Source organism: Oenanthe melanoleuca, chromosome 9 (genome assembly GCF_029582105.1).
Source record: "Oenanthe melanoleuca isolate GR-GAL-2019-014 chromosome 9, OMel1.0, whole genome shotgun sequence".
Taxonomy (NCBI): domain Eukaryota; kingdom Metazoa; phylum Chordata; class Aves; order Passeriformes; family Muscicapidae; genus Oenanthe; species Oenanthe melanoleuca.
The window spans coordinates 5,313,379-5,452,534 of record NC_079343.1 but is presented as its reverse complement, the minus strand read 5'-3'; the positions used below and the strand labels follow the sequence as shown (position 1 = coordinate 5,452,534).

General features: G+C 50.9%; 3 protein-coding genes across 7 annotated transcripts in view; 2 read left to right on the top strand and 1 right to left on the bottom strand.

Annotated features, from left to right (window-relative positions):
- Positions 1-6,068, top strand: part of CEP63 (centrosomal protein 63) — a 21,339-nt gene extending 15,271 nt beyond the window's left edge. For all 4 annotated transcript variants that reach the window (XM_056498930.1, XM_056498931.1, XM_056498932.1 and 1 more), the window contains 5 exons: positions 180-377; positions 796-882; positions 2,370-2,569; positions 3,096-3,393; positions 5,548-6,068. In XM_056498930.1, coding sequence (XP_056354905.1) covers positions 180-377; positions 796-882; positions 2,370-2,569; positions 3,096-3,393; positions 5,548-5,706 — 942 coding nt within the window. In that variant the 3' untranslated portion in view covers positions 5,707-6,068. The remainder of the gene's footprint in view (positions 1-179; positions 378-795; positions 883-2,369; positions 2,570-3,095; positions 3,394-5,547) is intronic.
- A 2,841-nt stretch (positions 6,069-8,909) lies between these two features.
- On the bottom strand, positions 8,910-40,102 carry KY (kyphoscoliosis peptidase). 2 transcript variants are annotated; one of them, XM_056499246.1, is made up of 14 exons: positions 39,986-40,102; positions 34,300-34,349; positions 33,238-33,294; positions 25,125-25,187; positions 23,523-23,585; positions 21,912-21,986; positions 21,766-21,798; positions 21,115-21,165; positions 19,968-20,050; positions 19,511-19,619; positions 16,790-16,907; positions 12,423-12,611; positions 11,672-11,862; positions 8,911-10,833 (listed from the first exon to the last, which is right to left on the bottom strand). In XM_056499246.1, the coding sequence occupies exons 1-14, from the start codon at positions 40,024-40,026 to the stop codon at positions 9,926-9,928; spliced, it is 2,031 nt and encodes a 676-aa protein (XP_056355221.1). In that variant the 5' UTR covers positions 40,027-40,102; the 3' UTR covers positions 8,911-9,925. The 2 variants fall into 2 exon arrangements, with proteins under 2 accessions (XP_056355222.1, XP_056355221.1); XM_056499247.1 differs by lacking the exons at positions 33,238-33,294; positions 34,300-34,349; positions 39,986-40,102 and adding an exon at positions 26,133-29,225 and having other exon boundaries at positions 8,910-10,833.
- A 17,338-nt stretch (positions 40,103-57,440) lies between these two features.
- On the top strand, positions 57,441-135,669 carry EPHB1 (EPH receptor B1). The gene is made up of 17 exons (XM_056498937.1): positions 57,441-57,693; positions 82,264-82,328; positions 86,170-86,851; positions 104,275-104,430; positions 107,690-108,025; positions 110,356-110,537; positions 112,148-112,310; positions 115,005-115,113; positions 115,294-115,358; positions 119,145-119,267; positions 120,341-120,588; positions 121,554-121,769; positions 123,837-123,986; positions 124,500-124,693; positions 125,422-125,577; positions 125,886-127,231; positions 135,332-135,669. The coding sequence occupies exons 1-16, from the start codon at positions 57,636-57,638 to the stop codon at positions 125,992-125,994; spliced, it is 3,012 nt and encodes a 1,003-aa protein (XP_056354912.1). The 5' UTR covers positions 57,441-57,635; the 3' UTR covers positions 125,995-127,231; positions 135,332-135,669.
- Positions 135,670-139,156: the final 3,487 nt, after the last annotated feature.

Here is a 139,156-nt window from a genome sequence, read left to right as displayed (position 1 = left end):
AAAGGATTGGGATAAGGTGACTTTCAGTCAGGAAGGACAAGCATGTGCAGGGGGTTTGTTACATAGAGCTTTTTTGTTTTCCAGAACTGAGGTTTCCCATTACCATGTGCATTACTTCTGCTTTTTTTGCTGAAACATGTTTTAAAGCTCGTGGGTGGTGTGTGCATGTCTTCCTCCAGCTGAAAGACCAGCTCTCTCAGGCTGAACAAATGCACAGCAGTGAGCTGGAAGGGATGAGAAGGGAGATCTGCAGGCTGACCCAGGAGCTGCAGCAGCGGGACATCACCATTGCATCAGCCAGTGGCTCCACCTCAGACCTGGAGCGGCAGCTGAGAGCAGAGATTGAAAGAGCAGAGAGGAAAGCAGTGGAGCACAGGGTAAAAAAGGCACAAGACTCTCATACTAGCTGTTTAAGGGATCTGAAGGCTTGGAACACCATCCTGGTTTTTAGCTACATTAGTAGTTTCCTTTTCTCTTTAGCCTCCGTACAAAAACTGAGACCTTCTGAAGGAGTCTTCTAATGATGGTATTCTCTGAATCTTTGAACTTTTCAAACCAGCAATCTATAATCCCACAAAATTCTTTGGGATCACTCATGCTAACTAGGCCCGGATGGATAACATCTTTGAAAACTGTGCATGGTTATTTTTGTAGCCTTCTCTGTAGGGTCCTAGTACAATTAGCAGCCCAAACCTTGCTTAGTACTTGAGTTTGTGGGTGGAAATAGCTTGGAGGGTGTTGTGGGCATGCATGGTGGGGTTTTTTTCCTGAGCTTGTTTGCCTCTGTCTCCTCAGGTAATTCTGGTCCAGCTGGAAACCTTGAGACTGGAAAACCGTCATCTCTCAGAGATTCTGGAAAAAACAGAGTATGGTAAGCTGAAGGTATGCATTGAGGACCAGGAGCTGGGAAGGGGCTAACCTTGTGTTCCTGCCTGGGAATAGTCAGAATCTTTGCCCAGGCCTCTCAAAATAGAGAATAGAGCTCAGTGAACTTAAAACCCAAGGAAAAGAGGCAGTTTGAGGGGAAATGAAGTGCAGAAATATCAAGCGTTTGTTCAGTCAGAGAGTGGTGAGGATAACTGTAGAAGCAGCCATCATTTCCATGTCTTCTCCATGGGCTTTGGCCCATGCATTTTAGTACACTTCCATTTTAAGCCAGTTTACCTGAAACCTTTGATTCTCAACCTGTGTTGTCCTTTTGCCCTGTCCTAGAGCTGTAACTGCACTTCCCTCGAAATGCTTGGGATGAGAGTGTGTTCTGCCCTGGTGAGGAGCCATTCAGCAAGGCTCTCCTGTGCCCATGAGTGGGATGCAGACTGGGAATATGGGCTGGATGTGTTGGGGCAGGTTCTTGGAAAGGGCTCTGTGGTGGGCTCCTGCAGCTGAACAAAACCTCCAGAACTCTTGAGGCAGAGGGGAGAAGAGGAGCCTGCATGGAAGAGATGCAGCCTTGGCAGAAATAATGAGTTGACTCATTTTGTGAAGGAAGTAGTGGCTGGTTTGAAAGTTCTGTCTCAACTTAAGCAGAATGGTTGCTTCCCAGGGGGCAAGGGCTAGATTCAGACAGCTGACAGCCTCAGGAGAGTATGTCAGAGCTTTTATCCTGTTAGATCTGTGGGAAGGAAATACTCAGTTCTTAGTGTTAGTTTGGGGTGATTGTCAAATGTGCCAAGTTTCTGGGAAAGTGCTGAACAGAAGCTTGTGGCTGGTGAGATGGATTAAAAACACAGCTTTCTGGAGGGTTGGTTTGAAACTGAAATAACCTAAGACCCCCCCCCCCATTACTTTCTGCTTGAAAAGTGCCTGGTGGCTTTTGCCGGTGTGTTCTCAAAAATGTGATAGCAGTGTGCTAACAGCAGGAAATCTTCCTTAAAAAAAAGCCCCACAGCCCCAAGGCACAGGAGCTGGATCTTGGCCTGGTGGTCCTAATGCACATTTGGAAGGACCTTAGATACAGAGGTGATGAGAATGAATTAAGCATCTAAGTTTACTAGAATTGGCAAAAAGCAAGTGGGAATGTCACAGGAGTAGAAGCAGTGGAAATTACACCCACCTGGCCCAGGAAAAAGATGATGAGAAGAAGCAAGTTGTTCAGAGTTTCAGAAAGGCCAGAGGCAGGTACATCTGAACTATCCTGTTCTATCCATGTTCTCCTGTTTTAAAAGGAATCTAGTGGTGAGAGAGACTGACCTTCCCAGGCAAATCAGCACCTTGAGTCTGGATGAAGGCCCAATAAGGCATATATATAATTAATTTTCTCCTAAAATTAGGTTAGGGGATATGCCTTAAGGAATCTCTTGCTGGCCTTTGCTCTGGATGTGACTGTGTCTTGCAAACCAGAACTTCTGACTTCTGCCCTTCTTTGTTAGGGGGATGATGGCACCCTGAGAGCCCTCAGGGAGGACTATGCTGTTGAGCTCCACAAATTAATATCTGAGAACCAGCAGTTGCGGAAGGACCTGGCAGAGACCCGGGCGAAACTGGGCGTCACTGCACAGGGGTGCCCACCTGAACCTGAGGGCACAGCTCAGCAGGGGCAAGGCAAAGAGCCCAGGGATGCACAGCACAGGTGAGTGACCCCAGGGGTGCTGCTTCCTCAGGGGGAAGGAGAGCAGGAGGTGTGGGCACGTGTGGGGTCATGGCAGGTGTTAATGGCGTGCTGTGTCTCTCCAGTGCATCGTGTGTCTGGGAGAACCCAAGCACTGCCTTTTGTGCCTTAAGCAGTGCAGTAGCTTTGAGTCCCAGCTGGTTTGTGTTCTGCAAAGCCAGCAGTGTATGTCTTTTGTCTGCCTTTGCCTCTCTGGAGCAGCAGTGTGTGCTGTTTTTGGTGACAGGATTAGATGTGGCCCAGGCAGCTGTGCTCCTTTCTGCTGCAGTGCTAGGATGTGCAGGCTGTGGGTTTTGGTGTCTACAGTAGCAGAAGAGAGAGAGAATTCCACAGAGACTGGATATGTGTCTGGAAGTGCTATGGAAACAAGTTTGGATTGCCAGGGCTGTTAGTAACATCTATGTTAATTGTTGCCTCTGTGTGAGTTTTTGCTGGAGTTCAGCTGCTAAGAAACAAACTCAGTTCCGTGCTCAAACCTCCTTTCCAGGACAGCTCAGGAAGCACAGCATGAGCAGGATGAACACACAGGGAGGACACATCTCCAGCCTGACAGGACTGCTCAGCATCATCACAGGGACTCCCAGAGGTGTGAGGCTGCTGAAACAGGAACTGTGACCCCTGAGGTGGGTGAGCCACCCTCCCAGAGCAGCAGCAAGAACTGCAAGGAGTCATGTGCCTGGCTGGGAGCAGAGTCTCTGCTCCATGCAGTGGATGAAAACAAAGATTCTGCAGATGAAGCATCTAAGCAGCCTGCCTCAAATCATCACAGAGAATCTGTGTTTTTGGTAAGCAGATGTACAGGAGCTAGTTGCTGCTCAACAGCTGAAAATAGAGCTGGATTCTCATCTGGCAAAAGGAGACAGGCTTTTGAATGCATGACCTAACTGCATATTGTGTGTGATCCTGTAAATAAATCAAATGTTAAACAGGGAAGGAAAGCCACTGCTGGATGGTTAAGACTTGGCCAGGGGGATCCCTGTGGTGGCTCTTCAGTACTCCTTGGGAAGAGCTTTGTGTTTGTGTGCTTGCTAAGTTAATTCCAGAAACTCATGGTTCTCGCCATGCTGGTCTGTACCTCAGTGTGTACCAAGACCTGCTCTGTCCTCTCAGAATTCTGCTTCAGCTTTTGGCTTGGGTCTGTGGTAGAGGCTCAGAGTGGATGTGGTAGAGTGCTGAGTATGTCAGTATTTCACAGTCTCTGGGTGACTGGTTGCTGCACATCTGTAAAGCACAGGATGAGTTTTACACCTTTTCAAAGGGGCTGCAGCAGTCAGCACACTGAACTTAAAGCTGCTTATGCTTGCTGTTGACAAAGCCTGAAATCCCTGCTTCACTGCACAAGGGGAGCCTGCTCCTTTCCCCAGTTGCTGATTGTACGTTTTTCATGGGGAGCAGTGTTAGCACTTTCTCTGTCCTACCTCAGCTCAGTTGCTGAAGCACTTGACCAAGATATAGAAAATTTGCACTGAATCACTTCTTCCTGTCATGTTTAGAGAGGGGAGAATGCTGAGCACTGTTCCTTGCTCCAGACATGTTGCCCCAGTAATGTTCAGAGCAGTTTCTCCTCAGTTTGTGTGTTGGTAGCAGTGACAACTATTAAACCATTAGCTATTTTTTGGTGGGAGTCCAGAGAAGAGGCTCTAAGGCTAATGCACAGGTAAGTGGAGGCTTGCCAGGTTTGTAGATCTTGATGAAGCTTATTAGGTCTTGATTTTTCAAGACTAAAGTAGCTAGTGCACATACCCAGAAAACAGTGTTGGGAACTTAAGAGAACTGCAATATTGTAAATGGAAACTCTTCAGGTTGCAAGATTGAACCTAAAGTGTGAACAGTTCTACTTCAGGGTCTGAGAAGCTCTAGGGTTTGATGTTTAATAAAAGAGAATGGGCTGCTTTTTATTCTGAGAGGTAGAAATAAGGTTTCTAAGGAAATGCAGGTATTTCTCCTGGTGTTGGTTGGGTCTCCCTGTTCATGGTCAGGCTCCAATATCTTTAAACCAATTCCTTTACATTAAGAGAAAAGAACTCTCTTCAGTAGGCAGTAGTGAGGTGGGAGAGATTTGCTTGTTGTCTGTAGCCTTTTCTGTTTCCCTTTGTTCCTGGCTGTTGATAAGACCTGAAAACCACGGGACTCCAGGATTTGGAAATAACCAACTGTTTTCTCTTGCCAAGACACTGAGACAACTTGTCTGTAATGGAAAGCAGCCCCTTAGTAACCTTAATATTTCACGTGCCAGCCCCTGTGCATGAGGCTTCTCTTCATCAACTTGTACATTAAGCCTGGTTTACAGTGTTGTTTTTGTAAGTTAATAACTTGTGGGTAAGTGATGTGAGGAGCAGGAATAGTTCTTGACTGTAAAGGAAAGAATCTGGAGTAGTTTGTTGACCATTGCTGGCTGAAGTGCTGTTCTGTGAGCTGCAATGGGAGTTTGGCCTGTGCTTGCCTCTGGGGTTGTACCACAAAACAGTTACTTTGGGGAAGAAGAGGAGGTAAAGGAAAGAAAGTAGAGACATTCCCAGTGTGGAATATCTGGTAAAATAATTACCAATCTGACAGTGCCTTCCCTTCCCTGGACCAAAACTCTGAGGTGCTCCCACTTGCTGGGATTTTTATGGACACAAGGAGCAGGATGTAGACCTTAAGTTGCACTAACACCCATGGCAAACTCCTTGGTATTGTGTAGCTACCTTCTCTAGCCCTGATTTTTTAATAGTGATTTTTTGGCAGTGTTGACTTGGTTCAGCAGTCATTGCTGGCTGGAGGCTGTTGGGAAGGACATGACATGTGAAACAGGTGTGAGACCTAAGTGCTTAGGCTGCCCACCAAGATGGAAATGAGCCCCCTAGGTACATGTTCAGTTGTGTGGTTTGCAGGTCAGTGGTGTTTCTGGTCAAACTTGGAATGAAGGAATGCCTGATAATCCTTTTGTTTCCCTTTAGTGCCCCTTGCCTACAGCTTCTGTTGGATCCATTGCTGCACGATACCTGGAAGATGAAGAAGTGAGATCCCAGCACATCCTGAAGTGCCTGAATTCTCACATTGAGGAGCTGAAAAAAGAGAGTGCAAAGATAGTGAGACGATTTGAGCACCAGGAATGATGTTTCTTGTGGAATTGCAGTGCTGGTTTCTGTACGTGGTTCCAAGCTGTGACTGGGAAGGTGCCTGTATCCAGTTAGGACTGGAGCTTCAGTGAGAGGCCATGTGTCCCACTTGGAGCTGAATCAGCAGGATGAGAGTTGAGGAAAAGGAGCTCCTGTCTATGTGCTTGATCTGATGTGGGGTGTTACACCACAAACCTTTTAGTCAGCTTGCCATAGGTCAAAGACCTGCATCAGAGCTATGTGCTCACTCATAAAGATTATGGTGTTTTTTAAAAGCAAACCATTTGCTAGTTTTTATGTAAAGTATTTAAAGTATTTTATACATGTAAAAGCATTGAAATAAATCAGAATGGCAAACACCTCTTTTCTTGTTCATACAAATACACAAGGTGACTCTTGTGGCTTATCTTCCCTTCTCATCAGGAACTTGGATCAACATCTTCTTCATCAGAGCTTAGCTATGTTCTTCAAGGAACAAGGAATAAAATTCCTCTTTCCTTTAGGCTATCTGCATTTTTTCCAGTTAATTTGCCCTTAGTGGAATTTCTTAATATTTCACGGTTCTTGCTGCTTCTGTCCTTTACAATTTGTGTAGTATCTGGTGTCTTTAACTTGCTGTACAAGGTGCTTGAAATACTGCAGAATAGCTGAGAAATGAGTGGCTGAATTCTGGATGTGGTCATGACTCTTGGAAAAGAGAAATGGGAATGAGAAATGGCACTGGATGGGAGGAGAGCCCACAAGAAAGTGAGGTTTATCCACATGTCATTGCAGCTGCCATGTGAGCTGGTGCCTGGGTTGAATCTGGGCAGTCCAGTGGAGCTGCTGCATCAAATCAAATCTGTGAACTCCTTTGGGGAAAATATTTAGTCTTGCCTCACGGGAAATTAGTTGTTAATGAGCAAATAGGACTTATTTCCTATGGACTTGTTTTGTTTTGGGGTCTCTGCAGTTTTCCTGTGCCTGAGTCTTCACAGCTTTTGTATAGGCAAACCTTGGGATGAGCACATTCCATGTCTTAAGTTTCCTGTTCCTTTCCATCAGCATCACCTTGTGTTAGAGCAGCTTAATGCTATCAAGGGACAGGAATTCAAAAGCACCACATATGTGCAGAGCCCAACCATTTGTCAGACAGGTGAGTTCAGCCAAGGGCATCCTGGCTGCACTGGGGCTGCACTTGGGCATGCACCTCTGCATCCCAGAGTTTAGAAACGTTCCAATCCAAAAGTCCTTGTATTTTGACTTTCTTGTGGAGTTCTTTGCACAAGGATAAAACCTTCAAATCAGTTCTGGATTCTCATTGTGCAGCCTTTGTAATGAGGTGCTGAACTTTCCCCAGCTGGGGCTGGACTTTGGTTGTGTTCTGCACAAAGTCAGCACTGGCCTTGGATCCTCTGCAGAGCTGTCCATGGGTGTTTTGGAGCACCTGCCCTGTCTGTCCAGATCTCAAGTAAGGACTTGTTGGGCGTGGGGCATTTTGATAAAATCAGAACATCATAATACACCAGACTTTGCTCTCTGCAGATGAACCTATAGATACACTGAGTGTATTATATTAGAACCCTTAGGGATCCCTCACAGCCTTCAGTGAGGCCACCAATTTTATTTTTGAAAAGATACCTTACAGGTAGTATTGTATTTTCTGAAGATCTGTTAAGTTAGTTACTGAGTGTTGCATCATGCTGTTGGTGTTTTCAGAAGTTCAGGAGACATTTTGCCTTGTTTCTGATGTGCTCTTCCATATCCCTTCAGAGGTATTTGGCAGTTCATGCTGGCAGAAGGGAAGAGCAAGACTGAAGATGATCCATTTGCTTAATTAGCAGCTATAATCCTACAGTTTTATCAATTTCTAATACCTGTAATAAGCAGCTTCATTCAGGGAGTAGACTGAAAATTTGAACTAATGTAATCTAAAGTAGCATCTGTAGCAGGAGAACTGCTGAGTTCCTTCCCTGTGTTGTGTGTGTGTGTGTGTGCTCTGTCTTTGCCACATTCTCTCATTGCAGATGCCCTGAGATAACTGAGAAGTCTGTTCCAGAGCTTTTCTCCTGCTGTTGGAACCTTGGCTGTGCTGAAGAATGTGCATTTTTTATGAGGGGGAGGAGAAGGAGCCGTGTTTATCCTGGAGGGAGATGTCACAGCCAGTGCAGACTTCTGAGGTGCTTTTATCTGTGGCTGCAGGGTTTCTCCAGCATTCTCTGCCTTTGCAGAGTCAAACCTCCCATGGAATAATCACCTGACCCTGGAAGATTTATAATTAATGAAGCTGGAGAGGGGGTTTGTGTCTTTGAACTTATGTCTTCGATAGCACTAAAGAATCTCTTGCACACTTGCAGGGCACAGCCCATGTTTGTTTTCTGTTTGAGACAAAACTGTGGAACTTTATTTCCAGCATTTCCTTTTGTACATCTGTAGAGTGGGAAGCTGTGCAGGCTTCATCTGTCTTTAGTGTGTTACAGATGTTCTGCTGTAGGTGTGACAGTACTTGGGGTCACCTGTGAAATGAAAGCTACTGCAGTGTGTCCTCCTTGATCTGAAAAGTGGGATCTGAGAGAAGAGTCCTTCTGCCAGGCACCAAAATAAACCAGGGCTGTCTGTGCTGACAGACAATACCTGCTTTAGCCTTCAAGGTCCTTAGGCAAACAAAAGATCCCGAGTCTGCCTTGCATCTGTGCTGCTCAGTCTGTGTTGATGCCCAGGGAGCAGGTGCCTGCTGGGCTCCATGGCTTGTTAGTGTTCCTGCAGGGAGGAGCTGCTGCCACCAGTTTTTGAGGGCAAAGACACTGAGCTGTTTAGGGGAGGACTTAAAACCTGCTTTTATGTTGCATATGGAGCCTCTTGTCACCAAGTACAAGAAGGCCCCGAAGCTTTGCTGTGCTCCCAGCTTACCCTGGAGTAAGCCCTGTTAGCTTACATGTTGTGTTTGTGCTTGCAGCTCTGTCTGCAGCAGCCTGCATCCTCACAGAGAGTGCTGATCTTGGAATCCTGCTTACAGGTACTTCACCTGCTAAAATAGGAACTCAACCCCGGGTGCTGAGCTCAAAGGAGTAACGTAGGAGTGAGCCTGCTACAGGTGGGCAGCCCTATGAGTAATTCCTGCCACCCAGTCACTGAGGAGGGAATGTAGGAATAACCCATCTCTTTTGTGTGGACAATACAGCAGCTTTGGGAAGAGAATTCATATTGTTTGGTCAATGAAACAGAGTGCAAAAACATAACAGGTTTATTTTCATTTCAAGCTCAAACATAATACCTCTTGGGTCATGCTAATGCTCACAGGCATCTGAATCAGTTATGAAAATGTTGCTCCATCTCAGGATGTGCAGTTGTGGTGGGATTCAGTAGAAGGCCCCCTTTGCCTTGTGCATGGAGGCATTTTCCAAGAGTACAGCACCAAATGGTTTGTTACATGATAATAATGTCACTCAGCCTGCTGTCCCACGTAACCTCGTCAGGTCAGAGCTGCGGTATTGCATAGGCAGGTTGGAGGAAGGAGTCATTTCTGAGAACTTTATTCTCATTTTTACTGTCATTTTGGTTATGGAAAGACTTCATATGCTTCAGACATAATTACAGCAGAAAAAGTGTCTACAGTACTCTAATATAAAAAGGTAAAAATGATTGTGTTTATTGTATTTAAGAGTCAGTGTAAAAAGTATTTTTCTGGTATTGATATCTGTAAGACAGTGAAGTGCACAAGGAAACTTCATGTTGCATCTTCTTCCTAACTTTTCTCTCTCCTCAGATGTATATTACAGTTTGATTTAAATATCCTGAAGTTCCTCATGTCCAGTGTTGCTCAAAACCAGGGTGCACTTTCTTCATCCTGCCCCATAACTAGGTGAATTCTTGGAGCAGCCCTCGTAAGACTTTTCTTATGGTCCGTGACTTGGAAACCAGCAATCCATGCTGGCACAGAATGCCCTGCAGACAGTCAGTTGTTTTCTTCCAAATATTTGTCTGGACAGTGTTACTTAAATGGAGGCGAGGGTTTTATCTCTTGTCTTCCACTGCTGCTCCTTTTTTTAACAGGATTTTCTGCTTCCTTGACCATTTTTGAGCCCATAGTCTGGCAAAAGCCTGCAAGTGTTGTCCTGCATTTGTTGAAAGAACAGATTTGGTTGAGAGAATGAGCGATCTCCTAAAGCTGTGCTGGTTTGGGGCACGTTGGGGAGGTTGGTTTCATGCAGGTGAGTGAAAGAACAAGGAGTGGGTGTTATTGGGTCTCAACTTCGTATTTGAGGACCTGTGAGTAGAAGCTGTGGTTGGCGTTCTCGTGCACCATCACAAACAGCTCTCTGCAGCCCGAGGTGCTGCAGGTTCCCTCCCAGACACCCTTGTTCTGGGTGAGGGGGTAGGTGTTCTCAGCCTGGACCAGCACCTTGGCAATGCCGTGCATTTTGAGTCTGAACTGGACGTTGCGGTTGGCCGGCAGCAGCCCCGAGAGCGGCTCCAGGATCTCGTAGTCTTGCAGCCACTTGCTGTAGCTCTTGGGGAAGGCCGGCCACTTCACCTCCGTGTTCAGGCACCTGATGAGGTAGTTGAAGATGTAGTCGTAATTACCAGGGTCCGACTTCTTCCTGGAGTAGATTTTGAGGACGAAGCTCCCCGCGTGCGGGAGATGCACCTTCAGCTCGATCTGGTTCCTGCGCTGGATCTGCAGCACGTGCCGCCGGCCCATGTCCTCGGCCAGGCTGCTGCTGTCCCCGTGCAGCGAGGTCAGCACGCTGATGTCCTTGCCCAGGGTGAAGGTGAAGGAGCAGCGGCCGTCGTTGGTGTGCAGCACGGGCTGGCGCTGCGAGGGCCGCAGGAAGCCCTGGCGCTCTGAGAACCAGCTGGGCCCCACGGGCTGGTGCAGCTCCTTGGGGAAGCGCATGGCCTTGTCCACCGACTCGCACTCCACCACGTACTCCACCACGCACTTGTAGACGTCGTCCGAAGCCTCAGCCTTGGAGGGCTTGGCAAAGATCTCCAGCTTGTGGCTCCCTGTCTTTTGTGGGTAGATATCCAGCTTCATTCCGTGTTTTTCCAAAGTCATCAAACCCTGTTCTTCTGCTCCCTTCAGCTTAAACATGAATAACATGCTGGAACGGCAGTCCACGGATACAGAGGCTTTTCCATTTACTGGGAAATGCAAAAGAAAAGAGGCTGCATAGGAGTGTCAGTACAGTTTTTGTATGTACCTCCCATTCTGGGAGGGCTAATCTGGCCCAGTAAGTTGCTGTTCCTCTAGAAGTAAAACCAAGAGCTGCAACTGGCAGGTCATAGCTTGTCAGCTGTCTGCTTGGACCAGTGCTCCTCAGAAAGAATGAGAGTGGCCTTTGCTTGGGAGATGTGCATTTATCCTGTTCTGATACACCCTGACATGGAGATGTGGTCTAACGATGTGAGAGCCTGTGGGAAATCTGACTGAAAGGACCATCAGGACATTGGGGAAACCTGGCCTAGTAGAAGGTGTCCCTGCCCATGGTGGGGGTTTGGAACGAGACAAGCTTTAAGGTCCCCTTCCAACTCAAACCATTATGGAATTCTGTAATTCTGTGATCATGAAGGGCTGAATTAGAGGTGATTAGACCCAACTGCCAGCCCAGTAGCTGCTCCCAGGAGCTTCAAAGTGCAGGAACTCTCCAGTATGTAGATATGAGGTTAATCTACCTCGTGTGAGCCTGTTCCCAAACAGCTTGAACTCTTCATTATGTTCAAAAATGTTGATGGCCATAAGTTTTAACTCTATTCTTAGCATTCACAAATTAGGCATCCAGTTAAATTCCTGCAGCTCTTGGAAAATCTAAGGGAGGGGGTCTTAAATGTGGGCCTTGTTCAGTTGTGGCACCTGAGTGGTTTTACATTAAAAAAGCTGCTGGACTCACTCAGGTTGCTCAGTATTGCCTGGAGAGGTGCACAGTGGTGTGTGCTGGATGTGGGATGCATGGGGGAAGGAGCTCCATGGCTTCTCCATTACCTGTTTGGATGATGGGAGTCTCTGGGTGTGTGGCCAGCAGCCCCAGCATGTAGAAGTTGCTGTTGTGCAGCATGTTGTTCTCAAACTCCTTCAGCGTCAGCGTGGGCTTAAGAAGCTGCCAGTTACTGTTATCTGGGAAGTGATTGTTAATGAACAGGGCCGGGTGAGTCAGAAAGTAAAACTCATTGTACCTGCAGAAGGGAGAAATTAGGGAAAATGAGTAATTACAAATAGTGCATTCTTCCCCCACACGGTGGTGGTGGTTTCAGCAGGGGGATGTTGGAGCGGTTTGAGCTGCTGATAAACTGAGATCCGTGGGTTTGAAATTCCCCAGGCAGAGACGAAACCTGAGCTTTGGTCTTCTGTTTCCAGGGCAAATGCTGAGCTTTGGGATAAACCCTGGGTATTTGCACTATTCCCTTGCACCCACAGGCTCCTGGAAACAGAGGGAGGCACTGGGTGTTGACTGCAATCAATTCACAAAAGCTGCAACTGGAATGCCACAAACTGTTGCCTAAACTGCAGGTGTGACAAGCAAACCCAGCTGGCTTTTAGCAGTTTGTGACTTGCTGCTCATGGCTACTACCTCTCTACAGGCTGTGCTCCATGCCTTGCACAGGCAGCCTGGCTACCTTGCTCATGGCTTTGGGTCTTCCTGTGGCACCAAAAGTGTCTGTTTGGTTTGCCAATCCCATCAGCTTTCCTTCTGCCTTTGTGGAGGGTTTATGTACTGATAGAGGGGGTTCTTTACCTGTAGGTGAACTTGGTGAAGGAATCATCCACAGAACCACTCCCCCAGGTGCTGTCCAGTAAGTGCCACCTTCCCTCAAGGTAGACAGCATTCCAGGCATGGTCAGAGTCCCCTGTGAAGGTCTGCCCTGTCTTGTACCCGTGTCCCTTGGCATGTCCTGAGAGCTTCTTGCACTGAATCCCTGCAAGACTGAAAGGAAATTATAAGCTGCAGCAGGAGAGTTGTGTTTTAAACCTGTCAGGTACTTCTGGGGAAGGAGAAAAGGTGATGATTCTTGAGGTGTTGGGTAGGGCTGTTTGTTTTTGTAGTCTTTGCACAGAGACTCAGCATCCTGCTGGAGGAAGGGCCTTTTCTCTCTCAATTTTGCATATTCTCTGTCTTTTTGCCTGATGCACCATCAATTCAGCACTGTTAGAGGATGACAAGATAAAGTGTGCTTAATTGCTCTCTGTCTTGTTACTCAGTGGAATCCCTTTGCTGCTGTCCACAATTAGCCCATGTAATTATAAATTAAAAGCACAGGCTGTTCTCTCCCCGTGACAGTGGGCCTGGTGTTTGACACCAGCTAAGGTATCTCAGACCTCATGGGATTGTGGATGCTGATTTAGTTTCCTGAAAGAATGAGCTTGTGCTTGCTCAGGGTAGAAATGATTAAATAGTCTCTTTCTAAAAACATGATGAATACCGGCGTGGATGTGTAAATAAGATTTAAATAAGCACTGTGTTAATAAGCACTCTGCTGATGGATTCTAACATTGGCATCTTATTTCACCATTAATCTAAAATTGCTTCACTTGGAGTGTTGTCTTTTGTGTAGGACAGCATTGACATTTTTCTTCTTCATTGAGATGTCTGTTAAATGGAACAACTACCTTAAGTAATAAAGTGTGCAGGCTTCCAGAGCTAGATTGTCTGCATAATGTGGGTTTAGCTCAGGAGAAAAGTGATATTTATGGGGAAGATAATTAGCATGGTTGTTAAGAAGTCAGGCCTGATAACAGATACTGGCTGGCAATTGGCAGTGCAGTGGAGCTGGTAGGGAGGGCTGCTTTTTCCAGGGAGAGGGTGCTGGTTTCCAGGGGAGGTGGGCACTTCAGCAAAGGAGAGGATGGAACAGTGATAGTGGCACTGCCTGTTCCACGAGTATCCAGAACAAACAGGCCAGGCTGGAAGGAATGCCAGGGAGAAACCTGGTGCTGCAGGTGGTCTGGAAAGCCCTTGCCAGCCTACAGGCCCCTGTGAGTGAAATTCTAACGTGGAACTGGGCAGTAAATCTGGAACAACTCACTGACAAGACTGGTGAGAACTTGGATTTGCATGATGTAACTGAGACTAGGAGCTGGCCTGGGAGCTTTAGTGAAGATTTGATCCTAGGAGTTTCAAGGAGCTAAGTACCAAATTCTCACTAATTTCATGGGGATTGGTGTCTAATCCTTCCAGGCTTCTCTAGACATTCTTGTTAGCTGGGATATTCAGAGGGAACATTAAGGGACAAGTTCTGCTCTCACGGTGCTCTCAATTACAGAGAATGTTGGCAAAGCAGCAAGAGGAGTTTGTGCTTGGATGTGTTCAAAGTTCTCAAAATAAAGACCAGAGCATTCAAACTGGCCTCTCTAGTAATGGACTGACAAAAATCCAAGCTAAAACATCCTGTAAAGGAGCAATTCTGTATTGATGAGAAGGGTGCTCATGTCTCTCGTGTCAATGACTTCATACAGATAAATTAAGCAGGCAGAGAGAAGATTGGGAAGATCTCCAGGATTGGTTGAAGTGGCAGTGTGAGGCTGAAGATGACCTAGATACAAAATGGACTGGAAGAACTGAATTAAAAAACAGTTGGCAACATTTGTTTGGTGCAGCAAAGAGATTAAACACAGAGTTGCTTTTCTGCCTCAAAAACAGTAGGAAATTGTCTCTTACTACAGGCATCACTGGAATTCAATGGCATCTTCTTCCCTTTGATTTTAGGTCGACTTTGATAATTTCATCTAAAAAAGGAGTAAATCTGGCTTCTCCAGAAGGAGACAGAGTGGTTTATGCTTGTGGTAAGTAGGTGTATGCCTCTGTGCCTGAAAAGAAGGAAAGCTACTGCCTGCAGGAAACAGGAGAAGCAGGAGGATGTGAAATCTGGAATATTTACAGACTGGTTAGGAAGAAGGAGAAGCTAGCTAACTGGTCAGATCCACTTCAGGCAGTGAGGCCAGCTTTGCTCCCAGAGCTGCTGAAACCTCTCCTGGGAAAATAATTGTGGTGCCTTCATCACTAACCCTGGTGAGTGAGTGTCTCCCTAGTTCCAGGCTGAGAGGTTTGCCCTAAATTGGATTCATGAATTTGCACAGCTTCACTCAGCCATGCTACCTCCTCGAGTCTGCTTGTCAGCTGTGAAGCCAGTTCTTGATAAGTGCTGCTGAAATATTGGTCAGGAACCTGTGTTTGCATTCATTGCTATCACACCTGATGTTTGGAAAGTGATGCCTTATGGCCAGCTTCCCACTATCTGTGCCCACCTTTCCTCTGTCACAGCAATCTCAGCTAATGGGAGGAAGTGTGGCTGCCAAAGCTGTGGTCAGAGGTGACTGTGTTGTGTCTGCAACAGGAATTGTTCCCTCGGGCACTGGGACAAGTAGGACTCAATCAACATCAGCCCTTGCCTTCAGCAGGACTTTTGGGGCGACTCCTGGTGACTGGCAAATTGGTTTGTTTGTTCAAGTTCCTTCACAGGAGCTAGGAAAAAAAGGCATGTTAAAACACCTTTTACCCCCCCAAAACCTGGCTCTGAAAATCCTTTCTATAAGATGAGCACTCTTTGCCTTTCTGCTTAGACTCAGTGTAAGAGCAGCACAGAGCACAAGGAGAAGGGATGAGGAGATCTTTGTGCAAGAAAGGGGTGTTGTCTTTAAGTACAGTTTTTCACAACAGGAGCTAAACATTTTGCTAATATTTGACAATATAATAGTCTTGATGACTGGGAGGTTTCCTGAATCACATAGTGACTAATCAGCCTGGAACTGAGGAATTGTGAGTAAATCAACAGAGCCTTTAAATAGTCAGAGATATCCTTGGAAAGATTAATGCTTTTAATGAACTAAGCATATGCTTTTTAATGAACAGATGCAAATTCCCCCCTTCTAACTACTAATAACTGTTCCATAGGATGCAGCTATAAATGCATACTTCAACATCCTATTTCTTTACTGTTTGGAAAACAAGATCCAATGTCATAGAATGGTTTGGGTTGGAATGGACCAAATGTCTATTGTGGGATATGTTGCTGGCTGGAAGCATTTACCACTTCAGCATCTGGCACAATATGCTGGGTTTTTTTTTAATCTCTCCTTTTCCCTGTAGATTTTGTCTGTTCCATGGTGAAAACCTCTAATCCTTTTGGATGGTGTGGAAAGCCAATTGTTACGTACATGTGCTATTAATAACTAGTGTGTGATTTTTGCAAGGGAATGGAAGCCACTTCCTGGGAGGGCCATCTTGCAAGCCCACCCTCTTAGGATTACTTTAGGAAGTCCCTTTCAATCTCCTGTCTCTGAGTTGCCAGGTCCAGTTTCCTCCTTCTGGGCAGCCCTTCTGCCTAAGGCTGATCCCCAAACCTCCAAGCACCTTCTTTGCTTTCCTTGCTGTGGATTTTGGGGGGTTCTCCTTTCTTTAGAAACTGGGACTGGGGCTGCATCCTTGTGTTTGCTACCAAGGAAGGGCCTTTGTGACTGTAAAGCCCTGCTCTGTGGGGAAGTTTAGGTGACTCATCCCCAGTGAAGTCCATGAGATTTTGTTGGCAGAAGGAAGGATTTTAGTCATCAAATGCCAATGGTAGCTAGAGAATGGGAGTTGCAGTATTGGCCTCAACAGTGCTGCACCTTGAGATTGGGCACAGAACAGAGTGGTAAGTGCCAGGCAGTGTCCCTGGGGTGTTCTGGAGGGGACAGGGCATCTCCAGAGGGCTTAGGGGAAGTTCCTCCTGGGATCTGCCTACCACTTGCAAGGGAGCATGTTGGAGACAGCACTCCTTGTTCAAGTCTTGCAATGCTTTTAACCTTCACATCCAGATACCCCAAGGAAAATCCTACTTCTTCTAATCAAATTATCTCCATGTTTTCATCTGCCATTATGTTAATGCAATGCGAAGCTCAGCAGATGGCACCAAGTAAATTATGCTGGGGAGGGGGGGGAGGGAGTGGAGGAGAGAGCAAAATTGACCTTTCTAGGACTTGCTGTTTTTCCACAGCATGGTTGGAAAGCTAAAGTTCCACGTCCTGCTTAAAGTCACATCAGTCAATGCAAAGGCAGACAGGATAGGCATGGAGATGACAAAGAATGTTAAGTCTCCCTGGCATTGAATGTTTCTGAACTTAATTTACCTGCACATATGTTCAAAGAGCTCGGCATAGCCCTCACAAATGCTCTTGCCCATCTGAAGCACATCTCTGGGCTTGCTCGACAGCTGGCTTTTGTTGTGGTAGCCCACGACGTCGTATTCTGGGGGAAGGAACAGAGGCAAAAGTTCATCCAACAGCCCGAGGCAATGGGACTGATGGGCAGCAGGAGCAGCACTCGGGTTGCTGGAGCAGAGGGGAACAAGCAGTGGCTGTGCTGGGGAGGGTGGCCTGGACTCTGCTGGGCACAGGGTGTCCCACATCCCCCTGTGCTCTAAGCTTGGGCTGGGGTTCAGCACCTGAATCCAAGCGGGAGGAAAACTGATTTTTGGACAAAATGTGTGTCCTCTGGAATTGCCCTCAAGTGGAGGATCTACAGTCTGAAGAGCTCCCAGTATAAACCAGAACATGCTGCATTTGAAGGAGTGGGATTGGTGTTACCTCAAAAGAAACCGCTGAGACTTCTGCACTCTTTACAAGCAATTTATGTTAAAAACACTTGACAAGCAGATTGTTGGGAAACACTTGAAGTGGTTTGTTGCAAGTGAGTCACAGAATTGTAGAATGGTTTGGGTTGGAAGGGGCATTAAAGCTAATCTCATTCCAATCCCCTGCCAGGGGCAGGGACACCTTTCATTAGACCAGGCTGCTCCAAGCCCTGTCCAGTCTGCTTATATCAATACCTGGAAGATCAGGAAATCTTGATTTGTTGGAATGAGTATACAACAGCAGCACAGCAGAAACCCTTCAGACAGAGCTTGTGAAACTGGACTGGGAAGGTTAATTCAGTACCAACGACCTTGGCCCTGTCCACAACCTCTTTCTTGAAATACAGACATATTTTTCTGAAAAAGCTCTCAGGAGTGCTGCATCAGCTGGTTCCCCCTCCCCTTGGTGCTGGAGCAGAGGAAGAAAAGCAGCAGCAGGCTGAGTGTGTGCTTTGATGAAATGCTGCCACTGCTTGTGTTTTATCTGAGGAGCTCAGCTGGTGCCTCTATGGTGTTGGCTCTGGGCACTGGGAAAGGCTGGCTGCTCCACCCTGGCTGTTCACTGACCACCAGCAAAGCTACAGGGCACTCTGAGGGGTGCTGGCTCCATGGGCCTTTCTATTTGTGCCACAAATGACAGCTAAAAGAATGATTTCCTTTAGTGCTGATGCTATGTGGATATAGAAGCCCATCACAGGCAGGAATTGAACAGAGTGGGAAGAGATGCCCAGAGAGCAGTGTTCTCACTTAAAATCTATCCAAGGAGGGAGTTTATGTTATCAGAGCAATTCCAGGATAGATACAATGCATTTTTGCCTGCAGATTTAAATTCCCAACTCTGTTTCTTTTCTGTGTGTGCAAACAGGGGTCAGTCTCACAGGAAGGAATGAGAACCAGGGCCATGGTGGTGTAAAAGACCTTGTGAGGATATCCCAGCACAGGTGCTAAGGCCTGAGTGTTGAGGAGTATGGGTGGACTCCAACCAAGCCTTGCTCAGGTAGTGCGGGCAGAAATGGGTTAACAGTGGAAAGATGGAATAACCAGTGCTGGGTGAGTCAAAGCCTGGACTTCAGCACATGCAGTGAAATCAACACTCTCCATATTTCAGGGCAAGACTAAAGCAGTTTGGGACTGACCTGACCATGCTAACTAACCCTGTTGATGCTGTTCTTAGTATTTATGAGGTGAGGCCAGTGCTGCCCAAACTGCTCTTTTCCTCCCCATCACTTGGCCTGCACTGCAGCAGTGCCCCATCAGGATGTGTAGGAGGTGAGGGAAAGGACAGCTCTGCCTCTCTGCCCCTAAGACTTAATTTCTGCTTACGTTATGCAAAATGCCATCATGTTGCATATCCAGTTTCTCCCCCATCAAGGCACTGGGGTGGCAAGAAGCCCCTTTGATGTACCAGATGGGGGAGGCTACAAGTGCTGCCTCCTCTTCCCATTTCCTGGTTATTGTGTAACTCTGGCCTTGGGACTGAGTAGGAAAGGGCAGGGGAACCTGAGTGGTTGCAGCTCTCCAGAGGGTTGAAAAGGTGCAGGTACAGGCAGGAACTGCAATCTTACAGGTGCCAATGTGGGACATGGAGCTGGGCAAGGCAGCTGGATGGCTCCTGGTGGTACCTCTGTGACACTGGGACCCTCCCAGAGCAAAGGCACCAGCATCAGACTGTGCTGGAGGGGCTGTATTGGGCTGTGGGGACTTGGCACGGGGACAGAGGTCAAACTTAGAATGGTTTGAGTGGGAAGGGACCTTAAAGATCATCTCATTCCAACCTGCCTGCCATGGGCAGGGACACCTTCCACTAGACCAGTTTACTTCTGAAATCTGGATCATCACCTGCTCCCTGTTCACCCCCTCAAAACTGGGCTCTGGTGGTGTTGGGTGGCTCTGAAGGTGACAAGCAGGCCCCTGGTGTTGGGCAGCCTGGGTTTTGCTCTGGCTCTTGGATGGTAAGGACTTGTCTGGTCACACCTCCAATGGAGTTACAGGTTTATCACATACACACCAACCTTGTGGGGCCTGGCAGTGCGAGGAGAGGGACTGGGAAACAGAGGTGGTGAAAGACCCTCTGGATGCATTTCTGGATACAAACCTTCAGAAAGCCTTCGTTCCACTCTCCACATGGAAATAACCCACAAATACAGAGTAAACAGCTGTGGCAGTGGGACAGGGGTGACAGTGACAGCCTAATCTTCAGCTGGAGAGCTCAGCTTACCTATGTGATGGCATATCCACATCCATATGGCTCGGACCTTTTCCAGGTCAGTCCGGGCTTGTTTCAGCAGGGCTTTGACCAGCTCCTCCACGCTGTTCTTGACATTCACCTGTGTGTGGATGAAGCATTGCAAGGTCATGTCTGTGGTAGACCTCCTGTCCTCCCCATTTCTTGTTCTTCTGGAGTCAGTGAGACCCCACCTGCCAGAGACTGCTCTGCCTCCAGCTTCCTTAAAAATAGAGCTACAGTGCTGCAGGTCCACGTATTTTTGGTTATGGTTCCCAGAGTGGGATTTCTTTACTGATAGTTAAGGGGGAAAGGTTTTTCACTTGTTTGGGAGATTCTAATGCCATTGCCCCATGGCTCAGCCTAAGCTGGTGTTGGTGCTGGGAGCCAGGTTCATGGGAAGTTAGTGTTGGGGAGCTGGGAGGAGGACAGAGGCAAAAGCAAGACTTACTTTTAATGCGTAGTCATCCAGCTTCTTAAATTGCTCCAAATCTACTGGCATGGATTTCAAAGAGGATTTGTCCCATGGATATACTGGGAAGAAAGGAGTTGTCATTGTTTTGGGAAGGGAGGGAGTGTTTTTCCTGGCAGTATGGTGGAACAAGGGGACAGAGCTGCTGCCTGGCCCATGGAGCAGAGGACACGAGGGCACCCACAGGAGGTGCCTGCCAGCTGCATGGAAAGCAGGAGCCATCCTGTCTAGACTGCTAGGATTTGTGCAGTGCTCCAGTGTGAGCTGCCCCTGCAACTTTGGCACTGCATAACAGCATGGAAAATCCTGGGATACTGTATGGAGGGGCAGGAGATCTATGCAGAACTATCAGGGGAAATCTGTACTGTGCAAGCCTTAGAAAACACATGACTTCTTAAAAAATCCCAGCAATAAAGAGCTGGGTTTCTCTAGGAGTTTTGCATGGTAAAGGGCCACAATTGTGCAGGAATTCAGGCCCATGAGGAATGTAACACTGGGAGCAGTTGGACTGAACTTGCTGTGCCTACGTTCTGCATCTTTGCAGGTTCTGAGCTCCTGGTTCTACTCGGTGTGAACAAAGGGTTAATAACTTGCTCTAATTAACCAGATAACTGATTTTTTTTTTTTAAACAGTCTTGGAATGAGCTGACACTGCTGTCTCCCATCAGTGAGCCACGGGGAATGGATGGACACATCTCTGTGCTGGACAGGCACCTGTCAGCCAAAATCAGCATGTAGACACACAGCACCTATTTCTTAATAGGCTAGTTTGTTTATCTGTATTTTCCCTGAAAAGAGGTTTTACATTACCTAAAGAGAGAGAAAGCAGATTTACACATTTAAAGGTTCCCACTCTCTGCCGCTCTGAAAATTACTTTTTGCCTTTTTGGTAAGGGGATGGTCTTTTTTATTTCAATGTGTTTATCAGGTTTTATCTTTGCCAGGTTATATCTGCAGAGACTCTGTGCAGGAGCAGGATCCACAGCACCTCGGACAGCCCTGTGAGTTGTGCCCGGTCACCTTCCCGGGACAGGGCTCGGGCACATAGGACAAAGCCACTCCCCTCTGCCATCCCAATGGGCAGGGCTTGGGGAGCTGAGCGCTGCTCCTGCTAATGGATAGTTACCGTGGAGGTCCTTTGCTCCCGGGGGCCGCGGGGCCTCAGTCTTCTGGAAACCTGCAAAGCAGAGAAGGGAGAGAGAGGGAGGAGATAAAGGAAAAAAGGAAAGGAAAAGGGAGGAAAAAAGACAACTAGGAGTAAATTATTGTGGAGAATGGGATTGGATGGAAAAAGCTGGAATTGAGGCTCTTCTTTGCCCATTCGCTTCCATTTGGCCATGGATGTCAGCACCCTGTGGAGCATGCTCTGCATCTCCTCCCTGCCATCCCTCAGAACCCACGTTCCCCAGCACACTGGCATCTCCTGTTCTAGCCTGAGGGTTGGGAACACCAAACCCCAGCCCAAAATGGCCAAACCTCCCCAGGCATGGAAGAAGGCAGTGCTGAGCTCCAGAGCTGTTGGATAACAGCAGTGGGAACTCTGTGGCAGCTGGGGGATTGCAGAGGGACGCTGGAGTGTCACCACTCGCCTTACACCAGGGCCAGAGCAGGAGGAAACACCCACACCCCAAGGGCAGAAGGATTTTGCTCCTCAAGCCCCAGTCATGGGCAGAGCCCTTTAGCAGCCTCCCCATGGGAGGAATGAACCTGTCTCCTCCTGGGAACAGCCTCCCGGGGAGGGAGAGCTTGGAGACACCGTGATAGAGCAGAGCCTCACCTTTGTTGTCGTGTCCTCTCAGCCTCTGGGAACCTGCAACAAGCCAGGCAGGGTTAGTGGGATCCCCTGAGCCCTGCCCGGGCTCCCCGGCTCTGGGGAAGGGGAGGGAGGATGGGCTGAGCCTTTGACAGAGTTTAAAGCTGTACCTTTTCCCAAGGACAGTCTCTTGATGAGTTGGGGGCTGGTATCCTCGTGGTGAATCTCCACTGTCACTTGGGTTCCTGCAGGAAACAATGATAAACTCCCTAAAAAGGGAAAACTAACCAGGAAGTGGAAGAGAGGGCAGGAGTGCCTGCCAAGGCAGCTTTTAACTTTGGACAAAGCTGCAGCTCTGGTGATAGCCAAGGTTTATCACCATATTAAAGAGCTCTTGATGGAGCTACAGCAAGCAGAGAATCAATGCCTTTCATTGATTTTTCTTGGAATTAAACAGAGAAAGGTTTGAAGTGATGAAAAAGGTTGGACTTGTGATACTAAAATGACTGACAAAGGCCATTGTCTGTAAGATGCAGCATCCTGGAGGAACCAGCTGTGGTCCAGGCATGCCTTGATGCTCCAGAAAAACTTTTCCTGGAAACCTGGTCTCTGGTCTTTAAAGTTTCAGAGAGGGAAGTGCCAGAAAAAGAGTGAGGGAAACTCTTACAATAACTACCTGAACTTTCTGACAGAGACTGCACTTTTTGGCAGGTATTTCAGAAGGGCTTGCAGCTCTCGAGGTTCCCTGGAGGAGCTCCATGTGCTGCTGGGCTTCTCTTTTGGATCAGGCAGAAGTTACTCAGGACACTGAAGGTCAAGATGTCAATGCACCTGGGGGCTGCCATCCAGTCATACCTCCTACACATTTATCAAGAGCCTCATGACATCTGAGGTTTTCCTTTAAAGTCAGCTCTTGGAACTGGCTAATTAGGTGGGAATCTGCATTCTCATCAAAGAAAAAGTTTTTCTGCAGCATTTACGCTTAGAAAAGTGAAGTTTTTCCTGTGATTATGCAGAGAGATAAAATGTCCTTTAAGTCTCAAAACCAGAAAGCAAGAAATACTGTATAAGCTGTAAAAACCTAAATCTTAGAGCTTGAGTCCAGTTCTAGGATGGTTGCAGATATCAGGGTATCAGAACAGAGCTGGCTGGTGTATTTTGTCAGTTAATTCGAAGATAAAATGAAGTTGTTTCTCAAAGAGAATGGTTTGATTCCCTTAAAGTTTTTATTTTTTCAGGGATCCTTTTTATTGCTCAGGATTATTTTTACTTTGCTTTTTTTGTGGGTTTTCTCCCCAACTTTCACTTTCTACATTTTCCCCCATAAATTAAAATTCTTTGTTTTCAAGAAACAAATTTACTGGTGATGAATGCCTTCTGCTGATGAGTTTAAAAGGCATTTAACAAATGAAAAATGTAATTCCACAGGAAATTTTCAACCTGCTATATCATTGCATTAAAAACTGGCGGTATGAATGGTTGCTGGTGCTTTTATGATTTTTTATTTAATTATTTCTGATAGAGATAGCCTTCATAAATAATCATAGAATGGTTTGGGTTGGAAGGGACCTTAAATATTCTCTTGCTCCAACTCTCTGCCACCAGACCAAGTTGCTCCAAGCTCAGAGAAGCACTTGCTGTGACAAGTCCTTGGCCAGCAGGTGCTTTGAGGGGCAGCTGTCCCAGGGTGGGATATTTTCTCTCTTTTGGGATGTTCTGAGGTTATTTTATTGGGCAAAAGCTCAGTGAAGCCCTGTTCTGTCTCTTGGGTCACCACTTACCTTTGTCAGGGCCCGAAGTGATGGATGGTATCTGCTCACGGGGATCTGTGGGGCTGCACTGGCCTGGGGGGGGGCAAAGGGAAACATCTCAATGCCTTGGAGAGAGCCAAACAGTCAGCAGGGATGGGGTTAAATCAGCCCTGCTCTTTTTCAAAGTGTCCTGGGATCCCCATCCCACCAGCCACCAGAAGCCAGGGGGGAGCCTGGATCTCACAGCTTGTCTGAGTCCATTTGTGCCTTGTGGCTATGACAAGGACCAGTCCCCAGAGCAACGGGATCTTGTGGAGTGGGGCCACAGCCTCTTAGACTCAGTGGGAATCGGGATTATATAAGTTTGAAAATATTGTGGCAGCACCAGGGTCTTCAGAGGCCTCATAGGGACACTAAGATGGCTAGTGAAAGGGCAATTCATTAACCTTGTGATGCCACAGGACCCAAAGATCTGCCTGCTTCTGTGGTGCCTGAATTCCCCCTTCCCAGGGGTTTAAATTGTGCTTAAGGTAGAGCTGCAAGGGAAGGTTTCCCATGTGCATGCTAAACACCCCTGCCAATAATTCAGGGTGGGAAATGATCAATACCAGCCTCTTACTCACTCAGAGAGGAGGCTCATTCTGAAGCTTTGGTTGCAGAATCTCTTGAGCATGACAGAGGGAGAGAACACAGGGTATTTATCTGCTTCCTGGAGTGGAGGCTTTGTTATCTGTGTTGTAAAACCCCAAAGTAGTGCCTTGCCATGAAATATTGTTTGCTCCTAGACTGTGTGCAGCCTCCAGCCACCACTGATTACAGAGGGACTTGGGTCAGGGCTCCTGCCAGCCATCCTGCTGGGAGCAGCCGTGGATTGCTATTGCTTGACCTGTGGAAGCAAAGTTCCTCCTTGGTGCAGCTAAAATCCACTGTCTGGTACCATGAGAATTACCTGTGTCTTGCTCTACCTTTGCCCCTGCCTTTCTCTGTTAAGTCATGGTAGGCTTAGACTGCCAGGAAAGCAAGTGGGATGGTTTGAGTCCCTTCCCTGGGAGCTGCTCCATTGTTCTGGGGTCACCTCCTCAGATGTTTCTCCTCAACTATTTTAGGGCAGAAGGCGGGGAATTTGCAGCAGAACATTCTACATCATTCCTGCTCAGCAATCCCACCTGCCTTGTACTCAGTCTCTGAGGGGAGGAGATGAAAAAAGAACTGGTGGAGAGATGGTTGAAAATGCTCCTCACATCCCCCAGACTCTGAGTACTGGGGAAGTCTCTGGAAGCTCTAGCTGCAACCTGAGCAATTTGGGGCACTGAATTTCCCCTGCCATCAGCTGGCTGTGAAATGTAAGAGCTCCATGCACTTGTAATCTGACCGAGCTCCATGGCAGGAGAATCCCTGCAGATGGATGTGTGGGGGCTTGGCAGTGCCACCCCTGTGCATCCTGTCCATGGGGCACGGAGAGCACGGAGGGAGGGGATGCTTCCCAGGGCCTCCCTGTGCCTCCACTGGAGCTCCTGAAAGTACTGGAAAGGGATGGGTTGTGAGAAGCACATTTATGCTCACGAGGCACAGCTTGGAGCTTTGGCTTGTGTGCTGGGGTTGGTTTCTCACAAGAGGGAGAGGGTGACATACCATTCAGCTCTGTGCCCTGAGGTGCCTGTGATCTGCTGTTTCCATTGCCATCACCTTCCAAACCTGTAACATAGAAATGGGAAATTGGCAGAGTCCTCCTGGACTGAAGTGTTGGTGCTGCCTGAAGGCCAAGCACCCCAAACCCTTTCATGCCAGCTGATGCCAGGTGCCATCAGGATCCACCTTCTGTCTCATCTGCAGCCTTGGCTTGCGGTTCTTGTTGCTAAAGTGTGAAATACCAGGGGGCAGAAAGTGCAATAGTGCAGGCCTAAGCTGCTTTGGTAGGATTTGCTCTTATTTGAGCAGGTGCTGGATGCCATGCTTGATGGAGCATGGACACAGCTTTGTGATAGCTCTGCCTATAGCTGCTAGCTTGGGACTGGTTGTCTGAAAATTCAGCTTCTCTCCCAGGTTTTAGAGCAGGAATACTCATTCTCCTCCCTTTACTTCTGCAGGGAGGCTTCCCTTGCAATTGCAGAGCACAGCTGTAGCTTTTTGGAAGACCCTCTGCAGGACAGGGAGCTGGGCCAGGGACACTGTCCCAAACTGTAGCTATAAATGGCTCAGGACAGTGAGCCTCGGAGACAAAGCCTGGGCACGCTGCAAACAAAACAGTTCTGCTCCTGTACTCCAGGGCAGCGTGAGCTGGTGTGGGGTGAGACTGCCGAGCCCTCTCCCTGCTCCCCCTGCACAGCCCAGAGAGCCCGTGGGGGCCAGAGCAGGACACAGCAAGGTGCAAACACTGCCCTGGGATTAGTGTCCCTGTGTGTCCCTGCTCGTGCACCCGGGGCTGCACGCACTGGAGCTGGACAGGGCAGCTCAGAGCTCTGCTGCACCAGCGGAGACACGCTGGGCTTCTGCACAAAAGTCGGCATTTTGGAGTTTGACAGCCTGTGTGCAAAGAGCAGAAAGAGAAGAGGAAGCCCGACTCCTGCTCCAAAGCTGCTGCTTGTGTCCGTGTGCAGCTGCAGCCCTGCCCTCCCTCGCCCGGTGCAGGCGCGATGTTACCTGCGCCTCGGCCGCCTTCCGTCTGCCCCTCTCGCTGCCCCTTCTCCTTGCTCGCTGCCTCCTCGGGGCGCACGATAAGCAGCAGATTGATGGTGACTGCACTGGCATCTGTCTTAAAGTCCATGGTACCCATCAGCGCATGGCCGGGGCGCCGGTGCTGCCGCCGCTGCGCCCAGCAGCCGCGAGTGCTGCCCAGCCTTGGCAAGGCGAGCGCGCTCCCGCCCAGCGCAGCCCCGGCCCTGCCAGCTGCACCATCGGGGCTCTGCCAAAGCCGACCCTAATGAAGAGGTTACAAGTCACCTTTGAAAGGAAATCGCAGGAGGGATCCGTTTCCTAAAGCAGAGGAAGGAGCTGCGTTTCGGGCGGGGGGGTCTGGTTTCAGAGCGTGCCCCCGGCTCCCTCCCCTCTCTCTGCCCTTTTCAGCTTTAAGCACTTGTCTACACTCAAATCCCCCAGCACCACTGTTCGCTGGGGGGGATTCGCTTCTCGGCGCTGGCACAAATCCTTAAAAGGCTTTCTCTTTGGATCCTGTCCCCCGGCAGAACTCAAAGGATGCTTAGGAGCATAAATAATAATAACTGCTGCAGGAGGAGGGCAGCGGTGGGGAGAAGAGGCTGGAAAGGGAGCACGAACCTTTGAAGCGGGGAGGACCGGTTTCTGCAGGACTGTTTGTCGTGGAGAGGGATAGCAGACAGGAGAATTGCAGGCTTCAATCACGACTGTCCCAAAGGATCCAAAAAACCCCACCTCTCTGCCCCATCAGCCCGTGAGCCCGGCTGTCTGGGGTAGCTGGACACGGCTGATCAAAAAGGAAAGCCCTGCAAATCCCTGGCTTTCTAGTAACTGTCCCAGCCCACCAAACGGGGGACATGAAGGGTTACAGTGCGGGTTAGACGGGCTCAGCTGGTCCCTGCAGCTCGCAGAAGGGGCTGGCAGGGACACGCGTTCTAATTTTACCACTGGCCCCTGTCCCGGCCGTGCTGCCAGCCCCCGCCTTGGCCGGGGGTCCCGAGGGAGCGACAGCACCTGTGGGCTGAAGGGCTCTCCGGCAGCCTTGGGAAAGGTTGTGGGAGGCACCCGCTGGCAGAGAGGGGGTTCGGGAGCTTGGCATGGGCAGGGTGCCTTTTTGTGGGTTCTGCTGGTGCTTTTCAGGCAGGAGTGTGAGAACAGCAGGCTCCCCTGCCTGCGGGTGGGGAAATTTGTTGTCCTGGATCCACGGGCAGGAACTGGTGCTACTACCTGGTGTTAGGTTACTGTGTTTGGAGACACGGGTTTTCCCGTGGATCTCTATATAAAACCCGTCCCCTCCCAATCTCCTGCCCCTTTTCTGTTCCTGAGCCCCTTCCAGAGCATGGACAGCTGATACGCCCCCGTTCTCGCCTGCAAATCCAGCCCTAAGCAGCTCTTCAGCATATCCAGAAATAGCGTGTGTAGCCGCAGGGAACCTGCATCCACCCAGCTCTGCTGGTGCACCATGGTACAGCCCTGAGCCCCCTGTGCCCCCTGGGTGGTGCCACAGCATTCTTGCCAAGACAGGAGCACCAGGGATGGCATGTGCATGTAACCCCCAGCAATGCCAGAGACCCCTGCCAGGATGGATGACAATGTTGTTGGGGCCCAGGTTTTGCTCTTTAGTCCATGCATTAGAGGAATTTTTGTTTCAGGGTTCAGCTCTGGCTGTGAGGAGCTGGCTGGAGGTGGTTAAACCTGGTGAGGAGGAGGAGAAGGAGGAGAAAGGAGAGCCAGATGCATGCTGAGCCATGCTGGACTGTGCCAAGCAGATTTCCAAGCCATCTGGGGCTTGCCCATCTCCATTTCAGGTCCCTGAGATTTATGGCTGGAGTGACTTTCTAATCACAGTTTCACCATCTGCCTGTTGGCCTTTAGCACCCTTCTGTCACCTGTCACTGAGCCCCACAGCTCCTGCCTGGTCTGGAGCACCCTTTCCTCCCCAGCTGCCCACCTGGGGTGCAGCCTTGTTCCTGCTGTCCCTTCTCCCTCATGTCCCAGGTGGGGCAGTCTGCTCTCCTGAACTATTCATTGGCAAAGCTGAATCCTAAAACTGGTGTCACCCAGGTCCTCCACCAAAATCTGCCCAAACCCTCTTCACTCTGCTCCTGCCTGCCATCCAGAGTGATTTCCCTGTATGTCCTGGCCTTGTTGCTCCTCCAGGTGTGCTTTTGTCCCGGTTCCTCTCCAGCTCCAAAGAGGTGATGTGATGGCTGGCATCTGGGGATGATGGCCAGTTCCAGTGGTGCAGCCCAGGCCAGGCTGGGACCTGAGCTGACCTTGGTGTGGACACTCTGGTGGAGCTGATGTGGAGCTCAGACGTTTCTTCCCTGGCAGCTCTGAGCTGGAGCCTCTACAGCTGAGCATGTGGAGGTTGCTGCCTTGGGGGCTGCTGGCACTGCCCTTCCTGCCGGGCTGCACAAACCACTGGAGCCTCCTTTTCTCTCTCAGTGATGGGGTGGCTGCTCCTGGCCTGGCTGCCCAGGGGCTGAGAACTTCCAGATTCCCTCCTGTGCCAGCCTCACTCTCATCGTGCCACAAGGAGTTTCCAGCACACTGAAAGCATCTACAGGGAGCTCCTGCTTTTCTAGAAATGCCAGTTTTCAGGGAGAAGTTGGTTTGGTTTGAAAGGCTCTGCTGCATTTTGCTTTCTCCTGATATATCCTCTATTTTTTCCTGGAGAGGGGAAAGGGAAGGTTTCTGTTGGTGGTTTGTGGTGTGTGCCATGAGGAAGGCACAGGCTGTGCCTGAGGTGGGTGCTGCTGCCTCCCATGCAGCAGTGAGCCCTCCTGCTCCATGAATTTTCCATGGAAAACAGGAACCTCCTCATTGGCTTGAGATAAGGACATAACCAGTGACATCTGTCCATGGGCCAGGGTATTTTTGAAGTTAAAAATATTTACATTTTGAGGAGGGAAAGGAGAAAGCTTTTTATGCCATGTTGATTATCAAATAAAGGCAGCTCATAGGATTTGCTGCAGGTCCCAGGGAGGAGAATTAATGGCCAGAGAGAAAAAGCTGCTATCAGAGTGCCATGATTACATGTATTTACTACATGGCTGGTGTTTCTCTGGGGGGAATCTGGGGGAGAGAGGAGTGTATGAATATAGAGAAAGAATTAGGTTATTTGAATCCCATTGTGTGGAGGCTGTGTTCCAGGGAAAGGGTTTTGACTCCTGTGCAGGTGTTTTCCCTTCACAAAGGTCCATAAAGGCTCCAGCAGAAGGTGTCTTGGGAAGATATTCCACCTCTGCTTGTGGAAGGCAGGCTGCTGAGAATCTTGGTCCTGCCAGGTCCATGGGTGAGGGTGTCCAAATATTTTTCCAAGACTGTTGTAGATGCCTGCATTGGAAAAAATGCTAGGGCTGCCCTTCTCCTTGGTGTGGTGACCTGCTCTGGCTGTCCACCTTGGGGCACATGTTACACCTTGGTGTTTCAGGGCCTTCTCCACTGTCTGGAGAGAAAGCCTGGGCCAGTAACCCCACCAAAGTAAAGGTGTAAAGGTGAATGGCCCTTAATGTGATTTGGAACTAACACATATTGATGACCCCTTTGATTGATAGCTATACTTATTAGAAGCTTTTGCCTTTCATTTGGTACTCCTCGTGTCAAAACAAAGTGACCCTGTTTTTATCAGCTGTGCTGCCCATGAAGCAGTTCCAGTGTGACCTCTGAGCTGTGGACACTTCCTGCAGGAATTATTCCCTGTTGCTGCTCCTCCTCCTCTGAGCCCTGCAAGCTCTGCTGTCCCCCTTTTCAGATGGGAGACCAAGGCCAGCCATGCTTCATGTGCAGATGTGCCAGTGGCTCCTGTCCTGCTCTCCATGCCCTCCCTACCCAAGCCACCCCAGCCTTAGGCTGGCTCTGTTCACCATTCAGGAGCTGGGTGCTTTCACCACACTCTCCACCCAGACTCTCAAGATCCCTCTCCTCCTCAGAATGTCTCATTCTCATTATCCTGTGTGTGTTTGCAGATATATTTAAGTCTGGGGTTTGTTTAGTTTTTTCCCACCCATTACTTTACATTTGCAGACATTGAATCTCAGCTCTCATTTCCTTTCCCAGCTGCAAATGAACTGTGGAGGGCTGGGATGCATCCATGGTGGATAACACATTACAGCTGCACTCTGGTGATTTTTAATCTGCTCTCCTGGCCTCCCTGTCCTTTCTCCCTCCCTGCCCTTATTCTCCTGCCGGCATTTTCCAAGCCCAGGCTGCTCAGATGCCTCATTCTGCAGTTCTGCTGTGTCAGCAGCTGTGCTTTATGATTTAAGACGGCAGCAGAACTTTCCACTGAACTATAAGCCCATGTATTCAGTTTCCTGGTATCCACACAAGCTAGCTGATGGCAGGGGCAGCCCTGCCAGGGAGGTCAAGGACGTGTTTAGATGTCAGGGAGACAATGAGGGCTGGCTCAGAGCTGAGTCAATGCTGTGACTCTGAGAGGCACAGCAGGAGTGATGCTTTGGAGGCGAATTCTGCCTCCTGTGTGGAAATACCTGTCTGCAGGTGGGCAAGCCTCTGGCAAGAGGTCCTGCATTCTGTGTGGGATTGCTGGGGATAAAAGGCAAGCCTGGCTGCTCCCTGGCTCATAGCACAGCCCAGCAGTCCGTCCATGAGGATCCTGGGGACATTCTGCCTGCACAGAGTGTAGAACAGCTGTGTGAGGAGCGGGGTGTGGCTCAGGGTGTGCCGCAGCTCAGTGCTCCGAGAGAGAACTGCAAATAGGCTCCCCAGAGCTGTCCTGACTTGTCTGTCCCAGCATGGATCATTGACCTTGTGCTGCTTGGCTTGGGGTTTGCTGCTTGGCTTGGGGTTTGCTGCTGGCCTTTCTGGATGAGGAGAGTGGTCCTGGCTGGGCTGCACGCAGTCATTAGACATTAATCCTTGTATAATCTTCCAATAACTCATCCTTTGAAGGCAGTGGTGGCCTGTATGACCCTGCAGAAGGTTTAGGGTTCTTTTGTTAAGGTGTCCTGGTAACCTGAGTTATCCATTAGCTGTGCCCTTGGGGATGTGCTTTATTGTCAAACCCTCCCCACAAAGCTGCCCCCTGACACATGGGAGTGACATGTGACATCAAATATATCCAAGATGGGCAGATGAAAACACACAGGAGAAGAAATGAAGGGGGAGAGGAAAATAAACTCTATTTCCTTTCACCAGCATTAAAGGTGAAAGAGGTTTCTCCCCCAGAGCAGATTGGCTTTCTGGACACACTCCTCCTCCAAAATTCTGCTCTTGTTCTGTGCAAGACTGGGGGAGATTATATAGCTGTTCTTTGCAAGAATCCCCCAGAATACTCAGGCAGGGTTATTTTTTCCCTGGAAGGCTATTTCTGGTTTATTCAGAAGGGACTCTTGCCCCTTCTAATTAAACAAGCAGCATGGCATATCCTGGGAGATGCAGAAAGTACTTTTTTTGAATTTTATCAACATCTCTCTGCTGCAGGGATGAGCAAAGCCCTTCTTGGTGACCTAGTAGACAATGGAGTTCTCTTGACTGCCCAGCCAGCCTGGTATTCTCTAACACAATGGCAAAGGTAAATGGAAGGCAAATTTGGAAAAAATACCTGGAGCTCAGTGAGTCACGGTGTTTGAAGGAAAGTGGACATGGTAGAAATCAACCCTGGAGTGACAGGGACCCTGGGGGGCTGAACTCCAAACCTTCCTTTCTGAGACACCCTGAGAGTGGGGCTGTTGTTCCTTGGGAGCTTGGCCTGCAGGAGGACAGGCTCCCTGGCTGTGCTGAAGGACCTGAGTGGTCATTTGGGGGCAAGATCATGGAACAGTCCTCACTGGGGTTATTTCTTCTTAACCCAAGGTGCCAGGATGCTGTGGAGGGATTGGATACTCTCATGGTGATCTTGGACACCTGAGCTATTGGATGAGCTGAGGACACAATGCTGGCAACAGAGACAAGTTCACCACTGGCTTGGAGAAGTGTAGAGGTAACTGGCTCTTGGTTTTGAGAAGCTCTATCCATATTTGCTTCAGTGTCAAGAGTAAGAGTTGAACAGTTGGAATTTGCTGGAAGGCTTCTGTTTGAAGAAGTGTCCCTGGTGTTTCTGTGGGCACCCCTCTGAGCTATGGCTACCAAAACACCATCTCAGGTGCTCTTGAGTGAAGAATCTGGTGCTTGTCAGGATGGGATGAGGTGTGACAATGCCAAAAGCAGATGGATATATTTAATTCAGGGTGAGTCAGGCTGGGTTTTGCTGCCTTTGGGCATCCTTGGGCATGGAATCCTGCTGATTCTGTGTGTTCTCAGGACTGGAGTGACACAAAGGAGGTCTGCTGTGTCCCTCACAACACGTGAAGCTGGCTGGCAGGGGAATGTGTCCCCAGGGGAGGCTGGACTACTTATTCTGCACATAAACTCATTTCTTTTGGCTAAGGCCCTGGAGGTATGGATGACATCCTTCTTTTCTGCATCTCCTGCCTTCCTTGAGGGCCACACCTTCTCTCAGATTGGCTGTTACTGCCATTCCCACCCAAAATCCTGACACCACAGTGGTGTCCCACACTCCTGCTGCCCTGCCATGGGGTGTTTGACATTGGCTGGAGTATGGAACACCCACTGGATGAGCTGCTTGCACCTTCAGGCTGTGGAAGAAGCCCAAAACACCAAATCATTTTGCACCAGCCAAACCTTCAAAAAATTCTTTTACCAGGTACCAATACATTCCAAAAAGTCCTGCCAAAAATACCTTTGCCAGGATTTTTTCCATCAGCTGGGAAGAGCCATTTGGTTCATTCCACAGGTCAAAGCCCCCAGGTGTCTGATGTGTTGCTCCTCCAGCAGCCTGGGAGTGCATCAAAGGGAACCAGAGCCCCTCTCAGTTCTTTCTGCCCTTTCAGAAGTCTGGGGAAGATGAACCTAGCAGCCTGCTGTTCTGACATGGACATTGCACCTGGCTGGGATCAGCATCCCAGAGTTGCCATGGAGATGCCTGATGGGCATCTGTAACTTTTTGAAAATGTGGTAGGATGCCAGGGCATCTTAAGCTTAATGGTGCTGAAATAGATTCCTTCTGCTCCAGGAGGCCCAAAAGCAGTCAGGGCAGACTTCTGCCTTTGGGAGGGAATGAGCTCACCTGTAGAGCTGGGCTGGCTCTCTTGTCCAGTCGCTGCTCCCATCTCCATGTGAACTGCTGGAAATAGGAGAAAATATTATTGGACTCTTTTCTGGACCAGCTGCCCAGAAACCCCATTTTACTTTTTGGGCTGCATGCACAGTCCCAGGAAGCTGAGTGACAAAGGGCATAGTGGGTCTGTGCAGTGACATGCATGGCTTTCTGTGTGGAGAAATTTGTTTCATAAAAAATGGGAGAAAAAGTGGAGGAAAGCACACTCAGCACAGCACATTGGCCTGAGTATCAAAGGGTTAAAGCAGCCCAGGAAGCCTAAGGGGATCCCTCAGGATGGCTCCTGAGCATCTCCAGTAATGAGTTTTCACTCCTGTACTTTCATTATCATCATCCCACTGTCCCCCTTAGCTCTGCAGTGCATTATTCCTGTCATTGAGGCAGCTGCAAGGACAGTGCTGTTCCCTCAGCATTCCTCTTGGAAACGTGATGGGCTCAGCCTCAGGGCAGGAGCGTGCATTGGCTGTTACCCCAGGAGTGATGCTCTGCTTTTCCTCTCTCTCCCTGGCTCCTCCAGATTGCCTACAGAAGCCCCAGGTTTGCCATGGTGCCCAGCAGAGCCTGGCATTTGGTTCTTTCCTGTCTTTCTAGAAATATTTTATAACTTCATGGAACTGGTTGCCCAGAGATGGCTGTGGCTGTCCCATCACTGGAAGTGTTCAAAGCCAGGCTGGACAGTGGTCTAGTGGAAGGTGTCCCAGCCCATGGCACCGCAAACCATGCCCTGGTTCTATGAAAATTTATTAGTTCTCTGGAAACTGGGGAACTGGGGTGGTGCCAGAGGCAATTTGGCATTGCATCATGATACACTACTATTTGGAGTTTATCCCTCCTGATTGGCAGGATCAGAGAAAGCTCTTTTTGTTTTCCCCAGGATCCCCCCAAAGTGGAAAAGCAGAAGAGGTGAGGCCATGTCTGCCATGAATCTAGGGTGCTGTACCTAAGGTCATATTTTTAAGTACCAGTGTCACCTGGTCTGTCACTCCAGGGCTGGTCTCACAACTGACTTACTGAGGTCGTTGTCTTTATCGTCGTCCTTACTTGCACAGCCTGGACAGAGCCTGCAAGGAAAACATGACTGTCACTTCTCAGTCCTTGAGTGACCAAACCACACACCTGCAAGGGGGTGGCTCTCCCTCAAATCTGTGTTTTGCTTCTTCCACCAGATAACTCAAGAGTGACGAGGGGACACCCACTGGTGACATGCACATGGCAGCTGCTTTTTCCTCTTCCCTGCCCGTGGGTCAGGGTCACATTTGGAGCTGGTGCCTTTGGGCTGAGGGCAATTCTTGCCCTCCTGATCTGTGTCCCTTTCTGCTCTAGGCTTATTCAAGCTCAAAAGACCCAACCCCAAAGAGCCAAGATGAGGACCAGTCCTCATTCAGTGAGGGAAATCCCTGGAGAGGCAAAGCATCTTTATGGCTCTAAAAGTACTCCTTAATAAGCAGCCATGAAAAGGTAAGAGAAGAGCTCCTGGACATTAGGTGTGGGGGCTGTGCTTGGTGTGTTTGGTATTTGAACACACCAGTAAAGCCCGGAGTTGTGTGGATGCTGGTGCCAGAACAGCTCTGCTCTGTCACCGTGGTCACTCCCCTCCAAACAGCCTTCCTGTCAGCCCTTCCCTCTGGTGACCAAATGCCAGTGCATTCACAGTGCTGGAGGCAAACTCAGGCACCAGCTCTTTGCTCTTTCCATGGGTGGTGCTGGGTCAGATGACAGCCCCCCCACCACCCTTAGAGCATTGTTGTTATTTATTTGTGTGGTGGCAGTGCCTGGGAACATCCCCTGGGGCAGGGAGCCTTTCAAGCTAAGCAGCAGCACAGGTCAGGACACGCAGAGCCAGAGGAGTAAATGCTGAGTGCCACTGCAGTGACAGCCCTGCCCTCAGCTATGCCAGCATGGAGACAGCACTCAGCACCCACCCTAAATGCCTGCCTGCATTCTGGCTCATTTGGTGACTTAAAATGGCAGAATCACAGAATCCTTTAGGCTGGAAAAGACTTTTAGGATCATCAACTCCAGTCTCTGTCTGATGTCCACCTTGCCAACTGGACCAGAGCACTGAGTGCCACCTTCAGTCATTCCCTGAACACCTTCAGGGACGGTGACTCCACCACCATCCCACCAACAGCAGAACTGGCAGCTCTTCGGGACCATGTCGTGGAATGATGCAGAGCTTTGGTGGGCAGCATGGTCCCACTGCCCCTGACTGCAGGGGCCTCTCGGCAAAGCAGGGCTGTATTCACAGTCCTGTTCGGTGAAAGCAACAGGTCTCCAGTTTAGCAGGAATTGGTTCCCTGGGTTTTGCTTCTCGACCTCAGCTGCCCTAATTATCTGGCTCCCCTTACAGTGTTTTTCAACTGTACAGAGATGAGCCAAGGACACATGCACGTAATGCGATCCAGGAAGATTCCCCGAGTGCCAGGAAGTTGGAGCGCTGCTGCCTCTGCTCTTTATGGCCGTGCTCGCTGCTCGGGGCTCCTGGAGTGGGGTTTGGAGCTGTTTGGCTCTCACGTGCTCAGGGCTGTGTTGGTGCTGTGGCAACTCCCTGGTGCACCCCGATGCACCCCAAGCCCCTGCTGAGCCCTTCCATGTGGGCTCTCGTGCCATTGCCCAGGGTGACCACTGCTCTTGGCCAAAACCCTCCCAGTTTACTATGGAGGGTGCATAGCCCCTAATGGGGAGGGCAGGGAAGCACCAAGCGATGCATGCAGCCAATATCTGTACATGGCTTCTCTCCCTGCAGCCCAGCTGCAGGATCTGACCCCAGGCCTGTGTCCCCAACCTGCGGGGTGGTGGCCAGGCACAGGACCTGCTTCCTGCCATTGCCACCCCTTCTCTACTCTTCCTTCAGCCCAGGACACGTATCCTGCTGTACCCCTTCTGCTCCTTGTGCCCTCGTCTGAGGAGCAAACGGGGCAGCAGATCCTTCCTGGGAGCTCTGGGGCAGCAGGATGAACCTACATCAACAACAGCCACCACAGGCAGGTCATTACTGGGTGATGGTGGCTTTTGAGGATTTGCCTGAAGTGCTCTGATCCCTCTGCCATCCAGCTTCACTTAAGGGTGTTTTTCTTGCCAAATTCTGCCCACGGCTACCCCAGTCTGCTGCTCACACTGGAGCTGGAGCAGGCTTCTCCACAGCAGATGGTGATGCTGGGAGGGGCACTGTGATTTTGGCAAACATTCAGCGCTGACCCCTGCCATTCCAGCCACCGCTCCGGCTTTGCCTCGGGTGGCACGGCGTCCTGGCCGGCCCGCGGTGGCCCAGGTGGCCTCGGGGAGCACCATGTGAGGCGAGGAGCCGGGGGCTGGCGGCGGCCGCGGGCCAAGCGGCTGTGACCATCTGCTCCGTGCCGTGCCGTGCCAGGCTGGCGGCTGCTGCCGGGCCACGGGTCGCGGGCAGCGCCGTAACCGGAGCCGCGGGGCTCGGGCAGAGCTGATCTGGCTTTTCGGCTGCCTCATGTATATTTATCTGTACGTGCGAACAGAGCCGCCCGCTGAGCTGGGAGGCTGTTCCAGACACAGCCCATGTCCCTCGTTCCCTGCAGCTCCATCGGGGCCGTGGGGAGCGCCTGGCAGAGCAGCGAGGAGGGGAGTGGGGGCTGCTGAATTTGGGCAGCGGATCTGGGGAGTTTCTGTGTCTCTTCACAGTCCAGAGTGGCGGTGTTGGGGGTCTCTGCTTGTGGCAGCAGGTAATGCCAAGGGCCAGGAACCATGAGGAACCTTGGGATGATGGGGAGGATGGGGGAGAGCAGGAGCAGAGCCTCTCCTCTCCCTCTCGGGAGCAGCAGCGGGTGCCTCGGTCAGAAATGGGACTTTTATCTAAAGTACACACCTTGGCAACACAGAGGAAAAGCAGGAGAGGGCTTTTTCCATCACTATAGAGCAACTGACAAACACCTGACTTGATATTTTTCATTTGAGCCAACCAAACGAATGCAGCCCAAGGCATGGCTTTCTCGGAGCTGGGGTTTGGTTTGATAGGGGAGTGTGTTATCAAAGGCAGAAATGTGTCAAGAGGATTGAATGAGGACTGCTGGGGTATTGTGTGCCCAGGGACATGGCACAGCATGGGGCTGTGCTTTAGGTCCTCAGAACCGGGGAATTTTCTAATTTTCTGTCTTTGAATTTCAGTCCTTGGCTTTCCTTGTAACCTATAAAATGCATAAGGCCGCTCCTAACTCCTGGTAAGCCAACCTGGACAAACCTCAGAACTTCCTTAATGTTGGTTTGGGTCAGAGTGAACCTCAAAGGGAGACACATTTAATCTGAGCCTAAAAATATGTCAAGAACTGCCTTAAAAGCAAGGATTATCAAAAAGAGGCAGCATGAAAAAGAACTTATTGAAAATAAACCAGCACTTATGACAACTGAATTTAGGGGACCAGGAATGTAAATGTGGGAAGAAATGGGGGGTGGAGGCTCCCTGTAACGTTCCTTAAACCTAAAAAGGTCTTTTATTTCCATCCCAAAAGCGCAGCAAGAGTCAAAGAAAAAGAAACCTGAATCTAGTTGACTTAAAGGTCATGAGACTTAGCGTTGGGATATTTGAGGTCTCGTGATTTTTTAAATGTTAATACTGCAATGCCTGCAGTGGGAGATTCACTGCCACAGTCACCAGCTCTGACCCAGGGATCTGAGCTGCTTTTGCCCCGCTTAGTGGGGGTTTGATGGTGGAATTACCAAGTTACCTGTAAGAAAGGTCTTTTATACAACATCCATGAGAAAATATCAAATAGGGAATATTTTCCCCCTAACTCTTATCACTTTTCAGCTGTTTCCCAACCAGCCCCAAAAGTGTTGAGTTATTCAGGACTTTGGCAGCTGAAGTCACCATTGCACCTTTTTTTTGTCCTCAGGGATCTCAGCACACCTTGATGAGGTCACCTGAACCCCTGCCCAAGTCTCAGAGAGTGAGGACCAAGGTCTGAGGGTGCAGAGCTGCAGAGCTGAGGTTAGAGGCACATTTCTCTGTAGTACATGACTTTCTGAGTCTGTCTTCTCCTTTCCCCTGAATTTTACCCTCTCATCATCTGAAAGCTGTTGGTTGAAATATTTCATACTTGTTTTATATGTAATGCTCAGCAAGTGCACAGGGCAGCTCTTAAAAGGTCAAGTTTGTATAAACCTATAATGCATGTGTATAAAATAGATAATAAATTCTGAGCCCCTGTAAAACATGGGAAGGTTTTTTTAGGGTAACCCATTTCAATGCTAAGTTGGGGGAGGCCTGCACCTCACCTCCTTCACAGGGAAGAAGAATTCCTTCCCAGTAGCCCATCTAACCCTGCCCTCTGGCAGTGTGCAGCCATTCCCTGTGTCCTGTCACTCCACCCCTTGTCCAAAGTCTAGCTCAAATTCTTCTGGAGCCCCTTTAGGAACTGGAAGGGACTCTAAGGTGTCCCTGCAGCTTTCTCTTCTTCAGCTGAAGACTCCCAGCTCTCCCAGCCTGGGTCCAGAGCAGAGGAGCTCCAGTTTCCATTGGACCCTCTCTATATCCTTTTCATGTTGTGGTCACCAAAGCTGGACACAGCACTGCAGGTGGGGTCTCACCTGAGTGGAATAGAGTGGCATAATCACCCTCCTCATTCTATTGGCCTCAAGCTCTCTCCCATCTCTCCATTTCCTGTGAATGGTTCCAGTATGCACCAACCAGCTACCAACCCCCACCAGCAGATTGTCCCCTCGGCAGCTCTTCCCCTGGGCTGGATCCCTGGAGAGGGATGGGGGTTTTCCCTCCTGGAGCTCCTCAGTGTAAATAAGATAAGGAGATGAAATACAATTAGGGCACAATCACAGCAGAAGGACTGTGATTCACATGGCAAGTGACATCCCAGGGCCAGTGACACCCTTAGGCTGGATGGTCCCTGATTGACTTCCTTCTGGGAAAAGACATCCTCAGTAACTCAATAACTCAGTTACCAACAAACAAATAATGATGATTCAGTATTGCTGTGCACTACTTCAGTGAGGTGAATCCTTGTTCTGCGCTTAAATCCAGCGGGGCAGGTGCTCAGCTGCTGGAATCAGGTCTGCCTCAGAGCAGATGAATCCCCGTAGGGCAGCAGAGCTGTGGTATTTACAGCGTGGTTTACAAACCCTCCATGCCAGGAAGCCTCTCCGGTGATTGCCCACATTATGCTCGGTGCCTGCCTGTCCCTTCCCAGTGCAAACACCTCATTAATTCCCATGCTTTTAAGGAAATGAAGCCATACAGAAATGTGCCACCGGTAACAAATTACGTGGTACTGATGCCACCGATTAATGCTGCAGGAAATAATATTCTATTTCAGACACTCAATGGTTTTATTTTCCTCCTAAATTAATTTGCCACTGTACTATAAATCATAGAATGAATCACGGAAAGGTTTGGATTGGAAGGGACCTTAAAGATCATCCAGTCCCAACCCCCCTGCAATGGACAGGGACAAAAATGCTGTCCTGCCTGGAAGATGCTGAAATAATATGCAGATATTGTCTAAAGGGCTAGAAAGGAACTTCATCTTTCCCCTCTAATTTTCACTATCTGAGAGCAAATAAGTGGATAAATCTGCAGTACCAGGGATGTCCCAGTGCTTCTAGCCTCCAGCACACCTCCCACCCCAATGCTCCCATCTCACCTATGGATACTGCAATAATTCTAAAATCCAGTGGCTGCCAAGACACCATCAGTCCCTGCTGTGTTTGTCATTACCTCTTCACCCAGGTGATGCAGAAGCTGTGGAAGTTTCCCATGCTGGTGAGGATGCAAGCAAGACCTTCCGAGACTCTGTCAAATTTGTTGCAGATTTGTTTTCTGTGGAGTAGATAGGATGAGTTATGGGAAAAGGAGGAAGTGAGTTGAAATGCATAGTCCTGACAGGGCTGATCTTTGCACCTGCCAGCCCAAGTGAGTGTCATTATCATTTATGGAAGCTCATAAAGGAGAAGGTCCCTCTACCTGGCCAGGTATGGTGGTTTTGATGAAATGTCCACGTGCAAATGCACCAGGAAATTCCCAAAGGTGCAGGTGCCATGGAGCCCAGAGAGACAACAGGGAAATGAGCTGGGGCACGAAGTGAAAGCAAAAGGGAAAGTGGGTGTGGAAAGCAGAGTGCTGGGTGGTGGCACCTGGGCAGGAGGAGGTGCATACTGGTATGGGCTGTGGCTGCCTGGAAAGATCTCTTGGGTTATCACCGAGGTGCTCTGTGGACTCCAGGAACAGTGATTAGGTTAAACACCAAATAAATCTCACTTATATTAGGTCCCAGAGTCAGGAGGGAACATTGGTTTAGCAGGGCTAGCATGCAGGGTGTGGCCCATCTCTTCTGCAAGGATTAGCTCAAAAATAGCCAGGCTATCATTATCTGCGGCAATTATCAGTATTTTTCTTTCTTTATGTATTATTTAGAACCTTTTAAAGTGTATGATTAATCAAAACCAGCATCTTTTGACATTTACCTTTCTCCCTGGGTTGCAGTGTGGCTCTGGTGCCAAGTGCTGGGCAGTGTGTGAGGAGCTGAGGAGGTGCTGGCATCTTCTTTGTAGGGCCATCAGAAGTGGTCTCAGGCCATCAGCCAAGGAAGCATGGTGCTGACCAGGGACAACGAGGCCAAGAACAGAGAGTTCCAGCTAATCAGCAGGAAGGAGAGCTGGCTGGGTACAATGACTCTTTAGCAGGAGCTCCTGCATCCATGGCTCAGGGTGGTGTGGGCAGCACTGCAGGTGAGGACAGGTCACATTCCAGGACACTGGGCACATGTGCTGTGATTCCAAAGGCAGAAGAACTCAGCTGAGAGAATGTGAAATTAAGACTGTTACTGACCTAAACCCAGCTCTGAGAGCAAAAACAGCCACTTGCATGATGTGTTTTAAAACTGGTGCTGTGCAGCAGCTCTGTAAGGCCTTAAGGAGCACTCCCCCTCTCCCCAGTCTTAGTGCTCTGTCCTGCCAAGACATAGAATTAAAAAGAGATTTTCTGTAAACCCCACAGACTCTTACCTGGAGAGGATACCTGTCAGCCAGGTGTGTTCTTGGTGTGCTCTCAGCAGCTCAGCAGTCCAGAAGGAGCGATGCAGCAATGCCGGGCTATCCAAAGTGTGTATCCACTGTGGGTAATGGGAAATCACTTTGACAATGTGGAAAATTTGGGCACTATTGAGAAGTTAAATCAGTCTCCAGCTGGATTAATTCACTGCTGGTAGCTGGAAAAATTAATAAAGTGAAGATCTGTATCAATCTCGGTGGCTTTCTGTAAAGCTGTAAAGTATGAACATTATCCATGGCAAAGTGCTAGAACAGCAGCTTAGGCTTGGACCACTGAGAAGTTTTGTGTGCTGGGTTGCTGCAGTCCTGGAGCCTGCTGGGAAGGGGAAGGGGCTGGGAGGGATGTCCTGGCTTCCAGCCCCTCTGCCAGAGCTGGCAGGATGTTCAGGTGGGACCACATCGCCAGCCAGGGTGTCCCTGCACTTGTGCCAGTAAAGTGGAAGGGCACCATGGGTGTGCCTTGCTCCTGCCATTCCTTGTATCTTGTCCTGAGCATGAAGCTGGACATTTAAATCCCAAACATCCCAAATACCAGCTTAATGATGAGGCTTTCAGAAAAAAAAGAGCCCCATGAATTGAGCTCTGACTTCAGGACTGCAGTGAACACAATGGAAAGCTATTAGACACCCTGCAAGGGAATAATTTCCCAGCTTGTACTGGACTGATCAGAGAGGAAGTCTGAATTTGGGCTAGGGCTATAAAAAATGCACAGATTATACTGGTTCTTTGCACATGGCAAGAGATAAGTATCTGAAAGTTAAACTGGCCTTGGCTTGTGTTGAGTGGGGTTATCTGTGCCGGCCATAAATCGAACCGGGATGGCTTAATTGCTCCTTCGCAGTAAATAAAGCTCTAACTGAGATGTCTGCTCTATAATATAGAGGGGATCTCCCAGGCTATGGAGGATGATAGCTAGCCAGAGAAATCCATTCAGAGGCTCTTTGGGATCGATAGGCAGTTAAGGGAGCGGCGGGAGGGTGACATTGCCTGTCTTTGTGCACGGGCACCACAGAGGGGCTGGGCTGTAAAACATGTGAAGGGCAGCACTCGGCTCAGAGCCATTGCCTTTATGGTGGTTCTGTAAAGGTGTGATATCGGTCACCTGATGTTTGAATACAGAGAGGTAAGAGCAGCCTATACACTGGAGTAAAAGGCTCCTGATGCCAGGGTAATGGGCTGAGCCACCAGGTTTATTAATACTGTGAGGGTTCTGTGGCTCAGAGGGCTTTCAGGGCCAGCCCAGCTTGCAGGTAACCAGCCCTGGGGCTGCCTTATTTGGGCTGGAGCAAATCCACTGTCACAGTGGAGGGAGCTCAGAGGCTCAGAACTGGTATCAGGTAAAGGTTCTGAATAGGTGCTTTGTTGGGGTAGCTGCTCCACCCAGCTCTGTTGGAAGAATCCCTTCCACTCGCTCACTGCCGGTGGAATGGTGTGTGTTCTTCGAGTTTTCCTGTGCTGTTTTCCCCATTTCTGGAGCAGTCAGAATGTGCCATTGACCATGGGAAATGTAAATGGCAATGACCAGCTCATCCCTAATAATTTACCTTGGAATGCTCTTGTGCAGAAGGGAGATGAATTGGCACTTAGCTTCCAGCTCCCGACCCCCTGCCTTTTAAAATGGAAATATTGCAGCTGCCTTCAAGACCCAGTACTCCTCACCTGGCCTGTGTTTAATTATTAATTCTCCTGTGCTGGGGGACTGCAACAGGAGCTGGCCTAAGCTGCTGCCTCTCCAGCCCAAATCCAACTGGGATTCAGAACAGACCAGGAAAACCCAAATCCTGAAGTGATTCCTGCAGTGGTTCTGTTTAGTGATACAGGCATTTCACCCAGCATTGTTTCCCCTTGGGAACACGCACCTTCCTCACCCCAGGAATGCAAAATGCTGGAATCTGTGGGTGATACCAAACTTCCACCAGCCCCAGGAAGAGTTAGAAAACCCTTCCATCCTCTGAACTGTCCTTTTGGAAAGAGGAAAGTTCTCCCCAATGGTTTTGGAGCAGATGCATCCAGCACCATAGTTTGCCAGCAAATGCTTGGGAAGGGTTGGGGGCAGGTCGTGATGTGCAAAATGATATATTACATTTTCCCTCATGAGCACAAGAGAAAATGGCCTGGCTTGCAATCATTTTGGAAGGACATGAGGATGTGAGGCTCTCCAGAGCCAATTTGCTTGGCCTTGTTTAATTTGCTGTCCTTGAGCCAATCCGCTTTAGTGGCAATGAATGTACCTGCATGCAAAATCCAGACTCATAAAGATGGAACTGGATGAGGTGTCCAGTGCACCAAGGCACCACCACCTTCTGTATGATTTTTTCCAGTAGATAACTGTGTGATCCTCACAGGAAGACTAATTAAAATGATTTTTTGGGGAGAAGGTGAAGTAAACCCCTGCTAAGAGCATGTAGATCCATGATGTTCAATCTGGACAAGCCTAATGGGACAGTTTGAAATATGTGTCTGAACTTGGCTGGGCATTTTTGCTGAAAGGATATTATATGTGTTAGAGCAAGTAGTGCTATAATGCTCAAAAAAATGTGGAAGAGTGGAGAAACCCACAAAGTGTAGGAGCAGAAATTCCCTCAGACATCCCCTCCATTCTTACCCAGCTAATTAGAACCAATAGGTTCTAAAATTGTGGGGAAGGGACTGGGGCTGGATGCAAATGTGCCTTCTTTCCTCAGGGAGGCTGGCTGTGAAAACTTCCTTGCAAAAAGAAGGTGCCTGTTTTGCTCTTTACCATTGGGAATGTTTTCCCTCTTGCGGTATCTCTTGAAATAAAACTTTAACTGTTTAAAGGGATCCTGCCCTTACCTCTGTGGCCTTATTTAGATGTGCCTGCTGCCTCATATGCTGTCCTTGCTCCCTCCTCATGCCAGCCTGTCACACTGGCACGGAGCATCGGGATGTTGCACATGTACAGGTGGTGCTTCCAAAGGCGTCTGTGGGGACAGACACTTGGATCCAGGCTGTCAACATGGACAGCACTGTCTGTCCCATGGGAACATCAGGCTGCCTTCCCTAGAATAGAACCCTTTCACAGCATCATCCTCCAGCACTCTCCTGCCAAAATCCCTTCTTTGCCCTCATTCCTTCTCTGCTTTGGCCTCAGGATTATTTTTTCCCCAGAAATAATAAATCCCTGAGTTTGGAAGCATTGCATGGATACATGTGACCTGGGGGAGGGATGGCTTTGTCCCTTTCTTTGGCCACACCATCAGTTGTGCTGTGGGCACTGAAAAGCTAGGGCAGGGGCATTGCTGAGCCTTGCAGCCATGCAGGAACAGCTCTCCAAATTCAAGATGTTCTCTGTATTTATTTTTCCATCTGGCTCGGTTTGCCAACAGCAAATGACCCGTGGCTTTGGGCAGCCAGGGTCTCTGCTACATATTTTTGTTCATCTCTCCCTCCCTGCCAAGTGCTGAAGTCAGACAAGTGGCCCCGGCTGGTGCCAGCTCTGGTTGCTCACACTGGGATTAGCACGTAAACTGGTTCGCTCCCCCTGTGGAGGCTGAGCAGAGCCTTCTCTCTTACCCTCCTGCTGCAGTGAAAGATGTCTGAGACTTTGCTTTTGACTTTCTGCAAGAGGTTGTTGTAAGAAAAGGCTTCTTCCTGGTTTTTACAGGTGTCTCTGCACCCTAGGTGAACGTGGGAGAGCATGAATTTCTTGTGGTACTCCTTGTCTCAGCTTGGACTTGTGCTCGACCCTTAAGCTGGACACCAAGAGGGATTAAGGGGAAAATCAGACATGGGGATCTCCAGGAAACCAAGGAGTAATCTCCAGGAGCTGGGAGACCAAAGAAAGCAAATCCTCCCTGAAATGGTGAGCACAACCGGACTGCTAACTTAAAAGTGAAGCTCTTGTTGTTGGTTGCTCTTTGCTCACAGCCTTTGCCCAGGACTCCACAAGTAAAACTAAAATCAGCTGAAAAAATACAGGAGATGAGAACTGGGTAGATGATGAAGGAAGGCAGTAAAACCAATACAGAGATTCTGGGCCACTTCATCAAATAGCTGGAGTTCGCATAGGGGTATTGATTTCAGCAGAGCTGTGCCAGTTTACGCAAGTTAGGGCTTTGACCTAACTCACCGTAATAAAGATATCCAAACGCTGGAAAACTTCCAGGGAAACTGTCTCCTTGGAACACATTGGTTATTGATGTGTATGCATATCGATACACACACATTAACATTGCGTGGGGCTGTAAAATCCCACACTTAAGGCAAGTTGCAGCTCAATTGCACCGTGCCAGGTGATTACCTGCACAACCTGCCTGAGCGAGGTGTTGTCCTTGGCAGGACCAAATGTTATTCCTGTTCTCTGGTGCACAGGGAAACTTGATCTTTGCTCTTCCCGTCACTCGGAGCGTGACCGGGAGGTGGCCGGGGGGGTTGAGATGTGGGATTTCTGCGAAGCTGTTGGGGAACAGGCGTGAGGGGATAGCCAGGGTGGGAGCGTGGCCGCGGGGGGAATGTGCAGACTCAGTCCTTCCTTGGAAAAGCTGGGGCAGTGCTGCTGGCAGGAGGGGGGCTCCTTTTGGGGTCCCTGGGCTGTAACGCTGCCCACCTGCTGCTCAGCAGTGCTGGATCTCATTGCAGGGAGCAGTGCTGGGCAGGGCCTGCCTGTGGCTCACTGGGGGATCCTAGTGCAGAAATAGTGGTTGTGTTGGTCCTGCCTGCAGTGCCTGTGGGTGCTGTGCCCTTCATCCGTGCCCCAACTGCCTCCTCAGGGCATCCCAGGAAGTGCTTTCCTGCACTTAGGACCTGGGAGCCACCTGCACGTTCCAGGACTGTCCTCTGAAGCCTGCTCAGGTTTGGCTGCCAAAAAGCTAAAGTCAGGTCTAAAGCTCTAGGTTTCCCATGCTTCTGACAGGTCCTTGTGAGTGCTGAGCAGGATGCTTGGAAGCTACTCGAGTGGGAATGGCTTGCTTCCATACTCTGTTACACCTGTTTTGAACGGGCTTCTTGTGACTTTTTACACAAAGCCCCCTCACCTTGGAGCAAAGTGTCTGCTTAGGTCTAATTTCTTTCAATGGGACTTCAGCATGTGCTCAAGTACTTTGCTGATTTGGTACCCCAGTCATTAGCTTTACAGTTGATTACTCAAGTGGATTTTAGGTGAGGAAATGGGAATACTAACATCCAGTGGGAAGAGTTGAGCCAGCACTCAAGCTTAAATTGAAACCAGCTCAAGGTGTTAGTGCAGGTCCATCAGGAGTGTTGGTTCATGTGTTGTTCCCATGTTTCCCTGCATCACCCATGTGTCCTCTGGCCCAAGGGAGTACCTGGACAGTGCCTGGTCCTGGCAGCATCCTCCCTCTGCTCCGTTGAACAGTTTAATGGTGTTTGGCAGCTCTAAAATCACAGTCTGAGCGGCTTCCCCCACACCAGAGAGGAGAACGCCGTGGAGTTGATTGCGTGCACTGGAGGAGCTGATTAACTTCTGGTGTCGCAGATCATCAGAAATGCAAACAACCTGCACTGTAAATATACATTTAGGGCAGATCAGCAGTGCGTGCATGCTCTCAGGCCCTCACCAATTACCCAAATTGGTACGTTCTGCTCATCACACCGGTGGATTCGCATCTAATGTATCATAGAAAAATCAGCGTCTCACAGCTAAGGTTGTCTGTTGTGCCATGCCCCTCAACTTCTGGTTATTTTTCTTAGAAAAAAGGTAAATAGATTATTTGATATGTACATTTATGAAGTTTGTAAAATTGCAGGTACAGGTAGGGTGGAATGTGTCAGCCTCGAGGTAGTGGCATTATTCCCATTCCCAAGCTCTGGCAGGTGTTGTCCTGGCTCACTGGTGCTGAGGGGGAGCAAAGGATCTTTTTCTTTCTTTGATGAATGATTTGCAACCAGTTGTGGGGCTTGGATTCTGGCAAAATTACAACATTCAGTGCAAATGAGGGGAAAGTGTATTTTTCTACTAGCACTTCCAGTTCAGTCTGGCCTGTGTGCTGCAGCCTCTGGCCACCAACCACATGACCTGGAGCAGCAAAACTGAAGCAAATCCTGTGTTTTATCCCTCTGAAGGGGCTTGGCCACACTCTGCAAGATATTTCCAAATTATTTTGAGAGAAATGGAGAGAATGAGCTACATGTAACACCGAACAGCCTCAAAAGGGGTCAGTATTCTGCTTCAAACATACACACACAAACCTGCACAGTTGTACAGACCTTCGAAAAACCAAACGCACATGAAAATCAGCTAATCTGAAATGAAGGCATGATTTTGTTGTTGCCAAAGAGGCTGAAAAGTGTTGCTTTGCTCAGGTTTATCTCTTCTCCTTTTCCCAGGTCTTGCTCTTGTTTAGTGCTGTCTCCACACCCCGCCGGTGGGAGCATCGCACCTGCAATCTGGAGATAACCTCTGTGCCTCCAGCTGTGTCTGCCCATCCAGCCCGAGGGATCCTCCTCCCTGTTTCTTGCTTTAGCGTTCCGGCTCCCTGCTGTCTGTGCTGGCATGACCCGAGCACGCCTGGGGGCGTGGAGACTCCCACAGATTAAACAGCGTGTTTTGAGCCCGTGTTAAACACACTTCATTCTATGTCTCCATTTTCTGGGGATGTGCTTCTCTGATAGTCAAAGACATGCTCATCTCACAGAGCTCTGTTGTAACTCTGTGGGTTTTGTAGGGAGCTTGTGAGGCTCGGGGGGGGGCTCTTTGAGCCGTTCTGACGTGGTGTTTGCTCCCCCTGGGAGGGCTCCCACCTCCACACTGGGTGCAGGGCTCTTCCCAGCACAGCAACTCGGCTCTGCGGGCAGCAAGAGGTGAACAAAACACCCCAGAGCAAGGAGGTGGGAGATGAAAAGAAACTTGGATGAAAGAAATGGAAGGGCAGGGAAGGGAAGGGGGTGTAGCATGATGTCACCAGGATATGCTTGAAGCTCCTGGAGGGAAAGTGGGAGAGTGGAAGTTGCTGGTTTGAAGGAGATACTGATGGATGGGGACAGTGAAGGTGTTGGTGGCAGCCCTGTGGCCTGGCCACAGCCACAGTGTAGAGCAGTTTGGATTGGGAGCATGTCATGATCCATCAACCAACCCAGTCAGAGACTCACTGGATGGTTTGGATGGGAAGGACCTTGAAAATCATCTCAGACCTACTTGGCATGGGCAGGGACACCTTCCACTAGATCAGGTTGCTCCAAGTCCTGCCCAACCTGGCCTTGAACACTTCCAGGGATGGGGCAGCCACAGTCTCCCCTCCTCCTGATTTTGAAGGATATTTCACAGCTCAGAAAGCCCAGGAGCTTTCACCTGGTGTCTGAGAGCTGCTACCTCGTAAGGAAGAGCTGGAGGTGGGACAATAGGGAGAGGTGGTGCCCACTGCCTGTGGGTGTTCTCCAGCACGGTTTTCCAGCTGCAGAGGAGCCCTGACAGGAAAAAACGAGTCTTAGCTGCCATGTGTGCTGAATAGCAGAAATGGTGCTTTTTGTTCTCTCTGGTGAAGTAGGGGCCTTTTGTTCCTTCCACCAGAGTAGTGGCTGGGGTTGGCTTTCTGCTCTACTGCCCTGAGCCTGAGTGACGTGGAGGAGATACCAGCGAGTTCTTGGGATGTCACAGCCTGCCCTTGATGGGAGATATCCTCTGCCAGGTGTCCTCCATTTGTCCTCTTTGACCACCACAATTCCAAACTCATTACTGCCCTCTGCTTCCATCCATTTTGGGAGTGATCTTGTATCGGTGCACAGTGGACCCATCCACTTGCTTGTTCTGTGAGCCTGGAGCTCTGAGAACACACCTAGAAGTGTCATCTAAAAATAATGAGATTAATGATCCTCACCAAAAGTCAGACTTCTGCTTTCCTAGACATTAGGATGGAAACAGTAATGGGAACCCTTTTCCAGTGGGCAGGAATCCTTGTTTCTAGCTAACCAAGAGTGAGCTGTAACCCAGCCAGGAGACAGCTTGCCACAGCTTCATTTGTGGGGAAAATCCTCAATATTTAGCTTCTGGTGCAGAGCAGGGCAGTGGTTCTGAGGGATGCTGGCCCATGATAGCTTGGCAATGCTCAAGGAAGCATGTCCCTGAAAGGAGGTGTCTACCTTGTCCTGACAGACCTGCTGCCTTTCCCTGCCTTGCTAGGGAAAGTAGGAGGATTTCTCCTGCTTTCCTCTTTTGGTTTTTACCTTTTTGGACCAGGTGAAGGTCCAAAAAAGGATTCCTTTTCCTGCTCTGCACAAGGGGGTCTGGATATCCTTCCTTCCATACCTTCAGTTTGCTGCCTAAGTTCTTGTTGGTGTCTCACATTGTCTAGAAGTCTCTGTTATTTCTCTGTTATTTACCAGGAACATGGAGATTTATGCAGGACAATGTCAGGTTCTGTGTAATAAATTTACCAAGAGGTTTTTTTTTACGTTACCAGCAACTTGTAACCTCTGTAAAATCAGTAATGATTTAGCTGTAAAGGGTTTGCTGTAGCGTCCTTCAGACATGAAATGAGCAAATGACATTGGAGGCTGGCAAAGTGAAATGGGGATTCATTCCTTTTCCCAGAACGGGGCTCACTTGTGGACAAATTGGCACGAGACCTGAAGATATTAAATAGGCAACGCAGGCTTTGGGAAACAATCATTTCCTATTAATGAGGAAGGTCCTGCACTCTGGCATGCCTGTAGGGAAGGAGAGCAGTGCAGGGTGGATGTGTGCCAGTCCCTGCAAATGTTTGGGGTCACCTATGGTGTGTAGAGAGCATCTTGAGTCCAGGCCACTGGCTCTTTCCCCGAGGTCCATTGCTTTCCTGGGTTTTATTTCTTTCCAGCGGCAGCTGCCAGTGCAGAGCCCCAGTGCTGCCGGCTGCTGACCTCCAGAGGTTGGTGGGGGAAAACCTCGGCCACCTGCGTGGCCCGAGGGGACTTGGGGTGCTGGTCCCCAATTCGAGCAGCAGAGAAAGGGGGTGTCTGGCCCCAGCCCCGGCTGATTAATAAATGGGGAGAGGAGATGGCTGGTGTGGGTGAAGCCCTGAGCAGCTCTCCTCACTCGCGTGCCCCCCGAACTTGTACCAGCCAGGAGCCTCTTCCCCAGCCTGAGGGATCCACGCAGATGCATGGGCGGCTCTGGCCGCTGCTGCTCGGGGTTGGGGATCTCGCGGTGTGCTGAGGCTGTAGGAGCAGGGACAGACCGTCCCGGTAATCTGTGCTGGGTGTGGAGTTTGAGACCCGCCTCAAATGCTGCTCCGTGAGATGGCCCTGCTCAGCTGCTCTTCCTCGGTCCATGCCCTGGAGCCAGGAATGTGCAGTCTGGAAAGGGGGTAGGGAGAACGAACATGGGAGAAATGCCTGCAGAGAGGGAGCATATGTGTTCAGGCTTCATTAGGACAATTTCCTCTGTAATTGAAGAGCTGCCTTGCTGCTGTATTGCCCATTCCTGGTGAGGACTGTCACTGTCCCCAGCTGGCTGCAGCCACCCCAAGTGCAAAGCTGGCAGAGCTGGAGAGCACAGGATGCTGCTCCGGTGGGGATTGTCCTTATGCTCACAATGAAACAATCACAAATGATGGTCTTACACAAACTGTTATAACACATGACAGTTATTTTTCGGAATTACCTCTGAATAAGTTTCAAGTTTTGGCTGCAAGATCTCTTTTAGCTTCCCTTTTCTTTTTTAGATCCAAATCTAAATTTTCCTATTGGTTTTCCACAGCCTGGTATTTCTAAATGGAAATAATTTGATGTCCTCATTGGCTTTTCAAAAATAGAAATCCAGGTAACAATTAAAAGCTTTTTTTTTTGCAGACCCTGATCAAAAGTCTTTGCAGGTTTTGATCAGAAAGATCTGATTTTGGTTAAAAAAAAAAAAGCATTTGCTGTGTTTCTTCTTCCCCTACCTGTATCACCCCCTCTGTTTTCCTCCTGCTTCCACTTAGACAAAAAGAAATAACATTTCCACAGGCTCAGTCAGGATCAAAGAGTCACTTATTTAAAGGGAGGAAGAATATTGTGATGTTTCACTGCCTGTTTTGGATTCTGTGAAGGAATTTCATCCCCTTCCAGTTGCCATGTCTCTGGCATCCCTCCCAGATCAGAACTCTCTGGAGGATGGAGGCAGAATTATCTCTGAGCCTTGCAGCTGCCAGATGTTAACCGATGAAACAGCAGCCTCGCTGCTTCCCTCTTCACTCTGGGTAAACCTCTGCCTGCCTGCCCTGTTTGAAATGCAAAACTCCCTCAAATCCCCTCTTGAAGGGTTCTTGGTGTCTCCTGCCAATCAAGCCTGGTGAGGACTCCCTTTATTCCTCTTCCAGCAGCCTGCTTTAAGAACTGTACTTGTGTGTGGCTCTGTAGAGTGCCAGGATATCTTGAGCTCTGGTCACTGGCAGGCTTATCACAGAATTATTGAGGCTGGAAAATACCTGCAATATTATTGAGTCCAAGCTGTGATGGATCCCCACCTTGTCACCCATCCCACAGCTCTGAGTGCCATGTCCAGAAGTTCCTCGGACATCTGCAGGGATGGGGACTCCACCACCTCCCTGGACAGCCCTATGCAATGCCTGACCACCCTTATACTGAATAAATTCCTCCTGATTCCAGTCTGAGCCTTCCCTAGACAGCTTGAGGCTGTTTCCTCTTGTCCTGTCCCTTGTTCCCTAGGAGCACAGCCTGGCTCCACCCAGTTGTAGAGAGTGAGAAGGTCCCTCCTGAACCTCCTTTTCTCCAGGCTGAGCCTCCCCAGCTCCCTCAGCTGCTCCTCATATGACTGTGAGGCCCTGCCTGAGCAGGAGGATGTGCATGATGGGAACCAGGACAGGGCATCTCGTGCTCTTGGCAGCTGATCCCTTGAGAGTGGCTGTGGGAAGGGCTGCCTGGATACTGCCAGCTGCCCTGTGGTACCCATGATCCCTGTTCAGAGGAGCCCAGGGGCACTGCTGGGGCACTTCAAATGTGTCCCTGGGCTATCAAAGTGGCTTGGTAAAGACATGGTTGGGAGGCACATTTCTCTTGCAAGCAGTGAAATATTCAGGCAGAACTCACTGCATGAGGTTTGGTGTGTGCAGGGAGGCCAGGGGGTGCAGCAGGTCCTTTTGGCCTTCACCTCCTGTGTCTGTGAGACTGATGATCAATATAGCAGGGGGACTGCAATGCCTGCAGAGACATTCACTGGCCTGGATATGTGACTAGTAGGTTTTGGGCTGAGAATATTCCTGGTTTTGTCCCTTTTACCTGGAAAAAACTGCTGTTAGTGTCCTGGTGATCCCAGCAGTACCAGGCACTTGTGTGCTCTGTGCAAGGGTGCAGGATACATGCTCTTGCCCTTGAGTGCAATCATCCATGTAATTATCCTGTGAGCGATAGGATCGGGGGGAAAAATCATATTATCCTTATGATAGTGTTCATGGGACCATTGATCAAGGTGACAATTGGAAATTCATCACAATAAGGCAGGAAAAAATGGCAAGTTTCCTGTGCATGAGGTGAGCACCTGATCCAAGCCAGCTTTTCGTACTCTGATGTGTGATTTCAGTAGGAAAATATCTGAATGAGACCCTGAAGCAGCAGATACGGAGTGGGCTGGACCATTCTCTCTCCTTCTTTGGATGGACTTACACCTTAAAAACTTCCCCTCCTTTGTGTGCTTCCAGACAAGGGAACACAGCTCAGACTGCAACAAACCAAACGCTGTGATAAAGTGAAACTCTTGTGGCAGGTTCCCCTCCCTGCTATTTTTTTTTTAAAGCTTCCAAAGATAAATTGCATTTCGCTTCAAGATAATGAAATTTCCTTGGAGGAGCGACATATTTTTCTGTAGCTTTTGCATTTGGAACATGAGGAGAGTTTTTATTTTAAATCTCCATTGAAAGTGTTTGTCTGTCTATATTTTGCTTTCTTCCTTGTGAATGTTCTGACTTCACAGAGCTAGCAGGGACCCGGAGATGGAGTGTTTCTGTCACTTATTATAGCTTGCCTTGGCATAAAATTTAATCTTTGGATTTTTTTTTTCCCCTCATAAAGAAATGAAAGTTGAAGCCAGATTAGAAACAGATAAAAAGATGTCATCCATCCTCAGACAAAGGAGTTTTTGTTTTTCTCTTTTGCATTTGCCTTTGTTAATCCTCTGCCTTCAAGGGGAACAAAGAGATCTTTCCACCTGGAGATCCTAGGAAGAAGGGGAAAACGAGGAGAAAGTGGTATGGCTGATCTGTGCTTGTGCTGTCCCATGGCTGGTGGGTCTGCTGGGACTTGCAGTGCCCTGAAAACCCCAATTAAGAGGAAAAGCCACGTAGCAGAAATTGCAGCATCTATGAATCAAAGTGAATTCTTTCACTCCTGAAGGAACTTGCTGTTCTTTATCTGTGTTTGCTGTCCATTGCTAGAGGAGCAGGTACCTTCCTTAGGTCCTTCCTCGGAGGGGAGGATGTAGTGTGTCCACCCTGTTACATGGTGCCTGGTATCACACCATAGCTGCCTGAACACTGCTCCCACCAGTGATTAATATGTTCTCAGGTACCAAGAGGCTCAAGGCACTTGGCACTTGACTGTCTCCTATTTTGGAACTTAATAAACAGAATATTCCACCAGCAGAACCTGCAATTTATCTTTCTGTACTGAGCGAGGAGTTACTCTGTGGCCCAGCTCAGGCTGCATCTCTTGCCCAGGGAATTAATAGACTCTTCCATACCCCAGCTCCCTCTGTTCTCACTCTGGTTGCCAAATTAACCTTCATCTCACCTACTTTTTCTTCACGTCTCGCTTCAATTTAGTCCTCAAATTGTTCACATGACAAAGGAGTTGTCCTTCCTACAGCTTCTTCTGTTCTGATAAGACACCTGAATTTTCTGTGAATGCCTGGAGAGACAATAACTTCTCTCCCTCCCTCTCTCCCTTCAGCATCCTGATGGTATTTAAGCCCAGAAGTCTCCCTGAGGTTATTTCCCCTGGGAGAACAGTAAGCAGTTTGGGCTGCACTGTGCCAAGTGCTGAGTTGTGCCTTGAATACACTGAACATTTAATGCTGCTAATTAATGTTATTACATCATATTACATTTATTTGGACTCACAGGAAGGGGAGTTCAACTGTGCAGGAGGTGCTGCAGGGGCTGGATGCTGCTTGCCAGCATTGCCCTTGTTGCCTGTCTCACCTAGCTCTTGTTATCTGGTGCACAGCAGACCAGTCTGGAATGCTGGAATGTTGAAGGGATCTGCCTCTCTTATCAGGGAGAGGATTTACCACTCCTCAGGCTTTGACTCTTGGGAGGATGCTGTAGGTGCAGGCTTTTCCTCTACAATTAATGCACAGGCAAGCTGCTGGGAGCAGCCTGTGCTGCCTTGGCAGGATTAGGGATGCAGGAGCAGCGCTCCTGCGCTGTGTGAAAAGCTTCCTGCCCTCCCTGTAGGCCTGGCCTTGGCTTGAAAAATAAACTGGGAGTGTCACAACTGCTTTAGCTCTGTGCTTGTCCTGGCTGGGGAGGCTCCTGTGTCCTCTGCCAGCTCTGCTGATCTGTGAGGCTGATGCAGGAGAGCTTTGTTTGACCTTTATCCTGCTCTGAGCCACTCCAACATTAGCGAGCGCCTCACAGGATTCTCCTGCCACCAAGGGCATCATCCCAGTGAGCTCCCAGTCTGAGCTGCATGGTAGCTCTGGTGCAGGGCAGGAATCTTGGTCACCTCCCACCTACTGTCACAGGAGATGTCAGACTCCCAGAGCGTGGGCTTGCTGCTTCCCAGGTCGAAGAAGTAGAGGTGACCCGTCCAGAGCCTCCCTTGTAGCATGGTTGCTGCCACCAGATGCACAAGGATGGCCTGGTGGGATCCATGCTTGTGCTTCAGCTGGTCCTGTCACAGCCAGCATGGTGGGGATGAACAGGGACTGGCACAGGCTGTGACCCCTCTGCTCTCAAAGCTGGTTACGAGGGTTTCTGAGAAGGAGATCTGTGCTGCGCCATATGATGAGTCTTGATGTTTCCTTTCACTGGGATCCCAGATCTTCATCCTCCACAAAGGATTTGGCATCGCCTGAAGCAGCATCTGAGAACAAAGGCAAAGCTGTTAATTAAGACAGAGCTAATTCTGGCAGCCGACTGCCGCCATCTCAATGCGCTGCGGGCTGTGAGCACAGAGGGACCGGCCGTGCACCCCGGCACAGCAGCACCCAAAGCCTTCCCTCTGGGGGGCTGCTCATGCTCTCAGCAGTCTGTGCCCCCCTTCCTTCCCACACAGGGCCCTGGTGGGCACAGCTGGAGGTGGCTGGTAGCCCAGAGGGTGGTTTTGCCTTCTATGGAGTGTTTGCCTCTCACATGTGGCTGCCTCAGAAGGAAAATAGAGCAAAACGTGCCCAAAACCCCATCAGGCTTTAATGCCCTTGATGTGCCCTCTAAGGGGACACCGGTGGGCATTGTCTCTGAGGCAGATGGTGACAATCCCATTGGGTGGGCAAGGAACAGTGGCCCTAAGACAGGATGCTGCCATCTTCCCACTTCCACCCCCAGATGGTACATGGCTTTTTTGGAGACGTGTCTTCCAGGAGAAGCAAAGCCTTGCTGTTGGGAGACTCAGAGCAAGGCTGACAGAACAGAAAACATTTTGAACAAACACAGCTGGCTTTCACCCAGCGCAGCCAACTCTTTGGCCAGCTGAAGAGAAATCAGAAGAATATTGATGTATTATTCTTTTTTTTTTTTTTTTTTTTTTTTTTTTTTTTTACCCTACAGAAATTGTCAGGCTTTTTTTGGTCAAATGTTAGTTTCTGAATGCAAGGTTTTCAGCTGACAACTATTATTTGGGAGGAAACCCCCCCCACCCCAAAATGAGGCACTTCTCTGGATAACTCACAGGCTCAGCTCTTCGCCTCTTGTATTCTCAAACGATTAACATTTTTTTGCTTTGCACATCATGAATATTCTATACTTGAGCTGTTACTGAGTTGTGCTAGATCAGATAAATAACATGGTGTTGCTTTTATGGCAGACTGGATAAAGATGCAAATAATACTGACATTTACTTCACAGTTTTCTTTCTGTGATCCTCTGAGTGAGTAAACTGGATTGCTGAGATATTCATGGGAAGGAAATGAAGAAGGGTTGTCAAGATGAAAGCAAATTTCCTTAAAACTTAGCCAGAAGGTTCTTGGCAATTTTTTCAGTTATTTGCTCAGCTGAATAGGAGCTGCTTGAAAATATATTTTGTACAACCGCAAAAGGAAAACTCTTGTTCCCGTGGCACCGCTGACTTTTTTTTTTTTTTTTTTTTTTTTTTTTTTTGCATGCTCTTTCCCTGAAAAGCTGACGATTTTCCAGCGTTCGGTGTCTCTGCAGGGGTTCTGGTCCCACCGTGGCGGCAGGCGTGCGGCCGTGACGGGAACGAGCCCTTGCTGCCGGCCTGCCCGCGCTGTTTTCCCTCACCCCGTGCGCTGGGATGCGCGGATCCTGAGGAGGGCAGGGTCAGCTTTGCGGTCGGGCAGCGCTGCAGGGATGCTGAGCCCTGCCAAGGCTGACCAGGGCGGTGCGTGGGGAGAGCGGGACCGGCCCAGCGTGGTTCTTTTTGGAGGCCGGGGGTGTAGCTCGCTGCTGGCTGCGTTTGTGGGTACCTGGCACGGCCCTGGGCTGGCGGTGACGGAGCTGAGGGGTGCTGAGCATCCCGCTGTGCCCCCAGCCAGGCCCTGGTCCCCTGTAGCCGGGTGCCCATGCGGCCGCGGCGCCCGGAGCGATGCCCAGCGAAGGGTGAGCGCGGTGGAGGAGAAGAGAGGAGGCTGAGGGCGCCCCGCGCTGTGTCCGACCCCTGCGGCCGCAGTGTCTGAGCTGGAGGGGCGCGGCCATGCTGGGGGCGGCTGGGCAGAGGGGTCTCTGTGGAGCTGACGGTTGGCTCCAGATTCCTTTCGGGGCTGAGAGAGCGGCGCTGCGATCCCGCCGGCGGGTCCCCGCTGCTGCGCCGGCTCTGCGGGGCCGGTCCGCCCCGTCGCGGGTCCCGCGGAGGGGACACACGGCGTGAGGGCGCGTCCTCGCGCCGCCAGGGGTCGCCGTTCCCCTTCGCACGGGCGCGTGCGGCGGGAGGGGGCGTGGCCGAGGCGGAGCGCGGCGCGGGGATTGGCGGGGCGGCGGCGGGGCGTGGCCGGGCGGGCGCGGGGATTGGCGGGGCGGCGGCGGGGGCGGGGCCGGGCGGCGGCGGGGGCCGGCGGCGGCGTGGCCGCGCGCGCCACTCGCGGCGGCGATGTGACCCGGGCGGGCGGGCAGCGGCAGCGGCACTGCCACCGGCCCGTCCCGTCCGCGGCCCCGGCCCGCCCTGCCCCGGAGCCACCCGGCCCGCGGACGCACCCCCCATGCCCGCTCACGGCCGCCCGCCGGTAGCGGCTGACGCCTGCGGGGCCCGAGGAGGCGATGGCTGCGGATCTGGTGGTGCTGCTCTGCCTGGCCGCCGCCGCGGCCGCCGTGGAAGGTGAGAGGCGACCGGGACTACCGGCAGCGGGTGGGATGCTGAGACGAGGTTGCCTGCGCCGCCCGCGGCGTCCGCAGCTTGGGAGCAGGCGGGGAGCGACTCCTCCGCCGTAAGGCACGGGCACGGGGCTGCATCCCGGCCTCGTGCCAGCCCGGGTTACCCGGCCGCGGGCGCTGCTGGCAGCCCGTGCCCTCGGGAGGGGGCCCGGGATGGAGGAGGGAACTCGCCCGCATCCGCGTGGGGCGAGCTCCGGCTCGGCTCCCCTTCCCTGCGCATCCTGCCCGGGGCCGCGGTGGGGTCACCTCCGAGGTCCCTTCTGCTCCGCGGGGCGGCGGTGGATCCGTCTCCGGGGTCCGATCTGGGTCCCCTCTAGTTCCGGGGGCCGTGGTGGGGCCGCCTCCGTGGGAGCCGCCTCTGCCAGCCCTCCTCCCCCGAGCCCCCGCGGAGCGTGGATGCGATGCGCCGGGAGCCGTGGGCAGGTGTCTCCGTTCCTGGGGAGGAACTGAGCCGCGGAACGCTTGGCCCGGCCACGGAGCCGCGGAGCAGGTGCGTGCTCGTCCTGTCAGCACGGTCCGTGCCAGCGGGCTGGGATCTTTTCCCCATCTTCCGCTCGGTCCTGGGATTTGCTGGTCTGCAGGAAGGTGCCTGCAGCCGAGAGCCAGGCTCCGGGCGGTGGGCCTGGTGGGACAGCCAGCCCGCCCCAGCCTTGCTGCTGTGCCGCTGCTCCGTGCCCGGCGTGGCTCTTGAAGTATTGCTTCCATTATTTTTTCTCTTTATTTTGCCACTGCCACCTTTCTTGCTGGTACAGCAGCAGCTGGTGACAGGGATTGCCCAGCGCTGGATCGGAGGCTGCGGGCAGGGGACGTGGTGCAGCCCCTCGGTTGTGAGCAGCGAGAGGCGGGCGGGTGGGGAGATGATGCTCAGGGGCTCCAGCGCTGCCGGCTGATGTGGGGCTGGTGTGGGGCTGAGCCCTTCTCGGGTTTTAATGTAGGTATGGTTGTGGCTGTCAGAGATGACAGGAGACTCCGGCTCAGCTCTGGGCAGCCAGGAGCTGGTTCAGGAGCTGGAATGCTGCTCCCGTGGGCTTTGGTCACAGCTCCCCTCCGCTTACAAGCACGGCTGCTGGATCGTGGCGGGCAGGCCCGCTGGATGCAGCATCCCCTTCCCGCTGGCTTTGGGCTGACACACGTGTTTGCTTTTCGTATTTCTCGGGCTGCCTCATGACACCGGTGTAGGAATACCCGGAGGTGGGAGTGCTGGTGCCGTGCCGAAGCGTGATGCAACCAGCGCGCCTTTGCTCGGTGGCGAAGCCGCACGTGAGGAGGCGAGACCTGTTAGCAGCGCTCTGCTCGCCGGGTTTGCAGCGTCAGCGGCTCGAGGCACTGCTGGAATTGCGGCTGCACGGGAGACCTCGGCTCCCTCCGGGCTGCAGGCACTCCTCTCCTGGGTGCCACCCAGGGTGTTCCCCAGCTCTCCCCGGGAGCGCTGGCAGACTCTGTCCCTGCCCAGGACCGAACCTGGAGTGGTGGTATTTCTACTCCGCTGTGGAAGTTGCTTGGATAATAAAGTCGTATCGTAGGAGAGGTCTCAGATTTCAGGGGAAATTTTGGATGGGGACTTTCTGAGGTAAAGCAGTCGAATCTGATTTGGAGTTAAGGCGAGAGTCTAATGATGTGGTCATGTAAAGAAAATGCCTTTTTATGGGGTTTATTTAAATCTTATTGAATTTCTTGATACAGAGGTTGAATTTGCTATATCGAAACATGGTTTTCTCTAAAGGGTCTGGAGCATCTCGTAGGACCTGCCCTGCCCTGGGGTCTGGCAGCATTGGTCTCTGGAGCATTGACGAGGCTGGATTAGCCGGCAGTCCTCTCTGACAGCACGGCACAGCCGCGGCTAGCGCCCTGCTCTGCCCTGGGCTGCAGGAGCGGCTGAGCCCGGGATGGCTCCCTGCATCCCGAATCAGCCGACGAGACAAAAAGTCTTTTTTCCGTGATGGCGGGGGAGGCGTCTGGGGGTCTAGACCCGGCTGGAGGAGGAGGAGGAGGAGGATGCAGCTGGGGTCAGGGCACGAGCTGCCTCAAACCACCCTCGTTATTCTCCATAAAACCTTGCTAACTCATTGCTTGCGGCACGCGAACCTGGAAGTAATAGAGTCACTTATCTGACTTTTTTAATGGTTCCTTGATTTCTTTCTAAATCCTGTGGCTTAGCTGACCGTTTTGTGCTGGACACCTGGACGTTTGTAGTAATTTTAAATTTTCTTTTATGGCTTGTGAAGAGGAAGAAGGATGTGAGAAGATGACAGCACCAAATACTCTGTCTCTCCCACACCCTGCAATCACTCAGGAGCCGCTCTCTCTCGTGTTAGCTGAACCAAATATAATCCATTTAGCATATAGAGAGGGTGGTAATGGACTGACGTTACATGTTTTAACTCGGGTTGGAGCTGTTGGTCGGTCGGATGGGGCTGGTGACCATTTCAGTGCAGCTCCTCCACGTACTCTCTTTCACCTGCCTGGCCTGCTTGCTTCTCCAGCATCTCCCTGCCTTTAGCCTGCTCTTTTAGAATCCAGGTTTTTCTCTCTGTGCTCGCAGCATCACGAGCAGCAGAGCACGGGAGGGAGGTGGAAAGCCCTGCTTGGAGCTGGTGAATCCAGCATGGTTTTATTCCCCTGCTTATCCACCGGCTTCAGAGCTGAGAGCTCCGTGCGTGCTGCCTGCCCCGGTCCCTGCTCTCCTCCCTCTTGGCTCGGGATGCACACACACATCTGTTGCAGGCATCCTTTGGGCTTCCTGTGCTTCCACCAGGCGCCGGAGTGCTGCCTGTGCCGGGCGGGCTGGGAGCCTTCAGCCTCCCTTCCCTGCTCCAGCGCCCCTGAGCTCCCAGCTGCTCCACCCTTCTCTCCAGGAGAAGCTAGGAATAAGTCTTCAGGAGGAAATTTGCAGATGGTAACCTTCATGGGAATTTGCAAGTGGTACTATTCAGCTGTCCGTTTATTCTTTCTGTCTTTCCTCAAACTAACTGAAGGAAAAAAGAAAGCCCTAAGGGGAAAACCCTTATTCTTGGCATGAGGAGTGAGCCCAGATCTTGTCAGCCTGAAGGGAAAGTGTTTTGTCAAGTCATGGAAAAGGGGCCTGACACTGCAGGTGCTTATGTTGTTTTTTGCTTTTTTTTTAACTAATTCTTGCTATCTCTGCTCATGGAGAAGGTGGGGACTATGTTTTGCTATTCTTTTGGATATTGGAGTGCTGCATGTTCTCCCTTGTGTTAAGTGGCCGTGACTGCTGTGGCATGAGCTGTCAGAGGGTTTGCAAGGTGTCTTCTCAACCATCCTGTGTGCAGCTCCTGACACAACAAAACAGAATAAAACAGAATAAACCCATTTCATTTGCTTTAGAAATCAGAAGAAAAACTGGAAGTTTGATGATGAAGGAGGTCAAATATGTTTGTCTGGATGTGGATCCTGGCTATGGTGCTGAATAATAGATGTTTCTAGCAGAGGTGGATTCTGTAAGCTAAAGAAATGCTCAGATTTATGAAAAGGGGGAAATGGTACATTGGGCAATGGGTAACTCGATGCTGGTCAGGTCAGCAAAGTCTTGGAGACCCTGGTCCTGGTGCAGCGGGAGGGCTGTGGGGTGGGGCTGATGGAAGTGATGCTCAGAGCAAGGCTGAGGCTCTTGTGGTGTGTGTGCACTGTGCTGACTGAGTTCAGCCAGCTCTGGAGGGTTTTTTTACCTCTGCCAGCTGTGGGTCCTCTGAACTCAGCACACGTGGGAAGGGCTTCCTGCAGGGACCCCAAAACTATGTGATGCTGCCCAGAGGGCACCATGGTGCTTTGTACCCTCTAAACAGGCAGCACAGCAAGGCTGGGTAAATACTTGGGGTTGTGGGAGGGAATGCTTTCCCCAAATATTCATGAAGGATTTGAAAGTGCATTTAAATTTGACCTTGTTCTGCTGCAAGCAGAGCTCTCAGGGGCTGCAGGCATCAGTGCTTGGGCAAGGCAAATGTTAAGGCTGGATATTGGCTGGGTGCAATTTGGGAAGGCATCTCCTCCACTGGAATAGTAGAAGGTTGGAGTGAGTGTTGCTTACAGAGGTCCCAGGCTGGTGTGGGAGCAGAAAGGTGTGGAGAGGGATGGAATGATGGCAGAGTGGTGTCAGGAGAGCTGGGCTGCTGGGTGGCCCCTGGACCCTGAGATGGTTATTGCATTGTTCAGCTTTTAGGGGTAAACCACAGTCGTTCCAAAAATGAGCAGCTTGAGAGGCTGCCTGGGAGTGTGCAGGGAAGGGAATGGGCACAGGGCAGACAGCAGCTAGAGGCACCACAGCCCTTTCCTTAGCGATAATGGGAACACACTCTTGCCCAAATCAGCTCCATGGCTTTCCAGATAAGGGGCAAGCATGGATGGGCTGCCTGTAAATGTTGCTCACAGCCACAGCTGAGCTTTTGGAGCTCTTTTATTTTGGTCACCATCCATTTTCCCACCAAGTAACACCATGAGAAATAGTGAGAAAAACAGAACACGTGTTTTGTAGGCATGAAAGGATCTGTGCTGTATTTATTTATTTCTCACAACTTTTGAATTATTAAAGTGCGTTCAGGGGAGATTAACTTTCCCTGCTCAATATTTATTATTGTTTCATTTCCCTGAAAGTTGGAGCTATAAGAGCTTTGATGAATGGGCTGGGAGGTTCTGTAGTTTCTCTATGGCTAATCTAAATACGTCCGTATCCTTTGCTGAAAAGCTAATTTGTAATTTCCTATGGTAATGCTGCTTAGTGAATTATAATGATACACCAGGGCCTGCTTTTCGTCCCGGCCCTCTGTCAGGGGAATAATGCTACCACTGGAAAATGGTGTGAAACCTGGAAACTGGCCATTAGTCCCCTAAATTTTTGGTCTAATAACAGGAATCCAGAAAGCCTGTGCACCATCTGGTCTGTTTTCTCACGTGGGGGCTGGAGAGCATCCGTCTGCCCCCAGGTTGGTTCCAGCCCTGTGCTGATGCCACGACCCATGGGTTTGCATCAGCATCCAGATCTGGCTGGTACATGCAATCCCTGCTTCTGGAAACCTCTCCCACCACCCCAATTATAACCAAGTGTTATCAGTCTTTTGAATAATTGAAGAGGCTTTCTGTTGAATATTTAATTACAATAATATTTGGTTAGCAGGGGTTGTTGGGCTCAGTTTGTGCAATTGAGAATTGCTGCAAGAAAGGCAGTTAAAAGAAAATGTTGTTGTCTATGATCATTGATTTATCTTTTTCTTTTTCTTTTTAAGCTAATCAGTTACTTAGTTGAAATTGGTTAATTAGCTCAGCTCCATTAAGATTCTTTGGCATTTAAACTTGATGTTTCTAAATAATTATAGTTTTGCCTGCTAAGCCCACAACCCAGGGTGACCTAATTACTATTAAAGCAAGACGTGCTTTGGTCTGGCTGTAATAAGTTCCTGCTGGGAGCCCCGCGGTGAAAAATCACAGAGGCAGCAGTTCAAAGGGGAAGGGGCTTGTGCTGAGCCCTGGACAAGGGAGATGAGTCCTTCAGCCTCACTTCTTCCAACTTAAACCAGGGATGCTCTTGGTTTGGGAGGAGGAGAATCCCAGAACATCCTGTGGTTGGCATCTCCATAGGTTGCCCTTATGTCACAGTGGATGGTCATGGCAAGCAGTCATTTGGAGGATGTGAGAGTTAAAACTGGTTTTAGTTTATTGATGAGTGTTAATTTGCTTTTTTTCTTTTCTCAGTCATTCCCCTTAATACACAGGATTAGTCCTTTCTGGATGGGGGGAGAAAAAAATATGGTGTTAAGTTAATCTTGGTGGTTTTTTAAGAGTATTAAGGTTATTTGGGTTATTACTAAGATCTTGTGGAAGTTGTCCCTGCCTATGGCCAGGGGTTAGAACAGGATGATCTTAAAGGTCTCTCCCAACCCAAACCATTCTGAGATTCTGGGATTTTATTTATTTATTTAAAATTTGGAAATATCCAGACCAAGTAATTAGGCATTAGTAAAGCCTCAGCTATTTGCTCATTAGTTAGTGAAGGGAATGTTTATTATCTGGGGAGCCATCCTGGTCAGGATTACTGGTGGTTGGAGCTGATGAAGCTTTAATTTGTTATGCAATGAGTAAAAGTGGAGAGTCAGAATAAGTAAGAGGCTGTGGAAATCCTCACTTCCAGGCTGTTTCCTGCCATCCTCGATGGGGGTTTCATCACGACTTCAAAGGGCTGTTTTATGATGCTCTCCTCTCAAAAGTCCTTCTCTCATCCCACCTGCCTCTCCAGTGCACTGGTACCCAATGTGCCACATCCCAGCAGCAGCTGGGAGCCAAGCTTTGGATTATTTAAACCCAACCAGTGTTTTCCTTGGATTGCTCCGGGCACAGCTGATGTCTTTGGTGATTATATATTATATATTTGGTGTCTTTGTGTGATTATATATTATTTTTATGAGAGGATGGCAGCTTAGCCTACTGCCTATGGCTCTACTGTCTCCCAGGAAGCCTCTGAAGTCCTGCAAAACCCAAGACCTGTTGCATGTCCACTTCTTTCCCTCCCTTTCTCTGTTTTCTTCCTATTTGCAGGGTGGAACAGGGGGACACCTTTATTTGTGTGTTGGGGGCTGCTTCTCCTTGAGCCCCAGAACCTGGGCAGGCAGGGCTGCTTTGAGCAGCAGGTTGATGTTCCTGTGCTCTCTGTCTGCAGGGGTGACCTGGCAGGTGACACCCAAACACAGCTGGGTGTGATGGAGCTGGGGGTACCCCGAGCTGGTGTTGGTTACTTGTCTCCTGGTGCTAAAAGTCACACCATGGGTGGAGGGATGGAACAGGCAACAGCAGTGTTTGAAGTTTTATGGAGGTTTTTCATTTCTTTTGCAGCAATCAGAGGCCAGGGACGGGCTTTTGATTACTGGAGGCCTCTGCTTGCTTCAGCCACTTCCGTAGCTGCGGGGTTGGAGCCGGCTCATTATCATCCTCACCAGGGCCCTGTTGATATGGGGATAATTGCATTTTGCTCAAAAGACATTAAATCACCATGGAACAGGCAGAGGGGTGTGAATTACATCTTTCCCGGGAAAACTGGGAACTCAGCAGAAGAGTTAAAAAGGAAACACTGGCATCAGAGGGCAGGAGGAGAATGGGGGGCTGCTCTGGGCTCACTGGGCATTCCCTGCCCTCTGAGCAGGGGAAACAGAGAGGGACAGCCTGATGTACTGGAGACAGTCTAGAGCTGTCTCCAAAAATCTGTAGCTTCTTATTTCCAAGTGCCCAAGGAACAGGAGGGACATGTAGGGAGAAAGCAGGAGTGGGGTGCTCTTGGGGCGCTCCGTTTGGTGCTGGCTTTGCTTTTCATTTGAAACAAATGTGTTTGGAAGTAACAGAATTGTCACAATTGTACTGTCAGAAGTGCTTCTTGTAATGGTTTTGACTGGTCCAGGACCTTTCCCTCCCATGATGTACCCAGAGAGCTGGAGAGGCTGCTCCATAGTTGTGTTTGCCCTCACCACGTGGCCACTCCATCCCTGCTCTTCTGCTGTGATTATTATTAAAGCAGCTTTTATTTAGTCCTGGAAATTATGGGCATGACCTGGCTGCAAGTGGACCTGGAGCACAGAGCTCTTCCCCAGCCTGTGGAGTTTGGCTGAAGCTCTCCAGAAGCTCCACACAAGTGGGTGAATCTCCTGGAGATCCGTGGCCTTTGCTCCTTGAGCTGAAATTGTGGGTGGGGGTCTAAGACGTTTGACCTCTCACCAGAGGCACTGTGAAGCCACATACAATGATGTTATCGTGACCAGAGATGGACTGCAAAGTGGTAATTTCTGGTTTAATGAAATAAAGGAGGATCAATTCTGTACAGTGTTTCCTGGGGAGGGGTGTGTGGCTCCTTGAGCCATGTGCATTGTGCCAGGTAACCTCCCTCTTGCTCAGTCAAGTGGAGAAAAGCAGCAGCTGTGCAGGAATTAAAGGCATCAGTGCCTTTTGCTTTGGACCCAGCTCAGGTCAAGCCCTCCTGAGCTCTGTCCATGGACTGGCAGTGCTGCCCTGACCCCTGGATGCTGCAGCCAGCTTGGCAGAGGAGAGGAGGTGGCTGCTGGCTGATGGGAGCTGTAAGGGCACCAGCTACTTGTGTTCAGTATCCTTCCAAAACTCAGCTTTTATTCTCATCACCCCACTGGCAGCGCTGCTGGGTGCCCGTGGCAGGGAGGCTGCTCAGAGCCTGGCTCCAGAGGCTGCTCAGAGCCATGAGAAGCTGCTCCTTAGCTTCAGTGGGCTGTGGCTGAGGCAGGAGAAAAGGAGCTGCTTTGAGAAGCACGCTGCTTCCAGCCCCCTCCAGCTCTGCATTGTGTTCAGTGCTGGGCTCTGCTTCCCAGGGCTGATCAGGGATGAGGAAATCCCTGCTTTTGCATGGTCGGGTCCTTAGCTTGTGGGAAGAGGGTCTGGCTGCCTCCCACCAGTGAGAACCACTCAGTAGCATCCCCAAAAATAGTCTGGTTGTCCCCTACCAGTGGGATGCACTCACATCATCCCCAAGATAATCTTTTGTTAATAAGTCCCTCCAGCTTCCTGGTGGGGAGTGATGGGTGGGTGCCCACCTTACCCTGTGCCCTGATAACTCCTGTGTTTTCCCACTCTGGACCCACTCCTGGCTGGCCTGTGTGGTCACTTCCATCTCCTGAGTCACCAGCCCAGCAGATTTTTGGAGGTGGTTTGCAGCAAGGCACGTTTTTATTTTGTTCTTTAAAGCTTTGCGGCATTCAGGGGAAACTGGGATGTCTTTGAACCATTTAAAGTATTCCTAATAGGTTACCTTGAAAGCTTTCTGCAGTCTTGAATGAATCAAAGTGCAAATGTTTATAATGCAACACCCACACAGGCTGGGAGAGGAATTTTATTAAGGCAGGAGAGTCAGAAAACAATAATAATAAAACATATTTTATGAAGTTGGTGAGAAACTTATAAACTAGGTGGAGTTTTACAGCAGATGAATTTGATACAAGTTGTAAATTTGAATTCCCAGGCTGGTCCTCAGGTCCTGCTCTTTATTACCTGAAATAACATTCTCCACTTTTAATAGCTGGCTGCGGCAGAGCGAGCGGGGTTTTATCTTTCTAAATGATCCACCGTGCGTGTCTTATAATCAAACTTCTGCCCATCCTCAGGGTTCCAGCCCTTTCCTTGAGCAGCATAGCGGCTGTTGCCAATTAGCAAATTGCTGCTCTTTGCTTTGCTGTCACAGGGGAGACTTTGGGAATCCTTCAGTTCATCCCCATGTCTGGATTACTAACATTTTTTTCCAGCAGAAAGCATTTTATTTTCTGATAAGAGAATATAATGAGATAAGAGAATGTTTTGTTAATACATCAGCAAAAAGGGACTGAAAGATGTTCTTGATAAATCAGTGTTTTGCAATATCAGCCTGCTGTGTTTCCCTGTTCCTGGCACTGCTGAGAGGGATGGAGACATTTGCCAGAGCATCGTTGTGAGGGGACTGGTGCCTTTTGAGGTGTTTGGGGTCTGTTCCCATTTTTCTTTCTCATGTTGCCTTGAGAACCCCCCATTTTCCCAACAGAATTTCCTTGTGGTGTGATCCAAGGACTGGCAAGGTGTCAGAGCATGAGGTGGCTCTGTCCATGTTCCAAGGGTGGCATGTGTTGACTTCCTGACTCCCCTTAGTTCCTTCAACCCCTCTGTGCCACTCGGCTGTCAGCAGCTGTACCTGAGGAAAGGGTATAAAAATGGTTTCTCAGTCCCCTGTCCTGTTTGTTCACACATCAGCAGATTATTCCTCTTGAAAAATAAGTGATTACTTAAGTAAAGCATTTGAGCTAATGGCCGGATTATTCCCTTTAAAATGGGAAAGTAATTAGGGATGTTTTTTAAATAGGCTTCCCACCCTTGGATCTGCTGGGATTAGCCTATGTGGGTGTGTAAATATTTAGTTTCCAAGGACTGTTTTTTTTTTTTTTCTTCCCCCCCTCCCCTTCTTCATAAGTAACAGTGGCGATAAGTGAGAGAAATGAGGTGGCAGCTGTTCTTGGATGCTTTCCCCAGCATCCAAAATATAATTGGAATTAAAGATGACCCTCAAAGGAAAACAAAATTGAGGTTCTGCTGGCGTGATGCATGGAGGGTTTCCTCTGTGTGTGTGTGTGTGTGTGTGTGTGTGTGTGTGGAATTGAAGAGAAGTGATTGGGTGTTTGGGGTGATGGAGAACAAGTCCAGTCCCCAGTAAGAGCTGTGGTTGAGCATGGTGGGCTTGGTTGGATCTTCCACCCATGACTGCCTGCTGGCTGGAGGGAATTTTTAGGCTTGTTTCCCTGTGAGGAGGTCTGTCTTTAACATCCAAACAATTCAGACTTTGTGCACCAAGGCGCTTTGATGTTTGGCTTCAAAACTGCGTCTTGTTTTGAAACTTATTGCAGTGCTTGCAATGTGTTGGTGAAGCTGGGAAGGCGAGCGAAAAGAAGCTGAAAGCAGAAGCAAAATATGCAATTAGATGCAAAAGTGGTTTGAAGTGAGTGATGTGATGGAGTTGCAGATTAAAGGAATAGTTGGAACCAGTCATTCACGCAGCTCTCTTCAATCCCTGGAGACTCCTGCAGCTGAGCAGCATCTTGCCAAGCCAGAGGAGGCCTTGCATTCCCCCCATCCATCCAATGGATAAATCCAAGCCCTAGCGAACCACCAGAAGAAAACCTGGCTCAGAAGAAGACCTGCACAGCCCCAAGGCTGGAGCTGTCATTGATGTGCCATGTGGCTTTGGTCCTGTCCTGCTGCTGGGAGGTTCTTAGGAGGTACTTCTGGGCCATCGGTGCTTCAAATCTTCATGCACCCATCATTTTTCTTCCTGGCAGGGATTATTTATTGCAGGCATTAACCTGGTGCTGCTTTCAGGTGCCTCAGTCATTTTTTAAAGGCTGCATTTGTGCTGTTCAGCTGTTTTTGGCAATTTGGGACTTTTTGTTTGCTTGCCTGCCTGCTGGAAGGCCTTCAGAGGTTGTTTAGGAGGCGAGGGGAGCCTGTAGATCCAGATTTATTTTTTTTTGTTATTATTATTATTATTATTATATATTATTATAATTAAAACATATTTTTAGCAGCTGAAATTCAAACCCGTCTGGGTATTTATACAGCAAGATGTTTTGGATGAGGAATAGGCCAAGAGAGTCACGTGGTTGGGGCCAATGTGAAACAAAAGAATCCATTTATTATCCAGGCAGGAAATTTGTTCCTCGGGATGTTGTAGCTGCAGACATAATGATTTCATTTCCTCTGGTTCACCCAGATTAATGGCTTGTGCTCTTTTGTTTGTGTGCCTGTGTTATTCCTGCAGCCTGGCTTCCCCTCCCGCTCCGCGCCGGTGTGTGCGAACATGTGTGCGAGTGCCCTGGGCCAGGAGGGGGCACGGGGGTCTCCAGGCTGCAGCAGGATGCTGGGATGGGCTGGGATGCTGGGAGAGCTGAACAGAGCCCCAGGGACCACCTGGGGAATGCTTCCAGGCAGTGATGGATGACCTGTCTGGGGGTCTTCTCCTGCGTCTCTGGGGATCTGCATCTGCGGGGTTTTTCTCTTGCTTATATTTCTGGGGGTCTTCTTCTGCATCTTTAGGGTTTTTCTCCTACTTACATTTCTGGGGGTCTTCTCCTGCTGTGGTCACCAGAGCAGCAAGAGGTGTTTTCCTGTGAGGGTGTGATGGTATGAGTGAGATGAAGAGTTTTGAAGTGCAAATGTTGACCTTGTGGAAGGTGTGAGAGTGATGTGTCTTCTCCACAGCTGAGCTCCAGGATTTTTGTAGATGTTGAGTACTTGGTGGGAAGCCCAAACCTTTGCACCCTCCCAAACATCAGGCCAGGAAACAGCCTCTTTTCCCCAGGGAGCTGTGCTGCTGCACAGGGATGCAGGTGTTGGCTGCATGGCTCTGGGTAAGCAGCTCCTCCCTGGCTGTGTGAGTTGGCCTTTCATTCCAGGCTGGTCCCAGCCCTCACAGACCACTGGCCATCTGGGGGCTGGTGGTACTTACACTCTGTCCTTGATAAAAACTCAGCAGACACATCTTTGTGGGCACTCCCAAGATTAGCAGCAGCCTTAATCACTCCCTTTCTTTCTTTCTGAGTGTTTGCCTTTCAAAAGTGATGAGACAGGCAAATGGTGCTTTTGTGTTGCCTGCCTGTTTGGTCCTTGTGGAGTTTTGGCAAAGAGCTTTTAATTTATTGTGTGCAGCATGACGCAGACTTCTGTTCTGGATTAATCTGGAGCAACCTCGTGGAGTTGGAAGCATCCATCTGTAATGAGGACTTCAGTGTGGTGCTGCCTAGAATCCACCTGGAGAAGGATTGATGACCATCTTGCTGCCCCCATGTTGGTTCTTCTTCCTTCCCTTCTTTATATGTTTTTTACTCCTAACTGGGGGTTTAGAGTTTCTTCCACTTCTTCTAGAGGAGGTTTTTTAGCAGGGGCATTACTCGCTGAAGGAAGACCCTCTTGGCCATCAAGGTGCATCTGCCACTCCTGCACCAAGGTCTGGGGCCTTGGTGCACTGATCCCATCTTGGACACGTGTTGTTCCTTCTTGCTTTTGTTCTCCTGAGCTTTTGTGCCATGAGCGGTGCCAGCCCACTGCTCAAATGCTGCAGATGAGAGGAATGGGAAGCTGGTACCCTGTCAAGCCCTGGGCGCTTTCTTCCCACCTGCCTGCCCTCCCAAATGGCTCCTGTGTTGCCCAGGTGACAGAGTTTGCGAGGATGTGACAGCTCCGTTGCGCAGAAGATGATGAACGGTAATGAGACCCAGAGCACAATGTGCACTTAAAGTGATTTATTTCAGCAAGGAAACCACAATCAGGGAGGATGGGTCACCGTCATCAGGAGAAGAGGTGGGTATGGAGATGAGCTTCAGGGGAACTTTATCATCAACCAGCAATGCTTTAAAAATGAGCAGAGCTGGTGTTGCATGAAATGGAGCTGTTCTGGTTGTGCTGGGACCATCCCTCACCTGCAGCAGATCGCAGGCACTTCCTGGGCTTTGGTCACTGACAGGGCTGGCTGACTGGGGGCCTTCTCCTTGGTTACCTCCTGCAACTGTGCTGAAGTTTTTTGGTGAGGTGTCACCTGTGTGTAAAGTCAGCATTTGGGAAGGGGACTGTCCTGAGGAGGAGGGGGAAGAATTGCTGAACCCGCCTTGGCGCGGCTCCCGGCACGCAGATGGCCGTCCTCGTGCTGGAGCCTTTTCCCGGCTTGCGCGGGCGCTGGGGCTGGAGGCAGGGGTGTGCCAGGCAGGCCGGCTGCCAAGTGGCACCTCCTGCCAGCATCCTCCTCTTCCTCCTCCCCTTCCTCACCCCCAGGGCCCGTGGGAGCTGTGGCTGTGCAGCAGCTTGGGCACTACAGCTTGCAGGAAAAGCTCAGCCTAAGAATGGTGCTGAGCAAATTCTGGTGATTTAAGTTTGGCTTAGAGTAGTGCTTGTGTTTCCTCCCTTCTCACAGAAGAGACTCCTGGCATGGAGGGATCCCTGATGCTGCCTCTGTGCTGGCACGAGCTAGGGGGGCAGGCAGCTGTTTGCCCACTGCTTCTGGCACCATTTGGATGATGCACCACGAGCTGACAGCAAAGGGTCCTGAACCCCTGTTGACGAAGAGCATCTTCCAAAGTGATTACAGTTGCTGGTCCTTGATGGTCAGTTTGGGCAAGCTGGCCTGTCAGAGCTGACACCTTGTGTGAATGGGTGTTAGGAAATCTCAGCAAACACTCACCAGACCAGCTGTGTGTGTACGTACCTAAAGGTGGCTCAGACTGATAGGAAAGCTTTTTGGATAGGTTGCAGGACAGTTACAGATGCTGGCTGCTGCTTGTCTGTCCAAATCTAGAAGTGGAGGAAAAAAAAAAAAAAAAAAAAGGCAAAGCTGGGAAAGCCCAGGATGAATTTCCAGGGCATTTTGGGAATTCCAGGGCGTTTGGATGTGGAGCTAGAGCAAAGAACCCAGCAGGGTCTGCTGATGGGATCTCTGCCCTTTCCAAAGGACCTGTTGGCTTCCCCACGTCCCTTTCTGATGGGGGGGACTGGGTGGGCGATGGGTTTCTCTGCCAGGGCGTTCTCAGGGACGCAGGCAGAGCCTTCCCCCACCCCAGCCGTGTCCTGACGGAGGCTCCCCGTGTGCTGCTGTGGCAGCACAGATTTATTGCTCTTCGCCTCGTTTGCACTCGCGCGCTGGCTCCATATGGCGCAGAGCCGCAGAGACGGGGCTGGATGCTCGGCACGGCCGGCGCCGGGCTGGGGGGCGGCGCGGGAGCCGACGCTTTTGCAGCTTTGCTCCGTTTGAGGTTCAACATTTCCACCTCCTCCCCGTGACGGCTCTGCTCCCGCAGCTGCGGATCGCTCGGCATCTCCAGCGCAGCCGGAGCATCCCTGAGTGAGTCCCCTCTCGCCCTGCTGCTTTCCCTCTTCTCCCCCTGAGATCCCCGGTGCATGGGTGGACCAGAAGTGCTGTTTTTAGTTCTTATTACTCGTGAAATTTTTGGCTGGCCCCCCAGAAGGCTTTAGTATGTGTCAGAAGTTGCATTAGAGAATAGAGGATTGATGCAGCTAGTCTGGACTGGGGTGAAAAGTATTGGTGACTGGGGAAACACCAAGCCCTTGGCTGTGCTGGGGACAGTTGTGCCTGGGCTAGACTTGAGTCCACTGGCAGTGCTTGCTCAGAGCAGTCTGTCATGTTTGTGGCTCACGCAGAATCCCTCTGACATTTTAAAATAAGATCTAGTAAATAGGAGCTGGACGGTGCCAGGTGCAGCTCTGGGCACGAGGGCTCTCTGTCAGCAGGGCTGGCATTTCAGATTTAGGGCTCTGTGAGACGCCTGTTATCGTAGTGAATGCGAAGCTTTTCTGGAGAACATGGTCCAAGACGGTGACTCATCCTGAGTCTCTAAAGATGTGATGGTGTGTAGGGAAACGCAGGATAAATGTTTTGATTTTTAGTTTTCCTCACAGGCGGTGCTACCCTGGAGTAAGGCAAAATAAATCCAGCGAGGAAGGAGAGCTGTGGGGAAAGGGGGGAACAGGTCTGACACGTGAATTCACCAAAGCTCAGTGCATCCACTGTACTCCAGCACTGGAAGTTGGCTTTGGAGCCAAGCACGTGCTGACTGTAAGGCATATGTGAGCCCGCTGCTTGGGAGATTCCTGCACTCCCATGGATCCCATGGATCCAGGCATGAAGGCTGTGCATCCCTGTAATTCATCCTAGCACGTGTAATTGCAGATGCTATTGATATTTATGGCACCTCTATCTTCTCAGACTGCTAATTCTGTGTTTAGAGGCTCTCATTTCCAAGGGAATCCCAGCTGATAAGGAGCCCACTTCCACAGAACTCATTATGCTTCAATGGCCCTTGTCTGCAAAATCTCACATGCTGCTTGTATTTATTGTTTTTTATCTTTTTTTGGAGGTCCTTGCTCTCTGATAGTTGTGATAAAGTTCCCTTTTCCCTAGAGAGGAGCTCCTGGCAGAATGTCCTTGTGAGTGAGCTCACTTGCTTCCATTGAACCTGGCTGGAGCTCACCACATGCAGCCCCTGTGGGTACTTGGAAGTTCACCAAGATGTGAGCTGTGGAAAATAGGAAGTTGTTGGCATCATTACCCAACACTGTTTGATTATTCTCAAGACTTGGTGCTCCCCCAGAATGTATGATGGTTTGGAGTTCTGGATCCTACTTGTTCTCTCAGCTGGTGAAATGGGTGTCCAAGCCAGCTGGTTTCCACCCAAAGAGTCCAGTGATGTGAGGCTTCTGTGCTTAGCCTCTTCTGGAACCATCTAACTGCATGGACCAGGGACAGAGTAACCTCAGGCACCTGACCTTCCTTCTGCTTTGCCCTATGCTCCTGAGGGGTGGTCTCAGGGATGCTGAAGAGCAGATGAGTGCTGTGCCCAACCTAGGTGATCTTTCCTTCAAACCAGACCTTCTTCAGCACTTAGCTGGACCTTCTCCGAGGCACTCTTGCAAAGATTTTTAGATATTTAGGTTTCTGGGAGAACCTCTACCCATCCTTGGTTGGCTGAATTCCTCTTCCACATCTTGTGGAGGATGAAGTGAGTTACATGCCAAGCCTGACATATGGTGATTCCTGGGGCAGGCTGCGGCGTTCTGAGAGGTTTGCTGGCAACCCAGCCTCGAGAAAGCAGGGCTGGGGATTTAAATGCACAGTGACATTGTGCTGGAAAATGTTCTCCTGAAAGACAGCTGCATCATCTGCCTGCCCCAAATGGGCCCTTGGCATAGCTGGGTCTGTCTTGGGGGGCCAGGGTGTTCATGAAAGTGCTCTCTCAGCCTTTGTTGCTGCTTGACTTTGAGTTGCCAAACTGTAAATGATGATGTATGGAAGGTGACCTGTGCGTATGGTGTGTGTGGATTTTGGGTACCCAGGGCCTGTGTGCAATTATAAAAACTGTGATATCAGCAACTGATTCTGTCATGACACGAGCAAATGAGTTCCTGATAGTTGAAAACTTGTTTCCAGATCTTCTAAAATAGGTTTGCAATTTAGAAAACAAAAGGTATTGAAAGCCCTATCTTTCTTCTCTTATCTTTCCATTTGATTTGGTCCCCTTTGTTTGTTTTTTTCCTGTGATGTGTGCATTTTTGGGTAATTCTCTGTCATTTCCTTCCCTTTCCCTTATCTCTCCCTCTGCAGTTCTCTCTCTCTTCCTCTCTATCCCTCTCCCCCTCTCCCTCCCCTCGGTAATTTATTTGCAGGCGGGTTGTCTCTTTGATTTACTGTCTCTCTCCTCGGTAGGATTATGATAAATGGATTGTATGGCTTCATCTGAGCTCGTCCAACATCACATACCCACGCTGGGTCAAGTCCCTTTGGAGCCTGGAAACCGAGGGGAGATGCTGGGGCTGGAGGTGGAGTGAGAGTTGTAAACAGGACTTGGTCCATATGGTCCTGACTTTGCATCACCTCCTGAACTTTTTTTGGCTAGGATTTTGGTTTGGGCTTTTCTCTGCCGCGCATGTGTATGAATGCATGGATGTGTGCAAAAATGGAAGCAGGTATTTGATTGGGCGCTTTCAGGCACATCAAGCAGCATATTTCAATTTAGTGTATCCCGATGTGGGGAGTGTTTGCCACTTGCAATTAGAGCGTCTCATCCCGCGGCGCAGCAGGCAGCGCTTTGCTGATAAAGTTGTCCTGTAGCTGCTGAGCAAACACCCCCAAATCTGAGCTTCATTAAGTTATCGCCTGCCCTGCTGCGATGCATCTTCATTGCGCGCTGAAATCCATGGCACTGACGGGGGATCCCGGAGGAGGCCGGGACTGTGCTGTGCAGCCACAGCTTAATGCAGCCCGCCACAAATTGACACAGCACACTCCTCCTCGCGTGATATACAGAAATTTCCTTCCCTTTCCAGCTGGAAGTGAGGGGCAGTGGCTGGGATGTCTTTGCAGGGCAGGCTCGGCTGCTCCTCTCTCCTGAGATGTTCGCACAGACCCTTAAAACACAGGAAGACAATATTTTGTGTTGACTTGTTGTTGTTTAGCACATCCTCCCCCTCCGTGGCTGGGTTTGTTACTCGGTGGGTAATCCTTCATAACGAACCCGCGGGAGATTGATGGGGAGAGCTCGTTATGCACTTCCAGAGCCGTTCCACCGTCGTTGTGTAGCAGCAAAATGCACCATTAAAGGCAGAGAGCCCTGGGAATGATGGGACGTAATTAGTTGTTGCTGTAATATTTTTGATTGAAAGCGCAGAGATGCTGGAAGCGGCTTGGGGAAGTCAGTGCTCTCAGGAAGCTGTGAAGAGCAGCAGCTCTTGTCAGAGGGGAGAGGCTGATCCTGCCTGTACCTTTGCTGCTGCTCCAGTGCTGTAATTAAACCGTCTGGGAGATGCCACAGCGTTCCTGCTGTGCAGTCTCTGGCTCTGCCAAGGCAGCGCTCCCCTCACAGCTCCAACCAGGAACCAAGTGGAGAGTCCTCCAGCAGAAGAGACATTTTGGGTGTGATGTGCCCCCAGCAGCTCACTGCCTTGATCTCTGTGGTAGTGGTATGGGTCTTAATCTTTGTGGCAGAGCTGTATGGATTTTGTGCTCCTGCTTTTTGCCAGCTTAGTCAAAATTTCAGGATATATTAAAAACTTGCACTGGTAACCCTGGACTTGTGGTTAGAAGTCTGGTCATAGAGAGAGAGGAACCTGGAATTACTCAGGAAACTTCCTGGTGTTGCTTGAATGCTTTCATGGAATCATAGAATCCCAGAATGGTTTGAGTTGGAAGGATCTTAAAGCTCCTATTGTTCCTCCCCCTGTCATGGGCAGGGACACCTTCCTCTTGCCCAGGTTGCTCCAAGCTCTGTCCAACCTGGCCTTGGACACTTCCAGGGATGGGGCAGCCACAGCTTCTCTGAGCAACCTGTGCCAGGGCCTCACCACCCTCACAGGGAAGAATTTCTTCCCAATATCCAACATAAATGTACTCTCTGTCTGTGGGAAGCCATTCCTCCTTGTCCTGTAACTCCATGCCCTTTACCAGAGTTCCTGTTCAGCTCTCTTGGAACTGAAACACCAATATATGAGAGCCTTCTCTTCTCCAGGCCGAACAATCCAAATTGTCTCAGCCTTACTCATAGCAGAGCTGCTCCATCCCTCTAGGTATCTTCTTGGCCTCCTCTGGACTCCAACAGCCCCATGTCCTTCCAGAGCTGGACACAGAGCTGCAGGTGAGATCTTGCCAGAGTGGAGCGGAGGATAAATGAATCTATGGGAGCAGTGAGAATTAAATTCTGATTTTTCTGCCAGCATAAGGAAGGGACTTTCCTTCCTCTGGCACGGAGAGGTGTGATGCACACCACGAGTGCATGGAGTGGTGGTGATGGAAGCCGTGGTGCCACCTGCACATGGACATGGCTCGAAGTCACGGCAGCCCCGGGAAGGCAGAGCTTGAGATACCAGAGCAGTTAATGTTATTTAGCACTAGGCTTGAGAATAAAGCGTCTTGGCTCTGTTTCCCTGTCATTCCCTTTCCCTGGTAATGTCACCAAACTTGGACAGAAGTTTCCCAAGCTGTGCGTTTGCCTTGGGCTGATTTTGCTGAAGCTCTCAGAAGGGAAGGAAGAGGTAGGAAGCAGACTTGGCATTTATGAGCGTGAAATAGAGGGGAAAATATAGTGCTTTCCTTATTGCTATTGTTCCCCTTCAAAAAACCACGCTGTAGGGCTGGGTTGGTGCCCAGGGATGTGCTCTGGGGCTGGATTTTGTGCTGACCCCATTGACACTGATGCACAGCAGGATGTGTCTCTGAGGATCCCACCTGTGGAGCATCCTCTGCCCCCTGGACCCGAGCCCTGTGTGCCCTGCCCCACCCCTCACTCACTGTCTCCTCTCCCTCCAAAGGCTCAGCTATCAGCACCCACCTCCCTGCTCCCCACGTATCTTGGGGGGCTTATTTCCAGCAGCTGGCATCTTTTCCAAATCTCCCTCTCCCCATCTGTTGTTATCAAGCCTCCTTTCTCCTTATTTTGCTTAATTTCTATCTTTTTCCTCTTGGTTGTCTTAGACAAGCCTGTGTCTCTCTACATATGCCCAAGCATTTGCTTTTGAGTGCCTTAGGCTGGTTCCTGGCGTTATCTTCTTGCAGGAGGGAGAGAGCTGCTGTTCCTTGCTTCGGGAGAGGGACCCGAGGCAGTTATTGAGGAGTGATGCACTTGCAGAAGTGTCTTTGTGGCCCCCCTGAGCAGAAAATTTGTTGTTGTATCTCTTTCTTTTAGATAACAGCACCAAAACGAGATCAGGGTGGGTTAGTTTGGGTTGGCCCTCTCCCTTTGTGTGTCTCTGCCTGCAGCCAGACCCCACAGCCTTCTAGGTAAAAGTGACACCTTGTCATGGCATGGTCAGCAAGAACCTGCCCTTGGGAGGTCTGAAATTCAGGTTTCAGGCTGGGAATTTTGGGAAATAAGTTCTGCTTCACTTTGGACAGTTCAGAAAGGTTTTTCTGGAAGAGGCTTCAATCCTGCAGGAAGAGCGGTTGGCAAGACGGCATCAGCTGGTGTGAGATGAAGGCTATTCTCGCCCAAATAACTTATTTTTTCCTTGCTGTTGGAAGGATTCCAGCCCATCCTTCACTCCTCTGAGGCGCAGCTTATCCTGCCGCAGGCATCATCTGTGCCCAGGTTTGCCCAGGAGGGTGTGGGGAGCCCGGGACAGCAGCGAGCCCTCCCTGCCTGGATCACAGAGTGCCATCCCAGATGGATGTGCTGCTCGGCACAGGGAGGCTGCTGCATTCTAATTGCTGGCATCTTTACTTGTTACGAGTGTAATTGTGAGTAGACGTTTGTTTTTGTATTGATAATTAGGGACTGGAACAGATGGTGAAGGCTTAGTTTAAAGTAATGTGTCCATTAAAGAAAATCTACTGTATACAGCTGAAGATTCTTCACTCCAAGAGAGCTCAGCTCTCGGTAGCAGAGCTCCTCTCTCCCTAATGAGGGGTTGGGCTGTCACAGCCTGGCCAGCAGAGCCTCTGATCCTGGAGACTTCTCCCAGTGGATGTGCTGAGCTCCCTCCTGATGGCAGAGCATCCCCAGGTACCTGCTGTGCCCACGTGCAGCTGTGCAGGGAAAAGCTGGAGGAGCATGCCTGGGGCAGGGGAGGGGGTGGCAGTGTCCAGGAGACAGAGCCTGGCACGGTGGGATTGCTTGGTGCAGGTGACAGGTGACATGGTTCTCTCGAAGTGGCCAGCGATGCTGTGCTGGATGTCAGAGGCACAGGGAGAGGATGTTCCCCTGGGGCTTTAATTAATACCCTGTGCCAATTAACCAGGACTGGTCCTCGCAGAATGGCGAGGCAGGTGGGAGGGGAGGTGCAAGGTGTCCGTGTGGCTTCTCTACTCATTAGGGCTGCTCAGGCACTGATCTGCACTAATCCCCTCGTTAGCAGCATTCCCTGCCTGTCCTCCTTGCCCAATCCCAAGTGATGGATAGCTGGGGGGAGTTGATCCTCTGTCCCCTGGCCCATAGGGATATTTTTCAGATGTGGGTGCTGGAATCTCTGTCTTGCTCCCCATTTCTCTGTGAGGATTTGGGTCTGTGAACCCTCTCCTGTTGAAGGAGGGTGCTCAGCAGTCATAGCCCTGAGTAGCCTGGCCATAAATGCCCCACCAAGGTCACAATGTCACTTTTTCCTCCCAGAAAATGAAGTAAAAGCCGAGGTTTCCTCCAAGAGGAAATAGGAGAGGTCAGTAGGAAGTTGCTGAGCCATGTCCTTCTGATGCCAGTGCCTCTGCAGTCACAGGGTTGGGTGGACTCAGCAGGAATTTGAACTCAAAGAGCGGATTTAATCATCTTATTGTGTTTAAAAAAACCCTCCCAAATTAACCATTTTGCCAGTTTATGGATCTTCTTGTCTATGCAGTGTCTTTGGGAGATAGGACAGGATCTGTGCAGGAGATGGTATATAAGGGGTCAGGCTCTCAGCCCTCTTTTTCCTTTGCTTTGCACATTGCTTTGGGAACATTTAGCCATGCTAGTGCAAGTGTTGTTCACCAAAATGGGATCCAGTATGCAGCAAGCCAATAATTACACACTTGAGAGAGACATTGATTATTTGTTTCAGAGTTGCCCAAGCCTGGGTGCTTGTTGGTGTTCAAGCACCCAACTATCAAAGCTTTTTAGTATTTATACATCTTATCAATCAAAAAAATTAGCATTTATTGGCTGAAATATTATCTTATTAATTAATATCCTATCTTCTGTTGGTTAATGACTATCTTGTTACTCATGCTAATTAGTCCACATGCTCAGTGTTTCTCTTCTTTTGTGTCAGTGGTTTCTTTGGTCAGTGGTCCGTGAGTTGCTGGTCATGATCTGCCCCTGCTGGAATTACCTTTTACCCATCAGTGCTGATTTCAGCACAACTGCTGAAATTAATTATTAGTTTCTTCATTATTTTGGGGGTTCTTCCAAATGTGCTTGTGGCCTCTAAGTTCTGCATTCAGTGTGCCCACTCTCAGTGGCACATCACACACGTCCTTCCTCCCGAGCTCTGTCAACGCTCCCCCCCGGGACTGAGATCACTGAAACCTGTGGAGCCCTAGACATTAACAAGGCTATTCTACCAAAAACAAATTTCTCTTTCCAGCACCTGGACATCACTTAGAGTTTGTGAGCTACTGTTTCGCAGATTAAATCTCCTTTCTTGTGGATTACGCTTGAAAGTTACAAAGATCAAACGTTAATGAGCATCCTTTCTTAAGAAAATTTTACATATTCCACATTTTGCATCACAAGCTCTGCATCTGTGGTGGAAACTTCTTAAATGTGACCTCCCTGGCCACAGGCCACAGAATCACCTAGGGACTCCAGAAACATCCAAAGTGAAAGCTTCTCTGTGGTTCCTTTCCATTTATTCGTTATTGTTAATTAATTTCTCTGTTTACTGAGTTATCTTGAGGTCGTATTCAGCATTGCTGCTGTGCCTTCCTGCTTTCCTTTTAGAATGTGGAGCTTTGGGGAGGAACTCCAGAGGAGGGAAGGGCTGAGGTTTAGGAGAGGTCCTGGTGAGTGTCATCTGGGAGCAGAGCTGGTCCTCGCGTGCTGCCGTCCCACAGGGCAGCTGTGCTTTATCAAAAGTACATTCCTCTGTCACAGCTGGGGAAGGAAGCTGTAAGTGTGTGGAACAGGAAGGGAGATGATGGAGTGAAAAGCCTTTCTGAATAAACCTTTGGAAGAAGTGCCCTTCCTGTAATGGAGCCTGTCCTTATTTATCACAGAGGGTGGATGGTCCAATTTGGGTCCCAGCCTGGCCATGGTCCTCGTGTCTCCCTGTTCTCCTTTGCCTCAGTTTCCCCTGCATGGCACAAGGACACCCTGTTTGCTTTGGGGGAGAACACCAAGTGTTTTAGGGGCTCTCAGAGCATCCCTCACCATGCAGCCCACTGGCAGGGGGCACTGGGAGATGTTTGCATGTCCTGTCTCTTCCATCTCCGCATCCATTTATGCCTCTACACATCTTCCTGCTCATATGAAGGGTTGTTGCAAGGATTAATGGCTGTTTAATTAGGGGTGTTTGGAAGGGAATGAAGGCATGGAGATGGTGAGAGTAGAAACTTGCTGGAGGTCTGGAGCACAAACCCCTGGCCCCATTTTGACAAGGAGTGACAGGACAAGGGGGAATGGCTTCCCACTGCCAGAGTGCAGGGTTAGATGGGATATTGGGAAGAAATTGTTCCCTGTGAGGGTGATGGAACCCTGGCACAGCTTCCCAGAGAAGCTGTGGCTGCTCCTGGATCCCTGGTAGTGTCTAAGGCCAGGTTGGACAGAGCTTGGAGCAGCCTGGGCTAGTGGAAGGTGTCCCTGCCCATGGCATGGGGTGGAACTGAATGAGCTTTAAGGTTCTTTCCAACCCAAATAATTCCTAGGTTCCACGATTCAAGGCTGGAGAGGAATTGTAGCTGGGATATTTCATTTTTAGCTGCCTTCTGCCAAATGGAAAATGACCAAAACTGTAAAGTGACGTGTGACAGCATGAAGGTCACTACACTTTTCTGTTTCCCACATGGAGCAGGAGTGAAACATCTCCTCTCCGAGGGCACTGTGAGCAGGAACAGGCTGGCACTGTGCAAAGCAGGAGGCTGTGGGCTTTGGACACCCTGGCAGTGCCACAGCAGCATCCTGGGGCCTGTTTGGGGTGCAGAAGCTGCTTTTCACTCCATGCCTGGGGACTGCCTTGTTCTCCCTGTGCTGGGGCCACACTCACCCCTGGGAGGGGTTTGGGGAGCGATTATCACTCTGTCAGGGTGGGGAGTTCCTGGTCACGCTTCTCCAGCTCCGCATCCTGGAGCGGCAGGCAAAGGGAGGGGCTGGAAGATTAATTGGAGTCTTGTTTCCCGCTTGTGATTGCTGGAGCAGCCATGGGGAGATTAAAAGCAGCAGCCTGGCAGCAGCACAGATTCCTGGGCTGATTTTTATTTCCTGACCTTTATTTTTCTGGTTGCACCCCTTTTCCTGGCACTGCTGTGAGTACCTGGGACCACGCAGGAAAGGGGAGGGGTTGGGGATGCTCAGTTCTGCCAGTTGCCCATGGCACATCTCCTCCTCCTGTTTGGTTGGGATGCAGGAATTGAGGCAATTAATCTGCATGTCTGCTTGCTGCAAACAAATAAATAAAACCTGGAGGGTTTTCCCCATCTGTTTCTTTATGGTGTTGCTCTTGCTATTATTCTTGTTGTGTTTTGTTGTTTTGGTTTATTTTTTTATGTCTAAAAGTAGGGAATGATGTGACTGTGAAATAAGCATCTTTTGATTATTAATTTTTTTTTTGTTGCTGATAGTATTTTCCTTTCATGGCAGTGTGAGCTAGGTTGAGGCTGTGACTCCTTGCAAAGAGTCTTGTCCTGCACCGTTTGCTCCAGAGCAAAATTGCCTTGGGTCCATTAGGGCAGCTGCTGTTGGTTCCTGAGCTCTCCAAGGGTTAGGTGCATGCTTTGGGAAAGCAGCTGAATGTTTTCCCACATCTCTGTAATGGAAAAATTAGGGAATAACCAATTAACTTACCTTTTCTTCTGTTTCCTCAGAAACTTTGATGGATACGCGGACGGCAACGGCCGAGCTGGGCTGGACCGCCAACCCACCTTCAGGGGTAAGTTCCACTTGTCCAGCTGACCCTTATGGGATCTAGGGGGTCCATGCTTTAAACCCCACTATTTATAGAGGTAAAATGCTGGTGGGAAGCCAGAGGAGTCACAGTGGCAACAGTGGTGCCCCATAGGGCTGGTGAGGAGTGCCAGGGCATTGTTGTCCATCTGAGCCAGGCTGAGCATCCTTCCCCAAGCCAATGCTGGGGCCTTGGTGAAGATGGAGCTTTTCTCCATCCCCATGCTTTCCCTTCCCCTTCCTGTCCTCCTTCCTCCTGAAGGGTTCAGCCCCATCACTGCTCTCCATCACCCTGCTCGTGCCTTCCCTCTCCCTGTGCCAAAAGGCTTGTAATTAGGAAACATTAGCAGGCTCCAAACAGCTTTCATACCTGGAACATCATCCGTAATTGCACTCGGCAGTGCTCTTCCTTGGCTATTAATGTCACTTTTATGAAGTAATGAGGAACCAAACACCCTGAGGCACTTAAAACATCTTTTTTATATAATATGAGCCTTTGAGGAATGGAAGCATAAAATAACCTGACTCACATTCTCCTGGCAGAAAAACTGAGAGATGGAGCTGCGGGTGGGAGGGGATGTGAGCTGATGGATGGGCACCGCGGTGGGACAGGCAGGTTGGGAGCAGCAGCAGGGCCTGTCCCTGGGGACTCCAGGATGTGGCACCAGAGGGGAAAGGATGCCAGGCTGCATCTTTGTTTGGGTGTCACTGGCTTGGCCAAGTCTTCAAAAGAAATTATTTTGCAAACCATCACCAAAGCTAGGCCACATCTGCAGCAGGCATGAAATCTACTCCAGATATGTCAGAGCCTCTTGGATTGGAGTATTTTGCTACTGAATTGCTTTGGAAAAATTCTGAGCCCAGATAAATTGCTGGAAAAATGCAGGAGGGGCATGTGCAGGTGATGGAGACAGGATATAAATAGCTGCCTGCAGCTGCTGTCACTGAAAGCCTGTGTGAGGCAGGCAGGGGGCTTGTGTTGCAAGGCGTGGTGGTCTCACCCTCTGCAGAGCAGCACACTAACACCCCTCCCCAGCCCCATCCCTGCATCCCTCTGTGCCTCCCTGCAGCCATCCAATTCTCACTCCTCTGAGAGTTCCTGGGGAGGCTTCTGCTTTACAGGAGTGTGTATTAAATCTTCCACCAAGTATTTAAAATGCCAAGTATTTTATCTAAAATCGTAGAATCACAGAATCCTTTAGGTTGGAAAAACCCTCTCACACTATTGAGTCCATCCAACCATTAACCCAGCACTGCCAAGGCCACCACTGATCCATGCTCCCAAGTGCCACAGAAGCTGTATGGACAGCTTTTAAATCCCTCCACGAATAGGGACTCCACCACTGCCCTGGGCAGCTGTGGCAGAGCTGGACACCCCTTTCTGGGAAGGAATTTTCCCTGGTATCCAATCTAAACCTTTCCTAGCACAGCTTGAGGCCATTTCTCCTTCTTGTTCCTGGTAGCAGATCCTGATCCTCCCCCAGCTGTCCCCTCCTGTCAGGGAATTGTGCAGAGTCAGAAGGTTCCCCCTGAGCCTCCTTTTCTCCAGGCTGAACCCCTTTCCAGCTCCCTCAGCCTCTCCTGGTGCCCCAGACTCTTCCCCAGCTCTGTTCCCTTCCCTGGACACACTCCAGCCCCTCAATGTCCTTCTTGTCATGAGGGGCCCAGAACTGGACACAGGATTGGAGGTGCCCCAGCAGCACCCAGCAGAGGAGGCATGGTCACTGTCCTAGTCCTGCTGGTCACACTATTCCTGACAGGATGAGGGGCTCCTGGTGGCTGCTGGGTGCCAGCTCCTTCTCTGAGGCTGCTCTCATCTCTCTTAGGGCTGGAGGCACAGGGATTTGATGAGCCACCACTCCTGACCCTGGATTGCCATTGGCTTTGGGTCCCTTTTGGGTTCCTTTGGGTGCTGGCAGCTCCCCATAGTATGCTGAGCTCCCAGAGGGACTTTTCACTCCAGCTCACAGAGCTGGCCCAGGCTTGGAGTGGGGATGTTGATGTTCATGCTGGGGCCTGATGCCAGCCAGGCTGCAGGGGCTGTGGTCTCCCAGGATGGGCAGTGGCAGGATGTGGGCTCTCCTTCTGCTCTTCCTGATGGATGTGCTTTAAATCTTAGTGGAGACGTAGAGCAACATTGACTTAATCCCCAGCTCCCTGTGAATTATTTAGTAGTATCTCATCAAAATGATGCATTTGTTGCTGTTAGAGCATTGGTGGCAGCAGCTGCTGGCACTGTGGGTCCTTCCAGCCACAGGAACCTGCTGCTCCCAGTGCCCACTGCCTGGAGTGCTTAACCCAAGGGATGCACGAGGCAGTGCCAGGATCTGGCCCTGGTCTCTAATGAGGGTTTTCCAAGGGCATTTCATGTTATTCCTAAATGAAACCTTGAAGTGCAAGTTCGTTGGCAGGTTTGGGCTCTGAGATTCAAGGCTCTGAGGTTTTTGAGGATGAAGAGGAGGATTCCTGCAGTGAAGGCAGCAGAGCCATGGGGCTGGTGTTAAAGCTGGAGGAGAGTTCCTTGTGTGGCCTTAATTGGAGGCAGGGCTGTAATGCAAAGGCCAGGTGGGAACAGCAAACTGTGGCAATGCTGGTCAGGGAGGATTGCACAGATCCTGCTCTGCAGAGGTGTCTGGTAATGAAGGGGCACTGAATCCCCATGCCTTGTGTTGGGGAAGGGGTGTTGGGGAAGGGGGGCTTTTGCAGCTCTTTCCTGGTATGGGATAAGAAGGAAGAACACTGGGCTGGATGAGGGAGGCTGGTTTGGTAACCGTGGTTTAACAACAATGTGCAACCTTGAGTTCTGATCTTGACTTAAGTGTAGCAGTGCTGTGCTGCTGCACTTGTTGGCAGCATGAGGAGGACCCTGCTTTGAAAACAAAACAGAAACCTGTGTTTTGTTACATCAGGGCTGTGGCTCACAGGAGGGAAGCTTGGAGGTGAATTGAGAAATGTGGTTGTTTCAATGGAAAAGGGAAGAGGAGAAAAATCTGTGAGATTTCAGGGCTGGTTGTGGTGCATCAGCTTGTCAGGACTCAGTGTGACAGGGCAGGATGGCATCGCCTGTGGTGCCCTGTGTAAACACAGGCGTGAACACTGCTGCAGCATCTCTTCTGGAAATTATCCCTGATACTGAGGGAGCTGCTTGAAGATTGCCATATGAATAATGCTGTTATGAGGAGACTGTAAACATGGATTAGTTAAAATGAATGGATTATGAGGTTGTAAATCTGTCTGTAGGACTCTAATGCCATCATAGACTATTCACAGTTTGCCGCTATCCCTTAATTGAAATTGTAGCCTGGATTATATTAATGCCCTTCTATAAATCGAATTGTGAATCTATATTCCCTCTCTCCACAGCAGTAATGTTTTATTTAGTTGGTTTTCTTTGCCGGGGGAAATGATCCCGTTGTGCCGGGAGCTTGGGGTCAGGCTTGCTGTCCAGCCCATGTGCTGGCTCAGGCTTTAATGAAGCTGTAGGCTCATGTGCTGCCTTCCCTCCTGCCTCCACATGCCTGGGACATCTTTCTTCCTATTTTTATATTCTCTCAGGGCACATAAGGCTGTTGCCCACGTGGAAAAGACATTTTAGCATCAATTGGGAGCAGTGGGAGAGGCATGGAGGGGTAAGAGGGTGGGGATTTCATCTGGTGCTGGCCTGGTTGGTGTTCCTGCATGTGCTTCATATCGTGTGTCCATACCCACATTCCTTATCCCCTTTGGAGCTTTGGGATTGTCCTCCCAGCCCTGCCCTGTGCAGGGTGAGCAGTCATTGCCGGACCCTCTTCCTCCTTCTCAGCACTTCTCCCTGCTCCTTTCTGCAGTGGGAAGAAGTCAGTGGCTACGACGAGAACCTCAACACCATCCGTACGTACCAGGTGTGCAACGTCTTCGAGCCCAACCAGAACAACTGGCTCCTCACCACCTTCATCAACCGGCGCGGCGCTCACCGCATCTACACCGAGATGCGCTTCACCGTGCGGGACTGCAGCAGCCTCCCCAACGTGCCCGGCTCCTGCAAGGAGACCTTCAACCTCTACTACTACGAGACAGACTCTGTCATTGCCACCAAGAAGTCGGCCTTCTGGACGGAGGCACCCTACCTCAAAGTGGACACCATCGCTGCTGACGAGAGCTTCTCCCAGGTGGACTTTGGGGGCCGGCTGATGAAGGTGAACACAGAAGTGAGAAGTTTCGGGCCCCTGACCCGCAATGGCTTTTACCTGGCTTTCCAGGACTACGGGGCTTGCATGTCTCTGCTGTCTGTCAGGGTCTTCTTCAAGAAGTGCCCCAGCGTGGTGCAGAACTTCGCCATCTTCCCGGAGACCATGACGGGTGCGGAGAGCACCTCCCTGGTGACGGCGCGCGGCACCTGCATCCCCAACGCCGAGGAGGTGGACGTGCCCATCAAGCTGTACTGCAACGGCGACGGCGAGTGGATGGTGCCCATCGGCCGCTGCACCTGCAAGGCTGGCTACGAGCCCGAGAACAGCGTGGCTTGCAAAGGTAGGGCCGCCTTTCTGTTTGTTTCAGGGCAAAACGTTTGTCCCCAACAGGCTGTTTGTGTGGTTTTGCTCTGGGGAGCAGTGGTCAGCCTGCGGTTTCTCACTGGTGAGCAGCGTGGTGAGGGTGTGCCACCCTGCTGGAAGTCACCTCTGTGATGTGGTGCTATCAAAGTGCTTGTGCTCGCAGGACAGGCTCTTCCATCTGCCTCGTTATTTCCCTGGCAGAGCCAGGCAGCTGCCATGGGGCTGCTCTGGTTCTCGGTGTTAATTGGAGTTGTTGTGCTGGTTTTTGGGTTCCCCAGCCACGCTGCCAGCGTGCTGCTGCCTGCTGGAGTCCTGCAGTGTGAGGTTATAAGTATGGAAACAGTGCTCACTGCTTTTCATCTCCTTTTGCCCTTGTGGTGAATATTTCTCAAATACCAGTGGAGTGTTGCTTCTGTATTTTCTGTTGGCTGCCCTTTCCTTCTCCTCTCCCAGATTAAGGTATTGGTTTTACACACTGCTTGGAAGGAGGGCAGAGGAGAGGACTTTTTTCTCACCCTGTTTCATCATTTCCAAATAGCTTCTAGAAGGTTCCATCAGGATAAGGAAGGGTTGGGAAGAAGAAGGTCAAACTGCTTAAGGGCTGGTTTGGCAGGTTTTGATGGGAAGAGGTCCCACCTGGATGTCTTTTGGATCTTTTTTGGGGGAGTGTGTGGCTTAGCTGTGGTGCTTGTTGGGGAGTCCCTCAAGGTGTTTCTTCTTCACTTCTAACTGGATATGTGAAAATAGCAAAGCTGGGATTCAGGCTGTGGGGAAGCTTGTTGGATTGTTTGCTCCAAACCTGGGAATTTGTGTAGGTTTTCACCATGCAAAACCTCATTCTTATCTGGCCAAGTGGGAGTGGTGACACCTTCTTGTGCCAGGGTTCTGACAGCCAGGAAACCCCCAGAATCCTTTCTCAAATGGCATGGCTGGGGGATTCCTATGAGTTTTGTGGTTGTAGGGTGGTTTTGTTCCCACCAGGAGATTGCTGTGAGGAGCTGAAGTGCTCAGTCAGAGGGAGGGATCTCTGTGAGCTGAGCATTTCTGGCGAGACGTTCCTCTATTGAACCAACACACAGAAAGTACACATGGTTATATGGCAAATTGACATTTCTCATCATGAGAAAACAAATACTAATTTTAGCTAAACACTGGAATTGGGAAGTAATGTCACTTTGCCAGAAATGGAGGAAAACAGTGACAGTGTAAAACCGTGGGTTTTGGTGGTGTTGACCTTTCTGTCAGCTGGAGGAAGGTGGGGTCTTGAGTGCTCCTGACCCCTGGGAGAGCTGTGATGCTCCTTCTCAGTGCTTGGGGGAGGACAGAGAATTGACAACAGCGGGATGAGAAGCATGGGAGCAAATCTGCTGAGGGTGGGGATTAGACCCATCTCCATGGCTTTTCTTATTTCCTTTTCTTGTGCAAACTCCACAAGGGTTGTGGAGTGTTCATGCTGTCAAAGCTCCACCAAGCAGACCCCAGGAAATTGGGGATTTGTTGAGTTTTCTGTGCCCTACTGCCTGTCTCCTGCTGTGCTCCCACTCCCTAGCACTGATCCCCAAGGAGAAACTTCTGAGCTCCTGGTGAGCTCATGGGGAGCTTGTTTTGTATTCAGACTCCTTGAGGCGAGGATTAGGGATCCTGGGAGCTCCAAGGAGGAGAAACACCCTTTATAGATTGACTGGCAGCTTGTATGATCCTGGAAGGCACCAGAGTATGCTGAAAGTGCAGGGCAAACAGGTTAAATGGCACCAGGCTCATCTGAGATGACAGGAATGTGCTGTTTGATGATTCCATGGGTGCTGGTAAGATGCTGTCTGTGGAGGAGAGCTGCCCTTTCCCAGTCCTGTTGAGTATTTTCCAGTTCCCATGTCAAGAGGACAGAGAAAAGGCTGGGTTTGCACGAGACCTGTGTGTCTGAAGGTCCTGCTCAGTGCTGCTGAGGAACCCAAATGCAGTATATCCCCCATCTCCTCAAATTTCTTTAAAACACCTCCTAAAAGCTTGAGCCAGGGTTAACATCAGGAAGTTAGGGAAACGACCTGTGTTTGAATAAAAATCTGACCTTGGGTAGTTCACTGGCCATCAAGCTCCTCCTTGTATCCCCATGGACCTTGGAGCTGGCAAGGGAATACCCAAGCCCATTGCTGCCTTTTGTGAAGGCTGGTGGGCAGGAGGTGGCATGTTGCAAAGTTTAGAAATAGAAATTCCTTGGTTTTCTCTGTGACTTTGTTTTCTCAGAAGGGGTTGTATTCCTCTGCCTGGTTTGCCTGGCAGGGAAGCTGCTGGGATTGCACCCTGGCTCCTGGGTGCAATCATACTCCTGACATCTGCTCCAAGCCTTCATCAGCCTGAGATGAGACACTTAACAAGCCTGTGGGAATTGTCACCAAGGAAAAAAAAAAACCAAAAAAAGAAAATCCCTCAGTATTTGAGGGCTGAAAAAATAGGCTTAATTCCTGCGTGGTGGGGAAAAAAGACAGGGTTGGGTTGTTTAGCTCCCCCAGCTCTGTCTCATCCCTCATTCCCCTGGGAAGGAGGCTGTGCCTATCCTGGGGCCATTAGACTAGAGCAGGCTCGTGCTGACAGTGGAGCTTGGGCCACTCAGGGATTCATTAATCCCAGCTTTTAGCGGCACTTATGGCTCGAGGGATGCAGGGACACAACATCATCTTCATTGGGGGTACTCAGAGCCCTGAGGAGAATATCCTCGTGTTTTGGGGCACAATGTCCTCTTCACTGGGGGTACTCAGAGCCCTGAGGAGAATATCCTCCTGTTTTGGGGTCAGAGGGATGGGGAGCTGCTACCACCCCTGTGCCAGGATGGGCGTGGGGGAGAGGGAATTGTCTTTGTGCATCAGCCCCGTTGTTTGTTCCCATCCCAGGCTGCCTTGGCACAGACTCCTGGCACAGCTCTAGCTGTGTGCCAAAGCCCAGTGGGCTGCCCAGCCCATCCCCTTGGACACCCTGTGCCCGTGGGGGCGGTGGGTCAGGGTGGGATGGAGGCTCTGCCTGAATCCCAAATGAATAATTCATTTGGTGTGCCAGAGAGCCCAGGCTCTCCTCGGGTTGATATTAAATCCATTTGTCTTGCTCTGCCCATCCCTCAGCCCTGTTTTACGGCTTCCCTGTGTGTCAAGGGGCACTGCATCATTGTTCTGGGGAGGAGCTGGGAGGGAAGGTGGCAGCAGGGATCACCAGGAGGTGGGGGAAACCTTGGATGGACATGCTGGGTGGATTTTGCTTTTTCTTCTCAAGGAAGATTGTTAAACCTTTTCTCTCCTGGTGCTTGAAACCTGATGATGGCAAAGGAACCCCTCACTAGAATGTTGGCAGTTGTGTCTCTTGGCTTTCATCCCTTGTGACTTTGAGGGCTGAGCACTGTATTTCTGTCTGCTGGAATCACGCTGGCTTTCTCTCTGACCTTCCCAGTGCCGGGCACTAACTCGGGTGCACGAAGGAAAAAGTCTGGGACTGAACTGGCTTTGTGCTGAATTTCTATGTTGTATTTATAAACCCAGGAAGAAGGGGTGAGAGAGCAGTCCTGCTGTTTCCTGGCCTTGTCTCACTTTCAGTTTTCCCCTCCTGGCAAATTCCTGTGCCGGCGCATTCAGGAGCCTCCAATCTGCCGCTGCTGGCCTGTCTGCTGCAGCAGCTGGAAATCTGACCTGGCAGGGGGAAAAAATCCAAATGAACCCCACAAAACAAGAACAAAGCTGGGCTGTATTGCCTGCAATGCTTCCAGGCATCCCTGGCTTTCCATGCAGCAGCCACTCCCCTATCCCATCTCCAGCCAGGTCCCCCCGTCCTTCCTCACCTGCTGCCCAGCCTCTGCCAAAGCTCTGTGTGGGTTTATCCTCATCTCCTTCATCCCTTTGATTTCTCTGTCTCCTTTCTGTGTTTGTCCTTCCCTGCTGCCCTTTGTGTGGAGGAATGGATTGGGGAAAGGAGCAGCGGGAGGGGCACATCCGACCTTGAATGTTGAAGCAGTGAGCAGCTCCACGCTGCTTCCCTTGTTATCTTCCCCCCCACCGAGCAGCCCTGGTGATAATTATTGATTTCCTCTACTTATCCATCACAGAAGATTGGAAACAATGTGATTTATAAAGTGATTTTTTAAATAATTGCGAACATTTTGCAATTAGTAGTAGAGCAATTTGCTATCATTTAAAACAAGGGAATTATCAAGTTTTCCCAATGAAATTGTTGCTTGTGTTGAGAAGTGGGAATTTTTGGTCTCTGACTGTGCCCTTGCCTGTCTTTTCCCTGCTCCATGGCCCATCCTGGTGCCCCTGCACTATTTTGGGGCACCCAGGAGATGTTTTTTGGGTGTTGAAGGTGATGTTGGTTTTGTCCCATGGGTGAATGGCAGCAAGGGAGGTCATGGGGATGCAGGACCCTGCTCCCTGTGCCTGTAGCTGTATCTATCCCATCCCAGTGTGCTGCAGCTCCTTGCCCAGCTGCCTGAATACCTGGGATATAATACCTGGTGAGCACACCAGGCATTGGCAGGGGCTGCAGAAAAGCCTTTTTGTTTTGCTTTTAAGGATGGCTTAATTTTTAATTTTTCCTCCAATCTGCTGGTCCATGTACTTCCCCATGTGGATCTCCCCCTCCCCATGCATTGCTGTGCCTCTGCTCCCTGGGGCTTGGGCACCTGTGACACACTACCCCAATAACCATCCCAAAAGCTGCTTTTAGACCCAAATCAGAGCAGCTGGGGCACTTTCCACTCTGAACAGCAGCAAAGGTGTCCAGGGGCTGTTTTATTTCAGGCTTAGCTGAGCCACAAACCTCTGACTGCTCAAAATGGGCTTTATTTTTTCCCTTTTTTTTTTTTTTTTTTTTTTTTTTCTTTTCCCTTTTGTTTTCGTTTTTTGGCACAATATCAAGTTTCCTGCCCCTCTCCCATCCTGCATCAGTCCAAGCCATTCTCCTTGCTCAGGCTGTGCTGGGAGGTGGCAGCTCTGCCAGCTCCTGCTGGATCCTGGTGGGGATGCTGGCAGGAGAGAGGGAGGGAGGGAGGGATGCTCCCCTTTGTTGGAGGGGCTTTGCCTTTGCCTGGAAGCGATCTCCCGCCTTCCACCACTGGGTGGAACAGGCAGCCCAGTTTTACCACGGCCACACTGAGGAGGAGAAACAGTGGAATCACAAAAAAAAAAAAAAAAAAAAAAAAAAAAGAGGAGAGAGAAAAGAAAAAAAAAAAAAGTGTGATTTTTCCTAAATTATGCCTTAGTGAAGGCATCCATTAACCTCAGTGATAATTTTGCAAGGAAAATGTCCAGGAAAACCTTGTTAACTTTTTTTCCTAATGAGTGTGATGGGTTTTAATGAAACTCTTAATTAGACATTATTAGCCCAAATGGGCCTCTGGTGGATTCAGGCCTTTTTCCTTCCCCAGCACAGGGATGGGGAGGGTCCATGAGTCCTGGCTGCTGTCTGAGAGGAGGCTTGGGCACCACAGCCACCACTCCCTGTCCCCAAATCATCACTCTGATCCAGACCCGTCAGAAGGAGAAAAAAGGGAGAAACACAGAAAATACCCCAGGTGTGAGTGGGGACCAAGTGAGCATTGCAGGGCTGGGATTCCCAGGCTGGACTGGCCCACAAGTTTCCCTTTTTATTTTCCCACTTAGCAATTTTTTTCCTCCTTAAATTGTTCCATGGTTTGTTTATATATTTCCCTTCCTTGCTATGAGAATTTCTGAGTGTTAATAGCATCGATTCCAGCCTTAAAACAGGAAGAAACTCCTTTGATTTTCCCCATTCACCCAAGGGTCTTTCCTTGCAACTCTTTACAAAACTGCTTCCAAACCCTTGTTCTGTTGATGATCCATTTAGGAAACTTTCTGTGGTAGCTGAAGAGCCTGGGGAAATTAATTTTTTGGGGAATTTTGTGCTGCAGAGCTCCACGTGTGCGTATTCATGAGCATCCCTGTGGCAGTGGGCTGTGAAACCCTCCCAACCTTCCCAGCCTTCTGCAGCCAGCCAGCCCAGGAGCCCTGGGTGTCACCCTGCTGCCAGCACGTGGGAGCCTGTGCTGTCCAGCAGGAGCAGGGATTGTTCTCCTGGACAATGGGAGAGCCGCAAGGAAGCGCCGGATCCGGCCCGTGTCGGCGCCCGCATTGTTTCCCTTGTTTGCAAACAGCCAGCACCTGGCAAGCCCAGTGACTCAGCCAGGGGCTTTTAAAGCCTTTCTATAACTTTTTCCTTTTTGCTTTTTGTTGGGTTGTTTTGTTGTTTGTTTTTTTTACAGTCACGAGAGAACTCCTTTGGGAGTGGCTGTTCTTGCTGCGGTTTGCTTGCCAAGGGGTGGGAATCTCACCCGTGCTCGGGGCTGTGCTGCACCCTGCAGCCCATGGCTCACTCCAGGCTCCAGTGTCTCTCCCAGTAGGATAACTGTAGTCATTTAAAACATAAAAAAGGGAGTTTTTTAGCCTGGCTGGGGAAGGGCTGGAGCACCAGAAGCAGCTGAGGGAGCTGGGAAAGGGGCTCAGCCTGGAGAAAAGGAGGCTCAGGGGGAACCTTGTGGCTCTGCACAGCTCCCTGACAGGAGGGGACAGCCTGGGGGATCCAGCTCTGCTCCCAGGGAACAGGGACAGGAGGAGAGGACATGGCCTCAAGAGGTTTAGACTGGGAATTAGGGAGAATTTCTTCACTGAAGGTGCTGCCAAGCCTTGAAACAGGCTGCCCAGGGAAGTGATGGAATAACTATCCCTGGAAATCTTTGAAAGCTGTGCAGATGTGACACTTGGGGACATGGTTTAGTGGTGGCCTTGGCTGTGCTGGGTTAATGTTTGGAGTCAATGACCTTGGAGGGCTTTTCCAGCTGAATGACTCTGTGATTCCATAATAATAATAATAATAATAATAATAAAATGGATTTTCCCCCTCAAGCCATGAGATAACTCATCACCACTCCCCTGGAAGCTGAGTTGGGCTGCAGTTGGGCTTTGTGGGTCTCCTGCAACCCGTGCTTGGGGAAACAGCCCTTCATGGAAGATGTTTGAGAGAGTGAGAGACCCAGAGTGGTGAAAATGGCAGGTGGAACGAGTTGCCCTGCTCTCCCCTGGCTGTCTGAGGAGGTCTGTGAGGGCTGCCTGTGCCAGCAGGACTCTGCTGAGGAAGGATGGAGCCCGCTAGGATGAGGGAGAAGTAATCAGCGCGGATAGCGAGGTTTTAATTTGCTCCCCTGCCCGAGCCCTGGCACGCTCTGGGATGGTGACAAATGGAGCAGTGCCGTGGGTGTCAGCTCCCAGTGTGCTACAAGTGGCCATTTGTCACGCCTGGTGCCTCGCAGCGCAGGGGATGCTCAATCAAAGCTCTCCAGCCGGCCCTTGGAGGAGCCATGGGAAACCCATCCGTCTTCAGCTGCAGCTCTCAGGCCAAGGTGCCTCCATGCCTTCTGTGGGAGCATCAAACCACAGCTGTGGCACCCCAAATAAGTTCTGCAGGGGAAAATATCTGTTCTCCCACCCGAGGCTCTAGCAGCAGTCACGAAAATTTCATTAATGGCGTGGAGGGAGCTGCATCACTTAGTTTTTGTGTTCAGACTCGTCTGCTTGTGTCACATTTACTGCATGAAATGGATTTGAGGTAGGAAAGCTGTAGGCTGGGGTAGGAGCTGGTCACCTTGGTGCTCTCAGTGTGGCTGCATCCTGCCTGAGCGTGGCTGGGCTCCCAGCAGCACCACTCCTGTGAGCAGGGAGCAATTCCTGGGATAACTCTGTCCTTGTCTTGTCTCATCCCTTCCCTCCCTGGGACTCTCTGGATGATGCTCTGGTGGGTACAGACAGAGCTCTGCCATCTCCTTGCTGGTCTGGGGGAGAGTTGTGGAGTGTGGGGCACAGAGCTGTGTGCCAAGTGGAGGGGGGGAGCTCCAGCCTCAGTCTGCTCTCTGGACTTCACTGCCTAAAACTTGTCTGTAAAGCAGGGGCATCCTGGAAAATGATATCCAGGGGGAATTATGAATTGAATTTCCATCTTGGCTCAAGCAGCTTTGCTGGGTCTGCAGCCCAGAGAAGAAATTGCCCTTGAGGAGAGACATGATATTGACTTACACTTTTACTTTTTATTTTCTACTTTATTATAGTACATATTGCATCCAGGCTGAACAGATCTGCCCTGGCCTTGGACATAGCTTTGGTAGGGGTTGGTGCACCCTGGCATGTGTCCCCTCCATGGTGCAGAGAGACCTGGCCACCCTCCTCACAAACAGGGATTTCTTTGATGTTGCAGTGATGCAAAACAGGGAATTTGAAATGGTTCTGGGCATGGCAGAAATGTTCTCTGGCTGTCTGGGTGTTTCCAGGGACTGTCATTCTCTGGTTAAACCCACATCTCCATGGACATGTCTTTCAGCACACCAGGCAAGCAAGGGTGGCAGTGGTGGAGGAGGGTGACAGGAGAGACCTGGGATTATCACAGATCTCCTGCTCCACATCAGATTTGCTCCTGAGCTCTTAATCATGTGTTATTATTGAAGACAACTTATTCTTAGAGAGCCCAAGGTGCAAATTATGTTTTACAGCTAAGAAAAGCTTCCAGAGCTGCCTACGTACAGTAAATCCCTGCAATCTCAGCTTTGACTTATGTGTAGCAGATGTTGAGGATGGAGGAGACCACTCCTTTGTGCCTGCTTGTTGCTCTCACCAGCATAGACACAGGTGGAAATTTAGGCAGGGAGAAGCTGTCTGGGCTCAGAGGTGGGCTCAGTGAGTGTTTTTCCACCCTGCAGCTCTGGGCATCCATCCTGTCCCCAGTGGTGGCACCAAAATGGACAGTGCCAGAGTGTTCATGCTGCTTGCAGGATCTCTAGAGTAGGTTGTCTGCCCTCCCCACTGTGAACCAGTGTGGGAGTCATGGAAGCATGGAATGGTTTGGCTGGAAGGGCTTTTCAAAGGTGTCACCATTGTCTGTGCTGTGTGTCCTCTCTCCTCTCTGCAGCTGGGTAGGAAGGCACCTTTCCTCCCAGAAATAGTAATTGTGGCTTGTTCTGCTATAAATATTCATTGGGAAGCTCCCTTAATTGTTTTCCTAATTAATTCTGTGCATGGCACTCTTGGGGTAGATGAGAATGTGCCTTGGTTGGGACATCATCCTATAGCAAATCTTCTCCTGGGCATAGTCCTTAAGCAGCCAGCCAAACCACAGCCCCCCAGGGGTCACCTCCACCAGAATGGCAGTGTCCTGCTCTGTGTTGGGACAGTGGCAGGGACACAGGGATGCTCTGTGTCCCTCTGTGTCCCCAGTGCCAGCATTGCCAGCCTGGCCCTGTGGCTGAAACTGTCCCCAGCCCCATCCTGGGGTGACTCTTCCTTCACGGTGTCAGCACTAACGAGGAACCACTTCAGACCTAATTAATGAGCACTTGATGTTCTCTAGGTCGAGGGGACACTGCATGGCATGAGCTGGAGGAGGTGCTTAATGAGTTCCTGTTAGGGATGGGAGATGATTCCTTCCCAGCCAGGAGGGGACTGTGCTTTGGGGAGCCCAGTGGCAATGCCACCCCAATTTCCCAGTCAGAAGAGGGGCTGGAATTATGGAGTGACATTGATAGTTCCCAAAATCCCTAGTTGCAGATGAAAGATGCATCTGTTTCAGGGGGCTCCTAACCACAGCCCCTGCCAGCAGCTGTGTACCTGGGGAAAGAGCTTCCTTGGAGATCCTCCAGGAATTTTTGTGCCTCTGCTCACTTCCCTGTTGATGAGGTGGCTCGATAGCTCACGCAGGCATTGAGGGGTGAGCAGGATGTGCTGGGTTAGATGGCACATGGAAATATCAGCTCTTCCAATACTTATCAATACTTATCTGTGTCTATTGACTCTGGAGTTTCACATTGCTGCAGCTCATGAGAAAAAAATATTTCTCCATGGAGCCTGATGCCTGGAGTGGGGGTAGAGCATCTCTTAGGGTTGTGTTTTTGGGGCATAAGTCCTGGCCTGAATCTCAGTCCCCAGTTTTTTTTACTCCAAACTCATTGTGAGGCTCACTGTGGATGACAGATGGTGATGAGGCACTGGCCTTGGACACTTCCTGGGCAGCCTGTGCCAGGGCCTCACCACCCAAGAATGTCTTTCCAATATGCAATCTAACCTTGCCCTCTGTCCATGTAACTCTTCCCTCTTGTCCTGTCACTCCAGGCCCTTGGAGCCCCTTTGGGCACTGGAAGCTCCTGCTTGCAGGGGTGGTGACCCTGGCAGAGGAAAGAGCCTGTGCCAGGCTGCAGCTGCTAAATCTGTCTTTAAAGAAGAATATAAGGAGGTTAAATAGCATTAAATCCTTGATGACAACTTCATCCCCCTTTCATTTGTTGGCTCAGAATAATGAGGTGGGGCAGTGAGGATGGTGAGGAGCAGCCTGTGCCTGGTGCTGCCATGGCCACATGTCTACTGCTCGCTCTGATCTGAACCTCCCTGTGTATGTGTATGAATTGTCTGGAGTTTGGATTAATCTATTTAGTTTGATCTCCCCAAGTGGCTGGTTTATGGCAAGGAAGTGGAGCTGTGGTGAGGGAGCTGTGGCATGGGACTGAGCAGTGAGCCTGGAGCCAAGTGGAAACTAAAACAGAACAAAACCCGAGTGGGAGAACAGTGATTTGGAAAAGGGAGCATGGCAAGTGTTGTTTTTACCCCCTCTGGCTGTTCTGGAGAGAGAAATGAGTTCCCTGCTCTGTGGCAAGCTGGCTGCCCTGTGGCACTGTCTGCCCAGGGCCTGCCTGCTCTTCTCTTTGTATCCATCTGGGACAGATTTTCTCTTCAGACCTTCAAAATCCCCCCAGCCATGAAAAACAGAGCGAGTGAAGCCCAGAGTGGTGACGGAATGGGTGAGCACGGACCTGTTGGGAAGCTGCAGGCAGTGAGCAGCCAGGCACGTGGGAGCCTGAACCAGCTGCTTCCATGCCCTGCTCGAGGCTTCAGCTCCTTGTTTAGGGCCATGGTGTCATCTAAACAGTTGGTGTTGAAGCATCCAGAGACCCTTAATTTTTCCAAGTAAGCCTTTCTGGAGGAAAACTGCTGCTGGGTGAGCATTGACTGCATTTTGCTTCCAGTGCAGCACACAGGGCTTGCTCTAGTGTGCATTTCAGTCTGTGAGCACCTTGCTCCATCAACCAGGTATTTGCTCCCCTGGAGTGAGGGGTGGGTTTTCTGGGAGAGGTGAACAGGGATGCATCCAATCCTTTTGCCTCTAATATGCCTTGCACAGCTCCCTACCCTGCAAGCACCTTTGAAATCCTGCCCTGCTCCAATTCATTTCTCATCCATGAGAAGAAAAGCAGAAAAAAAACCCAACCAACCCTGAGAAAGGTAAAACCACTAAGAATTTTACTTCCCTCCATGAATAAACCATGGCAGGCCTGCTCTGACTTTAATTTACATGTGTCCCAAGGCAGGTCTAAGCCTATTCCTCCCGAGGTGGAGGGCTGGTTTAATTAAGCTGCTGTCAGTGGAGCAGGGGCCGCATTCCTCCGTGCATCCCGTGCCTGCAGGATGCCAGCCCGGATGCTGGGAAGCTCATGTTTATCTCATGAGTTTATCTCATGAGTTTCTGCCTGTACAGTGCTGAAGGAAGGGAACACAGTGGGGTGGGTGCTGTTTGTAATTCAAGTGGCCCCGAGGCAGGAGCATCTCTGGGTGATCCAAAATCTGTGTGTCGGCTACAAAATGGTGAAGTTTGCACCAAAATGAGGTTTTGGGACAAGGATCTGCTGGGATGTCACATCCCCTGCTGCAGTTTCTGGTGTGTTTTGGGGTCCTGTGCTGAGCTCCCTCCTTGGGAGCAGGATACTTCAGGGCTGGAATGCTTGGACTTCCCTGTTCCTCCACCCGGGTCATGCTCTTCTCCCTACCCTGAGGCCTGGATGCTGGGATTTGGTGGCTGATGGGGTGTTCAAGGGCTGAGTCTCCTTCCTTGGCATGGTCAGGAAGGTGGGATGCAGGTACCCTCCCAGCTCTCCTGGCCTGGCTTGCTCCCAGTATGGAAAGCTCTCCAGATTAATTTGTGGATGCCTGGTGGAAGGTGGCGTGGCAGAGCCACTGCTGGGCTCCCCAAGGCTGTGCCAGGCTGAGATGTTCCTGGAGAAACACTTGGCTTAATATAAAAGGCAATCACATCATTAAAAAATAGGTATGGGGGCAAAATCCTCACAAAACAACCTGTCAGCCCCCTTCCCAACAGAGAGGCAGGAGGGAAGGGATGACAGGAGAGCACCATGCAGGGATGCAATTAAACCTCTGTGCTCGGATGTGTGCAGGAGGATAACAGGGGGGTGAAAACAGGGTGGGAAAGAGCCCTTGTCACCCTTTGAAGGTGGGAGATGACAGCCTGCCCAATTCTGCTGCTTCTCCTCCCAGCCTGCTGCCTGTGCCATCATCATGTCAAATGCATGGGCTGGGGGGCAGCCCAGGGTCCCTGTGTGTGTCCCCCCAGGGAACACGGTGTCAGCAGTGCCCCTGGAGGGCAGGCACGAGCCCTGGGAAGCTGTGCCAAGTGCTTGCCCCTGGAGTCACAGCATCCTCTCAATGACACTTTTCTGTAGCACACAATTTTGTGTGGGTGTTTATTTTTATTTTTTATTTGCCTGGATGGTGTCTCTCAGCTGAAAGTGTCTCTGGGAGGGTGTCCTAGCTGGCATCTCAACTGCTCAGGGTTGACAGCAGGATGGCAAGGAGAGCATTTTAAAACACCCGTCTCTGGGCTAACCAGTTTGAAGGCTGAAAAACGGATTTTTTTTTTTCTTATTTTATTTTTTAATGTATTTAAAGGTAGATTCAGTATTGATGGTGTCTACAAAATGCACAAGGGGTTTCTAGCAAGCATGTCCCCCCTTTTTTGGTGGGCGTTTAATCAAAAAAATATAAGCACAAGGTGTTGGGTTGAGGAGCCAGTATTTTTTCTTAAAGATAAATTATTGTTTGCAGAAAGGGAGGCCTTGAATCTCTTTCTGGCAGGCTGCAGATGCAGTGAGCCACAGTTTCTCCTTTTTTCCTGACCTGTTCTGTCCTCAAACCCTGCTGCCCATCTCCCAGAGGTGCTGGTAGGTATTTCCACATATCTGTTTGGAGCAAGGCTGGATCATCCAGGCTCCTTTAGTGCCTTTGCACCTGACAGTGCTCTCCACACCTCAGCTTGCTTGAGGGCATAATCTCGTCTAAGGCAGCTTTTCATCACCTGCTGTGCCAGAGTGCCACAGGGAATTGCCCTGGAAATTGCTGGACCCGAAAGGGAACCCAAAACAAACGTGAATTAGGGGATACCTGGAAAATGGGGTTAGCTGCCACAGCAGGGACACAGGGGCATGGGATGGATGAGGCACTGCTGACTTGGTTTGCTGGGTGCTGGAGAGGGTTCGGGCAGGTCAGGGCTCTCTGAATCGCTGCTGAATCTGTAATTCCTTGGAGAAGCTCCTACTTTAAAATCCAAGAAAGAAAAATGCCACTCTGCATCCCCAGGGAGCTTTAGAGCAAGTTAATGTAGAGGCAAAGTCTCCTGTCTTTCTTCTTTTCTTCTTTTTTTTTCTCTTTTGACTTAAGCTTCCCTGAGAGAGTAATTAAAAAGTGCAAGTTCCAGGTGCTAACTGTGAGGATTTAGTTTGAGAGTGAAATGCTTGGATACCCCCATGCTTGAATATCTTCACACTTGTAGCCTTTCCACAGAGGCTGTGACGGTGGCTTGCCTCGGGCAGCAGCAGGGATGGATGAGCTGAGAGATCCTGCTTATTTCTGGCTCCTTCTTTGACTCCTGGCACCTGGAATACAATGATGCAGGACACAGGAGAGTGTTAAGCAGTAAAAAGCCCTCACAGTGCTGCTGTGTGCCATGAGTGCTTCCATAATCCATCCTGCTGCTGGGCACTGAGCAGGCTCTCCAGGGAATGGGCACAGCCCCAAGGCTGCCAGGAGGGTTTGGACAATGCTGTCAGGGATGCATAGGCTGGGATTGTTGGGGTGTCTGTGCAGGGCCAAGAGCTGGATTGATGATCCTTGGGATCCTTCCCAACTCAGTGTATTTTGTGGTTCTATGATTCTGTGGTTTGGGCATTCTCAGATTCTGTGGTTCTGTGATTCTGTGATTCTCAGATTCTGAGGTTCTGTGATTCAGTGGTTCTGTGCTTCTGTGCTTCTGTGATTCCCAGATTCTGTGATTCCCAGATTCTGTGCTTCTGGGAGGTGGCAGTGGGGACACAGCTTTGTGGTGCCTTGGCTGGGTGCTTGCCTTGTGTGAGATTTGTGACACATCCCTCCTCTGAGCCTTTCAGGGAGGTAGGAGAGGTTCAGCTCTGGCTGGGAGTCCTCAGTTGTATCCAGCCCTGTGGCTGCATCCTTACAATCACCCCTTGGATGTGATGGCAACTTGCTTCTATTTTCCCCCCAAACTTCCACTGATAACACCTTGCTGCAAGAAGTCCAAATTTCACCAGCCCCTCAGCATTGTTCTCCCCCAGTCCCAGACATGTCAGCCCTGGAAAAGGGGTCCTGCTGTCAAACTGGTACCTGGGATGTGCAGCATTCCTGGGGTGCAGGATGATGGATCTGTGGGCAGCTTTGGATTGTGGGGGTGTTAAGTGCTGAGCATCCTCCCTGCCGAGCAGCACAGAGGAGTTCTGTGCCTCAGCATTTACAAACACACCCCTGGTGCCTAAATGTGAGGAAATGGATAGTTAAGCACATCATTAATCTTATCCAGCCCCCATAATCAACAATCAATTAATTCTCCTCCGGGCTGAAGAGATGCGGGTTGTGCTGTAGGCTGGGCACTGGCAGAAAGAGCCTCTTCCCATGGGAAAAGCTGAGACAGAGCCTCATCTTGCATTTGTCCAACACACTGTCATGGATGCAGGCTTTGCCAGCTCTGGGAAGCTCTTGGAGCAGCCCTTAAATTAGGGCAAATGTTGCACTGGCCATTAGTGGGGTGATTTATTGCTCCCTCCTGGGCTCGAGTCCTCCATCTGAGCCTTGCACTTGGACTGTAGGTTTGCCATGTGAAGGATTGTGGATCCCACCATGGCATTGCAGGGCCCTGGGGGTTTGTGCTGTGTTTGCAGTATGAGGTTCATGGTTCAGCTCCCCCAGAAAGAGGGGGCACACAGGCAGCAGCCAGAGCAGAGTGCTGCAGCCATGGCATATTTGGGAAGGAGGAGAAGGCATCCACCTCCCTGAAACTGTGGGAGGCTTTAGGCAAGCACAGTGTAATTACAGGAGAGAAAAGCTAATTGGTAATAATAGCAATTAAGAGCCACGTGCCTGCAGATTACAGGAATTTGTGGATAAGCAAAGTGATAACAGAAACCTGTGGACACTGGAGTGCAGGGTGCCATGTTCAGGTGTTTTGACAAAGCATCACTTGGATTAATTGTAATTAAACGTTAACAAACCTCTTCAACCAACCCACCAACATGCCCTCAAGCGTAAAACTGAGGCTTGTTATAGCACTGCAGTCTCCTCATTGTCCTCCTTCCCTCGTCCATCCTCTTCCATTAAAACACAAGTTCCACTGCCCTCCCCTTCCTGCTCCTCCTAAGTGTCTGTCATGTTTCAGGTGTGTTCTGACACATCCTCCAGCTCCAGAGCTCACAGGTTCTCCTTTGCACACCTCATGCATGCTCTCCCTTCCAGTGGGAGCACAAGGCTGCTGGCACATGGTGGGAAGGGAGAGATGAGGAGCTGGAGATACACTCCAAGCCTTGGTGTCCACTTGTGGTTTTGTCTCCTGCCTTGTGTGTCTGTGTAACTCTGTGCCTCCCTGTGCTGTTATGGGAATAGGGCTGTGTGTGTGGATCAGGGAAGGGTCTGCATCCCTCTGCCTCCTGCTGTGGAGCATCCTGAAGGTGCCCCTCAAACCCTCTGGACTGCATGGTGACCCCATGTGTCTCACTGCCCACTGCATGAGGTGGTGGGTTATGGCTCTGAGTGCTTCCTTAAGGTGCCACAGGCATGGGATGGCTGTGGTGGGATGTGCAGGACTTGGCAGTCCTCCCTTGAAGGGGAAGAGGAAGGGCAGTGGGAGATGGTGGCTGGTTCCTCTGGAATGCCACGTCCTCACCCAGTTGTCAGGGCCACTGGAATGAGACAGTTCATTGCAGCCACTTGTGTGCCTCAGGCTAGGGGGGGAGGGATCTTCTGAATAATAAAATTGTAAAATATTGTTTTGATTTATTCTTTTCTATCATCTATTAATATCTGGAAAGGCTGTGTGAGCAGGAGGCCTTCATGAGTTTTGAATGACAGGTTAAAGGGCTCCAATAAAGATTAGATGGTCCACTATCTCCCAAGGAAATTGCATCAAAGTGGTTACTCCTGCTTGCTCCTATTAATTTCCTCTTCATGGCTGCTAGGAGATGCCTCATATCCTGATGCAGCAGACAGGGGCTAAGAGGCACTTTCCATTATCTCAATCATCACCGTGTTTATGAGACACATTGGGTGTTTCTCTGCAGAGCTGTGCCTTGGGGGGATGGCATGGCAGGGGCAGAGCCAGCAGCTGAATGGGGCTGGCATCACCCTGGTGTGAGGCCAGGAGCAGTCTCTCCTGGGCTGGATGGAAATCTGATCCCTTGGTGCCAAAATACAGCTATTCCCTTCTGCAGCCTCTGGTTGTGTCAGATTTTGTGAGATGTCAGGGATGGATGGGCATCCATTCATCAGTGCCCATTGCTGAGGATGGGTGGGGTGAGGCGGAGATGAGGGACCCCATCCCTGTCACTGCATCCTCGCCCTGTCTCTGCAGAGCAGCAAGATGGTTGATTAATGAAACCTCCCCTGTGGCTGATTAAACCCTCACTGTAACTGGAACATCTTCTCTGTTATGAATTAGTTGCCATTTCCTGCTTGAATGAACTCAGAGGCTGGGAAGCTCCAGCCCCGGGCTAAGAGGGATTAAAGGGATGGACCCATAACACACTGTGTCACACAGACTTTTTAATCAAATATTTAAATTTTGCATGGAAAAATAGCTGTGAGCCAGGCTGTTGGGGGTGGTGGAAAGGGACCAACCAGCAGAAGAGGAGCACTGTCCTGCCCTTGTCCATGTTCCCATGGGTGCTGCTGGGATGGGGGTCCCACAGCTCCCTGCCATCCCCCTGCCTGGGTACAAGCAGCAGGGAGCAAAGCAGCTACTACAGCCCTCTTACTCTGCCTGGCTGAAGATTGTTTCCATGTGCTTGCAGTGTTTGTCCAGTGGCTTCAGGACTAATCCATAACCAGCATGGAAAATTCTGGCCATCCTAGATTCGTGGGAAGGTGCCACCCCATTTAGCACTGATACGAGTGTGAAGCTTTTTTGTCTCTCCTCTCCTCTTCTTTCCCTTTTCTTTTCCTTCTCCTGTCCCTCTCCCTCTCCTCCCCCTGCTTTCCCCTGCAGCCTGGCTCAGCTCAGGACCCACTGCTGTGCTCTCTCTTGCAGCCTGCCCTGCAGGGACGTTCAAGGCCAGCCAGGGCTCGGGGCTGTGTGTGCCGTGCCCCCCGAACAGCCGCTCCAGCTCCGAGGCGTCGGCGGTGTGCGCTTGCCGCAACGGCTACTACCGGGCAGACTTCGACCCGCCGGCCGCCGCCTGCACCAGTGAGTACGGATCAGGGCTGGGGGCTGCAGGGGTGAAGTCTCACTCCATCTGCACTTTGTTCCATTTTCTCCCACTGTGGAGGGGAGCACGAGCACAGCTGCCTGGGCAAGGCGGAGGGATGGCGTGGCGCCACATCCCACCTCACTGGCAGCCTCTGGAATTTATACATCACATTTATACAGCGGCGGTGATGGCAGGGAGATAGTCCCCAGGATAAATTAGGATTTAAAGTTATCTGCTCTGGCTGTCTTGTTCATAGTCTTGCAGATGGAGTATTTTTTAATAGAGGGGAAGGCTGCGTTAAGCATTGGTATTCAGCGATGCGTCGCTGCTCGGCTGCCTGCCCGAGCTGCCTGGCAGGGCAGCAGTGTCCTCAAGCCTGTCTTTTGGTGGGAAAAAAAGCCCAGGAGAGAGGAAAGAGCTGCTGTGCTCTTCAGCCTGCTGGAAACAGAGGCCTCAACTCCCCCCCAGATACACTCCAGGGCCTTGAACCCGCCTATCATAGAGCTTTAGCACATGGATGCTCTGGACCCTCCATGCTGGGAAGTGCCCAAAGCACTCATCAAGGAAACAAGAGAAGGATTTGTGTGTTTTGCTGGATCACCTGAGCTCTCATACAGGTATTCAGCAGGTTGCACAACTACAGATCATCTACAGGTCTTTTTTATGCCTCGTTACATAACTGATTTACAGCAGTGCTGTGCTATTGGAGTACAGGAAAAAAGTCTCTGCTGATTTTTATTTCTTCTCGACAGTGCTGGATTTTGCAGTGCTCCAATCTGAGGTGCCATCTGTTCACCCACAAAGTTTCTCTGTGTCAGAGAAGTACATAACATTGTGGAGCTGCAGGCAGTGCCCTGGACTGGAACCCTTTCCAAGGGTGATCCCTGCGGTTCCTGGGCCCCTGCGGAGGAGGGAAGGGGCTGCAGTTAAAGTGGGAGGAATTTGGGGAGGCAGATTTTGCTACCAGGAAAGGGAAGAAATGTGAGTTTTTTTCCTTTTTCTTGAAAAGATATTAACTGCTTAAGGTATGAATGGAGGATTGGGATTAAGGCTACTGAGACAGGTTACAGATTTTTGGGGGTAGCTCACTAATATTGATCCCATTGACCCTTTGTGAGTCCTGCAGTCTTGTTCCACTGGGGAATCATGGTCTTTCTCCCTGTTCCTGCCCTGCTGTGGCCCCTACAACCATCCCATAACTCTCTTTGACACCTCCACCATGGGGGAGCCTGGCAATGCTGTGGTGCTTCAGGTACAGGAAAGGCCAGGATTCCAGCAAGGATGCTGTACTGATGCTGCTCCACAACAGACACTTTTATTCCTAAAGAGGAAGATGCCTAAAAGAAATGGAATTTTATTATCTTAATTTTTTTTTAAAGGCTGTCATTTCTCTGGGCATTCGAACAAAATCTTTCGTCTGCATTATCCACGGCAGTAGCTTAGAGAGGCTCCCAGAGTGTCTCCACACAGAATGACCTCTCCATCCCACCAGCCACGTCACCATGGTGCTGATGAATCTGTCCCTGTCCAGCCCATCCCTGGCCACTAATGGGGCTGATTTATCCACAGCCCTAATGATGTTCCCTGGCGCACACACACACAGGAGGAGGGCTCCTGTGGGATGGGTTTCCTCATGACAGAGTGTGCTTCTCTCTCTTAACCTTCCTTGCAGGTCAAGTCCTCCATCATTTTTATTGCTCCCTGTATCATGGCAAAGTCCTTTTTCTTTCTTGGAAGTGCAGCCCCCAGTCCAGCCAGCATGAAGAAGTCCTTGCTTCCCTTATTTACTATTACCAAGCAGCTGAATTTTGTGGTTTTGGCTGCAGAGCCATCCAGGCTGGCTCCAAATCCTTCCTTGGATCTGTGCAGATGTGTGTTTGCACCTCAGTGATGCTGTCCTGGGTTCCTCCTGAAGGGACTGCAGCCCTGATCCGGCAGCGCTTGCAATTGGAGCCGTGTTCAGTTCTCATCCTCTGAAGCATTTGCAATGGCTCCTGGTGGCTTTGATCAATGCAATTTTCATCTCGTCCTACATGGGAGCTGCTTACAAACCATGGAGTGCTGCTGGCTCTTCTCCATGCTGGGAAATTCCTGGGTTTCAAACTTGAAACATTGAACCCTTAATAACCACTTTCCATTTTTGACTTTCTCTTTTCCTGCTGCTCCTCTCGTTCTCCACGGTGCTGGCTAAGTGACTTTTCTCTTGCTGGGATAATCTGCTTGAGGTGCTTCTCCATATGAGCACTGCAGTTATCTCAGCATCTCCTGATGGGGGTGAAAATGAGTCCATCTTCATGGATGGATCTGCATGCATTCCACAGGGAGAGGAGAGACTTAAGGGGGTTTGTGGCATGGGAGTTCTCATCTCCGTCTGGGAAACTTGTTTGCAGTGCAGGTCGTTGGAAAGTCTGACCCTGAGCTAAGCAAAGCTGTGGGAGGACAGATGTCTCCCAATAAAGGCAGAAGCTTCTCTTTGAAATGGAGAATGTAAGCCCCCTCCCTCCAAATTATTATAATTTTGAAATTAAGGGGCTCTCAGGCAAAGATATGGAAATTAGGAATAACAGTTCTTTACTAGGAAAATTAAAATAAAAATGCAATATTACAAAGAACAATCCCAACCCTGACAGTCAGAATCCAACCTGACACCCCATCAGTCAGTCAGGGTGTTGGCACAGTCCCATTCAATGGTGGCTGCATCCTCCTGCAGTGGCAGATGTGGTTCAGCTGAAGCAGTGCTCCTGTAGAAGGTGCAGTTTTCCTCTGAAGGTCCAGGGATGATGTGGAAAGGTCCAGTTTTCCTCTGGAATCCAGTGGAAAGAAGGTAACTTGCTGTCCAAAATCTCAGTTTTTATCTAGGCAGGAAAGGCTTGGCTCCTCCCCCTGGCTGGAGCATCTCCCAGTGGGATGATGTAATTTTATCAGTCATGCACTGGGACTCAATGGCCCAGCAGCAGATGTTATGTTCCTGGAGGGTGGATGGGTTGTGGAAAAGAGAAAGGTGATTGCCCCCCTGGTTTTAAAGATGGCCCATTAGCAGATAATATGTGCCACGGAGTTAAGGAATCACTGCCCCACCCGGTTTCAACAGATGGTGATAGAATACACATTTCTGGCCACATCAACCCAACACAGCACCAGATCCCTCCTGAGGGAGGAGGTGGTGGATAGTCCAGATCCCTGGGGTGTCCTTCTCTATGCTGGAGCCTCCATGAAAAGGCAAGGGCCTGTCTCAACGCCTCTCCTTTCCCGCAGGTGTCCCATCTGGGCCCCGCAACGTCATCTCCATTGTCAACGAGACGTCCATCATCCTGGAGTGGCACCCGCCGCGGGAGACGGGCGGCCGGGACGACGTCACCTACAACATCGTGTGCAAGAAGTGCCGCTCGGACCGGCGCGCCTGCTCCCGCTGCGACGACAACGTCGACTTCGTGCCGCGCCAGCTGGGGCTCACCGACACCCGCGTCTTCATCAGCAACCTCTGGGCCCACACCCCCTACACCTTCGAGATCCAGGCGGTCAACGGCGTGTCCAGCAAGAGCCCCTTCCCCCAGCAGCACGTCTCTGTCAACATCACCACCAACCAGGCTGGTGAGTGCCAGGGAGTGTGGCTGTCCCGGTGATACCAGGCAGTTTGGCTGTCCCGGTGATGCCAGGCAGTTTGGCTGTCCCAGTGATGCCAGGCAGTGTGGCTGTCCCAGTGGTCCCAGGCAGTTTGGCTGTCCTGCTGCCAGCTGTAAGCTCCATGTGGAATCAAGCTCTGTGTCCAAAAGGAAGAGCTCCTTGCTATGAGGGTGTGTGTGATGGCTGTGGTGCCCCCAGCCCTGAGCAGGGAGAAAGAGGGGGAAGAGAAATGGGGATAGGGAAGGGTAGCCTAAGCCCTGGGCAGAGTGAGAGTTGGTTTGGGGATGAAATGGCATCATCACTTTCCAGTTGGGAGAAGGGAGATGGGGTGAATCCAGCCTTGAAACACAGTCTGACTGCATTACAGCACAGAGGGAGCGGCATCCCCAGGCTGAGTCCAGGCTCTGTCTCCTCTGGTACATCCCTCTCCCATCATTTTCCTCTTGTCTCCTTTTCCAGGCTCCCCTGCCCTCTCTCCTGTCCCCAGTCAGGCACCAGGAGCTGAATGAGCAGCTCTGGGTCAACCAGGGATGTTGATGGGGTAGGTGTGCAGATGGCAAGGGAGCAACTGGCTGCACTGAGGATCAGAGGGCATGGAACCCATGTGCTCTGGGTTTAAAATGGGAATGGGAATTCCTGCTTTGTGCCAGGGCAGGCAGCCTTCACCATCCTGCTCCCTCTGGATAGCACAATGGAGAAACCTGGTGTAAATGTTTCAGTGTAAATATTTCAGTGTAAACCACTGTAAATATTTCAGTCTCCTGGCTCCAGGGAATACAAATCTACACTTGTGCCTGGCTGGCACTGCTGTCTGCTGAACCACGTACAGCAAATCTGCCTCTTGTTTCCAGGCTTTTTTTTTCCTGGGGTGGATTTTTGGGGTGTTTCTTAGCTCTTCTGCCACCATGGGGAGCTGGGAACAGCCAGGTCAACCTCATCTGTCTGTCTGTACCCCAGTTGTCCTTGTTTGTCTTAAAAAGGCTAATTACAAACATGGAAATTCTGGGCTGTGGGGTAACATGATGGAAGTTCACCAGGGATATCCAGGGCATTGGTGCTCTCCCTCTAAAGTCTCTTTGGCTTTCCAGCAGGTTTTTCCAACCATTTTCCCAGCCCCTTCCAAGATAATGGGAGTTAATAAAACAGTAATCAATCTGAGTGCTGAATTTCAGCCCATGAGCATCTTCCTGGAGCAGATGTGGAGAGATTAAAAAAAAAAAAAAAGGATTAAGTATTCTGGGTAAACAAGGCAGTGCTGAACTATCCACATCTTCCACTGGAACCAGGAGAACCAGGCTCCTGCCAGCCCCAGATTCCCTCCGTGGCAGGATCCCATGCCCCTGGCTGTTTGTGCAGGTTGTTCAGGTATTCCCTGGATTCACACAGGGGAGGGAGGCATTTTTCCTGCCCAGTACTGCCCATACTCTAGGCCTGGTGAGGAGGAGGAGGAGGGCAGAGGTGGCTGGATTGGGAGCTGTCTCTGTGGACAGGACATGCCAATGCCCCTTTGGGTGTGGACAGACTTTGATACCTTTCTTTTGATAGGATTAAGTGCAGGATTAGGGCTGTATTGGCTGGCTCTGCTGCCTATAAGTGTAGCTTGGAGGACACAAAGCCTTTGAAAAAGAGTCTCCTGGCCGATTTAGTAGTTCAGTGTCCCTAATGGTGGAAGGACAGTGTTTCTGTTTTCCTGGGAGAAGCACATTTGGATGCTGAGGATGAGCATCCCCTAAGAGCAGCCCCAACAGCTTCTCTGGAGCCAAAGCTGGGCTGGGGTCTCCTGGCCCTGGTTCCCTGTCACTGTCCTCAGGGTGGGCAGATTTTTACTCCCACACCCCATTTCTGAGAGCATGTGGGGTGGCAGTTGTGGCACGGCTCCCTGGTGCTGAGTGCTGGCTCCCCAGAGAGGCTGTTACAGCAAAAGATGTCACACAGAGCCCTTGTTACCAAATCTTGGTTTGCCCCTCTTGGGAGAGCTTTCCTGTGTCTCTCCCACCGTGGGAGACATCCTTGGAGCAAACAGTCCCAGGGAGAAGGAACAACAAGGATTTCCAAGCCCCTAATTAAAAGGAGTAGTTGGTTTAAATAGCAGAATTCCCTCAGTGGCTTGCTGCTCAGCTTCCATGTAAAGCTGCTGAGATGCTGTTCTTGCCACTGCTAATGAGTGAGCAGGTCCCATGGGGGAGCCAGCCACAGGCGTGGGAGATTTGGGATGCCGTGGGGATTTTCCCCCTGCTCAGGGCTATTTTTCCTCCCCCTCTCTATTAATTTTCCCTCTCTCCCCCCTTCCTTGGCAGCCCCCTCCACTGTGCCCATCATGCACCAGGTGAGTGCCACCATGAGGAGCATCACGCTGTCCTGGCCCCAGCCTGAGCAGCCCAACGGGATCATCCTGGACTACGAGATCCGCTACTACGAGAAGCTGAGCCGCATCTGCACGCCCGACGTCGGCAGCACCGTGGGCTCCAGGCCAGCCCCGGTGAGCCCAGGGGAGCCTGTCCTGGGCTGGGCTGGGGGGCTGGGGGCTGGGGCAGGGGGCTGGGGCAGCATCCATGGGCTCTGAGACAGCCTCTGCTGGGAATGGTCACGTAGCACAGGCACCAGGTTGCCCGAGCTACCTTCAGAAGTTGGGAGTGGGTGGTGGCTGCAGATGCTAAATCACAGAATCAGAACCATAGAGCAGCTTGAGTTGGAAAGGACCTTAATGCTCTTCTAGTTCCAACCCCCTGCCATGGGGCACCTCTCACTAGAGCCTTGTCCAACCTGAGCCATTCCGTCCCCTTGGCAGTGTTTGTCCAGCACATCAGTGCCTGTGGCCGCCTTGATTCTGCTGTTCGCTAGGATGAGCAGGGACCTGAATCATGGGGATGGCATCAGGAGGAAGGGAGGAAATTGGAGAGGACCAGGGAAGGTTATGGAGGCTGTCCCTGCCCTGGATCACTGCCTACCCCGGTCCTGTCCCTGGCAGCTGTCCTGTCCTGCAGGGGACACCCCTGCGATGAACTGTGCCTGACCCAAGCTGTTCCTCCTGTGTCTCACCAGCTCTAATGAATTCCTCTAAGTATGAATAATTAGATGGCGTCACCAGTGGCCTCTCACCAGCAAAACACTGGGGAATGTGGTAAAAAATGAGAGTGGAGACACATGAGGTTTCCACCAAGGTGTATGCAAGGACCAGTACCAGCAGAGCAGGACTGCAGGGGTTGGGGATCTCAGCAAAGAGTTGCCCTTGAACCTGAATGAGCAGGGTCTCATAGGGCACGTTTCAGTTTGGGTTGAAGGAGGCCTTTAAGATCATCCAGTTCCAACCCCCATGCTGTGGGCAGGGACACCAGGTGGGTGTCCCTGTGGGATGTTTCTGAAATGCATGAGGATGTCAATCATTTGAAGAGGAGGAATCTGTTGTTCATAAATTATTTTGCTCTGGATGATCTTATTGTTTCCCTCTGCTACTCCATGCTCTGTGCTCTGGTGGGACAAGGGGCTGCCTGGGAGGCATGTGCTGCAGAGCCCCCCCAGTTCCTTGTGGGTCCTGTTTCATAAAATCATAGAATGTCCTGGGTTGAAGGGACCTTGAAGCTCATGTTGTTCCACCCTCTTCCATGGGCAGGGATACCTTTCACTATCCCAGGTTGCTCCAGGCCCTGTCCAACGTGGCTTTGGACACTTCCAGGGATGGTGTAGCCACAGCTTCTCTGGGCACCCTGTGCCAGGGCCTCCCTGTTCTCATAGGGGAGAATCTCTTCCGAATATCCGACCTAAATGTACTCTCTGTCAGTGGGAACTCATTCCCCCAACATGAAGTCATGTCCTGTCACTCCAGGCCCTTACAAATAGTCCATCCCTATCTTTCTTGTAACTCTCTTCAGGAACTGGAATGCCACAGTTAGGTCACCCCAAAGCTTCTCCAGGCTGAACAATCCCAATTCTCCCAGCCTTTCCCGTGGGCTCCTCTGTGTCAGGGACACTCCCGAAGCAGAACCAGAGCCTCTCCCTTATCCCCTGCAGCCAGACCCCATCCCTGCCCTCAGCAGGCTCAGGGGGCTGCAGTCCCCTGTGCTGTCCCGCTGAGCGTGGCTGTCTCTGCAGGACCACAACGAGTACAACTCGTCCATGGCGCGCAGCCAGACCAACACGGCGCGGCTGGAGGGGCTGCGGCCCGGCATGGTGTACGTGGTGCAGGTGCGTGCCCGCACCGTGGCCGGCTACGGCAAGTACAGCGGCAAGATGTGCTTCCAGACCCTCACCGACGGTGAGTCCGGCCCGGGGTGGCTCCAGCTCCGTGCTCTGATGGCATTCAGGGAGCCATCTGTGCCATCTGTGGCGTGTCGCGTTAGATGGCAGCGAGAGCGTCCTGGTTTGGAGGGCAGGTGTCTGCCAGTAAAGGCATCTCCATTGGAAACGGAGAATGTAAACCCCCTCCTTCCAAATTATTATAATTCTGAAATTAAGGGGCTCTCAGGCAAAGAGATGGGAATTAGGAATAACAGTTCTTTACTAGGTAAAGTAAAATAGAAATACAGTATTACAAAGAACAATCCCAACACTGACAGAGTCAGAATCCAAGCTGACACCCGTCAGTCAGTCAGGGTGTTGGTACAGTCCCATTCAATGATGGCTGCATCCTCCTGCAGTGGCAGATGTGGTTCAGCTGGAGCAGTGCTCCTGGAGAAGGTGCAGTTTTCCTCTGGAGGTCCAGGGATGATGTGGAAAGGTCCAGTTTTCCTCTGGAACCCAGTGGAAAGAAAATAACTTGCTGTTCAAAATCTCAGTTTTTATCTATGCAGGAAAGGCTTGGCTCCTCCCCCTGGCTGGAGCATCTCCCAGTGGGATGATGGAATTTTATCAGTCATGAAGTGGAACTGAATGTCCCATTAGCAGATGATATCTTCCTGGAGGGAAGGATGGGTTGTGGAAAAGAAAAAGATGATTGCCCCAGCTGGTTTAAAGATGGCCCATTAGCAGATAATATGTGCCATGGAGATAAGGAATCACTACCCCACCCAGTTTTAACAGGTGGTGACAGAATACACATTTCTGGCCACATCAACCCAACATGGGGAGGAGTGATCTGCTATCAATCTCCCAGCTCCACGTTTTCCCCTCTATTTGTTTCTTTTTCTGCTGCCTTGAGCTGTGGGGACAGAAGCTCCTGGCACCAGCATGGTGTGATGGGGTGGGAGGAGGGTTGTAGACCCTTGGAGGAAGGACTCTGGGATACTTGGAGCCCATCTGAGCCATCAGGACAAAGCTGGGGTAGTCAGACCCATCTGAAAGGTGATTCCCCATGCCAAAGGGATGTGTTTGGGCCAGCTCATGGCTTCTTCTGGCCCCAGCCCTTCCCTGCACCCACAAACACTGGCTTCCTTTAGAAACTACTGACTCATGGGAGTGTTTTCCATTAATCCCAGCTTCAGGATTTATCCAGAAGTTGGTGAGTGAGGCAGGTCCTCCTACCCCTGGGGCAGCTGAGAACATGTTCCCTGTTGCTGCTGGCACAGTATCTTCCCTGCTTAGGTGACATCCATGGCTCCCAGCCTCACTGCCTGTCTTTCCTAAAGCTTTTCTTCTTTCCTAAAGCATTTCTTCCCTAAAACAGGTCACCCCATGCTTGTGTTCATATTGAGTGCCAGCTGGGGTGGGAGGAGGAAAACCATGCTGGGTGACCAAAGGGAAGGAAATGGTAATAAACCCCCCTCCAATGCCTCAAATATTCAGGATTAGAGAAGCGAGAAGAAAAATCCTGCCTCAAATAAGCAATTAATTGAAATTTAATAAGAATGGATTGTGTAGCTTATTAAATAATAATTGATTGTTAGATGAGAATTTCTCAGGATTTAAGCAGCATGCAAGAGATAAATCTAGTTGCCAGTAATTAACTGCAGAGTAGAAAATACTGATAAAATGGTGCTAAATGCTTTCTTTTGGATGAGTTTTATTTTAACCCTTGCATGTGGCTGGCCTGTGGCACAGCCTTGCAGACCTTGATGGGGTGATCAAAGAGAGGGATATTTCTGGAATGCTGCAGAAGCCTCAGGAATGTGGGATGTGCTGGATACTGCCTGTTGAGAGTACCCACACCACTGATGGGGCAGGGAAAAATGGGGGAGTAGCTTTTTGGGGATTCCCCCAGGCATATCCAGTCCTCCCAGTGCCACCCTGGCTTTCACCCCAGCCTTCTGCTGAAGGATGCAGGGGATGGCTGAGCAGACAAAAGAAGTTCTGAGGGATGCTTGGTGGGAAAGAGGTGCTGTGGGTGCCATGGCTCTGCAAAAGGACCTGTCCCATGTTGAGATATTAAAACCTACAAGCAGACTTCTGGCCAGGGTTCCCAGGTTCTCCTGAGCCTCACTCCCCAAGTTCACCATTGTTTGGTGGACTCTCTGATGTCTCATAAGTCTTGGCATAGCATTCTCTGGTTGTCTTGGTTATTAATGGTGTTTTCCTCCTCACTTTTGCTACAGCTTGTAGGAATTTTGTGTCTCTGAGGTCCCATGTTAAAATTGGTTAAAGTGGCCAACAGGTTTAAGTCATAGATCCTCAAAAAGGTTTGGGTTGGAAGAGACTCTAAAGCTCATCTCATTCCACCCCCCTGCCATGTGCAGAGAGCTTCTGGTAGATCAGGTTGCTCAATAAATGAATTTATTGAAGGAAGGGAAATACCAAAGCCATATGCAAAGCCACCTTGTGAACCTCATCACTTTGGGAAACTGGGCCCATGCACTTTGATCTGATGTTATTTCCAGGAAATTCTCTCCCTTGTCTTTAAGCCAAAGGTGTGTGAGCCAAGCATGACAGTCCTGCCCAGTGCAACGTGGCAGTGGCTCATCCCCTGCCTGGAACCCCTTGTCCCACCACCCTGGGAGCAGCCCCCGTGGAGCCAGAGGGGATCACTCACCCCATGAGTGTGCCAGGGAGGGCTGACCCCGTGCCTGTTGTCCCGCAGACGATTACAAGTCGGAGCTGAGGGAGCAGCTGCCGCTGATCGCGGGCTCCGCGGCGGCCGGCGTGGTGTTCATCGTCTCCCTGGTGGCCATTTCCATCGTCTGCAGCAGGTGGGTCCTGTGGGGCCACTGCCCCTGGAAGGTGGTGAGGTGCAGATTAGGGTAGGAGGGGTGGGGTGGCCAGAGGGAGCAGCAGGATGCCACTGCTGGTGGGGTGTTGCTGGGAGCGGTCTGGGGCCCCCAGCAGGTGCTGATCCCTGAAGGCTGCCTGTTGTGTCCCTGTTCTCCCAGGAAGCGTGCCTACAGCAAGGAGGCTGTGTACAGTGACAAGCTGCAGCACTACAGCACCGGCAGAGGTGAGCAGGGAGAGTGGGAAAAGCAGGCAGGAGACTCTCCCAAACCTGCATCCAGCACGTGCCCTCTGCTCCCCTTCCAAGGGGTCTTGGGGTGGTGGGAGCCCCCATGGCAGATGGACAGGACCATAGGGTGGGAGTGGAGATGTCCACGTGTCTGTCATGTGTGGGGCATGCTGCAGTGGTGCAGCACTGTGGGTGGGAAGAGTACAAGGAGGGATTTGGGGAATGATGATGGATTTGGGGGCGTGTCGGAGGCAGAAGGGGGATACAGGGGACAAGGGATGGGGAGAGGATGCTGTGAAGGCTCCCAAAGGAGGGAAGAAGGGAGAGAGGTGGTGTTCAGAGGAAGGGTGTCTGATGTCCTGACCAGGCTCTGCCTGGGGCTGGATTGATGCTGAGCTGTTAGAGGGATTGTGGATTTTGGGAGCATGGATGTGGGTGCTGGTGGCTGGCATTGCTGCTGTCCTGCCTGTGTAGCTGATGCTTGCCCTGTACCTTGCTCTGGGAAGGAAGGATGTGCAGCCAGTGACTGGGAATGTCAAACTGGCTATGGGCTGCTGATCCCTCTGGCAAACAATCAGGAGAGCCTGAGCTTTTCCAGGAGACCTCTGCAGTTGGTGGAGCTGTGCACCAGAATTAATTCCAGGTGTATTTGTGTGTAACGTCTGCTGTGGTGCCCCACCAGCAGCCAGCACTGCAAATGAAAATAAAGCAGCAAAGCAGCAGCTTTGGGGAGCAGGATTTTCCTGGTGTTCACAGGTTCCATGCCCCATCCCTGCAGGATGTAAATCCCATTTACACTCTCCTAGAGATGCTTCCCAGGTGCAGTTTGCTTGTGGGAAGAATCATCTTGGTCTTGAGTGCCTCCCTGGGGGAAGGAGGTGTGGGATGCAGGGATGGAGGAAGGATGGGCAGGGAGCAGTATGGGTGAGCACAGGGGAGGAATGGGGATGGAGCAGTCGAACAGGAGGGCTGGAGAGGCTAAGGAGGGATTTGAGATAAGCAGGAGAGCCCAGCCAAGACAGCAAAGCACACTGGATCTCTTTAGACCCTCTTGGCATCACACTGATCCCTCCCATTGTGGTGGCAGCACTGTGGGGGGCCCTGAACCTCCTGGCAAACAATAAACTGTTTTCCAAACATCACTGGGTGATGACAGGTCTGTGCTTTTCCTCCCTCTTTTCTCCACGTTTCTGCACTGTGGGGGGCAGGGCAAGATGAATTTGATGCCTGAAGGATAAACTCACATCAGGCTGCAGGCAGGATGATTTTTCACATTTTCTCCCTGTTTTGAAGCATTCCCTACTACACATGCATCCCTAGCTGGCCCCGAGCACCCCAAAATCCATGATGCTCAACCTGGATAGGGAAGCAATGAATCATGTGCCTGTCCTGGGTTTCTAAACCGGGGGGGCTGTATGACTGGTGTCAGAAATCTGGGGTGCCAGCAGTACCCTGTCAAGGTTAGTGAGCCTCTGGGCTCTCTGTCAGTGCAGAGGCTGGAGCAAAACAGGTGGGAAATTTGTGGTGAGCAACTAATGGAGTAATGAGAGCATCCTCTGGAACAAATCACCGTGTGTTCAGTGGCACAGCTATTACAGCCTCCCAGCACAGCTCTGCCATCCTTCCAGCAGCCCCCTGGGATCACCTGCTGCTGGCAGAGTGCTCCAGGTGGGTTTTGGGGTGAGATGGGGTCTCTTGGGGTGTAGTTTTCTGTGGTTTATTCCTTCCATTGCTTCACTGGGTGCTTTGGTATTGGGGAAACAGGAAAAACACCCCTGTTGAAGTGTTGAACACCCAGCAATTCAGCAGGAAGGGGTTTTCTCTGTCCCCACGGTATTTAATGCCAAGGAAACACGATGCCATAAGGAATTGGCTGCTGGAGTCAGGGTTGTGGTGCAGGGTGCTTCAACTTTTGAGGAGTGGTAGAAAATTTGCCCTTGTCTGCAGTAGTGAAAAATGGCCTAATGCAGTTTTCAGGATTCTTGGGATGATTTTAAGAGCACAAAGCTCTTTTGCAGGTGAGCTCACCACGGGTGCCTTTGGTGGTGTGCACCAGTACCTGGAATTTCACCCAGGTTTTGCTGGTGTGGGAATGATGAGCTGGGTGCTCATGTTGGCAGAGATGAGAAGTGGGTTTAGGTGCCCAGTCCCTCATTTGGATGGCATGAGGATGAGGGGGGAGCTCATCCTGGTGATTACTGAGCCGATGGACAGACCCTGGGCTCATCAGAGAGTGTTTGAAAACCAGCCTGTGTTGACAGGGGACAGGAACCTTGGGCATTGTTTTCTCCTCTATTTTTTCAATAGTTTGATCAGTGAGCTAGTCTCCATTATGATCCTGTAAATCCCTTTGTAATCCTGGCTGGAGCATCAGCTGCTCTTGTAAAAGAATTTATGGGGCAGTTAAAGTGTATGAGACAGAGCTATAAAGGGATTTATGAACTGGGAGATGCACAGATGGCTTCATTGCAGCCTCCCCTGCCTCTGAGGTGCAGAACTTCTGCCCCAAAGGCCCCTTTTGGGGGTGAGGATGCTCCTGCCTGGTCCTTCCTGAGTCCTCAGTGCCCCCCAAGTAGCTCTCCCCTGGTGGCTGTTTGGCACCAGCAGTGCCCACTGTGAGGCTTTCATGCTCCTCCTGAATTATTTTGCAGCTGGGAGCTGATTTAGGTTCCTGGTGCAGAGGTGATGCTGTGCTCCATGCATCCATCTGTATGCCAGCTCTGGGGACTCTGGGAAGCAGGGGTGTTATGGCCTTGGAAAGTCCTGAACAGTAACTGGGGGCTGTTAATCCCTAGAAGGGTGAGGTGCCTTGGGGAGGGGACCAGGCAGCAATGTCCCTCCTGAGATGACCTTGAGGGGCTGCTTTGCCATCCACAGTCCCCTTTTGGATGAGAAATGGCACAGGAAGCTGGCTGCCCCCTCTGCCCTCTCAGGGGACACCACAGCCTGTTGTAGGTCCCTTTTGGGTGGCAGTACAGCAGTGGTGTCCAGCTGAGCCCTGTGACCTCACTGTGCCTCACCACCTCCCCCCTTGGCAGCTCTGTCAGCCCCTGACATCCAAACATAACATCTGCAAACCCATTTGGGAAATCTGGGGGCAAGAGCCCTCTTCCTGCACATCCCTGCAGCATGGCCAGGTCATGTGTGTCCCAGTGTCCAGCCAAGCCCTATTTCACACATCCATGCAGGCTGTTGGTTATAATTGCTGCGCTCTGTCAATTTAGTAGCTGCCACAAAGCCATCAGAGGCCTTTTTGGGTAAATAAATATTTCTTCACTAACGCGTGGAGCCTCATAAAGCCTTCACTGCAAAGCCAGCACACTGTAGTTCAGGTCTGTAACTGCTCCCATTGCTGTGGAGGAGGAAGAGGAAGGGTCATGGTAGAGGAGAGGAGGGCAGAGAGGGAGAGGAGGAAGTGCAGGGGTGAGTTGGCTGAGTTGTTGCCCCAAAAGGGATGATAGAGGTCTGTGGAGGTGGTGTAGGTGAGGTCAGTGATAGCAGCTACTTGGAGAGTGTGAAGACAGAAGGGTCTCCAGTTCTTGGCCATGGTTCAACTGCTCTTGGTTTTCCAGGCTGCCCAGAGACTGTGGGGATCCACTGCACTTGGCAGTGTTCAAGGTCAGGTTGGATGGGGCTTGGAGCAAACTGGTTTAGTGGAAGGTGTCCCTGCTCATGGGGGATGGTATGGAATAAACTTTGAGCTCCTTCCAACTCAAACAATTCTATTAACTCTGTTTCTGTAATTCTCTCCCTCTTGCTGTTTTCCTGTTCTCCTGTAACCAGGGTCTCCAGGGATGAAGATCTACATCGACCCCTTCACCTACGAGGACCCCAACGAAGCCGTCCGGGAGTTCGCCAAGGAGATCGATGTGTCCTTTGTGAAGATTGAAGATGTCATTGGGGCAGGTGGGTCTCTCTGTGTCCTGCTGCCCATCCTTCCCTGCCCTCCCTGCTGCTCCTTTGTGGCTGTGCACCCACCTGGAGCAACTTTGTGAGGGAGCACACGTGGTCCTTCATCTGGAAGGCCTCAATGAAACCTTGAAACACCAGGCTTTCCTGGGTTTGTGATGGGTTAGGGTGGACATGAGGTTGTTTAATGCTCTCAGAGTTCCTCTGAGGTGTGAAAGGCTTCAGGAGTGTATTCACTGGCTGACCATGGGGCTTCTTGGGATTTTCCATGTGGTTTTTCCATGAGATAACAAGAAAAGCCCCATCTCACTGTAGTCTGTGCCATATTCCCCTACATATGTATATATATATACACATGCATGTGTGTGTGTGTGATCTGTGCTGTTCTCTTGCCTTTTTTAAATTACTGTGTCATACTCTTGGAAGAGAAAGTGAGAAGCTGGGGAGGGGAAGCTGTGAGGAAGCAATGAGTCAGTTTGTTTGGGATCAAGTTCAGCAATGTTTCACCTGCCCTTTGCTGCTCATCAAGGCAGAGTGGCTGCAAACATGGCTTAAATGTAATCCCTCCTCAGGCAAATTTTGCTTTGGTGAAGTGAAAGCTCTCCTGTGTTTTCTGTATTTTAAATCAGAGAGCAACCATGTAAACAGCCCAATTATTTCCCAGCCCAAGATAAGTGATGTGAAGAAAGGCAGCTGAGATTAACACCTCCAACACCTGATATTTGAGGTAGTCCTTAAATGTGGATCTACTTTGCCTGCAAATCCTCCTTGTGGGGGTTTGCACCAGCAGCTACAGCCTCTGGCTGTGTCAATAGTGGGCTCTGTCACCTTGGAGAAGGTTGCAGACCTAAACGTGTCTCCAGTAGCAGACAGTGACCCTTTTAAAGAGGACAGGTGGGCAGATTTGTAGAGGAGAGCATTGTTGAAGTGTGAATTGGCTGCCATTTCTCAGCTGGGCAAGGACCCCTTGCTCTTTGCAACGTTTAGTGTGGAGGAGGAGGAGAAGGAAGAGGAGAAGGTGTTGGCTCTGGTGTTGATTGATCAAAGGTTGACCAAGCTTGTGCTCTCAGGGGAGTTTGGCGAGGTGTACAAAGGGCGCCTGAAGCTGCCAGGCAAGCGGGAGATCTACGTGGCCATCAAGACGCTCAAGGCCGGCTACTCGGAGAAGCAGCGCCGGGATTTCCTGAGCGAGGCCAGCATCATGGGGCAGTTCGACCACCCCAACATCATTCGCCTCGAGGGCGTGGTCACCAAGAGCCGGCCCGTCATGATCATCACCGAGTTCATGGAGAACGGCGCCTTGGACTCCTTCCTGCGGGTGCGGCCACACTGGGACTGGGAGGAGGTGTTGGTGTCCTGTTTGTAAATCCTGTTTGCTTCATTTGGGAGCTGCCATTGTCCTGGTTTGAAGGGCAGATATCTGCCAATAAAGGCAGAAACTTCTCTTTGAAATGGAGAATGTAAACACCCTTCCTCCAAATTATTATTATAATTTTGAAATTAAGGGGCTCTCAGGCAAAGATAGGGGAATTAGGAATAACAGTTCTTTACTAGGAAAATTAAAATAGAAATGCAGTATTACAAAGAACAATCCCAACACTGGCAGAGTCAGAATCCAGGCTGACACCCCATCAGCCAGTCAGGGTGTTGGCAGCAGTCCCATTCAATGGTGGCTGCATCCTCCTGCAGTGGCAGATGTGGTTCAGCTGGAGCAGTGCTCCTGTAGAAGGTGCAGTTTTCCTCTGAAGGTCCAGAGATGATGTGGAACAGTCCAGTGTTCCTCTGGAATCCAGTGGAAAGAAGGTAACTTGGTGTCCAAAATCTCAGTTTTTATCTAGGCAGGAAAGGCTTGGCTGCTCCCCTGGCTGGAGCATCTCCCAGTGGGGTGATGTAATTTTATCAGTCATACAGTGGGACTTAATGTCCCAGCAGTAGATGATATCTTACTGGAGGGAGGATGGGTTGTAGAAAAGATAAAGATGATTGCCCCAGCTGGTTTAAAGATAGCCCATTAGCAGATAGTATGTGCAGTGGAGATGAGGAATCACTGCCCCACCCAGTTTTAACAGGTGGTGATAGAATACACATTTCTGGCCACATCAACCCAACACATTCATACATCTCCAAAATGTGTGTTTTGGGGTGCTTGCCTCTGCTGTAATCTGGCAGGGCAGCTGGAGTCCTCTGGGGAGGTGCAGCATCCTCCTGAGGTCAGGATGAGTGGCCCTGGTCCCACTGTGGGATCCCCATGCTCACCCCAGTACCTGCTTTTTCTGCTTGCAGCAAAACGATGGGCAGTTCACAGTGATCCAGCTGGTGGGAATGCTCAGAGGGATTGCTGCTGGGATGAAGTACCTGGCAGAGATGAATTATGTGCATCGAGATCTGGCTGCCAGGAACATCCTGGTCAACAGCAACCTGGTGTGCAAAGTGTCTGACTTTGGCCTCTCGCGCTACCTGCAGGACGATACGTCTGACCCCACCTACACCAGCTCCTTGGTAGGTACCTGCTGCAGGATGCTCTCCTGCCCAGCATTCCCTGTGCCTCTAAACCTGGGAGAAGGGTGCTGGATGTACAGTCTGGCTGGGTGGGAGTACCTCATGAGTGTTCCCACCTCATAGGTTCACGGTCCAGAGGTGCTAGCTGTGGTTTCCACAAATTATCCCCTTTTCTCTCCTTTCTCTTCCTCCTTTTTAGAAGTTTTCCACCTCCCTCCTCCCTAAGCACCTTTCTGCCTTCTGCAGTTTCCAGATAAGCTTCTTCCCTCTCCTCTGTGGAGGCAGGGTACAAAGAGGAGTGCCTGGAGAGATAGGAAGGGGAGGCAGGGGGATCTCAGCAACTCCTGGCAGCACAGCAATGGTGTTTTAACTCCCTTTCCCCCCAGACTCCAGGTCTGGTCTGCTTTTCCCTGCTGGAAACTTGTTCCAAGCATAAATTAAAGAGACAAGCCTAACGGGAGTTCTGCCATTCCCCAGCCATCCTTCTCCTCCTTAATTAACTCATTTGTAGGTAATGGCAGCTCTCTTCTCCCTCTGCTCCTCGCTATCCCAGGGGACCCCCGGCTCCCCAGCATGGCCACTGTCCTGCTTGGGAGCCCCTGAGTGGTGTTAAGGATGATCACAGGGGAAAGGGATGAGCAACTTGCTGGCCTCATCTGAGTTTCGGAGGGTGCCGGCACGGGGCTGCACCAGCTCCTGCCAAAGCAGTTCCTTGGGCTGCTGAGCTGTGCCCAGGTGCCAGGGCTGGCTCCAGCTGCCAAAATGGGAAAGACAGGGACATGCCTTTAAGGCTGACTGGATGTTTTGGCCCAGTTGCAGCCCCTCACTGTCTCTCCCCTGCTCAATGGGATGTTCTGTTCCCCCCAGAGCTGCCCCACTCCCTGTCCAGACCCTTCCTGCAGGCAGCAGCCTTTGAGCAGACACCCAGCTTTTATTTTTCCTTCAAAGACCCCAGCAGTAGCTGCTGAGATGAGGCATGAATTAGTCTTTTCCCCACCTTCAGAGATAAAAAGAGATTATCTCATCTGTGTTTTTATTTAATTTAGGCCATAATAGATCTCCCTGGCAGCTGGGAAGTGATGCTGTGCCTGCGATTGCATCACTCTGCCTCCCACAGCAGGCTTTTCGCTCTGGGGAAAAGGCAGGAAAAACAACCTAGCAGTTAATTTCTCCATTTGTAGTTATTCAAATCAAATTTTTTGCCATTCATCCTTCAAGAGCGGCTGACGCGTCCTCGGAAAGGCTGTGGAAGATGATTGTGCTAAACGATTTACAATGCAGTCCTGCCCCCAGAAAATTCCTCTGCCTGTCTGTGGTTTTCCTTATCCCTTGGCTTTTTTGGTGGTTGTTTTATGGAGCTTTGCCAGGGAGCAATCCCTCTGTGCGTGCTGCCCCTCCTCACATCCCTGGGCCCTTGGTTTGGCCTTTGGCTTGGCAGGGTCACTTGAGATGCTGAGTCTGATTTTGAGCCTTTGGGAGAAGTGAGGAGCTCTCTGCCAAAGGCACTTTCCTACACCAGTGCTTTCCACTGGGTTTTAAAGGTGTTTTGCTCTTTGCCTTCCATTCCAAAAGTAGGGGTGGAAGGACCTTCTGGCAGCAGTGGGAGCCCAGATGAATCTGTAGAGGATGCTTTTAGTTAGGCCTTGTTTCCATTGAAGGCCAAGGGATGGGGATGCCTGTGGCTCCTCATCTGTGACAAGCATTAGCCCAGTTGTGCTTCGCCTTTTCACCTGGTGACTCCCTGGGAAGGGACCTGGGGACAGGCCACTGATGTGCTGGGTCCTGCAGGGCAGCTGGAGTGAGGCGATGTCAGTCAGTGGGGTAAATCCTTGCATAAACCCATTTGTTTTGTTCAGCTAAGCCATTTTGGGCAGGTACAAGATACATTCATGCAGTTGTTTTTGGCTCCTGCCTCCTGGTCCCTCAGGTGCCACCTGCCCATTCCTTGGTGGGGTCCCCAGGGACCCATGGGTTGGGGGATGTGGGATGGCCCCAACCCTGACCTATGGGCATCCAGCCTCCTCTGCCCAGGGAGAGGTTTCTCAGCTGAATTCCCTTTTTCTGTAGGGGGGGAAGATCCCTGTCAGGTGGACGGCGCCGGAGGCCATCGCCTACCGCAAGTTCACCTCGGCCAGCGACGTCTGGAGCTACGGCATCGTCATGTGGGAGGTGATGTCGTTCGGGGAGAGGCCCTACTGGGACATGTCCAACCAAGATGTAAGCACTGGGGGTCATCCACACTGCTCTGGGGGCCAGGGGGTGCTCATTCCCAAAAGAAATCCCTGCCTGAAGGGCTCTCTGCTCCTTCCTGGAGCCTCAGGAGCGCTCGGTTTGGAGATGAAACAGGCTGGTGAGCGAGAGGATGCAAGGAGAGAAATGGGGAAAAAAAGCCAGTGGGCTGGTAATTGGACTTCAGCAAGCTGCAGGGCCTTTGAAAATGTTCAGAGGGTTTACGAGCGGGGAAGGAGCTTTGGAAGTGTGACTGCTGTACTCCGGCGAGATCCGCCGAGATAATGAGTGGCAGCTCTCCGCTGGGAGGAACTGCAGCCGCGGAGCATCAGAGCGGGGATTAACCTCGGAGAGCACCCGCTCCTCCCGCTCCCTTGGCTGCTGATCAGCTGGGCTGGCCCTGCCTTCCCGCCTGCCACAGCCCCTCTGCCTGCGCCAGCAGCTCAGGGAGCCCCTGAGCCCCTCAGCCCCTGCCCCTCACCCGTGCTCATCCCTGCTCAGGTCATCAACGCCATCGAGCAGGACTACCGGCTGCCGCCGCCCATGGACTGCCCGGCCGCCCTGCACCAGCTGATGCTGGACTGCTGGCAGAAGGACCGCAACACCCGCCCGCGCTTCAGCGAGATCGTCAACACCCTCGACAAAATGATCCGCAACCCGGCGAGCCTCAAAACTGTGGCCACCATCACCGCTGTGTGAGTGCTCCCTGTCACCGTCCCACGGCCTGGGGAAAGGCTCCCCGAGCTGCTGGGCTGTGTGAGTGCTCCCTGTCACTGCCCCACGGCCTGGGGAAAGGCTCCCCGAGCTGCTGGGCTGTGTGAGTGCTCCCTGTCACTGCCCCACGGCCTGGGGAAAGGCTCCCCGAGCTGCTGGGCTGTGTGAGTGCTCCCTGTCACTGCCCCACGGCCTGGGGAAAGGCTCCCCGAGCTGCTGGGCTGTGTGAGTGCTCCCTGTCACTGCCCCACGCCCTGGGGAAAGGCTCCCCGAGCTGCTGGGCTGTGTGAGTGCTCCCTGTCACCGCCCCACGCCCTGGGGAAAGGCTCCCCGAGCAGTTCAGGAATGCAGAAATCCTTGGGTGGGGGCAGGGGGCTCTGTCTTCTCTCTGTCTGACAGTTACACAAAGAGGGCAGTTTTCAGCCAAGCACAGCAGCAATTCTTTGCTATTGATTCTTTATGGCGTGTGACCATTTGGGTGTGGTGGCTGCTCTGCCAGTGCCTCATCCCTGTGTTTCCTGCAGCTGGAATACAGTGTGCGAGCTTGCAGAGCAGTGCTTGGTGCAGCAGTATTCCCATGGCCTCCCATGGTGTGTGCTGGGAGGAGCACAGGGGTGAACTGGGGAGTGTGTCCCTGTGCTGGCCGGGCTCGGGCAGGGCAGCCCCTCGGTGCCAGCCAGGCTTGTCCCAGCGGTGTGTCCTGTTTCAGGCCTTCTCAGCCCCTCCTCGACCGCTCCATCCCCGACTTCACTGCCTTTACCTCAGTAGACGACTGGCTGAGTGCTGTGAAGATGAGCCAGTACCGGGACAGCTTCCTGACCGCTGGCTTCACCTCCCTGCAGCTGGTGGCCCAGATGACATCCGAGTGAGTTGGCCATGGCAGGGCTGTCTGAAAGTGGGGTGCTGCCAGCTGGGAAGGTGGGGAGGTCGGTTCATGGCAAAGGACAGGTGTGAGCATCCCTCACATTGGTCATCCAGAGTCTGGAGGTGGCCACATTCACTATCTGGGGGTCAATGTGGGGGTGTCTGCCTGCTCTCAGACCCAGTGATGCTCATGGGACCATGCTTGGGTTTTGTGGATGTTCCAGCTGATCTTACCTCCCTCAGCAACAGCAAAACAGGTTCACCACCCTCAGCTGCCCATTGACCTTCCTCTGTCTGTCTGTTTTCCAGAGACCTCCTGAGAATAGGGGTGACTTTGGCTGGGCACCAGAAGAAGATCCTGAACAGCGTGCAGTCCATGCGAGTCCAGATGAGCCAGTCTCCGACCTCGATGGCATGATGTCCCTTGTTGCACGGGGAGGGGCCGGGGAGGGCGCGCAGCGGAGGGCAGAGGTGGGAGGGGAGGAACTGACGGGGCAGCGCTGGGAGAGGAGCCACCGCTGCCTAGGGACTGCCACTGCAGCCTGAGGATGTTCCTGGGACCCACCTCTGGCTGGTGACTTCCGTTCCTCACCAACAGAAGCACACTTACCAATGTCATGGGGGACAGCGTTTAAATACATATAAATATGTACAAATCATATATTTAAAAAGCAAAGGAAAACAAACAAAAAAAAATCATAAAAAACAATGAAGACAAACCAATGTGCGTTGGGGAAGCAAACCCAAACCCTAGAGACCAGACTCCAATCCTGCCACCAGTGAGCAGTGGTCAAAACTGAGAAGGAGGAAGGGGCTGTTGGGAAAGGGAGAGGCACGAGATGGAGCATCCTGTCTGGAGAAACCACCTTCCTTTTTCTTCTTTTGCCCTTCCTCCCTGCCCCGCCCTCCCGGCTCACCCCGCTCCCCTCTCTGCTCACGGACTGGTGGAAGTGTCCTCAGATGTCTCCGCAGCTCCCTGCCATCCCACCCGGGTGCCGCTCCGGCAACTACCAAAGGACTTCACTGACCACTGCATGGGGGATCCGACTCAATCCAGTTAATGTCTTCATATTGAAGAAGAGATGTACCTTCAATAGAAAACCTTGGGTTTTGGTTTTGGTTTTTGGTTTTTTTTCTCTTTTGCTTGCATTTTTTTTGCAAAAAGGAAAAAAAAAAGGATTAAAAAAAAAAAAAACCCACAAACTCTCCATCCTGGAAAATGGAAAGAGGTGTTTTCCCGTGTGTGTGTGCGCGCTCGTGCGCCTGTGTGTGTCGTCAACCCTCCGTGGACTCACTGCTTGTCCATGACCGAGGAGCAGCGCTGACCCTGCAGCCCAGGGGCCAGGGGTGGTGCCACAGCCCTCAGGGGCAGCTGGGCAGCCCCAGTGAGGAGGAAGCACTCAGCATCCTGCATGTGGGAAGGAGGATGCCAAGGGCCGGCGCGGCGGGGATGGGACGGGACTGGAGGAGCCACCGCGTGGCTGTGACTGGGTTGGTGGCTGCTGGAGGAGGAGAGATGCTTTGGGAAATGGACTGCTCAGGCCTCCAGGGCCTCGGTGATGTCTGGAAGATGGCTTTGGAGGACTTTTTCCCCCATCTTGTGGACCTAAGGATTTTGATATTGATTTATGGACTTAGGTTTCGTGGCTTCAGAGGTAGGTCTGTGTGTCTCGTGTGTCTCTGTCCATCCATCTGTCCTGCTCTGTATTTTTCTGCTCTTCTTTATAGCCTTTCCTAGTGGATGTTTCCCCATATTTAATTTGATCTTTATTGTTCTTTTTTTTTTGGTTCCTCCATTGGTCTCCTAGGCAAATTGATCCAGTTAAAATTGCCCAACACATGTCAGTGTTTACCCAGAATATTGTAAGGCTGGGCCATCTGACCTCCCCCTGTGGATTGCACCAGGAGTTTATAAAACGAATGAACTCTTAATAAGGCTTTTACTCAGAGGGCTGTGTGAGTTGCAGTGATCCATCAGGGCGCTCTCACCGGCGCTTTGCCTGTCCCTGCGTGGGGAGGGAGCAGTGGCACGGGCTGGCTGTGCCTCAGGGCTGCAGGTCTCAGCCCAGATTTGGTGCTGTGGTGGCTCATATGTACATGGAGGCCCTGGTCATCCTGCTTCCCCCTCACTCCTCATCCCCACCGTGGCAATTCTCCATATATGTCAGCACCATGGGGATGTCCTGCATCCATCCATGTCCCAGGGGTGTTCCTGAGCCACAGGGATGCCCCATGTCCAGCCCCATATGTTGTAGGAGCTGCTTTGCTTCTCAGCCCATGTCTGTCTACGTCACAGTGATGTCCTGTGTCCCTCAGTGCTGTGAGGATTGCTCATGCCCACCTGGGCTGTGGTTTTTCCCCATGCCTGTCCTTGCCATGGGGCTGCCCACACCCGACTACACCATGGGATTGCTCCATGTCCATCTGCCCCACTGTATTCCTGTGTATGCCTGGAGATGCCTCACCAGATTTGCTTGCTGCCACTGGGCCTGTGCTCTGCCTGCTGCCAGGAGCTGTCCACATCTCCTGGGTGGGAGCACTGTCCCTGCTGTGTTGGGGCTGTCAGGGTCCTCTGTGGCTGGGTGGACCCCCAGGTATCCCGTGAGGAGCACGTGCTCAGTTCATGCTGGTTCATGAGGAACACGTTCATGCTCATGGTTCATCCCCACCAGCAGGTGAAGGACCCTTTGGAGTGCTCTTTACACCTCCAGGTTTTTTCTTCCATTGCCCAAGGCAGATGACCCATGCTCTGCCAAAGAGCAGTAGCTAACAAGATGCAGGAGTGAGCTTGTTTCAATTCACTGAACTCCCCCCAGAGAAAGAGGCAGAGAAAAACACCCCTTGTTTACAACAGCAGGGACTGCTCCTCTTCCTGTCTGATAGAGGATTGCTAATTCCTCTCGGGATGCTGGCGGCCCAAATCTGTATTCCGGGATGTTGTCACACGGAACACAACATGCAGATGGAGCAGGCACTGTGCATGCTAATGCACCGCCCTGCCACATTGGTATTCGCTGCCTCTCAAGGCTCCTTTGTGGGTTTTTTTATGGTTTCTCTTTTATTAGAAGGAAGCTAAAGGCGTTTAAAGGAACGAGTGACAGCCACACAGGCTAAATATCAATACTGCACCTTTATGGCTCCCCTGCCGCTGTCGCCGGCTCTGCGAGCACCTGCGAGGCAGCTGCTGCTGCCTGCTCAGTGCTGTCCCTGCCCCAGCACACCACAGCAGCCCTGGAGTGATGTAAATCCTTTAACACAGTCTCACAGGGTGAGAATGGATCTCTGAGACCGAGTCCAACCTGTGACTGATCCCCCCGTGTCAACCAGCCCAGGGAACCGAGTGCCACGTCCACTGTTCCTTGAACACCTTGAAGGATGGGTGCTCCACCACCTCCCTGGGCAGCCTATTCCAGTGTTTCATCACTCCCTCAGTCAAGAAATTCTTGCTGGAGTCCTACTTGAACCTCCCCTGGCACAGCTTGAGGCCATTTCATTATGAATATGGAATGTGAATTGTTCAGTCTGCCCATCCCACCCAGCAGACCAGGTGCCCCTGAGGGGTCAGACAGGCTGTCTGGGTGCTCAGTGCTAGCAGAGATGCCAAGACCTTCTTGGTTCATTTTCCAAGGGTGGATGATACTGCCAGCAGTGCCCCTGGGCATTGCCAGGGCTGGTGGCCTTTCCCTTCTCTTTCCCAGGTGTCCAACATCTGATGTCTCCTGAGCTGTGTCAGAGCAGATGATTCCCGTATCCCACCACTCCTAACCAGCTGTCCTCACATCTTGGCCTTGTGCTGGCACCTGGATGTGTCCCCTCCAGGGTCATGCAGGAGCCCAGCAGCAGATTGCTCAGGGCTGAGCAAAGGGAGAGCAGCTGGGCTCAAACCAACCCCTGCAGTCAAGAGGCATCATGGGCCAGGGGAGTTCTGTCAAGATGATACTTGAGGGAGGGCCACCTGTTCTCTTGCCTTTCAATAAAAGTTTTTTCATCCATACCAGATTTCATGAAAGGCCATCAGTCTGTTAGTGGGAAACAAAGGGGAAGTCAAAACATGCATGTTTGGTTTTTGCTTTTTATTGAAAAAAAAGCGTGAAAATTTTAGATGGCTTCAGACGGACCATTTTGTTTCTCTAGAGGCCTTTCTTCCATGTAAAATCAGTTCTTCAAACTGTGAAGCCTTTCTGTCTGGAAGTGACAGTGCTGTCCCTGCCTGGCCATGGCAGCAGTGTTGTGTTTGACCTGCTCCTCCTTTTCCTTTGTCAGGTGTCAAGGAAGAGGCTCTCACCTTGACTTGGGTGGCACCTCTGATTCTGCTTTGTTGCTCCTACTCTGGTGAGAGCCTCTTCCTTGGTCTAAAGATGAACATTCCAATTTCACATCTTCTGATCCACACTGGTTGGTGTTGGACTTCCTTTCTTTGATCACAGAGGAGCAGGGATGGCACAGAAGCTGTTTTCTGCCTGCAGAGTTTAGATTTTAAGGGAATAAAAAGGAGTTTTGGATCAAAGAGGACCAGCACAGGCCTTTCCTCTGGGCTGTGCTCCTTCCATCACACAGGGTCCTGGTGGGTTCCTGTGCCACGTGGCACTGCTGGCTTGGATCCTGACCCCTGCCATGCTCATGAGTGAAGCTCAGTCACAGTGCCTTGCTCCTTTGGCTGTATCCCACATAAATATCCATGCATGGATGTGCCTGTGTGCCCTGAGCCCACCTCACCCTCGCCCCTGATCCTGGCCTTTCACTTTGTGCTCTGCACTCGTCAGCTCCTTCTCTCCATTTCTATGGCAACTGTAAAAACCTCAACTCTTTTGTGTCTTTTTTAGTTTTCTTTTTTTTTTTTTTTTTGTACGTGCCTGGGTTGGCTTTGTCCTTTTTGCATAGAGCTTTAAATCAAAAAAGGAACTTTTGGCACCAAACCTCTGCTCTGAGCTTGGCCCAAGGTCTCGTGTGAGAATCAGTGGCAAGATCCTCACAACTGGACTGGGTGTTGCCAAGTGGCTCCACATTTCCAGCCCTGCTGTTACTTCCCTCATCCCCCAAAAATCTCCATTTGCAATTCAGCTGCATCGTTCTCCCCTGGGGCTTTTGCATGCTTTTTCCACAGCCCCATCCCTGGGTGTGATGGAGGAGCAGCAGGCTTCTCAACAGCAGTAATTAAAAGGAGATGTGGTGCCTCTGCCAGGGAAGGTGAACCCAAGCCCCTTGCATATTTGAGGCTTGAACATGGAAGAAGAGCATGTATTAATGGCATCATTATGTGCCTTTTTCCAGAAAAAAAAGAATGTATTTTATGCCATTTAATGACCTTCAAATTAACAGTTCTTTGAAAGCACTTAAGTGTATTTAATTTTAAATATTTCTGCAAGTCAGAGCAGGGCTTGCAATGAAAACAGCAGGCAGCCAGTTTTTAAATAAGGGTGATCTCAAACCATTACTTCTGAGCCTGTCAGCTTTTGGTGCCTCTAATGCTCCTTTGCCAAGGAGAAAACAGGATTATCCTTCCCCCTGTGCCCCTTGTTTCAGCCTGAGTCCCATGGGATCTCCTCCTCTGCTTTTCCAGGTGTTTGCCTCGGAGAGAGGGAAGGGTTGGGTTGGGGTTGGGGTGCAGAGTCTCATCAGGAAGTTTGCCTGCATCCCAAGGACATCTCTGTGGGAACATCCCAGTTGGCCCATGGTCTGGGATGAGTCACTGGGCATCACCTATGGAAGGTTGTTTGCACTGCCATCAGCCCTTGCAGTTGTTCTGAGATAGGGACAGACACTTTTCTCTTTGTTAAGGTCTGAATTAAGGCTTTTGTCTCTGATCCATAAAAACTGCCAATATATCTGAGCCACTCTGTGTAAGATCAATCAGCTTCTGAGACAGGGAATGAATTTACAGACCCAGAAATGTTCTGTGGCTCCAAGGCCACCCATCCTTGAGCTGCTGGTGGGAAGGATGGGGGCCAGGGAGTCACATCCAGCTCCAGCACTCATCCAGGAGCTGCTCACCTCTGCTGCCCCAATGTCCCCTCTCTGTGAGAGGGATTTAATGTTCAAGTTGTCATCTGCTGGTGCCTCTTCTGTGAAGGATCCTGCCAGGGTGGGTAGTGATCCAATACTTGGATCATTCCCAGTGAGTCTCCTCAGAATTTTGGAAGTGCCAGAAACTTCTTGAGTGATGATGGGGGAGAAGCCAACTCCACTGATGGGACTTCTGTGGCAAGTTATTTCACCCATCAGTGATTTCTTTGCTGCTCCTGTTTTGGCTTCTTTTTTTTTTTTTTTTTTTTTTTTTTCCCATATTTTTGGGGTGTTGGAGGGGTCCTTTGGGATCATTTTGGATCATCAACCCTCCTGCCATGGGGGAATGTTTCTTCCTGTCCCAGCTGAGCTCAGTCTCCTCCAAAGCATGTCTGGGAGTTGTGAGAGCCACTGCTGGGTTGTTGCTCTCCCATTTTTTGGTGTCCTCAGGGTTTGGCTCTGTGTCTCAGGGGAGATCTGCTGGCTCATGTCCATCACTGGATCCTGATGGGCTGTATTGTCTTCCCAGAGTTTGACATGGAAAGAGGAGCTGCTCCCATCAGGAGAGGGCCTGCTCTGCTTTGCCTGGCAGGAAGAGAGGTGTGAGGTGGGAACTGTGAGCATCCCTGGCAGTCAGTGTGTGCCTTGGTTCCTGTCAGAGCAGCAGATCACTGCTGGGGAGGGGAGTGCACCTGTCTTGGTGACCATGGTGCCCTTCACCTGTGCCTTTTGGGGTTGTCAGAGCTGCTGGCACTTGGGATGGTGTCCCAGGACTGTCACTTTTGGCTGGCTGTGCTCCATGGACCAGCACTGTGAGCACCCCTCCAGCCCAGGCATAGCTGCCCCCCTTGTGCCTGCCTGTGTCCAAGCACTGCTGCTGCTTCTGCTCTCCTTCCTCTGGCCACTGGAACCTGAGCAGCCCCAAGCCCCTGGCTGTGCCACCCTGCTGCCTTGCTGTGCTGCAGTGGCTGTTCTGGGGACAGCCCAGGTCCCTGTGGACCCCAGCACTGCAGGTGACACAGGGACACATGGAGGGGATGGCCCCATCAGTGGCAGAGGCAGGATGGTGTTGAGGTCTCCTGGCCTGTCTCTGGAGGGAAGTGCTGGAGGAGGTTAATCTGAACAAGCCAGCCCTGCGAATCTTAAGTGGATTAGCTGAACTCTGCTCCTTCCCAAAACAGACAGTGCCCTTTTGGGCCGGATGTGGAAGTGGATTAGGGAAAAATCTGCTTAAGGCTGCATTAATTCTAGATAAGTGTAGGGGGATTAACGCCCATCCACTTAAAAAATTAATTGGAGTGAACTTTTCTCTGTGTCCCCAAGTAAACAAGACAGGGCAGCTTTCCCCATCCAGCAGCTGGGCTGTGCCTTTCCCTTCTCTGCTCTGCCATCCCCTCACGCTGTGCAGGAGCTGCCATCGTGGTGGGGGAACCTGCTCCTCCCTGATCATCCTCAGGGGCCTCATTAGGCAATTGAACCCTTGTGTGAAGGTAGGGAGAGAGGGCAGGAAAATTATGGTCACCATCAGTGCAATTATCAATGCTAATTAGTGCCAAGCAGGACTGACAGCAAGTGCTGTCTGAGGAGCCAGGTGAGCCTCGCATCACATCCTTGTGGGGCTTCCATGGGCAGGCAGATGGGGAACGTGCACATATGGGGTGCTTTACTGTGCTTTGGCTGAACTCTTCAGATTCCCCAGCTGAAACATTTGGGAGCCAGCCAGAGGCTCAGGCTGGGGTTAGTGCCTGGGTGGCAGTGCCATGTCATGTCCCTGGTGGTGCCTGGATGGGGATGGGGCTCTGGGAGGCCTCAGGGAAAAGGGGGTGAGATGTGACCCGTTTTGCAGAGGGTGTGGAAATGGGGGGCAGCTTGCAGGATGCAGGGATGGCTTTGGGTCCCTCCCAGAGTTGCCTCCATGCTTCCCTGTTCCCACCAGCTGCTCCCTTATTCTGTGGCATCGCTCGGGCACAGCAGCTGTGTTTGCAGAGCCACCCATGCTCGGTTATTTTGGGTGTTTGCAATTCTGTGCATTCCATGAGTGCAGACAGGGAGAGCACCCCGGGCTGACACAGTGCCCCATCCCAGGCACAGTGCTGGGTAACTCCTGCCTGCATGGAACACCTTCCCATGGCACAGACAGTGCTTTTCATTGCTGCTTGTGTCACGGCAGCCTCGGAGGCTGAGATCAAAGCCCTCCGCCTGCCTCGCTGGGTTCCCATGAGCAGCGGGAGGAGGATGAGGAGGATGAGGGGTGGCTGCATACCTGGGGATGAGCTGCACTGCCCCCAGCCCCGCTCCATCCTCCTCCAGCTGTTCATGACCTGTCCCTCGGGTCTCCTGAGATCCATCCTTTGGGATCAGCCCAAACCATCCTTAGCTGTCGCTGCATCATTTTTGCCCCGAGGAAGAGAAGGGCTGCAGCTGTGCAGGAGAGCTGAGCCTGCAGCCAGCACCCCCGGGAGGTTCACCAGGGAAAATGAGCCCCCAAACCCTTCCCCAGCCCTGCTGCTGCCGGGAGGGTTGGGAAGGGACCAGAAGAGCTGGGAATGCCGCGGGGGAAGGCGGCGGAGCCAGCGCTCACCTCCAGCTTTAATGTGGCAGAATCGAGCCCATGCCCATCACCAGCACCCCACCTCGACTCACAGCCATCCCCGGACCCACCCAGCTCTAGCAGCCACTTCAGCATCTTTACATCAGTTTTGTTTCTGTTACAGCTTTTTTTCCAAGTGTTTTGCTGCTCTGATCCCATTAACATTAAGGAGAGTTGTGAGACCAAACCTCCAAGCATGGCACCAAAAATGGCCCCAAGAAATATCCAGCAATATATTTTCCCCCAGCTGAAGTTCCCCTTTTTAAAGAGATAATCTCAATTTCTCTTCCCTTTTCTCTGCCCCTTTTTCCACTAAACACTACATTACTAAATAAAACTTTCATTACTACCTGGGTTTGCTAAAGAAAAAAATTATTTCCATTCAGGAGAATGATGAATTTTAATGGGAGTGAAATGTCAGGCACAGCTGGGGTGGGTTTCTGAAAGCACTGGTATGTTTGGAGAGGCACAGGGATGCCCAGCAATAATTAGCCAGTGAGCCCCGTTTTTTGTGGCCCAGCAAAGGGACCCAGCAGTCAATTGCTTTGTTATTTAATGTGCTGCCTTTATGTTTCCAAGGTGCAATTGTATATTAAAACCATCTTTGCCTCTCCAAAGTGGCTAAATAATGGGATTTTGCTGCTATGTGGTACTTGTTGGTTATGGGGTATGGAGAAAGTGCTCCTGGGGCTGCTCCTCTGGTTCCCAGACCTTCTGGTTTCCCCCTGGCAGCAGAGAAAATGGGGATTTTAAAATTTTTTTGTTACATTGGAAAAAGGGATTTGATGATGCCTGGTGGTTTGCTCCTGCCTTACACGGTGGGGGAGTGGTGGGGGGCACTGATACCCTCCCACCCCCGAAATCACATCCCAACCTCTGCTCCCTAAAGCAGCTCAGCTTCACAAAGAATCCCATCTCTTCCATTCCTTCCTTTTCCCCCCTGAGGAGAAATGGAGAGCTTTCATTGAAATCATCACTTTTCTGACAGCATATTAATTAATCCCTGCTTTTTTTTTTTTTTTTTTTTTAATGTTTGAGAGGCTGTATGTGCTTTAAGAAGCTTTTGGGTTTCTTTGGGTGGGGGGCTGCGGGGGGGCCTCGGTGGGGCTCTCTGAGCTCTGGATGTGCCTGTTCTCACCCTCTCCTCATTTCCTTCTTGCAGGGGTGTCGAGTGCAGCATTGCAGCGGGGCAGCAGCGCTGGAGAGGGGCCCCAGGGGCTGTTCCCACCCCAGGATGCTCCAGGCATCCCTCGGTCCCGTCCCCCCGAGCCGCGGCGTGTCCCGGGCCAGCCCTACCCTGTCCTGTACATAACCAGTGAGATGTCTGTAAAAGATTTCAACCCTTGGAATTTTTTTTTTTTTTTTTTTTTTTTTTTTTGCTCCCCTCTCCTTTCCCCTTGTCCCCCAATTTGTTGATTGTGTTGAAATTGTCGGAGTTTGTAACAGTATCTTTCAGAGAATATTGTACTAAAGAGAAAATTGCACTCAATAAAAAGGATGAAATAAGCCTGGTCCCTCGCCTTCCCCTTCCCCGGGGCAGCTTTCCTGCTGCCGGCTTCTCTCCAGCTCGGAGCTGGGGGAGTGTTTGCCATGAATATTCATCTGGGGAGCTGGCAGCGCTCCAGCGCTCCTTGACTTACCTCGCATGTTGATGTCTATCAGATTTGGCTCCCCGGTTTGTAAATGAAGTGACTTTCTTGCGGGCGATGCTATCGGGGCTGGCTCGCAGCAGCGAAGGCGGGAGGAGGAGTTTTCCTGCCGGAGCGTTTCAAAGCCCTGCTGAGAGATCGCTCGGGAAGCGCTGCCTGGGATCAGAGTCCCTGCCCAGCCCTGCTGGAGCCTGTCCATGCAAAGCCTCGAGCCTGCTTTCCTTCAGGATTACTCTAAATGAGGGCTGGGAAATGGATTCTTCCTTGTGCACGGGATGCACTCGGCCATTTATCCTGCTGGGATCAATCAGAGCCCATCCAGCTCTGTCACACACACTCTTGGGGTGGTCCTGGAGCTGGACTCCTTGTGGGCCCCTTCCACCTCAGGAAATTCTGTGATCTCTGATCCAGGTGATGCTGAGAGCAGCTGGTCCTGCCTCCATCAGCCTCAGCAGGGGCTGAAACAGGGGTAAAGGTTTTGTAAATCAAAAATATGAACCCACCAAGGAGTTATTTGGGGTTCAGAAAGGAGAGCTGCTACTCTGGAGGTGGGGGTAGGGGTTCCCATGGCTGGAGTTTTGGGGTGAGCCCTGGGGAGGGAGGCAGTGGTGGGGCTGGCACAGCTCTGCAGTCCCTGGCACCCTGTAATTCCCAGTGGTGGTGTTGGTATGGAGTGTTCTCACACCTCCTGTCAGGAGATTTCCAAGTCTTTTCTGCTTCTCCAGGCCCTTTATAGCTGGGATGTTTTTATTATTATGTTTTATTATTTTGGAGTGATTGAGTTCCATGTGCTGATGGAGATGCTCCAGGTCCCTGTGGGCTGGACTCCACTGCCCCAGGCTCACATACCACAGTGAGGTTTGCCTCACACTTTACACAGGGGTAGAACTGTTGTTTTGGGTGTTTTGCATGGTTTTTTTTTTTTTTGCCAGGCCCATCCTGACAAATGAAAGCAGAGAGTCTCTGCCATCTTTGGATATGCAAGATGCAAATAGGCAGCAGCTGATGGAGAGCAGAGTGAAGTTGTTTATGTGTCCTTAATTGAGTAGACACTTGATTTAATGTGCTTCTGGTGTGGTTTAAATGAGTGTTCTTGTTGAATCCTCTGGGATTTGGGGTGCTGGTACACAGGTCACTCTGAGGTTTTCCCTGAAGTAACCAACAGACATTTACAGCCAGTGTGTGATGTTCCCAAAGCAGTTTGCCTTGGAAGAGCCTTTTACCAGGGTCTGGGGGAGCCCTGCTGTCAGTGTGGGGCTAATGGGGCTCTGAAGGACCCTGGGGAGCTCAGCAGAGCCTGGATATGGCCAGCCAGTCCCTGGCAGAGGTTTGCACAGCTGCAGGCTCTGGAAGCTGTGTTTTATTTTCCCCATGGGGTAACCAGTCACCACCTGTGTCCCAGCTGGAGTGAGGTGTCAGTTACCAGGCCACACAGCATCCAAAGAAACTTTCCCTGAGCTTTCAATATAGACACAGGTGACTGTCACAGCCAGAACAGAGCATAACCCTCAGGATGAAAAATCTTTCCTTCAGGTTTGAAAAATGGGAGCAACATGTTGGCTGTGATTACCTGCAGCAGCTCCCAGAAATCCCAATGCACCCGGTGCTCTGGCACAGCAGTGTGATGCCAGCCTGACTCTGGCACTGGGATAAACCCTTATTTACCCCACTGCAAGGAGAGAAGGGAGCCAGGACTGTGCTCAGCTCCATGAGGTGCAATGAGGGGCTTCCCTGGGTGTTTGGCATGTGCAGCCTGCTGAGAGAAGAGACCCCTGCTCTTATTGCAGAGGCACAGCCCTGGCCCTAGGACAGCCCTTGCCGTGGGGAGAGTGGCTGGGACCTGTTGGCTGTGCAGAGATGTGGCAGTGAAGGAGGGAGAGGTCAGACACATCCCCCAGCCTCTCCCACCTCCCCTCCCTCCCACACTGGCAGTGAAAGACAAATAAAAGATGAGCCCAAGAGGACCATAGGCTAAATTGTAATTGGAGCAATATGGGCTGATGATAAAGTTCTGTGCCAGCCCACATTAACTGGCAGCATCTGCTGGAATTATTGGAGATGCCTCATGGCCTGTTACAAGTGCTGGGATTTTCCTGGAGGACAAGGCAGGCAGGCTGAGCAGTGCTGGAGAGCCAGGAGGGCTCAGATGGAGCCAGTCTGAGGCTGCTGCAGGCTTGAAATCTCCTCCAGGCCCTCTGGAGAGGATTTGGGGATGCTCCCAACAAAGTCACCTCCCATTGCCAGCCAAGGGGCTCATTCCCACATACCCCCTCCTAAGTGACACCACATCCTCCCTCTGCTCCAGGGGGATGGGGACAGGGCAGGGTTTACTCCAGGCATTGCTTTTAGCTGCATTTCAGGTACCACCCTGATTAAACCTGCACAGCCACCCCTTCACTGCCCCAAAGCCACCAGCAGCACCCAGGGAGGGGATCCTGCCCCTCTGCTCTGCTCAGGTGAGACCCCACCTGCAGAGCTGCCTCCAGCCCTGGGGCCCAGCATCAGAAGGATGTTGGAGCTGTTGAATGAGTCCAGAGGAGGCCACAGAGATGCTCCAAGGGCTTGGGCCCCTCTGCTCTGGAGCCAGGCTGGGAGAGCTGGGGGTGCTCACCTGGAGAAGAGAAGGCTCCAGGGAGAGCTCGGAGTCCCTTCCAGTGCCTAAAGGGGCTCCAGGAGAGTGGAGAGGGACTATGGACAAGGGATGGAGGGACAGGACACAGGGAATGGCTTCCACTGCCAGAGGACAGGGTTGGATGGGATTTTGGGAAGGAATTCCTCCCTGTGAGGGTGGGGAGGCCCTGGCACAGTATGTCCAGAGGAACTGTGGCTGCCCCATCCCTGGAAGTGTCCAAGGCCAGGGTAGACAGAGTTTGGAGCAACCTGGGACAGTGGGAGGTTGGACTGGATGAGCTTCAAGGTCCCTTCCAAACCAAACCAAACCAAACCAAACCAAACCAAACCAAACCAAACCAAACCAAACCAAACCCACGCTCCCATGCAGCTGACTGAGCAAACCCCACCTCCTGGGATCTGGGCAGCAGGAAGACACGTTTGAGCTGCTCCTGTGCCAGGAGCTGGGCTCCTGTGCCCCTGCCCTCAGCCATGGGGAGGATTCAGGATGCTTTCCTGCAGGACCAGCCCCTCAGAAACGCCTCTCACACCCACCTGGCCCTGGAGGAGTGGGGATGCTCTGCTGTAGGGTGCCCTGGGGTGAGCCTGGGTGGGAAATGTCTGTGCTGTTTGTGGCTGCTGCCCCTCTGAAGGAGCACGGGAAGTGGGAAGCTCCCCAAAACCCAGGACATCCGTGCTGCCTGGCTCCAGACCCAGCAGTGCTGCCC

What these genes read in the sequence shown, in the direction of transcription:
- KY (XM_056499246.1), bottom strand. Translation starts at nt 40,026, where the DNA reads ATGGGAAACTTCCACAGCTTCTGCATCACCTGGGTGAAGAG. An exon ending in TCAGGGCACAGAGCTGAATG is followed by an intron (nt 23,586 to 25,124) that starts GTATGTCACCCT and finishes GCCCCCCCCCAG; the next exon opens with GCCAGTGCAGCCCCACAGAT. An exon ending in GAGAGGACACGACAACAAAG is followed by an intron (nt 21,166 to 21,765) that starts GTGAGGCTCTGC and finishes TCTGCTTTGCAG; the next exon opens with GTTTCCAGAAGACTGAGGCC.
- EPHB1 (XM_056498937.1), top strand. Translation starts at nt 57,636, where the DNA reads ATGGCTGCGGATCTGGTGGTGCTGCTCTGCCTGGCCGCCGCCGCGGCC. An exon ending in CGCCGCGGCCGCCGTGGAAG is followed by an intron (nt 57,694 to 82,263) that starts GTGAGAGGCGAC and finishes CTGTTTCCTCAG; the next exon opens with AAACTTTGATGGATACGCGG. An exon ending in TGAAGATGTCATTGGGGCAG is followed by an intron (nt 119,268 to 120,340) that starts GTGGGTCTCTCT and finishes TTGTGCTCTCAG; the next exon opens with GGGAGTTTGGCGAGGTGTAC.